Source organism: Salmo salar, chromosome ssa05, assembly GCF_905237065.1.
Source record: "Salmo salar chromosome ssa05, Ssal_v3.1, whole genome shotgun sequence".
NCBI classification, from domain to species: Eukaryota; Metazoa; Chordata; class Actinopteri; order Salmoniformes; family Salmonidae; genus Salmo; species Salmo salar.
Window position 1 is genome coordinate 25308863 of NC_059446.1, and position 144179 is coordinate 25453041.

Consider the following 144179-nt stretch of genomic DNA (forward strand, 5'->3'; position numbering starts at 1 on the left):
CCGAGCCCAGGGGGACACCAGTAGTGAGAGTACGTGGTGCAGACACAGATCCTCTCCACGTCACTTGGTAGGAGCGGCCTGCCAGGTAGGATGCAATCCAAGAGTGTGCAGAGCCTGAGCCGCCCAGCCCTGAGAGGGTGGAGAGGAGGATCTGATGGTTCATTGTGTCGCAGGCAGCGGATAGATCTAGGAGGATGAGAACAGAGGCGAGAGAGTCAGCTTTGGCAGTGCTGAGAGCCTTCGTGACACAGAGAAGAGCAGTGTCGGTTGAGTGACCTGTCTTGAAGCCTGACTGGTTAGGGTCAAGAAGATGGTTCTGGGAGAGATAACGAGCGAGTTGCCTAAGCTAGCCCTTAGCAAGCCAAGCATGTCTTCTGTGTAGTCTGCTGTGTATATTCCTCCCTTCTGTGTTTACTAACCCTGCGCTCACATCACACACACCTAGAGTGGAGGAGGAAAGGAAGGTATTCAGGGTTTGGGTTTGATAAACAATTCAGAGAAAATAATGAACAGGTAAGACACCACTTTGATTTACCGCAGGGACTCCAACTTCATACATCACCTCCCAAACCAGTCACAGTTAGAAGCCTGCCTGATATTACCAAACCATATATATATTTTTTATGAATTAAAGACCTAAAGGTAGAAATTAGAAAATGCTGATTTTTCTCCACTGGGATTGTGGGGGCAAGGACAATTCTCTTTATTTGCATATGGCTCATATTTGCACTCTTGTATACAGTGTAATGCAGTACACACATAGTGGCTGTCTAATACCGTTTCCATACTAGAGAGCCAAGCCAAATGGTATTGTTCTGGCCTGCACCACGCATGCACCATAGTTGCTGGAACTGGACAATATTAAGAGAACATCAGAGCCAGCGCAGTACGGTTCAGCTTGGCCTGATTAGAGTGGTTGTTTGCCATTTCCAAGGTAATCAGTGGCTCAGACCAGACCACTGAGACATCTGGCCGATAAACGAGGCGGCTGCCACTGCCGCTTCCTGACTGATGTTGATGCTTGCAGCATTGGCTTCACACTGAGGTGTAGATGGGTCTACAGTCTTCTCTTTAGTGGGGGAAAGCTGCCAGGAAAGCTTGGCTGGGCATGAAAATTCTATGTCTGCCTGTGTGCTGCTCAGCTGGCTGTGCTAACAGATAAGAGAGGGAGGGAGGGAGAGAGAAAGCGATAGAAAGAGGAGGGAACCGGCTGGTTTCTGGGCCGACTCCATGTTTTTACTTGCTCCTTCTCTCTCATTCTCACTCCGTTAGATTGAAATTCAATTCAAACTGCTTTATTGGCATGACATTCTCTTCTCTCCTCCCCTCTCTCCCTTTTCTCTTAGCTCACTCTCTACCCCTCTCTCCCCCTCTTTCTCCCCCCCTTTCTGCTCTTAGCTCTCTCTCTCCCCCTCTCTCTCCTGCTCTCACCCCCTCTCCCTCTCGCTCCCCCTCTCTCTCCACCTCTCGTTTCCCCTCTCTCTCCACCTTTCGCTCTCGTTTCCCCTCTCTCTCCACCTCTCGCTTCCCCTCTCTGCACCTCATGCTCACCCTCTCGCTCACCCTCTCTCTCTCTCTCTGCTCTTAGCTCCCTCTCTCCCTCTCTCTCCTTCTTGTGTTCTTGTTCCCTCTATCTCTTGTCTCTGCAGCTGGTTTGTGAAGCCTGAGAGTTGACCTGCATGAAGACATCAGGAACAGCCTAGCAGTTAACAGGGTCTTAGTGCACATCTTCAAAAGATTGTAGAAGAGGACTGCTTTGGCACTGATTTAGGGAAATCTGCTATTACAGTTTTAATAGGGTTCATCTAATCCATTCTGGTGGATTAGAGCTGTCTGGACATCGCCCAAATACGTGCTGCTTCACTTAGTAATGTCTCCATCTCCAAGCTAATGCATTTATGATCCATACAGTATTCACTAAGGAAACATGTTTCTGTCTCATCGAATGAATTAAGCTCCAGAGACAAGATTTTTCAAGTAGCTACTACTACACAACTTTCCAAGTAACCTAATGCAGTCCAGCAGCTTGAGGTAATGTTGTCATTGTGGGGGAGCACTATTGAGATTTAAAAGCTCAACTTCTCTCCTGGGCTCAAGGAGCCTATTCAGGGATTGTGTTTTAAGATCACTGTGCTGATATCTATTAGGCCACTACCTTGCCTCTCTCCCTACCTTGTGCTTTGTTTTTTCCATGTTCTTTTATGGATTGTCATTGTTCCACTATTTCAGCATGAAGCTGCACATATAACTCCATTAGATCTGCCCTTGCAGTGAATTTGCACTGTTGGCAGTTAAAATGGACAAAAAAACATAAAAGCGGGAACAGAGACAGTTCACTGCCTCGTCATGCCCTGACAACTTCGCGTTCTAATTTTGGTCAAACAAGCGCCCAAAATATTGCAAACTCCAGTGGGCTTGAACAAAAACGGCCATTCAAACCCTTTTTAGGGGGAGAAAGGAGAAGAATTTCCCACTTGAGAGATTAGGGGAATAACTGGAGGGTAGCGATTCGTGTTGTCTGTCTCTCTCTCTACCTGCCTATTTGTTTCCTGTCTGTCTGTGGCGTCCAGGTAGTTAACATCCCCATAGTGGGCCTTCCAGACATGGCCTCTTAACTGGCCCTAAAAAGATAATACAGCAAGGCTACTGATCAGAAGCAAATGGTTTCTTTAATTGTTGTTTTGGAGTTGGGTGGGTGGGGGAGATAGGTTGACTGGTGTAGGCTATTCATCAAGAGTCTTTCTATCGGGTAATCTCTAACCTGCGCACAACTGATGACCTTCGCTTTGCGAGTGACACCCTAGCGATCTGACTTCCTCCTGTCTTCTTCGTTGGGTTTGTGCACGGGCTGCCTCTGGGGTGTATAAATAGGCCTGCTTCATGGTACTCAAGGACAAATGGACACCTCAAATGTTGTTCTTGTCTCACCTCAAATGTTGTTTGTGTCATCCTGCTAAAAACAAACTTTTGAAAACCAAGAAGTGTTAATCTTACAAGACTCCCAACAACAACAACAGAAAACACCTCTATAAAAAGTTATTTTAAACGTGACAGCACAGCCCAAGGGCCTTGCTCCATTTTCCAATGTCACTGGATCCCCTAGGGGACTCGTGTTTACTGCCAGAAATGTAAGCGTAAAGATTGCAGCACTGTGTGCATCGTCCCCCAACAACCTCGGGCCTCTCTGGACACCACTCTTCCACGCTATTCTGACCACAGCCGACAGACAAACAGAAAGAGACAGGCACCAACAGTCGGGGGAAGGAATTGTCCATTTCCCCGAATGCCCCCAAAATGTGCTTTTAGACAAGGCCTGGGGAAGGTGACTTTCTCTGTCCCCTCGCATCACAAATGTGTAACAATATAATGAAGGGAAAGGTATGACCCTGAATACATTAGCCTATGGGCCACTGCACTTGCTTTGTTCCCAGTCTGGGATGTAGGTCTAATGTTGCTGAGCTGTACAGTGTGCGGTTTAATTCTGGAGGACAGTTCTGGCTCAGTGACGAGGGAAATGAGTTCAAAACCACCCGACACCCCCACGGCATTCTCACCCTACCGTTTTAGAAAGTGCTCTCTGACTTCAAAGGAACTTGTCAAATCAAATCAAATTGTATTCACATGCTTCGTAAACAACAGGTGTAGACAAACAGTGAAATGTTCACTTACGGGCCGTCCCAACAATGCAGAGAAATAATAGAAAAGTATAACACATAATAATAAAATAAATAATAAATACACAATGGGTACGATAACTTGGAAATACACACAGGGTACCAGTACCGAGTCGATGTGCAGGGGTATGAGGTAATTGAGGTAGATAAGTATAAATATAACTAGGAATAAAGTGACTAGGCAACAGGATAGTTAATAAACAGTAGCAGCAGCATATGTAATGAGTCAAAAAAGACTGTGCAAAAACTCTCTTCCTATCTCCTACACACTCCACCTTAAAAGTAGACTCATCAGTATAAAGTCATCATGCACTGCAAGGCATAAATAAATAATCAAATCTGCCAAGACTGCCACTATTGGCTATTCTCAAAGGAAGGACTCCTTATGAAGACAAAATTATGTCAGTCTTGGCAGATTTGACTTCTTTTTGTTGATGGTGTCTGTAATCAGGAAGTCGCCCTGCTTTATATTATGTCATATCGTTGAGTCTACCATTAACAACAGAAGGAGCCAAAAGTCACTCTCTCTCCTCTTCCAGTCTCCTCCTCCCTACCCCACCCCACCCCCTCCCCTTACCCCTCCCTGGCTGTCCAGTGTTTGAGCTGACGTTGTTTTTATGACCAGTCCAGTGATCCGTGGCCTGCTGCAGAGGCAGCTGCTGTTAACACAGCTGAGGTGCATTAGACAGCCTGTTGTTCCTGCCTCTTACCTGGCACCAGGCTCTCTGTTTGTAATCTGCAGTGTTTCTCTTCACCTCCGAAAAGATGCAGACACAACCCCCACACCATCCCTCACCCCATCCAAGTGGCACTTCTCACAGGCCGTTGTGTAATTCATTTCCCGTGGTGTTGTGTTCTCTTTAGTTCCCCCTGAATTTTTTTGCTTTGAACCGGAGCCTGTCCATCAGTGAGCAATCTGGCCAGATACACTTGATCACAAATTAGTGAGATCTTAGTTCCAGTGAAATAGAGCGTTGGACTGGATAGAATACATTATTTGGTCTGTCAATGGTTCTGAGGGCTTTGGGTGCAATAGAGCCAAGAGCAGTCCAGATGTTCTGCCTCCTGCAACCTATCTCCTCTCTATTCCATAGCTAGCTGAGCACTCCACTGTCGACTCCCCTGCCTTCCCTCTCTTGCTGCCGGGATGTTGTCAATAACTAAGAGAACCACAAGGGAGCCAGCATCTGACACTCATTACCCATGGTGCCTTGCTCATCATATTCTACGGCTCAGACGTTTTTCTCTCACGATTGTAGCTGATGCGCCTTTCCCCCTCTCTTCTCTTAGCCCCTCACCACTTCTGTGATCCTTTCCCCCCTCTCTTCTCTTAGCCCCTCACCACTTCTGTGATCCTTTCCCCCCTCTCTTCTCTTAGCCCCTCACCACTTCTGTGATTGGGAGGCAGTAGCAGTGACACACATTCCAGCAATGACAGTGAACAGACTGGAGCCACTCTTTGTACTGAACCTTGACCCATTCAAAGGGGCCGTCTGGGGTGGCTGTAACGCCCCACTGGCGACGCTCTCTGCCCTGCACTGCACTGTAACTCTATAGCCTCATTGTCATGCTCTATATCGCCCCAGTGACCCTGAGTCCAATTATACAGCTGACCTGGGGTTGATGACATAACCTTGGGCAGCTTTTGGGGGGTGTCACAACACAGAGGGGCTACCTGCTGTCTGTCATGACGTGTCAACACTGCATGCTAACCAGACTTCCCAGAGTGGTCCCACTAGACGTAGTGGAAGGAGAGTTGCTCCCACACAGAACTTTAGATGTTTCCCTTCACTCATTCACCCACAAACTCCCATCAGAGGTCATCTCAAAGACTCCTTTCATGATAGGTGAGGCCATGATAGACACTTAAAGGGGCACTCCATAAAAAAACTCATAATTTCACATATTGTTCCTCATTATGTGCAACAGTTCACTTTGAGGGTTAATGTAGTCACTTACGTTACAAGTCAGTTGATACAACTTCACTGGAGTCAGTGATGTCACTTTAATTGAGACCAAAAATCCTATAAGTAAAACCCTTTATTATTGTGATAATAGTATTCATATGAGTTCATGAGGGTCAATTACAGGACAGCACCAAAGCAGGGTTTACTGATGTAGGTGGTCATATAAACCAGTCTCAAGACGTTATGGTTTTTATAAGCCAGAAGAGAGCAGCTTTAAGCCTAAGGCGACTTGAATAATATGCAAAGTTTTCATGGAGAAAGAGAAATGTTATGACTCAATACGTCAACTGTAGTTGCTTTAGCTGGATTCCTTTATCCAGCAGCTGAGTGTCCATAATAATCTTAGAACCAGGGGTAGCAATATGTTGCATGATTGCTAAATGCTTATATGGCTGGATTTATCCATGATCTCCATACTCAGCATTTATACCGTATTAATATGCATTATGCTTAATAAGGAGTTTAAGCTATAGGGGCCTGTCACGGGCAAGGTGATACTTGATGGTCATGGGTTTAATATAGCATTCCAACAGAGATGTGGCTGTATTTCTTTGTGCTGTATGTGTCCTATCACTTGGCATTGCCTATGACAGCCTTCCCTTGGGACAGTTTCAAGACTGCTAAACACTGCTAAACACAGGAATTGATGACAGGGCTGACACGAATATCCTTCGAATGTCAAATGTAAATATACATATTATAATTATAGTATAATTTCATGTACATATTATAATTATATTATAATTCATGTACATATGATAATTATCTCACCCAGTTTCCTCTGCAATACTGCAATACTGCTGTCAGTAGTAACATCCATTAACATGCCTCGTTTCAGAGGGACTTTAGCAAAGAGGATAAAACACAATGGATTCTTAAAATACGATTTTTTAATATTACTTATTATCATAAAGATATATTTACACACTTTACAGAAATAGAAAATAAAAACACAAAGCTACGCATGAAAGGAAAAATAAAATAAGTACTCCAAGAGCCAAAGCTTATATTTTATAAATTAGAAACCAAAAGTTCAAATATGTACACAGTATTTCAACAATTTCTGACACTTGTTTAATTCATTTATCTATTTATGTATTTTTTTTTTTTTGTTGCCCAGTTCAACATCAAAACAGAGACAGGGACTGTACATTTGGCCTGGTGAGTAATATGAGCACACATCTTAGACAGAAGTGAAGAAGTTCAGCTTTAATACATTTTTTTTAACTGCAGTTTGCTTGTGACCTAGTAAGTAACACTGTTGCAATGGCATGTAAGCCTACACACTCTGGAACTCTACTTCGACTACTCTGAATGGTATTGGGGTGGATCCAGTCAATGGGAGGAGGAGGCTTCTCTATTCTGAAGTCTGAAGGTCTCATTTGAGCCTGTGAGATAATGACAGATCATTCTCAAGTCCCATGGGAAATCTAGTTACCCTTTGGGTGGCCCAGCCGGTGGAAATGTGTGAATGCATTGGGCTTGATCCTGCAGACACCCTCAATCTGTCTGTATTATAGGGCTTAGATGCATAAGGTAAAACTATGGAATGTATTGCATGCTAGCTAAGTCGTTTTTCTTTCTCCTTGGCAGGTCGTGTTACGTTTGAAAAGGGGATTTACTGTAGCTTGTCAAGAGCTGAGAGAACGTGACAGCAACATTGAAGATTAAAAACCTAGTGGTTTTCACTGACTGGTTATGGGGACTGCCTACAGCTGGAGCGAGACAGTGACCCCTGGTTAAGCTGGCATTTTCATCACTAGCTTGCTAGCTGCTAGACTCCCTTTTCTTGTCTCCACCAGTCCTACACATTTAGCCCTCTGCTGATTCCTACTCCGTACACACTCCCAGCCAAATGCACAATTTTGACAAGTGGAAAAGGTGCTGAACACAAAAGTGGTACGTTCTTCTCGGAACAAACATACCAGCGGGAACATGCAAACAAGTGCATAGGAACATTACTCAGGCCTTGTGATGTAATGAAGAAGAGGATTGAGAATGGTTTTTCTTGCGTAAGCTTTGCTGGAAAAGACCATTAAGGAAAATGTTTTTTGCTCTTGGAGCAGAATGTATTGGTTTACCATTTCAGTTTGAGCTGGTCCCTATACAATCTCGATGAACCTGATATGGTTTAGGGCTGTAGGGCTGTAGGGCTGTAGGGCTGTAGGGCTGTAGGCTATGTTGTATAGGAGGAGAATGCGCGAAAGCTCTCACATGTCCATGACATATTGTTCTGCAGACTACATTTTCTATTTTGTTTACGACCACAAAAGAAACAGCTATATTCCACATTGTATTAAAAAAATAAGCTTTGGACAACCAGCTAGACAAGAATCAGACGACAAAAAAATTGTCACAATACACTGGAAAGCCATTTCATATCAAGAAGAGACTTGTTTTCAGGGTTTATTTTTCCAGCAGCATAATGGAATTTCAAAAGTGCAGCCTTGCGTGCCCGTACAGAGAAGTCTTGGACCTAAGCCAGATGATTGATGGAGGTCATTGATATTGGGATGCTTTGGATCATGTGATATTTGTCTTTGGAAGTTTGGATCCAACTGATAACCATCATCAGGGTGGACTAGCAGTAATGTGGGCAGTTTGGGGAGACCAAGACTCAAATTGTACTCTACACATAAATATTGGGTTTGCTCAACTCCCCTGGAGGGGCAGCTTGGCTGGTGCAGATGGTGGGTATACATTCATGAAGAACAGTGCGGATACAGACGTTGCTCGGCTCCTTTTAACACTTGCTTCTCAGAAAGGAAAATAGTGATTTATAAACCTCTTATTTTGACCCAATCCAGCCCAACCCCTGTGGCTTAGAATGCCCATTCCCAGCTCTTACCCCTACTAACTCTCTTCACCTGCTCCTACCCCTACTAACTCTCTCTCCCAGCTCCTACCCCTACTAACTCTCTCCCCAGCTCCTACCCCTACTAACTCTCTCCCCCTACTCCTACCCCTACTAACTCTCTTCCCCTGCTCCTACCCCTGCTAACTCTCTCCCCCTGCTCCTACCCCTGCTAACTCTCTCCCCCTGCTCCTACCCCTACTAACTCTCTCCCCCAGCTCCTACCCCTACTAACTCTCTCCCCCTGCTCTTACCCCTACTAACTCTCTCCCCCAGCTCCTACCCCTACTAACTCTCTCCCCCAGCTCCTACCCCTACTAACTCTCTCTCCCAGCTCCTACCCCTACTAACTCTCTCCCCAGCTCCTACCCCTACTAACTCTCTCCCCAGCTCCTACCCCTACTAACTCTCTCCCCAGCTCCTACCCCTACTAACTCTCTCCCCCAGCTCTTACCCCTACTAACTCTCTTCACCAGCTCCTACCCCTACTAACTCTCTCCCCCTGCTCCTACCCCTACTAACTCTCTCCCCAGCTCCTACCCCTACTAACTCTCTCCCCCTGCTCCTACCCCCTACTAACTCTCTCCCCCTGCTCTTACCCCTACTAACTCTCTCCCCCAGCTCCTACCCCTACTAACTCTCTCCCCCAGCTCCTACCCCTACTAACTCTCTCCCCCAGCTCCTACCCCTACTAACTCTCTCCCCCTGCTCCTACCCCTACTAACTCTCTCCCCCTGCTCCTACCCCTACTAACTCTCTTCCCCTGCTCCTACCCCTACTAACTCTCTCCCCAGCTCCTACTAACTCTAAATAACTCTCTCCCCCAGCTCCTACCCCTACTAACTCTCTCCCCCTGCTCCTACCCCTACTAACTCTCTCCCTGTATAATACTAGTTGAGACACCCTGAGCAAAAGCTGTCTCATTTCAAAGGAGCATTAGTGAAATCTACATCTTTGTCTGAGAGGGTATGAAATAATCATTGTGTGACCAAAATTATTACTTCACAGTGCCCTAAGATGTAATACATGTTTAATCAAGGCGAGCTTGTATGGGTGAGTTACCACTGTGATTTGAGATGCTCTCTTATTAAGAGCTTCTTGTGATGGGAGGCAGAGTTGCTGGGAAACTGCTTTTCAATTCCAATCTGGGAGAGAAAGAGCAATGGGGGGAAGGTAACATATCGGAACTCTAGGTTTAAACCAAGCCGGTTACAAAACTAAGTTCCAATTTCCTCTCCTGGCCACAATGAAACCATTTTTGTTTTATGATTGGTAACAGTCTTGTAGTGAAAGCCATTCTTACTGTAGTTGAAACCATATTTGGATTAAGAGACCAACCGAAAAACCGATTTCAGCATCCCTCCCACACCTAATAGCAAACTGGATGCTGATTGGATGGCATCTGCTCTACAGGTCCCAATTGCAGCATGTTAGATAGATCTACAAGGGGTTTAGGGTTGTAGAGGGGGGAAGGGTGTGGTTCCAATCTAAACCAATTAGACAATAAACTCAGCTTGTGAGAGGCCCCAGCCTAGGGGAAGGGCCCATCTGAGAGAGATTAGCCAGGGATTTAATGAACATCATGATCAAAGCCATGACCACCTGTGTGTGGAAGCGTGAGCTAAACAGGCAACTGTACCCAACATGGGAATAAAGAACCAAAATGACTAAGCAAGGACTGAGTCTGGATACATGGCTATAGTGGTGTTGTACATAGGCAGGGAGGGCAAAGATACAGTATATGGCAATATGCTTGTCAAATAGAAATGTTTGTGTTTCTTAAATAAATGCGCAAAATAGAGATTGCTCTGGTACAGGCTTCGATCACAGCACCCTGAGAAAAAAATTAATGAAAATAGAAAAAACATTTGAACAAAACAGTAATATTATTCCAGTACGATGGAAAGGCATAGCACATTCCGTCAATCAAAGATCTCGGTCAAAGGGTCGAAACCAGCCTCGCGCTAAACAGTCAGAGAAGAGAGCACTATTGGTAGGCAGAACATGGTGGTATATTTACTGAGCTGACAGCATGTCTCTGCTTGAAAAAGTGTTTTTGGTCTAATTGAACTGTCCTCCTTGCTACCACTGCCTATAATTGGGATTTGTCTTGTGTATAGAAATGTATAGAAATGTATGTGAGTAACCCAGACTACAAACAAGAGGTCATATGTTTCTCCTTTCTCTCTTCCCTTTCGTTCCTTGCTTCCTGGCAGCATTGTAGAGTAGGTTATTATTTGGCACTTCATTAAAAGGCGAGGGAGTCTGTTGTTCAAAAGCAGACCAGACCAGTCCTGCCAGTTAACAGTCGTGTAGAGCAGCTGCTGGGGGCCAGGGATTGGGAATGGGATTTTGGATCACAGGACTCTTATCCCAGGTGGGACACGGTGTCTGTAACCTTGGGAAAATTGCTTAACCCCCTTAAAGAGCTTTGGATTAAAGAACCTCCCAGGTGAAATAATTACTGTGATGCTTACAGCAGATTGTTTTGATTATATGTGCTGTTTCGAACGGTTAAATTGAAACCTCACTCTGGTCCAATTTTTGTTAACTTTTCATATTTAGCCAAAATTAACATCAAATAAAAAGTTAATGATTTTGGCCTTTCTCTTGTTTCTATAAGGAAAACCTCAGATTGACTTTTGCTGCAGATACTGTAGGTGACAATATCTTGGGTGAATTTGCTAACCTGGCTTCAATGGATCTGCCAAACTCGAAACATATAGAAGTCAACTTTGGATCTCTGCCACTGCCTTTCCTCACTATCATCACCTGTTCATTAGTAAAGCCAGAAGTAGCTGCACAGTAATGGAACTAACGACTGTGGTCACCTTGGATCTGAGAGGATGGGAATAGCACACCATGGAGAAGTGACTGAGGCTTTACGTCTAAGACTGGAACCATGCTCCCCGTCAACCACCACACGTCATGCAAAGTGTGCGACACAGAGGAGACCAGCTACTGTATGACAGGGCTCTAGAAAGCAAATGATCAAAAACACTTGGGGGTGGGGGTGGGGTCGGGGGGACAGAGATAGGGAGCAAGGGAGTGAGTGAGAGATGGAGAAATAGAATCTGATAACTTGGGCTCAGTACCCCCCCACCCCCCTTTCCCTCCCCCAATTCTTCTTAGAGTTGAGGGTGATAGACTTGTCCTGATTGTTTTGTGGACAGAAAAAAGTTGCTTGAAGAACCAGCAGGTGCTATAGGACATCACTCTTCAGGCTGGGCAAGCGTAGGCCCCTTCGTTGCAAGGCCCCACAAGGCAAAGGAAGAGCATAGAAATCAGAACATGGGGGTGGGCGGTCGAAGCAGTGCCTGCAAAACAAAAACAGAGATGACAAAAGTGCCATAAGTTCAGTGCAGTTTTCATGAACATTTATGTGAGTCGCGTACAGTTTACATACGCCTTAGCCAAATACATTTCTTTCAGCATTTATTTCTTTCATCACACACCCAGTGGGTCTGTAACGCCCTGGCCATACAGGGTTTTTTTGTTCTTTATTTTGGTTAGGCCAGGGTGTTACATTGGGTGGGCGTTCTATGTTCGTTTTCTAGGTTTTTTGTATTTCTTTGTTTTGGACCATGTGTGGCTCCCAATCAGGCACAGCTGAAGTTCGTTGTTGCTGATTGGGAGTCACACATAAGGAGCATGTTTTTCCTTTGGGTTTTGTGGGTAATTGTTTCTGTTAATTGTTTCTGTTGAGTGTTTTGCACCTGACAGGACTGTTTGGCTGTCAGTTTTCTTGTTTTTGTAGAGTGTTCACGTTGTTCAATTACATTTACATTTACATTTAAGTCATTTAGCAGACGCTCTTATCCAGAGCGACTTACAAATTGGTGCATTCACCTTATGATATCCAGTGGAACAACCACTTTACAATAGTGCATCTAAATCTTTTAAGGGGGGGTTAGAAGGATTACTTTATCCTATCCTAGGTATTCCTTAAAGAGGTGGGGTTTCAGGTGTCTCCGGAAGGTGGTGATTGACTCCGCTGTCCTGGCGTCGTAAAAATCATGATGAACACTAACTCCGCTGCGCCTTGGTCTACTCTCTCTCCCGACAGCCGTTACAGGGTCAGAAGTTTACATACACTCAATTAGTATTTGGTAGCATTGCCTTTAAATTGTTTAACTTGGGTCAAAAGTTTTGGGTAGCCTTCCACAAGCTTCCCACAATAAGTTGGGTGAATTTTGGCCCATTCCTCCTGACAGCGGTGTAATTGAGTCAGGTGTGTGGGCCTCCTTGCTCGCACACACACGCTTTTTCAGTTCTGCCCACAAATTGTTTATAGTATTGAGGTCAGGGCTTTGTGATGGCCACTCCGATACCTTTCCTTTGTTGTCCTTAAGCCATTTTGCCACAACTTTGGAAGTATGCTTTGGGTCATTGTCCATTTGGAAGACCCATTTGCAACCAAGCTTTAACTTCATGACTGATGTCTTGAGATGTTTCTTCAATACATCCACATCATTTTCCTCCCTCATGATGCCATCTATTTGTGAAATGCACCAGTCCCTCCTGCAGCAATGCACCCCCACAACATGATGCTGCCACCCCCGTGCTTCACGGTTGGGATGGTGTTTTTCGGCTTGCAAGCGTCCCCCTTTTTCCTCCAAACATAACGATGGTCATTTTTGTTTCATCAGACCAGAGGACATTTCTCCATAAAGTACGATCTTTGTCCCCTTGTGCAGTTGCAAACCGTAGTTTGGCTTTTTTATGGAGGTTTTGGAGCAGTGGCTTCTTCCTTGCTGAACAGCCTTTCAGGTTATGTCGATATAGGACTCATTTTACCGTGGATATAGATACTTTTGTACCTGTTTTCCTCCAGCATCTTCACAAGGTCCTTGCTGTTGTTCTGGGATTGATTTGCACTTTTCGCATCAAAGTACGTTCATCTCTAGGAGACAGAACCCGTCTCCTTCCTGAGCAGTATGACGGCTGCGTGGTCCCATGGTGTTTTTACTTGTGTACTATTGTTTGTACAGATGAACGTGATACCTTCAGGTGTTTGGAAATTGCTCCCAAGGATAAACCAGACTTGTAGAGGTCTCCAATTTTGTTTTGATTTCTTTTGATTTTCCCATTATGTCAAGCAAAGAGGCACTGAATTTGAAGGTAGGCCTTGAAATACATCCACAGGTACACCTCCAATTGACTTAAATGATGTCAATCAGCCTATCACAAGCTTCTAAAGCCATGACATCATTTTCTGGAATTTTCCAAGCTGTTTAAAGGCACAGTCAACTTAGTGTATGTAAACTTCTGACCCACTGGAATTGTGATACAGTGAATTATAAGTGAAATAATCTGTCTGTAAACAATTGTTGGAAAAATGACTTGCGTCATGCACAAAGTAGATGTTCTAACAGACTTGTCAAAACTATAGTTTGTTAACAAGAAATTTGTGGAGTGGTTGAAAAACGAGTTTTAATGACTCCAACCTAAGTGTATGTAAACCTCCGGCTTCAACTGAAGCCATTTTATTTCCCCATTACAATAGGAAGCTATCTGGTATGCAGGCTTGGTTGGTGTACTTTTCAGAAAATAATTTGTTCTCAAGTTAAATTATTCAGTGTTTAACTGGAAAGCAATGTTGAATCAAATCGCCCACAAACATATATCCAGCCGATTCAATTTCAGGGATCGTAGTTTCATTGTCTGCAGAGGGGAAGGAGGGAAAGAAACAAATGACCTAAACCATTGTGGAAAGAACACTACCTGTGTTTCTTGTACTATGCTAACTGCATTGTGTCAGTTCCTGTCAATCAGACAATCTCTTATCTTTCCCTGGACTTTTAACTTTTTTGTTGTATGATAATTCAGAGAGATTTTCATGGCTAGTGCTCTCAGCGAGATTTGTTGCATAACTTCAGGTTTCATTGATTGATAAGAGCATGCTCTTGTTTCTAGAAGGCATATTTCTGTGGTTGTGTAATGCCAGTATACTGATGCCTATCTGCTCATCCTTTGTGTCCCTGTTTGCGTTGGTACTCTGTTTGTTTTCTCTATGGTATGATTTCAGCATGGTAGACCCTTCAGGTAACATCTTCTGAATGTATCAGAGAGTCATTGTCAGGGGTGAAAAGTCGCAGTCTCTATATTGTTTTGATAGAGAGCTATCTCACATGGATGCTCCCTAAAAACATGCTTTTGATGCAATACTGTCATTCTAAAGGTTATTAATCCTGTAGCAGCTCTCAAATGGAGGATCTCAAATGGATGACCCTGCCTCCTCTAATATATCCACACATCTGGATTGTGTAACCACAAATTAGTTCACCTCTCTCTTGCCTGAGGTGTCAGAATATAATGGATGAGCCGCCTTTTGACACTGAAATGGAGGAAGGTGAAGGTTGTGGTTCTAGTAGAGTGATGGATATTGATGAGTGAAGCACCTTCCCTACTCATAACGTTCACAAATTAGGGCCATTTATTACTTGGATCCATAATCTGGCATATTGAGGAATCACATTTTTCTCCAACTCGTGCCACCGTTGAACTCGGTCGAGCTTAGATCTTTCCTCTGGGGTGAAACAATGTGCTTCCTACAAGAATTGCTTCCTACAATCCGAAGAAGCAGAGGGGAAAAAAAGGCGGAGACATGAACAAAGACAGAGTGGTCTCAATGTGACCTGCCGGCTGCATCCCTGCTGTTTATCAGGCCTCGTGAAGAGTTCATTCCCCCAGTCAGACTGCTGGGAATGGATGAACTGGGGGGTATACGGTTCTTCTCAAATACTGGAGATTAGTGGTACAGGCCAAAGACTCAAATGTAGAACCTCAATCATATGTAGAATTTTTTGTTAAATGGAGCCCTTACTAAGAGAATGTTTCAAATATTCTCCGGTTCAGTTGATGAAATGAGGTTCATCATTCTAAAGGGCTTTGATGGCTACATCATGGGCTCTGTGGAGTACAGTAGACAATGCCATCCTCCTACAGGCTCTTCTAACTCTCTACAACCAAGGCAGACTAATGGCTTGATTGGCATGCTGCTCAGGTTGAGCTAACTGGCATGCCTTACTATGGGGATGTAGAACTTTGAAGGGAAAAATCTCTGAATGAGGTGAACTTAGTAAGGCGAGAGGAACCGGAGAGGGATGAGAACAAAAAGAGAAATCTTCCTCTATTTGTGATTGAAGTGCCATTTGTGATGAAGGCATTGTGAGTCAGTGAACCGTCCCTCTTTTATAGAGCTCCACCAACTTCCTGAAGCTTCCCTCATTGTGCGGCCGCCATTCTGGCACTGAAAACAAGCCATTGACCACTCAACGCCCAGAGAGAATTCTCACATTTTATTGGCCGTGCAGAGCATTGAACCTTCAAGGTCCTGTGTTATCCCAGGAGCACAGTGTGCTCTAGCTCTGGCCTGGCTCTTTGTTTGCACCTTTGTGCCTCTGCATCTGAAGTTCCCTTGGAGAGGAGTGGAGAAGAGAGTAGAGTCAAAAGAATTCTCACTCCTAAAAATGCTACAAAAAAACAGTAACAATCCATAATTCGCTATAGATTGTAAAACCCATGTGGGGACTAAAGCAAGTGGAGCTTCTCACCTTCTTGGGCTTTCATCCACTTCCCTTATAAACTGATTAAGCATGCCTTTAAGGGAATGACATGTATGTCTCCTCCCATGCAGCCTCTAGTCCTGGGGGTAATTTATGGCAGGCTGGTGTTGTGTGGTTGGCACCTCCTGCAGGGGTGTTGTACCCTGCCAAGCTCCCCCTGTCTCTCATGGGGTCTGGGAGAGATGTGAATGGGTCCTGGTCTCCTTACTACATGGCAGTTCATGCACATGCCTGGGCGAATGGCCCCCCCCATGCAAGACCCTCATGGTAGAACCTACCTTCTCCAGTAGGTCAACACTAAGGCTTTAGAATTATAGCTCTGATTACATATATTGAGCAAGGGGACTGAATGTCTGCTCAGATGCTAGCTGTGTTCTTGTGTCTTGAGTGCTATTTCTTCCGTAAATCCTGCTTGGAGTTAATTGAATGACACAAGGTCTGTTTTTGTAATGGGGTTGAAAATTGTGTGCAGCCAGTGCTGGTAGAAGGTGAAACCAATATTTTCACACGTGGGATGAAAGACGTTTCACACAAAGCCTTGTTTCTCTTGACAGAAAGTAAAATATTGTTTAATGTGAAAGATAAAGTACTGTGATGCTGCTATGAAACTCAACTCCACTAAGCATCGTCTTTGGTAAATGGTTTTAATTGACTTTATCAGATTGATGGAAATGTTTTTTAATATATGTAAGTTATACACTACCGTTCAAAAGTTTGGGGTCACTTAGAATTGTCCTTGTTTTTGAAAGAAAATCACTTTTTGTCCATTAAAATAACATCACATTGAACAGAAATACAGTGTAGACCTTGTTAATGTTGTAAGTGACTATTAACAATGTCTACACTGTATTTCTGATAAATTTGATGTTATTTTAATGGACATAAAAATGTGCTTTTCTTTCAAAAACAAGGACATTTCTATGTGACCCCAAACTTTTGAATGGTAGTATTGTCACGCCCTGACCATAGAGAGCCCTTGTTTCTCTATGGTATAGTAGGTCAGGGCGTGACTGGGGGTGTTCTATGTTGTTTATTTCTATGTTGGTGTGCTTGGTATGGTTCCCAATCAGAGGCAGCTGTTTAGCGTTGTCTCTGATTGGGGATCATATTTAGGCAGCCATTTCCCCACTGTGTTTTGCGGGATCTTGTTTTTGTGTAGGTGCCTATTTGCACGTCACTGTTTTCACGTTTCGTTTGATCATTAATTGTTTTTGTATTTTGCTGAAGTTTCACGTTATAATAAAAATGTGGAAACCAGATCACGCTGCACGTTGGTCCGAGTATGCTTCCAGTTCGTACGACGAGCGTGACAAGTGTGTATATATATATATATATATATATATATATATATATATATATATATATATATATAAGCTACATATGGACAAGTACCAAAATAAATGATCTAATGACTCTGTCTCTTTGCAGCAAAATCTGCATAGCTGGGAAGATTGTATCCCCCATATATAACCTTCTATTGGTTGCAATATTTTTGTATAATTAAATTGAACAATTCTAAGTTTTGAATCCGGCGTCGTTTTGATGGAAATGTAAGTGTAAGCAACACTTCTGCAGTAAGATGAACACGTTAAACCAGTAGGCTAAAGTCCAATAATCTCGCAAGGACTTGCTGTTTGTCTGTGCCAACAATAACGTCCCTGTGTTGTGTTGTGACTTGAGAGGGGAGGACGTGATAGCCATTGATAGCCATTAACAGATGTACTTTCCTTCCTGTTACAGTTTGACTTTTCCACACACTGTCTAAACATGCTCAGTGATACGTCCAAGAAAGGGATCGGTCTTTAAGACCGGATCTCACACTTGACCTCAGTTTTTATCATCAGCCCTGATTACCAGATAAAGGGTAAGATATTCTCTTGAAATGGAATGAACTTTGGCATCAGGGGCCAAGGTTGATTCAGTGATAGCCTCTGCATGAGACGTGTGGGCGGTATGGGACTCACTTTGCTCTAGAACGGCATGGGGCCCTTGTGGGAGAGACGGGGTCGTGGGCGTCTCCTCTTCCATCCGGCTGGTCTGTGGCTCTGGCTGCCCCTGCCGGGGTTCTGCTGGACCAGCCTTCTCACGCCGCCCGCCTGTTCTAGTGCTGTGCCATGCTCTGTGGAGTCCATGATGGGACCTGTAGAATGACAAGAAACTATTGTTAGCACCCCAAAATGGCCACCACTACACACCTGTACTGTAGCCTATCAATGACTCATTTTGATTGGGAACTCTGGGATCTCAGACATGTGTACATAAGACACAAACATGGGTAAGAGCTATAGCGGATGAGGCCATCAAAGATATGCAAAGATAGCGTGTGTGTGTGGGCCTCTCTTAGCTCACCCATACGTTGAAGTTCATCAAGTCAATGTGGTGGAACCAAAACACAGCAGATGTAACTCGACCTCAGTGAGAAACTCAAACCCTTGTGTCTCATGTCCCTAGTGTCTCATGTCCTTAGTGTCTCATGTCCCTAGTGTCTCATGTCCTTAGTGTCTCATGTCCTTAGTGTCTCATGTCCCTAGTGTCTCATGTCCCTAGTGTCTCATGTCCTTAGTGTCTCATGTTCCTAGTGTCTCATGTCCTTAGTGTCTCATGTCCCTAGTGTCTCATGTCCTTAGTGTCTCATGTCCTTAGTGTCTCATGTCCCTAGCATCTCATTTCCCTAACATCTCATGTCTCTAGTGTCTCATGTCCTTAGTGTCTCATGTTTCATGTCCCTAGTGTCTCATGTCCCTAATGTCTCATGTTTCATGTCCCTAGCATCTCATTTCCCTAACATCTCATGTCTCTTGTGTCTCATGCCCCTAGTGTCTCATGTCCCTAGTGTCTCATGCCCCTAGTGTCTCATGCCCCTAGTGTCTCATGTCCCTAGTGTCTCATGTCCCTATTGTCTCATGTCTTTAGTGTCTCATTCTCATGTTTCTGTCTCATGTCTCTTGTGTCTCATGTTTCTATTTCATGTTCCTAGTGTCTCGTGTCTCATGTCCCTAGTGTCTCATGTCCCTCTCTCACCAGGTTTGGTGGAGGTGCATCCCACGGCACCCTGTGTTTGACCCAAGATTAAAGACGGGCTGAATACTAGCATGCTTCCCACTGGATGTGTGTGTGTGTGTGTGTGTGTGTGTGTGTGTGTGTGTGTGTGTGTGTGTGTGTGTGTGTGTGTGTCAGAGTGATTCCAGATGTTTCCAGTCATCTCTCAATAAGTGTGGTTTGATCCTTTAAGCCCCTCTACTCCAAATGATTTGATCCACTTCAGTGTCTCCATAACCTCTCCAACCTTTTTGCAAACGCAGACGTTCTCGAGGGAGTACACACTTCCGAGGGTTTTTTGTCAAATATCTTGGTACTGTTATATGATATTTAATGGGGGTGGTCTTTCACACCACACATTCATTGCTTTAGTCCATGAAATTTCAGTAGGTCTACTTAGCTTATTTTAACTTTTTATGTGATCCTGTCAAAAAGATTGAATGTCTCACAGTGGAAAATTCTACTAAATAAGACATGGATGAAATCAACTAAGAAAGATAAACTAATTTACAATTTGCTAACCTAATTAATTGAACAAATTGACAACCTCCTAAAAATGCTTAGTCATCCATCAATCACAACCCTTATTTCTGACCCAGTGAAAAAAATGTAGATTTTAAATGTAGGCTACACTTTGTCTATCAGAATTGGTCACACATTTCCGTTCTCAACTTCATTTCAGTCTGAAAACCAGATGCATCTGCGTTCCTAAAAGATACATCTTTTGCTGAGACGCATAAATACCTTTCACTAAAAAATAAACTGCAATTCCCATTAGATTTTTCCCTTCAAAACCCTGAGTGACATCACTCACATGGGGTCATGACATTCCAGGCTTCTCCCTTGGGGAATTCTCCTGGGAAGAACTTATTTGGGTTTGATGTCTTCTCCTGAACTGAAACTCCTTAAGACAATTTGTCTACAGCCTCCCATGGAGGTTGGAGAAGCTGTCAAAGTCTTGATGACGCTAGGCTCCAGTGATTCCTCTAATTGACTAGGTTTATGAAAAGTGTCGGGAGACCATTCCTGCCTCCCTGACATTGCCCTATTTCTACAAAAGTATGTGGACCCCCTTGAAATTAGTGGATTCGACTATTTCAGCCACACCCATTGACAGGTGCATAACATCGAGCACACAGCCATGCAATCTCCATAGACAAACATTGGCAGTAGAATGGCCTTACTGAAAAGCTCAGTGACTTTCAATGTGGCACTGTCATTGGATGCCACCATTCCAAAAAGTCAGTTTGTCAAATTTCTGCCCTGCTAGAGATGCCCCGGTCAACTGTAAGTGCTGTTATTGTGAAGAGGAAACATCTAGGAACAACAACGGCTCAGCCGCGAAGTGGTAGGACACACAAGCTCACAGAAAGGGACCGCCGAGTACTGAAGCGGGTTGCATGTAAAAATTGTCTGTCCTCTGTTGCAACATTTACTACCGAGTTCCAAACTGCCTCTGGAAGCAATGTCAGCACAAGAACTGTTCATCAGGAGCTACATGAAATAGATTTCCATGGCCGAGCAGCTGCACACAAGCCTAAGATCACCATGCTCAATGCCAAGTGTTGGCTGGAGTGCTGACTCAGAAGCAGTGGAAATGCGTTCTCTGGAGTGATGAATCACGCTTCACCATCTGGCAGTCCGATGGACTAATCTAGGTTTGGCGGATGCCATGAGAACGCTACCTGACCCAATGCATAGTGCCAACTGTAATGTTTGGTGGAGGAGGAATAATGGTATGGGGCTGTTTTTCATGGTTCGGGCTAGGCCTCTTAGTACCAGTGAAGGGAAATCTTAACACCACAGCATACAATGACATTCTAGACGATTCTGTGCTTCCAACTTTGTGGCAAGAGTTTGGGGAAGGCCTTTTCCTGTTTCAGCATGACAATGCCATCGTGCACAAAGCGAGGTCCATACAGAAATGGTTTGTCAAAATCGGTGTAGAAGAACTTGACTGGCCTGCACAGAGCCCAGATCTCAACCCCATCGAACACCTTTGAGATGAATTGGGACGGTGACTGCCTGCCAGGCCTATTCGCCCAGCATCAGTGCCCGATCTTGAGGCCGAATCGAAGCAAGTCCCTGCAGCAATGTTCCAACATCTAGTGGAAAGCCTTCCCAGAAGAGTGGAGGCTTTTGTAGCAGCAAAGGGGGTACAAACTCCATATTAATGCCCATGATTTTGGGATGAGATGTTCGATGAGCAGGTGTCCAGATACTTTTGGTCATGTAGTGTACTAGACGTCTCAAGTTCTATTCCCTGGGCTAATCTTCTTCTGGGCACATATTACATATTTGCAGAGGAATAGTGGGCTAATTCATTTGCACTGGGAGAAAAGGCTCTGTTGCATATTGTAGCATCTAAAACCCATCTTCCCCCAGGCTCTCAAAACGATGTATTATCCTGTTGTTATTGTACCAGATAAGGGAAGTTTACACATTCTGTCAGTGTTCAACATTTGTTTCTAATCTAGGGGGTTTAACATGTAAAAAAGTATTTATATGTGAGCCGCTTTAGTTCCTGACAGGAGCTCCGCCCCTCAAGGAGCCTATAGTAGATTGGTCCCCCCCCCCCCTCATGTGAAGGCTGTGCTGTTAGAAAGGATACTTTGACACGTGCGCGCACGTACGTACACACACACACGCACACTGTAATTACACCTGCGCCGCCTGTGCTGAACACAACTCATCACTTGCTCTGGGCGGCTCAGTCTGTCATAAACCGGGTCTGTAATGAGACAATGTAGATGTTTCCTGCCACGGCGAGCTGTCAGACGCTGCTCAACGCTGGGCTCTGAGGGGAGCACATCTCCTGATAGATCTCAGCCCTACCGCCCGTCTGGCCATAGGAAAGAAATGTCTAATGAAATCCAGGGCCCAGTGATAAGACTGGCAGTTATGGATGAACTCTTCCCGCAAGGAGATATCAAGGTATCAAGCTGTATCAGACATGATATAGCAACTTCCAGTTTTAGGAATGTACCTAATGTATCTATGGCAGCAGCCATCTAAATTGCATAAGACATTGTAATTGAGGCCCAGCTCAGAGTAATCATTTGTTACTGCATATTTTATCTCCGTAATAAAAAACGCTATCTTATTGGTGTGAAGCATCCCATTTGATCTTTCCCCTGTGGGATTCCCATGTACAAGATAAGCGGGTAAGGAAGCAATATGGCAGAGATAAGATGGTTCTCACGATACCACCCCTCTTTATCTCATCATCTGACCCCAGAGCCCAGGGGTTGCCCTCATCACAACCAAAGCCAGACGGTTCTTCCCCCTCCTGGTAATTCCTTAATTCAACTTTAATAAAGAGGGAATTTCTGGAATGCCGGAAATAATGCAACTAAGGCTGCTGCCTCTCCTAGAGGGAAGTGGTGAGAGAGGGAGAGAGGGAGAGGGAGGAAGACAGAGAGAAGCAGAGCTGTGTCACAAACTGGCCTGTTTCCAGGCTTAATGATGAATCGCCAGTCGACTGCTATCTAATTCCCTTTCCTTCGCTTCACCACCCTCCTCAGGTACCATCCATTATGCTGCCTTTTTCACAGGCTTGGCTCTCTCTGTCATCCCAGACCCAGCCTATACACAGCGTTTATGACAGCCCTTCCCTGTCAATGCCCCTGCAGCCCCATCACCTGGGCAGAGTTGTCTCCCAGCGCTTATCTGTCTTTCAGAGAGGGGAGGAGTAGGGAGAAATGGATGCCTGCTGATCCGGTGCCAAGTTTATCGATCGATCGACTCATGGGTAAATTGTATATCACATTGCCGCCTGAGACATGGCTCGTCAGTGGGGGGAAGCACACAGGGAATGGAGAATGAGGCACTATTTCTTTAGTAGAGAAAATCTGGTTTATGTAGAATGCCGTGAGGGACCACATGACAAATCTCTGGCCTTGTACATTTACCAGTGGCTCCAGCCTTAACTCAGTCGCCAAGAAATATGAAATTAGATGTCCTTCCAGGTCAATGAGTAAACTACCAACAGGTGAGAAGGTTATTTATGGATACAGAATCCTTGCTGTGTTAATTGTCTTTATGTAACAGTGAATTAATACACCGTTTCAACAAATGTATGTTTGTTTACTGGAATGGTCTTGGCTCATTGCTCAGAATACTGATTATGAATCAATTGTTCACCATCTCATCGATTCACTTTCACCGTTCGCAGAGCATTTGGAAAACATTGCCTCTCTCTCGTTTTTTTCTCTTTTCTCATCTGTCCCCCATCCCTCCTTCCTCCTACTCCTCCACACCCTACATCTTGCTCTCCGTTCTCCCCTTCCATGAAGCAGAGGCTGAGGCAGCCTGAGAGGCCCTTGATGTGTAAACAAGCAGCCGCCACAGACTGGAAACGAGAGCATCGGACCGGAACTGGGCTCTGCTCTGCAGTAACCATGGCAAAGAGCAGAGTGAAGGAAACGAGAAAAGACAACAGGAGAGGAGAGAGTGGAGGAAAGAGGAGAGAACAGAAGAGAAAGAAAAGAAGGGACCCAGCAGCCTTGCCTGGTAAAACACTGGCTCCAGTGCCTAGCCGCATGATGCCACCTCTTCCATGGGGCATCATCAGGCTCATAATTGATACTGGCAATGGCTAAGTGCCTCATGTCACGGGTGACGCGATGTAATAATGAGCCCCATATATTCAGCCAGAGATGAATGTTCTGTTCAAAACCTACTGAGCCAGAGGCCCATGTTCAGTGCAGCTTTCAGTTACAGCATGTCCCTTTTCCATGGAAGGAATAACCACTGCAGAACAGCTATATATGTCATGGTATTCCAAAAAAGGGACATAATAGCAGTTTATTATGTGTATGCAATATCATCGACACTATCTGCAGCATTTTATACACAGCATTGTTCAGCATATACATTGTCTGTAGCTGTAATACACAGAGAATTGAGACTTTTTGTTTTGTAACTAATGACATGAATAAGCCTGGGTAATCCTTTTGGGTAATGCTGCTCTGAAGTGTTTGTGTGAGAGTAAGAATAAATACCCTAGTGATTGTAGTCATGGTTATTAGTGTGACGTGAGAGGAGCGAGCCCAGACTGTCTCCAGCCAGCGATTCCCAGTCTGTTTAGTAACCCCACAGACACGATAGCCTACAGACCCAGACACACCCTGGATACTGTACCCAGGGATGCACCCTCCAGGAGCACATAAGGGGATCAAGAATATTTAAATCAAAATCAAATCAAACTTTATTTGCCACATGCGCCGAATACAACGTGTAGACTTTACCGTGAAAGGCTTACTCACAAGCCCTTAACTAACAGTGAGACGTGTTAATCATGCCAGTACATACAAGACAACCCGTTCTCCTAGTTTAGCTTGCATAGGATAAGCAAAGCATCTGCTGATGCTGCTATAGTATGGTGGTGGATTTGCTTGCTGACTGCTAGCCCAGGTTTGGCCTTTACCTCTACCGCTACCTCAGATATGGAAATCCAGTGGAGGAAGCAGACACCCCTGTCCTGTTCAGCATTCAGAATGGACTGCCTCCATTCTGAAATATTCAGCCTTTTGAAGTCAGAGTCTATCAGTGTGCTGCTTATCGCATGCCTACCAGTAACTCTGGGCTTTGGCAGAAACTGGTACCAATCTCTAACGGACTTTCAGACCCACGTTACCATGGCAGCCACTATGAAAGGCACTCAGGGAGCAAAAAGAATGACATTGTCAGTTGGAATGGATCAGCGTTTCCCAGTTTACACATTTCAGCACACGAGTCCTGAATCAATGATTTGCCTGACCAGGCTCCTTTTTTTTACCCTTTCCCTTGGACGAGAGGGCTTGGGCCCTGTGTGTGTCTCGTTTGTTTCATGGTGAGCAGAGTGTTCCAAGCGGTGTGTTCCACTGATGCTTGACCCTGTTTGATATGCAACATCTTGTCTGGTATAATACTGGGCTTGTGGGGTTGAAATGAAGGCCGGCTTTGTCCCAGGCCACTCCCTAGAGGAAACTAAAGTGCATGAAACGTTGTGCCCGCTGCATGTCCCCAGCGCTAACTTAACCACCTTTTTAAGCTCCGCTAACTGTCACCCACTTCAGTTGAGGGCTCAGAACAAATTTTAAACACATTTGTCCCTTTGAGACCCCCTTACACCTTATGTTGGCGGAGAAGTTGCAGTCCTTTGAGAGAACTACACATGCTCCCAAAATTAGCGAGCGTGTTTTGTGATGTGTGAGACGGGGCAGCCTGCTCTGGTAGCTATGATGAGAGCTCTGCTTGTCGGTCGCTAGGTAGGCTAATCGGTGGGGAGGTGAGGTGAGCTCTTCCATCTGTATAGCCTTAATCTCCAGAGACAGCATGGCAAGGACAGAGGGATCCTCCAACCGACCGTTTCCATGGGCACGCTAATCAGATGTGAAGCGTCAGCACTAACCCCTCTCCTCTCGTGTTATCACTGCTCCCCTGCTGTGAACCCACATGCCCGCTCACATCTTCTGGGAGGGGTTTGTGTGTGTGTGTGTGATGCCCAAGGTTCACTGCAGCTCTGCTACTTTAGGGATCTGTGCCTCTCCCACAGGGTGGGCTTTAAAGCAAAATAGCATCAACATTGCGTCAGGTCAGGCTGTTTCTTAGCCAATGAGGGCATTTTGACGTCAGACATGATTCGGTAAACAGCAAATGTACACATAGGTGAACAACCAGTCAGCTACTGTTACCTGACTGGCAGACATCCTAGTAGAAACAGGATTTATGTCACCTGCATTTATAACAACATTAATATCAACTTTTGAACCATACTTTTCTGAAAGGGTTTTATACACAAACTGTGGTATAGATAGCTGTCCCTTGGGTCACATTGTGTAATATAAAACTTATATCTACAAACTTCTTCCGGTGTTTTGTTGACAAATGTACTGTACATGCTAACCTGTGTGTGTAAGTCCTGAAGTATCCATGAGATGTTCCGCCACTACTTGAGTAAACTGCTTGCCTGATGGGGATATATGTTTATGAATCCCACTTTGTTTTCCCCTTTCACAAACATCTGTTCATGGTCAGGGGTCAGCAAGGAAAGGAGGGAACCTGTCTCTCTCCTAATCAGTAAATGAGATGGAGAGAAAAGCACTGTGGGAGGCCCAGCCATGCCTGTGAACCAAAAATAGCCACTATAAACATCCAGTTGAGAGTTTCCCACTATCAGTCACAGACAGCAGAATCCAACACTAGATTGACCTACGTTTGAGCTCTCTCTCTTCTGCATGCCTGTAATACTCTCTGAGGGTGGGAGGGAGGATGAGAGGTGCAGCGCCACCACCTTGGCTTTGTACGTGTGTCTTTGCGAGAATAGAGGTATAGGCAAGATATCCTGTGGCCTAGGGCCTGCGAGGTAAGACTGATCCCAGTGGGGGTGCCGGTAAGTGTTCCCAAACTCTGCTAAGCCCCCTTTGCATGATCCACTAGTCCAGAGCTCACATGAAACCGCCCATTCCTCCTTATACTGTATATAGCAATACCTAACAAGTGCCAGCTGTGTCTTGCTTTGGACCAGGTTAATGGACCGTGTCCATGATGTTGCCTGACTGTACTGTATATGGGTTCAGCATAAATAGGGTCACTAAGTCGCTTTTGCTCAAATCTCTATTCCCCTCTCTCTGTTTCATCGTATTCTAAAGTCCAGCTGCTCCTCAGCATATATTTCCAAGAGGTGAATTATGAATACCTGTCATGAAAGAACGAGATGAAACAATACAATATTTAGCTACAAGGAATGATGGGAAATTATATCTGTGACCACCACTGTTCAAGAGTAATACACTATATATACAAAAGCATGTGGACACCCTTCAAATTAGTGGATTCGGGTGTTTCAGCCACACCCGTTGCTGACAGTTGTATAAAATCGAGCACACAGCCTCACACAAGCTTAAGATCACCATTGATTGGTGGTCCTCAATGCCAAGCATCAGTTGGAGTGGTGTAAAGCTCAGAAACACGCTTCACCATCTGGCAGTCTGACGGACGAATGTGGGTTTTTTGAGGATGCCAAGAGAACACTACCTGCCCGAATGCATAGTGCCAATTGTAAAGTTTGGTGGAGGAGGAATAATGGTTCGAGGCTGTTTTTCATGGTTCGGGCTTAGTTCCAGTGAAGGGAAAGCTTAACACTACAGCATACAATGACATTCTAGATGATTCTGTGCTTCCAAATTTGTGGCAACAGTTTGTGGAAGGCCCTTTCCTGTTTCAGCATGACAATGCCCCCGTGCACAAAGCAAGGTCCATACAGAAACGGTTTGTTGAGATCGGTGTGGAAGAACTTGACTGACCTCCACAGAGCCCTGACCTCAACCCTATCAAACACCTTTGGGATGAATTGGAATGGCGACTGCGAGCCAGGCCTAGTCGCCCAAAATCAGTGCCCAACCTCACGAATGCTCTTGTGGCTGAATGGAAGCAAGTCCCTGCAGCAATGTTCCAACATCTAGTGGAAAGCCTTCCCAGGAGAGTGTAGGCTGTTATAGCAGCAAAGGGGGGACCAACTCCATATTAATGCCCATGATTTTGGAATGAGATATTCGACGAGTAGGTGTCCACATACTTTTGGTCATGTCGTGTATTTTGCTATTCCATGTTTTGTGTAAATTGACCGTGAAAGTAATAAAAGCTCCATTCATTCCAATGACTCCAGAATATTTAGTCAGTGGTTTTTGGTGTGCTGTTAATAAAAATGTCCACTCCGATCGGATCACGATTGACAACCACTATAAATGTAGCACTAATGTTTGAACAGGGAGCCATAAATCACATGAATATTGGGCCCCTGGTGGAACTAATGTGGATTTTGAAAATATCTGTTTTTGATTAAGCTTTGGGGTGAAAGAATGGGAGTACCCTGGTCCTGGGGATAGGGATTCGTGGTCCTCAGAAGAGGCCTGCCTAGCATAGTGGCTAACCTCAGCCATCCGCCCTCAGGGCAGCATTCTCATCGCTCTCATATAAGGGAGACATGGACCAAGGCCAGACTCAGGAACAGCTAGGGCCAAGTAATGGAGGCAGGGCCCTACAGAGGAAAGACTCCTTTTTTTACCACATTGAATTCCCTTCGTTCGTTCACCTGCAAAAATTTGGGAAGGCAAGCGAGACCACCAGTTGTGAAGTTTTTAGAGGCTTTGGAATATTTCAGTGACCATGCGTGGCGCTCCCCTCGCCACAGAAAGCGATCCTTGTGCTCCAAGATAGCCACTCTCTCTCTAGCTTTCCTCTTTTTTTCTCTTTTCACTCCCTCCATCTTTCTCCTTATACATAGGCCTACACTTCCGACCGAAAGTCTTAGTGAGTTGATTTATTCATTCAAAGGATTTCTGAATTACATTACAGCACCCCAGCAGTCGCATAAGCCAAAGTATTCAGCAGCTCAAACCCCCAGGGAGCGTTAGCCCTGAAGGTTAGCCTTCTATCCCTACCAAATGACTTATGATTTCCCCCCCAAATCTCTTCCCCTCCCTTATGAAGTAATTGTGGATGGTTTATATGAAGTCCACTGTGAGTGGGAGTTTTACTGATGTATGAAGTGGTTATCCCAACAAGCCTGAATAAAATCCTCTCCTTGAAGTCCCAAGACCAGACTGGTTTTTCAATAAAGTAAATCACGTCTGATGTTCGCAGGCAGTGAATTTTACGAGAGACCTATGACTTGATTTCGGTTTCTCCATGTTTGTTATTCATTTACATGGCAGGCGACTGGCGAGTGCAACAAGCAGTTAATAGTTAGTAGAGGCTGCTGATAAATCATTTGCTCTTCCTGATTTGGGGGTAAAGGTATGAAACTAGGCCTACATCATGTGTCCAGTCAGGATTGCCACTATTCTACTGTAGCCAATGGTCAAACATGGCTATGGGTAGACATGCTGCTATCTATTGAGGCCCTCTGGTTGTAAAGAGACGGAGCCATGAGTGTCTCAGTGTCCTGTCTGTCGGACTATCTGTCCTCTCTTGAAGCTGCTGCTGCATCCTATTGGTTTGGCTCTGATTCCTTGCCAGCGTTGCGTAAAGAGGAAATCCAGGTTATTCACCAAATAGATCTGAACCGCTGACCTTGTGTATGTGTGTGTGTGTGTGTGTGTGTCTCTGCATGTGTATCTATTTGTGTGAGAGAGAACGAGAGAAACCCAGCTAACGCTCGCTCAACTAAGCTAGCCCCCGTGCCACAAAGACCCGCTGAATGATTCCCCACAATCCCCTAATAACCTCTCCACTGCACCCTCTTCGACGTAACCAGTTGCCCACCATTATTATGTTATTGCAGGACATCTGGAAAAGGTTGTTTTTGTTCTCTCTACGGCCCCTATGATCACTGCGGCAACAGCGGACAGAAACACCCTCTTTAAATGACCAGAGCCGGTGTGAAGGAGCTGGGAGTATGATTTAAGGCTTCCTGGGTACCGTTAGCGTAGGTCACTTTGATGTTGTTTCACCAAATATCCCGGCTTATCCTCGCCGCCTCCTTTTTTCCTCCTGTCTTTTTGTTGTTAAAAATTTACATTTTGTGGTTGTAGGTGCCTCAATGAGGGCCTGTAGTTATTTTCTCCGGCCTCTCTGGGGCACTTCCTGACCCAGAATGCACCACTGGCATAGCTGAGTAGGGACTTTGCTTGTGCCATATCCCCAGAACCGACAATAAATAAACGTTTAATACACAATAATAGCATTGCTGACAGCTGGTGTGAAATTTCCCCCTACTGTACGCCAGAAGATTTCTCCCATAGATAATGCCAAGGAGTGGAGTCCCCCTATTATGCCCCCCCCCTCAAAAAAACACCAACCACCTCACCTATTCAAATGTGTCTGGGTGTCAACTGGGAGCCAACCAGGCAGCTGACATCACACACCTCAGGAGCTTTGTGTGTGTGTGTGTGTCAGTGTCAGTGTCTGTGTGTGTCAGTGTCTGTTGTTTTCCTCCTGTGCGTCTCTCTGTGTTAAGGGATTTGGGCGGAGGTATTTCCGTGCCTGTGAAAGATGGGGCTTTGCTATCTGGGCTGACTGGCCTGAGAGGCCAGACCGTTTCCACAATAAGGATTGCTTTACATAGGAGCCCTTAAGAGTTAGAGAGGGCAGGAAGACGAGCGATCGCCTTCAAAATGAACTATCAATACCACATGTCTGAGGCTTTGACTGCTTTCTCTTGCTCTCTAGGTAGAGTGTATCTTTTGAAGATGGGTAATTGAGGTATGCTGTTCAGGGATGGAGATGTAACACCAGGATGGCCACCGTGCTGTTACTGAATCTACTGTGACACTGAAGGACTGCCGAAGGGGAGTGTTAGATTGAGACTCTGTCGCCTGTTGCACCATGACTTCTGATTGACACACACACACACACACACACACACACACACACACACACACACACACACACACACACACACACACACACACACACACACACACACACACACACACACACACACACACACACACACACAGGTCCCCACCCTTTCTCTGCCTAACCAAGCCAGTGATTCAGCCTCCATAAAACCTTTTTAGCCAGACACACACGCACCCATACACACACGCCTGAAAACAGATGGCCCGGAAAACTCCCGGTGAACTGGAAAAGCGTTTGTCTCAAGATGAAAGGCTTCACACCCACTGCCTACACACAGTGTCTACTCCCGACACCTTCCCGCTACAACACAGCGCATATAGCGGAGGCTGGTGCTGCACAGGGACAGACAGAGACTTCAGCTGGAGCTAGCAGCATCCATCCCCACACCCACTAATACTGCAATACAGTAGCCTCCCTCCCTCTCTCTCCCTCTCTCTGTCAATGGAGTCAATACTACAGTACCAGCCAGGGAAACAGGTGATAGAGCAGATACAGGAAGTATGTCCTGGAAGAAGTTGTTGAATAACTAGAATACGCTTCTGCACATACAGCCTCTTTTCCTCTGTCATCTGAGCACAGGGAAAGGGATGCGTAGCACGGTGGTGTGGAACATGGTCCGGTACACACAGGGGCGTGGAGAATGACACTGACTGCAATACAGGATAATTGCTTCCCATTTACTCGTGTGGCCGAGACAAAAATAGCATGTCACACCTTACGCTTGGAAGCATGGGAGTCATGAGCCCTCACTGCTGCCCACTGCAGTTTGATACACCGTGTGTGACCTGTACACCTCAGATGCATACACAGTTATGCACATAATACAGCTAGATATACACAGAGACTCACATGTGCACGTGAGCACACCTGACAACACACACACACACACACACACACACACACACACACACACACACACACATGTAAGCACACATGCCAGTGATTAATAGGTGTGAATCCTCAGAGAGGTAGCTAGAAATATTGACACAAGACCCACTGTTGTGTTTTCACACTCCACTGTTACCTGCACCACCAGCAGGCTGGCCAATGGTCACACTAACTGACCACCCCCCCACCCCACCCCCCCCACCCCACCCCACGGCACATCGCTAAAGACTTCTATTCCCGAGACCCCCCTACTGAGTAAATACCTCTAGATACTATTCTCCTGCTTCATTGTTGCTTGTTGTAATTTGTAAGCACAGATATTCTAATTTCACACTGGAGTTCAACACAACGGCTCCAGAGCTGCGGCAGCACTTTACGGAAATGTACTGTGACAAAGCAGCACAAATTGACTTCCTTAAGAGACCATCCATCCATGCATCTGGGATTATGTGCCGCCCCTGTAGACATCCTAAATACAATCACCATCAACACCATAACAAATGAATCAGTGCTGGATTGCCATGTGAACAGGCATGCTGTTGCTGTAATGTAGTTCTAATAATACAGTGATACATTTAGTCAGTTGGAATTGGAATTGTAAAACCAGTTATACCTCTATCAGCTATGGGTAGTTTCCTCCACTACACTACCTTGCAGTACATGTGCCATGCCTAGGTCCATTTAACAACAGCCACATAATACTACAGCCTCAACAACACAGCCACAGCACTCAGCATAGACAGCAATGACCAGCAATAAAAGCCCCTAAATATTTCATATCAGGCAAAATCTCTGCTATCCCTCAAACTGAATCAAGTGAAAGCATATGACCATTAGCTAATAGCACCTTATAAACTTCAATGCAAAATACAGCCCCAGCTACGATAACATGGAAACCACTGCAGTGCAGTACTTTACACAGTCAGGTTCTGAATTGATATTCCTTTCCTTTTAGAGGCACACAGACTAAGCACACTAGGTAACTGATCAACTACAGCTGCCTTGGCCGAGCCTAAGAGCTGATATAGAGAGAGAAAATAGAAAGCTTAGGGAGGCTATGGGCAGACGCCCGAGCGAACCCTGTACTCACCAGCACTGGCAGAACACAGCAGAGACACCAAGAGCACAATCACCAGCGTCAGGATCTTCACATTCATTTCTGCACTCCCCTCTGGCTCTTCGGTAGTCGCTAGCTGATATACTGTAGTGGTGTGTGTGTGTGTGTGTGTGTGTGTGTGTGTGTGTGTGTGTGGATGGGAGGGAGGGAGGGAGGGAGAGAGAGAGAGAGAGAGAGAGGGAGGGAGAGAGAGAGAGAGGGAGAGCGGCTGAGCGAGCAAGGGTGAGAGAGAGGGGGAGAGAAAGAGACTGTTTGCTCCTCTGTGAGTGTGAGTGAGTGCGTGCCTGGCTGCCTGCCTGGTGTGTGTGTGTGTGTGTGTGTGTGTGTGTGTGTGTGTGTGTGTGTGTGTGTGTGTGTGTGTGTGTGTGTGTGTGTGTGTGTGTGTGTGTGTGTGTGTGTGTATTTCTGTATGCGTGTGTCTAAATGCGTATTTGTATATCAGTGTGTGACAGCGCCACTACAAGACTGAAGGCAAGTCTTTATCTGAGTTCTCCCACGGAGGTGTGCAGCGTTTTTTCCTTCTCAGAGAATACGGCAGCCGGTGCCAAGTTCAGTAGAGCTGTGGCTGGGCTAGGAATCAGCGTGCAGCAGGTCTGTCTGTCTGGTTGTCTGTCTGGTTGTCTGTCTGTGTGTACAAGTCCTCTGTTTGCCTTGGATAACAGGAGCCCAGTCGGTCATGTGGTTTATGTATCATTGACTCTGTGGGTCATGGAAAAGGGGGCCTCCCCACCCCCAATGTTACCCCCCCACACACATTGACCCTCCCCCTAAAGAGAGAGAGAGAGGGAAGGAAGGAAAGGCAGGCAGGGTTTGGGAAGGAGGAGCAGTGGGGGGTGTCCAGGTTTATCATAATAACCAAACACATGCTCTTGTTGAAAAAGTAGCATTTGGATTGTAAAGAGGCTTGCTTGCCAGGAATCCAAGAATCTAAATACCAATTTATATGGGAAGGTAGAAAGAGGGGAAAGTAGCAGAAAGAGGGGAAGGTGGGAGATTAGAGGAAAGAAGAAAAAAGGTTAATGTTTTCCTCCTTTTGTGTATGAATGGAAGTAGCTCCCTCCTATTATCCTCTGTTTAAAACTCCAGTCCTTAGGGACTAAGCCATGGTGGCAAATGTTTTGCAGTATTTCAAGTCAGTGTCCGTGACATTGGGTGTACCCGGAGGTTTTGTTTTGTTTCCGACATTTTATTGTTGGTGAACAAAGCAACCATAAAACTACCCTCCCTGTACGGCTCCGAAATAAATTCAAATGTTTTTTATTTGTTTTAATAGATGGTAAACAGGAAATGTTGCATTTCTTGTGCTGAATTGTGAGAACTATCCGTGCGAGCACTCTAACTATAACAACTAGTCTTATCGGCGTTGTCCCTTAGATAGGAGGAATAGGTCTAGTTTTTCACATCACGTATAATTCAACATGTTTCGCTATCGCCGTTGGAGTAATATGGCTGGTTGATTTCCAAAATGGAATTTATATGTTTTGGGGTAAAAACCGAAAGATTTCCGGATATATGTTCAAATCAGAAGCATCTACAAAATCTCACCCTTACCCCACCCCATCACACTGATTTTGCACATGTTTTCTTAGGTCCACACTTTTAAGCAGAGTACATAAAAGCTGCAGTCAAAATTTTATTGAACAATGTTACGTTATTGCACAGAAATCTATAAAACTACATAGAAAAGATGTAGGAAATTGGAAACCGTAACTCATGATTATTTCACTTTTTACTCAGGACACATTGTTTTTTCCATTAATTTCTATTTAAACAAAAACCATGTTTGGTATAATATACAGTTGAAGTAAGAAGTTTACATACACTTAGGTTGGAGTCATTAAAACTCGTTTAACAACCACTCCACAAATTTCTTGATAACAAACTATAGTTTTGGCAAGTCGGCATTTGATTACAGACAGATTATTTCACTTATAATTCCCTGTATCATAATTCCAGTGGGTCAGAAGTTTACATACACTAAGTTGGCTGTGCCTTTAAACAGCTTGAAAAATTCCAGAAAATGATGTCATGGCTTTAGAAGCTTCTGATAGGCTAATTGACATAATTGGAGTCAATTGGAGGTGTACCTGTAGATGTATTTCAAGGCCTACCTTCAAACTCAGTGCCTCTTTGCTTGACATAATGGGAAAATCCAAAGAAATCAGCCAAGACCTCAGAAAAACAACTCCACAAGTCTGGTTTTGCAACTGCACAAGGGGACAAAGATCGTACTTTTCGGAGAAATGTCCTCTGGCCTGATAAAACAAAAATGGAACTGTTTGGCCATAATGACCATCGTTATGTTTGGAGGAAAAAGGGGGAGGCTTGCAAGCCTTAGAACACCATCCCAACCGTGAAGCACGGGGGTGGCAGCATCATGTTTTGGGGTGCTTTGGTGCACTTCACAAAATAGATGGCATCATGAGGGAGGAAAATTATGTGGATATATTGAAGCAACATCTCAAAACATCAGCCAGGAAGTTAAAGCTTGGTCGCAAATGGGTCTTCCAAATGGACAATGACACCAAGCATACTTCCAAAGTTGTGGCAAAATGGCTTAAGGACAACAAAGTTAAGGTATTGGAGTGGCCATCGCAAAGACCTGACCTCAATCCTATAGAACATTTCTGGGCAGAACTGAAAAAGCGTGTGTGTGCAAGGAGGCCTACAAACCTGACTCAATTACACCAGCTCTGTCAGGAGCAATGGGCCAAAATTCACCCAACTTATTGTGAGAAGCTTGTGGAAGGCTACCCAAAACGTTTGACCCAAGTTAAACAATTTAAAGGCAATGCTACCAAATACTAATTGAGTGTATGCAAACGTCTGATCCACTGGGAATGTGATGAAAGAAATAAAAGCTTAAATAAATCATCTCTCTAAATCATCTCTACTATTATTCTGACATTTCACATTCTTAAAATAAAGTGGGGATACTAACTGACTTAAGACAGGGTATTTTAACTAGAATTAAATGTCAGGAATTGTGAAAAACTGAGTTTAAATGTATTTGGCTAAGGTGTATGTAAACGTCCGACTTCAACTGTATATATGTAGATATGTGGTTGTTCACATAGGTTAACTGAGGCTGTCCTATAGGGTCCCTAAAGGGGAACTGTGACAAATGATGGATGGATTGCCCTTGGTCACAACCCCCGAGACAGAGAGCCCATCATCAACGATCTCCACACACAACAACCCCTTCTCTATGTGATGTCACAAAAAAAGTCACTTTACTGGTGTGGAGACCTGAGGACAGGGACTTTGGCCCCCAGGGCCCCCAGGGCCCCACCCCAAACCTCACACAGCCCAGCCATTGTCTCTTGAAGCCCCTGTGTCCCAGGGGCCGGCATGTCTGTGCCACCCACTTAAGAGCCAACAACAGGAGCACCTTCCATTTTTACATGTGGCACTTGAAACATTCACTTCATGAAGTAATGCTCTCACCTCGGGGGTGGCTGATGACTGAGGCCCAGGCTAAAGATTCTTATCCCCCAGCCTGTTCTATTTTTAGACTTGAGATAATTTGTCCGAAGAATCAGTCCTTGGCATGCATTATCCCATATACGCACTTTCATAATTGCTTTACCAGAAAACATGGTGTATTTTCACTGACGTTGCACAATGACTATTTTGGAAATAACATATTCCCTGCTCAGTCTGAGGTTTGGAATAGAATTCCCACATTCCAACATACTCCAATTTTAACATGTTCTGTGTTTTATGACTTATTGCTATGCCTTTTGGGATGACTGTATTAAGTTGAATTTACTACTGTCGGATATCAGTAGTGATTTGTCTGTTTATATTGAGTGAGCTGTGCATACTTGCACAGATCCAGGTGCATCAGACGGCGGATATTTATGGTGCTGGGTTTACAAATCGTTAAAACGTCCCGAGTTAAGATAGGAACGTGTGAGACAATAAACTTGGCAATAAAGTTCAAAACAATTGCCCTGTATTACCCTTAATTATGTTAGCATGAAGAAAAGCTTATAATGTAAATGAAAATGAATAATGAGAGAGTTGGAGATTTCCCCAGAATGCAGTCGAAGGAGGTGGTCTTTGTGGTGACGTGAGTGTAGGCCAGTAACGGTCTGCCTGATGCGCCAATAACGGTCTGCCTGATGCGCCAGTAACGGTCTGCCTGATGCGCCAGTAACGGTCTGCCTGATGCGCCAGTAACGGTCTGCCTGATGCGCCAATAACGGTATGCCTGATGGGCCAGTGATGTTCTGCCTGATGCTCCAGTAACAGTTTGCCTGATCGTCCAGTAATGGTCTGCCTGATGTCCCCAGTAATGGTCTGCCTGATGTCTCCAGTAATGGTCTGCCTGATGTCCCCAGTAATGGTCTGCCTGATGTCCCCAGTAATGGTCTGCCTGAAGTTCCAGTAACTGTCTGCCTGATGGGCCAGTAAAGGTCTGCCTGATGGGCCAGTAATGGTCTGCCTGATGTCCCCAGTAATGATCTGCCTGATGTCTCCAGTAATGGTCTGCCTGATGTCCCCAGTAATGGTCTGCCTGATGTCTCCAGTAATGGTCTGCCTGATGTCCCCAGTAATGGTCTGCCTGATGTCCCCAGTAATGGTCTGCCTGATGTCCCCAGTAATGGTCTGCCTGATGTCCCCAGTAACAGTCTGCCTGATGTCCCCAGTAACGGTCTGCCTGAAGTTCCAGTAACTGTCTGCCTGATGGGCCAGTAACGGTCTGCCTGATGGGCCAGTAATGGTCTGCCTGATGGTCCAGTAATGGTCTGCCTGATGGTACAGTAAGGTTCTGCCTGATGGGCCAGTAATGGTCTGCCTGATGGTACAGTAAAGGTCTGCCTGATGGGCCAGTAATGGTCTGCCTGATGGTACAGTAAAGGTCTGCCTGATGGGCCAGTAATGGTCTGCCTGACGGGCCAGTAACAGTCTCCCTGATGGTCCAGTAATGGTCTGCCTGATGGTACAGTAAAGGTCTGCCTGATGGGCCAGTAATGGTCTGCCTGATGGTACAGTAAAGGTCTGCCTGATGGGCCAGTAATGGTCTGCCTGACGGGCCAGTAACAGTCTCCCTGATGGTCCAGTAATGGTCTGCCTGATGGTCCAGTAACGGTCTCCCTGATGGTCCAGTAATGGTCTGCCTCCGCCCAACCACATCTGTCCTAACATAGGAAGCACTTGGATGTTGACAGGAAACATGTCTTATCAAAATCTATCCCTGGATTTGGTCAGCCATGACGACACTGGTGATGCCCTTGTGGTTTGTAAATGACTAGTTCTTCCTGGCTGTTAGCTTGTATTATTAATAGTTAAACATCCATTCCATAATTCCTCTGGTGTGTGTAATAGGAAATAGTGTAGGAAAAAGGTGCTTCTCTTCTTAAGCATGTTTTTCCATCCCTATCCATTATTACCTATCCAGGTCCTGGATCTATGTGGAAGAATTCCAGCATTATTTTCTCGATTCAAGATTAATGTATTTCCTGTTTACCTTTTAACTCTAAGTTAAGAATCTGAAGTCTGCAATTCCATTGGTAGACCTCCTGTCTCGAAAAATGTCTAATCATAAGTGGGCGGATGTTTGTTTGAATTGTCTTGATGATTAAATGAGCAGAAGCGGGGGGCTGTTGTTGTTTTTCCGATTGTTGTTATGCAGAGGGGAGCATACTTGACCATCCGGCAGCATTTCCCCAGCTCTCCATTATATATATAAATATATATATATAATATATATAAATTGTTGTTTAGCAACAAAACTGATGCATGCACAACTATGGGGCAAAACAAACAGGGTTGGCTTAGATTGTTGACAACATGTAAACTGTATTTCATCTTCAAATGTTTATTGAAAACATAAATAAATATGCACAATGAGCACTTGTTGTCTCTTAAATACATAATTACAGTTGGTTAGTTTGCTAGCGACTTTTAGCCATATTAGCAGTGACATGACATGATTCAAAACGCCTCAAAACAAGACATGGTATCAATAACAAGATACACATTCTGAAACGATCCATGATTTCCCGCATGGCAGCTTCTTGTCATTGTTGCTAGCTATCTGACCGTTCAGAATCATAACAACACCGGTCCTTCTGCCTCTGCGATGGGCATGCATCATTTTCGTGACGCTGTTGGCCAACCCGTCCATTGAGACAGATTAAGATGGAGTCTCATTCCTGCTACTGTATGCAAGTTGTCAGTAAGAGAGTGATTAAGATGTGGTTCTCTTGTGATCAGTAATGTGAAAGGTTGTGTCTTATGGAATGGATCTGAGGGAACTGAGCCGGAGCTCTCCCCTTCTTCACAGACACCTTAAACGAGCACAATCCTCCTCTCAGGTGGCCCAGTGCTTCATATCACAAATGTCAAGAATCTCAGGGCCGGTGGATGAACTTATCTGCTTTCAATCGCAACATTATCGGTGGCTCCACAATTCAACTGAGAAATTGTTCTCTGCTCCCAGAGGCCCTGGATGGAAGATCATTTTCTACCTGTCTTTGATTCTCATTCCATCCCCCCACCTCTGAACAATCACAGTTCCATTTCTTCCATAAGGTCACCCTCAGTGTACAGTAGCACTGCGGCAGTAGTGTGAACGGTTTCTTGGAACCATAAAGAACCAGACATCAGGCAACAGGCGGAGGTGTCTTGAAATGGCTTTAATGGGCTATTATCTCGCTGATGAATTTACACTTTAAACAAAATAGTTTTATCTTCCAGATGTATTGCAGAGACGTTTGGTTTAGTCTGCTGTGCTAGCAGAAAAAAAGGGGGAGATGCTCTGTTTCTCCTGCTATCTGGCAACGCGTCTGGGTTTTATCTTGTGAATCTGGGGGGGGTCGGTCACAAATACCACAAAGCTCTTCTTAAGACTAAAAACAGACACTTCTGTACACAGTTACTCAACCCTGTCTGTCCCTTAATGATTCCGCATTCCCACCAATACATATCAACTCTCCATCCTAGTATTTTCCCTCCTCTTCCCATTGGAACATCCTCAGTAGTTTTGACATAGGGAGCAGACAGGTGCAAATGTCATGAGATAATTGTCTTCTTCTCCGACATCCAAATAATGAATGAGCACTCTTGCTGTTATCAAAAAATAATTTAACCTTGTTGAAGTGCCTTGAAATAGAGAGAGAAAAAAAAGTTGTTTGTGGCGGATGTTCGAATAATGTTCTCAAATTGTTACAAGTATAACCCTCCAGATCACAAGGTTGTTGCCATGGCCAGAAAACTCCAGGATGTGTTTGAGGTTTGAAATTGATGGGAATATTTGCCATTCATCCCATTATGCATAAGGTATAACATGGGACTTAACGTATCCCTCACTGCTAACACACGCTTTAAGCCGCCCTGGGCCATTTTATCCCCTATGACCATTTGCTCCAGTGTTGCGTGACTCCACAGCTGCTGTCTCCATAATCCAGGCTATCCGGCCCATCAGTCCCAGAGCAGTAACTGAGTCTCTGATATGGGAGATGACAGTTTAGGGTCGCTGTCGACAGAGGGAATGAAAATAATCACTGGGAAGCTATACACCGCTATGCACTGCTATCAGGCTTTCAGGCAGTTTTCTAAATCATAATATTTCTGTCAGGTGACTTGACTTCCGCATCGGCTGATTTGTGGTAAAGGGACCAGAGTTAGTTTCCTGTGATGTTGCACCTGCAGGAATGGTCTCTTTTTCCTTATACACTAAAATCCTAGAAACCTTGTGTAGCGTTGGCCGACGAGCATGCGCCTACTGTGTTGTCCTATTCTGAAGCAGGGGCGTGATCAAACCCTAAGGGAATGTATAAAACCTGCTCCGCACCCTCATGAGCTCAGATCCAGATTCTCTATAGATATCGTAAAACAACAAACAAAGGCTGGCTTTTGAATTCTTTTACACTGCTGGCCTCCAATCAGAACTTAGATCTTCTGAGGATTTTCTTTCCCCAGGTGGCAGGTGAGAGGAGCCTTGCTCCTAACCTCACCCACAGTACTGTATGTCTCAATGGCATTGTTGAATGCCCTGTCGAAGTGATCAGGGTGCCAGAGAAATCATCTAAAGCTTAGAGATTGATCCTCACTCCTGGCTTTGCTGTGCTTGTGCGTAGGGTGTGTCCCCCAGTGGAGAGTGGAAGGCTGCCAGCTTTTTACATGTCTCCATGAGCTTCAAAATGCCAATCCTTCTAGTGTGCTTCCTGAGTGCCCCTCATTCTTTGGGTATTTTCTCTGTATTTCTGGAGAGAAGATATGTTGATCATCTGCAGTTCCTTTATTCTAGCAGGAGATCAAATGGAGTCCGAGCGTGCTCTGGCTTGGTTTCTCTGACACATTGTGAGACTGGGAGATGCGACTTGACAGATGAGAGATAAGAGGGTTGTTTTCTGAGGGGGAGGACAGACTCTACAGACAGGCGTAAGGTGTCACTGAATGGGTCTTTGAAAGTGCACAAAGCCCAAGCCTCCATCGAATAATAAAAGCTTGAAGATCGCTGTCTCTCTACGCGCCGATTCACTGAACCTTTCTCCTGTTTACAATTTTTTCTTCCTCTGTGATACAAGTTCAGAAAAGTTCAAGGACAAAAGCTTTTCTGAGCATGAAACTCTGCTAACATGTCCCAAAAGATGGTAATCTAAGACTGGTGAACAGTCTTAAAGTCATTATGAAACCACCATGTTACTGTGGGCTGATTTGGCTCATTTTTAAATGATCCTTTTCCTGTCCTCATTACCGCTGTAAGGAGTCCTGTTGTAAATGTCATCATTAGCCAAAGCTCTGTGACTGCTTTTCTCTTTCCATGCTTTGCCATGGGTCTCTGCCAATGCAGTGAAACTTTCACAGGAAAATTGCTGTCATTTTCTCAGAGGTCATTCTGGTGCTGACGGAATCAGGCCAAGGTGAACAAAACAGAGAGGGGGAGAAGTGTTAATAAAGAGAAAGGTGTAGGAGTGCTGTCACGGCAGGGCTTGACATTAACTTTTGTAGTTACCTGTCCTTCAGACAAGTAGGACAGATTTTTTACTTGTCCAAAATTTCAAGTAATTTTTTTTTACAGCTTTGCATGATGCAAGGAACCACTTTACAAAATAAAATGCATTACAATCTTTTTTACCATAAAGAATCATACAAAATGGAGGCTACACTGACTTGGCTTCTTTGCGTATTCAAGCCTATCTCAAAATACAACACTGCCCCTTTAAGGCTCTCCTGGAGGATGATTGGCCACCCTTGGTAGCCTATAAAATATTGCAATATTACAATTGCAACCAAATACTTGTTATGTCTTTATATAATAATTCCCCCCAGGGCTCGAAGGTAAGGGCGTCCCGTCCTATGTCTACACTTCAAAACAGACTCTGGGATAGCTCTGGGACGACAGATCCAAAATTCATACAACCACTGCACATCATTTTTTTTTAAAGCAATGAGGATGATGCAACAGGTCAAACCGTTTAGCTTCAAATGTTTTATTTCTTTGTTTTATAAGATCAACAATGCGCACATGGCTGTAGGCTACAAATGTTCCACTGCATCCGAAGCGATTTCATATGACAGACATACAAATATCAGTTTTAAATTAAGAAGAGGGGAGATCTAAAGATGCATCAACTAGCATGGGTTACTAATATGACTGGGATTATGTCTTTGACTGCTGGACAATAAAATAACGTTGATTTGAAAACCAATAGAACATGAGTAAAACACTGGTTTCAATGGCAAATTAAAATAATATTTTGGCTAGGCTAGGCTACTTTGAAACAAGGTAAGCCATGCCTTGAGATAGAAGGAGAGATAGGATGAAACAAAACTTTAGAAATGGGAAACTCTTTCTTTCGGACTCGAGTGAGGGGGAAGTGAACAGGCTCTACAAAAGCCACAGCAGACTGGCAGTGTTTTGAACCCAGTGTTTTTTTTGTCTCTAGTCTCTCTGTGAAATGTGTCTTTGATGTGCTGTCACCTTTTCTATTAAATAATTCTCTTTACTCTTTCCTGGAAGAATAACATCACCATTCACACTTCATCATTTACCATTTTCTCTGCGCTGGCGTATAATAAAAGTAATATATATTCTGCCACATATAAATCAAAGCCAATAGATCTTGTGACACTTTTTCTCCAGCTGCGTATTGTTATCAATTGAAAGAGAAACGTGCAAGAAAAAGCAAATCCAGTAATGACCTATAATGTTTCATAGCCATCTTGGAACTTCAAATATCCCAATCATAAATCGTTTCTTTTTGTTATGAGCTACTCTGTTTCCCACCTGCCTCCGGCAGTATAGTTTCAGGGCATTTCTCGACATGGGCTCAGGGACCCATTAAGAAGAGTTTAATTCGTACCTCAATGAAACAAAGATGGAAAACACCTGAAAATGTTCCTCATGGCAGTTAAATTCAATGGAATATACAGGCCTAAAGCCGCTACATTTGTTTTAAGAACTGTAACCTAGAAGTTAAAGAGTGTTTGGTAGTAAAGGAAGAATAGGCTCAGTAGGAAGTTGAGTCTCTCCTAGAGAAAGGAAAATGTTCTTCTTCACCGTTAAACATACATATTAGTGTTGTAACAAAGTCCATGTCCTTCTCACAAAGAAGAAATAGGGTTAGTTCTTTGTGTTGTGAGTATTTGTTAAGGGGTAAAAAGAAGAAAATAGCAGAGAAAGGGACAGAAAAAAGAATGAAATAAAGCCAGTGAAGGATGTGTTGTCCTTTGTGTGTTTAGCATGTTGGCGGCACTTGTTAAATTGACTTCTCTGGTGAAAAACCTGTTCCCCTTGCACAGTGTGTTTGACCTCTCTCAGTTACGTAGCAACTAGACTTTTGACGGACGGAATTGTATTTTACATCATATTGTTATCTATAAGAGAACACAAGTCATAAACCCGAGGCATGTGTTTCCATTGAGAACGAGGATAAAACATTTTTTAACCCTATGCTTGAGGATGAATGAATCGTTCCTGTGATGTTGTTTCAGAGCCGCTGGACATTGTTAGAATCACATTATGTCTGACACAGCCAGAATCATGTCTCACGCCCCCACAGCGTCCTCGCAAGACCCCTAAACACCCACCACCACCATGTCACCACTGGTGGTAGTACAGTGTCTAATAGTATAACGTTTCCCATCAAACCCTCAAACTTGACAGTTCGGATCTCACAATAAAAATGGACAATCAACACATTTGGACCATTGAACAGTGGTCAATTATCCACATATTTGCTTCTGTTTATGAAACCAAACCCCCAAAATCTGATTTGAAGTGCATAAATATTACCAGATCAACCAGGTGTTTTATTCGTTTTTTTTATAAAACTGACTTTGATTCAAAGGCTCCAGGCCACCATCCAAAGCAATTCTGAGAAAAACATTTATGGTTATTGTACTGGGCATTCCAGCCTCCGAATAGATTCTGCAATCGCTGGCTGACAGCTTGAGAGAAACTGTGTGGAATCATTTTACTGTGAGGTATGCTGAAATTCTTTTCTAGTCAAGATAATTGCATATTTGCAACGTTTTAGAGACAGAAAGCCCAAAACTTGTCCTTGGAGGAGAAAATGTACTAGAATATCAACGTTTATTTCTCACAGCATAAAACATTGGATGTGCACCAACTGTAGGCTAGCAATTTCAATTTCAGCAATTTGATCAGAGAGTGAGGCTGATTGGGAAAACTAGGCGGAAATGAAAACTAGTTTTGGTAATTCAAGGTTCTTGCTAGGGTGATATTCAGAGAACTTTGACATTCTAAGCTGTATTATAACCCTTTGGCTTAGGCCATGGAATTTTCTCGCCAAACTTATGACATGGCATCTCTGTAACCACTGACGTTCGAGGACACCTCAGTTGTTGTGAGAATGAAACCGATGACTAGGCTGTCACTCAAAGCCCTGTACAGGGTGTTTTGGATCTGGGCGCACGCCACATTCCGTTTGCCACTGCCTCATGTTACAGCCATGCGGTATACCATCCGCGCCAACAAACCACACACCGTCTCACCACCCCATAGGAAACATGGCTCCAAACCCCACCCTGGCCATGTGGCATAACCCATTGGGTACAAACCAGGGAAGTGGGACGTGGCTGGTTCTAACGTGCATGTCCACCCTGAAGAACTGATCTGATATCAAGGGATGTGCTGAGTGTGTAGGGCGTGGAGCGGCTCATTGGGAGCGGTTCCCTTGACCCCAGGCCTCATACTGTACTCAGTGTCATTGGGAGCGGTTCCCTTGACCCCAGACCTCATACTGTACTCAGTTTCATTGGGAGCGGTTCCCTTGACCCCAGGCCTCATACTGCACTCAGTGTCATTGGGAGCAGTTCCCTTGACCCCAGGCCTCATACTGTACTCAGTGTCATTGGGAGCAGTTCCCTTGACCCCAGACCTCATACTGTACACAGTGTCATTGGGAGCGGTTCCCTTGACCCCAGGCCTCATACTGTACTTAGTGTCATTGGGAGTGGTTCCCTTGACCACAGGCCCCTCTGACAGCCCCAGCCTTCTGTCAGCCCCAGCCTGATCCAGAAGGGCCTCGAAGCGGGTGGGAGGATGACGTTATCCCCCGGGCTGTGAACCCTGGTGCCATCGATCTAGAGAAACAGCTGTAGGTGCTGGGAAAGCACCCATGTGTGCCTGGCAAGGGCTCCAACATGGTAGCACATTCCCTTCCCTGGTCATCACTCTGTCTACTGCCAACCTAGTTGAGTGAGCAAGCATACAGTAGCTAGTGAAGTATCTGGCCCTACGAGGCTGGATGTGTCTGTGATCAAATGAACAGGCCCCTTAGTGTCACGATCGTGTGTAGAGACGGAACAAGGCGCAGCGTACGTAGAGTTCCACATCTTTATTAAATGAAACTCACAAAAACAATAAAGAGCAGCAAACACGTGACGCTATGGCGTGCTCACAGGCAACTCCACATAAACAAGATCCCACAAAAACCAGTGGGGAAATGGCTGCCTAAATATGATCCCCAATCAGAGACAACGATAAACAGCTGCCTCTGATTGGGAACCATACCAGGCCAACGTAGAACTAGACAACCTAGATAGGAACACCCCCCCCAGTCACACCCCGACCTAACCAAAATAGAGAATAAAAAAGGCTCTCTATGGTCAGGGCGTGACACTTAGTGTTCATTATCAGGACTCTACTTCATACTGTGGGAGGGTGTAGTTCAGATAAGCCTGGAATGCTTTCTATAAGTGTTTCTTTAAATTAGGTTGTGTGTGGATAGGGGAATGTAGCTACGTTTACTTATTTTCTAAGTTAGATATTGTTAGTATTGAGAAGTACCCTTACCCATCAAAAGGTAGGCTCTTTTTTGCTAGCATCACTTGACAGTTTTCTCAAATGCTCCCTTCAGAATGTCTTTCCTGGAGTGTAGATGACAACTCAGTGGTTGGCTGGAATGGTTTGTTTGTTGTCCATGAAGTAACTGGGTCTGAGTGCTCCTCAACAGATGTAGATTCACCATGGAACAGGGTATGACATCTCCAAGAGAAACTTCCCCCTGTGGTTCACAGTTGGATGAATTGATTGATTTATTTGGCTGAGGAAGATTTTACACAACATTACATACTTGAAAAAATTATATCTGCAATTATGTGGGTTCAAATGTCATGTTTATACCCAGCCATGACAGGCTTAACTGTCTTCAGGAGAAGTTTGGCTGGTTGCACCACAGTAGAAAATAGCTGTATGTCTGACAACTTGAAAACAGGCAGGACAATACAATATATTGACACTGTAAAGAAAATACTCTGCTATGAATCTTCTTCATATGCATTTTGGTGATGCTTTTGGGTTGATATTTGTCTCTGTGGTTGTTCATTTGTTGGTTTGCTATTCTCATCAGAATCTGACATATTTGACAATTTGAGAAGAAAATATGTTTTACTCCCTTTTCTGGAGGCCTCTAACTATAGGAAATGATGTGTACACATGGAAAGAACATGGAGGTGTCAATGTAGAATGTCAACAACATAGCAGGACATTTGTTATGTATTGAATTACAGACATGCACTGTATGTTTATATTACAACATGTTCAATCTCTTCACACGTCTCCTTTGGCATATATCCTTATAATTTGAGAATTGAAGAGTCAACATATATTTATTACCCTGGTGACTAACACAGTAGAGACAGACTATCAGGCATCCTAACCATTAACACAGTAGAGACAGACTATCAGACATCCTAACCATTAACACAGTAGAGACAGACTATCAGACATCCTAACCATTAACACAGTAGAGACAGACTATCAGACATCCTAACCATTAACACAGTAGAGACAGACTATCAGACATCCTAACCATTAACACAGTAGAGACAGACTATCAGACATCCTAACCATTAACACAGTAGAGACAGACTATCAGACATCCTAACCATTAACACAGTAGAGAGGGACTATCACACATCCTAACCATTAACACAGTAGAGACAGACTATCAGGCACCCTAACCATTAACACAGTAGAGACAGACTATCAGGCATCCTAACCATTAACACAGTAGAAAGGGAACATCAGACATCCTAACCATTAACACAGTAGAGACAGACTATCAGACATCCTAACCATTAACACAGTAGAGACAGACTATCAGACATCCTAACCATTAACACAGTAGAGACAGACTATCAGACATCCTAACCATTAACACAGTAGAGACAGACTATCAGGCATCCTAACCATTAACACAGTAGAGACAGACTATAAAACATCAGACATCCTAACCATTAACACAGTAGAGACAGACTATCAGACATCCTAACCATTAACACAGTGAGACAGACTATCAGACATCCTAACCATTAACACAGTAGAGAGGGACTATCACACATCCTAACCATTAACACAGTAGAGACAGACTATCAGACATCCTAACCGTCAGGTGTGCATGTAAAAATCTGCAGGTAATCCGAACAATTCCAGTTCATCCTCATTAGCTCTCTGAAGCCTGGGGATTTGTAGCTACATAACAAATTAGCAATGCTACATTTGCCACTGTTAATGCTGATCTCAGACAACCTGACCTGACAGAGAATGTCTTTCTTGTTCGTGACTCACACAAAAGAGGATCTCCGTAAAATGTGCCTATATGTAGGGATTACATGAGTCAAACCGAACAAATGTAATTCAGCATGATTTTCAGTGAGCACATGCCCACAGTATAGAGTTAGCCATTGTGTTGTATGACTAATCTATTTAACTCCTTTAGAAGCTGAACTGTGTATTCTGTGGCCCTATGACTGTATTCATTGGGGCCAATACATACTGTAGTACAGTAATGCAGGATACAGGTATAGGACTATAGATTTATACATGCATATCAAATTGAGGTTTAGTATTGCCTCAAAATCGAAATGCGGCAGAATTATTTCAATAATGTTTTGGTCTGAAAATAGGATTAATCTCAGCAATGAATGTAGAAATTGTGAATATAACATCCTAATGTATCTTGTGGACACTGGACACTGCCATACTGGTAAGCTAAATATTGATTGTAAATATTGATCTTCAAATCCTGAACAAAGATTGTTCCCCTGCAAAAAGGACTGTTCCTTCCATTGTTCATTGCCAATGGTTCCTTATAAAGTTATATGACTTCTAAAACATCTTGATTTTCCTCCTGGTAGCCTAGCAGTTAAGAGCATTGGGCCAATAACCGAAAGGTCGCTGGTTAAAAAATCTGCTGTTCTGCCCTTGAGCAAGGCAGTTAACCCCCAACAACAACTGCTCCCTGGGCGCTGATGGCGTAGACGTCAATTAAGGCAGCCCCCGCACCTCTCTGATTCCGAGGGGTTGGGTTAAATGGGGAAGACACGTTTCAGTTGAATGCATTCAGTTATGCAACTGCCTAGGTATCCTCTTTCCAAAGTGATATTTATGTTTTTTTTTAATTGTATATGTTATATATACATTTTTATACTAGGGAGTAAATTGTACCCTTTTAGTGTTATCTGTTAAGTGAAATGGAAGTTGGGACCAGATAAGAAAATACCACCATTTACAAGTGATACAGATTATATGTACGTTTTGCACATTCAGAACCAGTCAAAAGTTTGAACACACCTACCCATTCCAAGGTTTTTCTTCATTTTTTTTTTTTTTTTACAATTTTCTACATTGTAGAATAATAGTGAAGACATCAAAACTATGAAATTACACATATGGAATCATGTAGTAACTAAAAAAGTGTTAAACAAATCATGAATATATTTTAGATTTAAGATTCTTTAAAGTAGCCACCCTTTGCCTTGATGACATCTTTGCACACTATTGGCATTCTCTCAACCAGCTTCATGAGGTAGTCACGTGGAATGCATTTAAATTAACAGGTGTGCCTTGTTAAAAGTTAATTTGTGGAATTTCTTTCCTTAATGCGTTCGAGCCAATCAGTTGTGTTGTGACAAGGTACGGTTGGTATACAGAAGATAGCCCTATTTGGTAAAAGACCAAGTCCATATTATGGCAAGAACAGCTCAAATAAGCAAAGACAAACGACAATCCATCATTACTTTAAGACATGAAAGTCAGTCAATGCTGAAGATTTCAATAACTTTTAAAGTGCAGTTGCAAAAACCATCAAGCGCTATGATGAAACTGGCTCTCGTGAGGACCGCCACAGGAAAGGAAGACCCAGAGTTACCTCTGCTGCAGAGGATAAGTTCATTAGAGTTACCCGCCTCAGAAATCGGCAAATAACTGCACCTCAGATTGCAGCCCAAATAAATGCTTCACAGAGTTCAAGTAACAGATACATCTCAACATCAACTGTTCAGAGGAGACTGCGTGAATCAGGCCTTCATGGTTGAATTGCTGCAAAGAAACCACTACTAAAGAACACCAATAAAAGAAGAGACTTTCTTGGGCCAAGAAACATGAGCAATGGACATTAGACCGGTGGGAATCTGTTCTTTGGTCTGATGAGTCCGAATTTGAGAGTTTTGGTTCCAACTGCTGTGTCTTTGTGAGACGCAGATTAGGTGAACGGATGATCTCCGCATGTGTGGTTTCCACCGTGAAGCATGGAGGAGGAGGTGGGATGGTGTGGGGGTGCTTTGCTGGTGACACTGTCAGTGATTCAAGGCACACTTAACCAGCACGGCTACCACAGCATTCTGCAGCGATATGCCATGCGATCTTTGTTTTTCAACAGGACAATGACCCAAAACACACCTCCAAGCTGTGTAAGGGCTATTTGACCAAGAAGGAGAGTAATGGAGTGCTCCATCAGATCAATCAATCAAATGTATTTATAAAGCCCTTTTTACATCAGCCGATGTCACAAAGTGTTATACAGAAACCCAGTCTAAAACCCCAAACAGCAAGCAATGCAGATGTAGAAGCACAGTGGCTAGGAAAAACTCCCTAGAAAGGCAGGAACCTAGGAATGAACCTAGAACGGAACCAGGCTCTGAGGGGTGGCCAGTCCTCTTCTTGCTGTGCCGGGTGGAGATTATAACAGTACATGGCCAAGATGTTCAAACATTCATAGATGACAAGCAGGGTCAAATAATAATAATCACAGTGGTTGTAGAGGGTGCAACAGGTCAGCGCCTCAGGAGTAAGTGTCAGTTGGCTTTTCATAGCCGATCATTCAGAGTTAGAGACAGCAGGTGTGGTAGAGAGAGAGAGTCGAAAACAGCAGGTCCGGGACAAGGTTCAGTTGCACATCCGGTGAACAGGTCAGGGTTCCATAGCCGCAGGCAGAACAGTTGAAACTGGAGCAGCAGCAGGACCAGGTGGACTGGGGACAGCAAGGAGTCATCAGGCCCGGTAGTCCTGAGGCATGGTCCTAGGGCTCAGATCCTCCGAGAGAAGAGAAAGAGAATTAGAGGGAGCATACTTAAGTTCACACAGGACACCGGATAAGACAGGAGAAATACTCCAGATATAACAGACTGACCCTAGCCCCCTGACACATAAACAATTGCAGCATAATTACTGGAGGCTGTGACAGGAGGATTCGGGAGACACTGTGGCCCCGTCCGACTATACCCCCGGACAGGGCCAACCAGATAGGATATAACCCCACCCACTTTGTCGGCATGGAAGAGCACCAGTAAGCCAGTGATTCAGCCTCCGTAATAGGGTTAGAGGCTGAGAATCCCAGTGGAGAGAGGGGAACTGTCACGTCCTGACCATAGTAAGTTGTTATTTTCTATGGTAGAGTAGGTCAGGGCGTGACAGGGGGTGTTTGTCTGTTTTTGTATTTCTATGTTCAGTTTCTAGTTTTGTATTTCTATGTTGGTGTTGTTTGGGTTGATCTCCAATTGGAGGCAGCTGATCCTCGTTACCTCTAATTGGAGGTCATACTTATGTTGATGTTTGTCCCACCTGTGTTTGTGGGTGATTATCTTTTGAGTAGTGTTTGTTTCTCTCTGCATCACGGTTTGTTGTTTTTTGTTAGTTGTTAGTTGTTAGCATTACGTTTCACGAATAAATAAAGATGTGGAACTACAAACGCTGCATTTTGGTCCGATCCTTCAGACAGCCGTGACAGAATCACCCACCAAAAAAGGACCAAGCAGCATGCCCAGGAGGAGCAGGGATCCTGGGCCAGGGAAAGTAGAGAATGGAGGACATCCTGGACATGGGAGGAGGTAATGGCAGGGGACAAGACCCTGCCATGGAAGCAGGTGGAGACAGCGAGGGAGGAACGGCGACATTACGAGGAGCTAGCCCAACGAAAGGAAGCACGAGAGGCATCCCCCCCCCAAAAAAATTGGGGTGCACACGGGAAGTTTGGCAGAGTCAGGATGGAGACCTGAGCCAACTCCCCGTGCTTACCGTGGGGAACGAGTAACGAGGAAAGCACCGTGTTATGCGGTGATGCGCACTGTGTCGTCAGGACGCACTCACAGGCCGGTGCGATCTGTGCCCGCGCCCTGCATTAGTCGAGCTAGGTTGAGCATCCAGCCAGAACGGGTTGTGCCAGCTCAACGCTCGAGATCTCCAGTGCGCCTCCACGGCCCAGTATATCCTGTTCCTGCTCCCCACACTCGCCCTGAGGTGCGTGTTACTGGTCTGGCGCCTCCTATGCCAGCCCCATGCATCAGGCCTCCAGTGCGCCTGCCCAGTTCGGGGTGTCCTGTTCCTGCTCCCCGCACTCGCCCTGAGGTGTGTGTTAATAGTCTGGCGCCTCCTATGCCAGCCCCACGCATCAGGCCTCCAGTGCACATCCCCAGTCCAGAGCCTCCAGCGACGCTCCCCAGTCTGGATCCTCCAGCGATACTCCCCTGTCCGGAGCCTAAGTATTTTGTGTATTGCATTACGTTTCACGAATAAATAAAGATGTGGAACTACAAACACGCTGCATTTTGATCCGATCCTTCAGACAGCTGTGACAGGAACCGGCCAGACAGAGACAGCAAGGGTGGTTCGTCGCTCCAGTGCCTTTCCATTCACCTTCTCGCCCCTGTGCCAGACTATACCCAATCATAGGACCTACTGAACAGATGAGTCTTCAATAAAGACTTAAAGGTCGAGACCGAGTCTACATCTCTCACATGGATAGGCAGACCATTCCATAAAAATTGAGCTCTATAGGAGAAAGCCCTGCTTCCAGCTGTTTGCTTAGAAATTCTAGGGACAGTAAGGAGGCCTGCATCTTGTAACGGTAGCGTACGTGTAGGTATGTATGCAGGACCAAATCGGAAAGATAGATAGGAGCAAGCCCATGTAATGCTTTGCAGGTTAGCAGTAAAACCTTGAAATCATCCCTAGCCTTAACAGGAAGCCAGCGTAGAGAGGCTAGCAAATATGAGTAATATGATCACATTTTTTGGAATGTTACGTAGATGGAAAAAAGATGTCCTTGAAACAGTCTTGATAAGTTTGTCAAAAGAGAGATCAGGGTCCAGAGTAACGCCGAGGTCCTTTACAGTTTTATTTGAGACGACTGTACAACCGTCAAGATTAATTGTCAGATCCAACAGAAGATCTCTGTGTTTCTTGGGATCTAGAACTAGCATCTCTGTTTTGTCCGAGTTTAAAAGTAAAGCATTTGCCACCATCCACTTCCTTATGTCCGAAACACAGGCTTCCAGGGAGGGCAATTTTGGGGCTTCACCATGTTTCATTGAAATGTACAGCTGTGTATCGCCTGCATAGCAGTGAAAGTTAACATTATGTTTCCGAATGACATCACCAAGAGGTAAAATATATAGTGAAAACAATACGGAACCTTGAGGAACACCGAAATGTACAGTTGATTTGTCAGAGGACAAACCATCCATAGAGACAAACTGATATATTTCTGACAGATAAGATCTAAACCAGGTCAGAACTTGTTTGTGTAGACCAATTTGGGTTTCCAATCTCTCCAAAAGATTGATGGTATCAAAAGCAGCACTAAGGTCTAGGAGCATGAGGACAGATGCAGAGCCTTGGTTTGACGACGTTAAAAGGTAATTTACCACCTTCACGATTGTAGTCTCAGTGCTATGATGGGGTCTAAAACAGTTTCGTATACATTGTTAGTCTTCAGGAAGGCAGTGAGTTTTATTTCTGTACATTTTAAAATGTGTATTTTAATTTTACCAAAAAATAAATAAAACATTTGTTGGGAGGAATGGGAGATTTGATATAGGCCGATAGTTTTTTTTATTTTCTGGGTCAAGGTTTGGCTTTTTCAAGAGAGACTTTATTACTGCCCCTTTTAGTGAGTTGGTACACATCCAGTGGATAGGGAGCCGTTTATTATGTTCAACATTGGAGGGCCAAGCACAGGAAGCAGCTCTTTCAGATGACCTGGCCTCCGACCTGAACCCAAGTTAGATGGTTTGGGATGAGTTGGACCACAGAGTGAAGGAAAAGCAGCCAATAAGTGCTCAGCATATGTGGGAACTTAAAGACTATTGGAAAAGCATTCCAGGTGACTACCTCATGAAGCTGGTCGAGAGAATGCCAAGAGTGTGCAAAGCTGTCATCAAGGCAAAGGGTCACTACTTTGAAGAATCTAAAACATAATATATATTTTGATTTGTTTAATACTTTTTTGGTTACTACATGATTCCATATGTGTTATTTCATAGTTTTGATGTCTTTACTATTATTCTACAATGTAGAAAATAGTACTGGTACTGTAAAAGCTGTATTCCATAGCTTTCCCATATTCTCTAGTACAGATGTTGGATCTTCATTTGACCTATATTAACACAGCAAAATAATCCTGCGGCAACGGGATTTGAAAGTTTAATCCACAATGTTGCTTGATCAATGGTTAGGCTATTAGCTGGCCAAATGTACTGTATGTTACATGAAAAGTGCAATACTGTTAATATAACCTTGTGTTAGTGTGGGTCTTCAATGAATTTATGTAAATCACGACTCTCATCTGCATTTCCTGTGGTGTAGGAAAATTCTCAGCAACAAGAGTGATCAAATGAAAATCCTAAATCTGTACCTTCATCTACTTGTAGATGAAGTAAAGGAGCCAAAGTAAAGGAGCAAACAGGAAGTTTCACCCTGACCTCTGGGCAAATCATATGCAGCCAACCAGAATTTCAGGAAGTGAGGTAGCAGGTTATAGTTTCAGCAAAAGCCAGGCTAGTAGGAAATGTCTTGGATGTCTTTGAAATGTCCAATTGGGTTTTAACCCCTAGATATTTGAAATGTTTATTTTTTCATTGGTAAAAATTGTTAATATCACACTAATGAATACATCCAGATATATCTGATTGGGATGACATAATTGAATGAAAATGTATATTGGGAGTAGGGAAATCAGACATTTCCTTTATCATTGAAAATGTATAGAAATAATGTAGGTCGATGTGGTAATGGTGCATTGGTTGGCATCTGGCCATTTGAGCTGTTTTCATGTTAAATTAGGGATATCTATTACATCAGTCAGTGACTAGAAGTATTCTTAAGTGTGTTTGTTGGACCAAATAGGTTGTACTTGTGGAAGAAAAATGTTCTAGACCTCTACTGCCATTGACTATAGCAAGGTAAGATCCCTGCTCTCCTGTTTCAAAGCTTTTTGTTGCTCAAATAAACACAGTATGCAACTGCTCGAGGGCGAAAGCAGGTTGGAAAAAAAGCTAAACCTTGGTGTGGGCCATCTGTGTGCTATTTAGCCTGCTCCCAATGGCCATGGCTGCTTAATTCAGAATCTGTCAGGGAGTGTCATTAGGCTTCAGATTTCAATAGCCACAGGAAGGGCCACATTACCCTCAGGATTAATGTCAGGTTTTGCAGTGCTGCAGCAGTGGACTTGCATTCAAGTGAATCAACTGACCCTCTTGTTTAAATACACACCGACTCATTAAAGATTATGTAGGCCAAGGGGAACCCTTAAATAGCCTGTGAATTATGGCCATTTGGGCTCTTAAGGCACGTTCCCCAACGCACCTAAAAAATCCTCCTGTCAGTGTCACCCACTCCCTCAGCCTGCTTCGAGTCAGTTCTTAATTGAAGACACTAAATCTATGACAAAGTGGAGTTTTTTGGTCCAGCCCCTATGCTTGTGCCCATTACAATTACTTTGTTTTAAACATTGCATCATGGTTGTTTCATAACAAGCTGTAATCCACAGTGGTTCCTATGGGGTGGGGTCATTTATTGTGTTGTGTGACGCCATGTAACTGCAGCCTGCTCTTGTCACGAAGCCTGCTGCCCTGGCTCTGCTATCTTAGAGGAAGACGTAGATAGCTGAGTCACCAAGGAGCGGCGAGGCCTTGAGAGCGATAACTCACCAAGGATGAGCCGAGTCATCACTCTTCCTATTTTAATTAGGAAACGCTGGCCTTTTCGACAGACCAATCATGTCATCAGCTTCCTTCCCCGTAATGGTTACAGACAAGGAACTTCATTAGTTCATTGCCACTTGGGCCATACCTGGACCTAATGCCTTGGATTCTGAGAGTAGTAGTAGAGTTTCTGTTTGGCTTGCTGAGGAGATACATAGTCAGGTTCCATTGATAAAGACAGGAAAGCTGTTCACTGTGGCCAACTAAATGAGGCCTCAATGAACCAGCAACATCTAACTCTGCAATTTTGCATCATGATATTTACATATTTCCATGGTCTTCGGTTCTGAGCGTAATACACCCAGCCTATGTGTTCCATCACCCATTCATTCATCACTGTATCACCGTGTGCTTGCCCGTCAGGGTCCCAGCATGCATTTCCAGGTGTGAGAGGGGGCAAGTATTTTTGGCTCCCTATCAGGAAATGATTGCAACTGGCTCTGATCCACTATAGCAGTGTGGGTCTGGATATCATAATGTATACGCTCTCAGCTCCAGAAGCTTCAGAACAGAATTTATACTTACACTCTAGACAGATGGAACTGCACTGCTGGTTTTCACTTTCCTAGTCGATGCAGTGCATTACACTTTCCAGAGTTTGGGACAAATCTCAAGAGGCAGAACAATATGCTGTATACGTTTGAAAAGCTGTTTGAGGGAAATTCTTTTTGAGCTTTTCCTCCCCACGATACCTTGTGGACCGCTGGCCTCTTTGTTACCCGGAGGGGTGAGACCTTGGTGGAGAAGCAGGGGCACTTGCTATACTGCTGAGTTTCAGAGAATTCAATTTTGCAATTAACACTTTTTTCCTGCTCTCACTCTGGTGCCCAGTAGACTCTCAAGTAAGCACATAATCCCCAAAGGGGAAGAAGTGTCACGTTTAATACCCTTTATAACTCAAGTGCAGCTCAGTCTATATCTCATCACAGCAGAGGATGTCAGACATGTTGATGGCTCCAAATTGGACTTTGGCCACATTCCAGACTTAAGTTGGTTTCAGCCGGCAACTTGACTGACTGACTTCGTTCATCCTCACCCGGATACAATTTGTCTATAGAGAGTAGCCCATTCTCAGTTTTTCTTCTCATGTCGTGGAAGAACTTGGAAAAAACTTGGAAATATAACATGCTAAGGACACTCTCATTATTTCTCTATTCCTGGGAGAGCGGAGGTGTATTTCAGGGCCTATTTCAGGCAGCTGTCACAAGTGTTGTTCTGTGCACTCTAGTGGAACAAGCCTGATGATGACCATCCTTATTGACTTTTGCCTCGGAGGCCTACCCCATGCATTGCTGCAAGCTAGCTGTGCTGTAGGCAACAGAGGCACTGCAGAGACTTACTGATAAGTCTCAGTTGAATGATTTCTCACTGTGACCAGGATAAAAGAGGATAGAGGCAAGACTGATGGAGGAAAATCATTTCAAAGGCAGAGAACCGAAAGTTTGGTTACAACGCTAAGCACAGCAAACCAAAGACCAACCTCAAGGCGAATTTAACAAGTGAAACGCGTTTGGCAGAAGCTAGAAGGGAGGCACTCCTTTGTTGGCGGGAGTTGGAACGGAGCCAACAGCCTGCTCCGTAGGATTCTGTTAGATAATCCACTGAGTGGCTGATTTATGGCTGGCATTAAAGTGTTCAGTAAACTTCCTGAACAGAATCTGTTCCTACAACCAAACCAAAGAGAGGAGGGCTGAAAGAACAACAACTGACAAGAATGGATTGTCACTGACTTTGTTGGATGGCACACACAAGCGAACATTAAGTACCATGTTCAGTAGCTAACACACCTGTGAGACTCCATCAATGACCTGCAGCTCTGGTATAATGGCAGCAGGTCACTCAAGTTCTGACGCAACACAGTAATACACATTGCGTGTAGCAGCGTGCATGGTGTAGTGTTGAGCCAATTGAGAACGCTAGTTAAGATGAGGAGTTCCTCCTTCTAAATATTCCACACGGCTGTTTAGACACGTGGGAAGCAGTGAGGCATTACACTACATTCGTGATGATGAAAAATTGGTATTAAAGTATGATTCTAGCCCCTGTAAACCAAACCAATTATCTCACATTTCATGGGTCAAAGAGCAGCTGTGTTTTTTAGTAGACCAGAGAGGGCGGCGGTCATCTTTTTGTGTCATCCAGCGTTTTCAAAGAGTCCCAGGCACTTTCAACCTGTAAGTTATTTCCAGTTCCCCTGCTGTTTTGACTTGATATCGTGTTTCCCGAAGACAAGGAGGATGTTCTCTGGAGGATGAGGGATAGTGGAAGAGCCACATTTGACATTGAGGCAAGATTACAGTGTTCTTCCTGAAGCAGGCGGGGAGCAGGAAGGCAGCATGAGAGGGCGGCGTGCGTGTGTGCACTCATACAGTACAAGGGTTTTAGAAGCATAAGGACAGCTGTTAGAGTCATCATCGCAGGGTCCAAACTCCCTTGGGCTCCTCAGCATCTCTTGTAGAACCATAGGACTACAGATGCACCGTTAAAATATGGAAAATCAAATGCTATTTAAAAAGCCATTTCATTAATTCAGGCACCCGTGTTGTTAGATAATGATAATGCCTCGCAATTGCAAAATTAAATAATTTCACCCCATCATCCTAATTAATGGTTTGATTATCACAAATGTGTTCAATATGCCATTAGTGGAAAGTTACAGATTTCTAATTTACATTCCACCTGAACTGCTCTTATTGCTGGTATTTACAACTAATTAGTTAAAGTAGAGCAATTAGGCTAATGCTAGCGCCACTAAAAAACAGAGAGAGCTATTTGTGGGAAGCATGACATAGTTGCTCTTGTTGAGACTGGATTCTCGGTATAGCTTATCTTAGCTTGTTCCACTTCCGCACTTTGTACAATGAGGGAGCTGTAGTTTTTCCCAATCCCACATGATTCTGTGACATTTTGATGAATCTTTTGTAATCTTACTGTATTATGCTATGCTCTATTAAATAGGTTTTGACAGGTGTTTGGTTTGTCTACTGTGGAATGAAGTACATTAGATATAGTTAGGTCTACCTCTGGAAACCATAATAACCTGCATACCCATAACGTTTCTATTCAGCCTTTGTTGTTATGAGGAATTTGGGAATACAAAATACTGTACAGTATATCAGGGAATACAAATATAAAGATATCCAGTCTTTTTTTTCCTGCTCATAAATTTAATTATTTCTCACGTTATCCTACCTTTATGTCTTCATGTACATCAGGAAGACATAACCCACTGGGAATACACTGGTTGAATCAACATTGTTTCCACACCGTTTCAAGGAAATTAAGTTGAACCAATGTGGAATAGACGTTGAATTGACATCTGTGTTCAGTGGGAAGAGATTGATTACATGGACACAGACTTGGCCATTCAGTGTGGTTGAACTGTTGAGACTACCACTCACTGACTCTGGTGGTGTCAGTAGTGAAAGCATCCAGCGGGCACCTTATGCACGGCTGCCTCCGTCCCGCAACAACACCCCTCTGTCTCCATGGAGAGTGTATGAATGTGCATGAGCACATGCGTGCGTGATTGACTGTGATTGACTGATTAGAAATGACACGTGACCCTGGAAATGGCCAGAGGATTAATGGCCTCCAATAAGGAAACTATTTGAGTAGAGGCTGGACAGAGGATAATGAGGTCTTCCACCGAGCCACAAAGCACCTATCCATCTGCACTTTCCATCCAGGCTGCCCCAGCTGCAGTCGGAGCCTCCAGCTGTGAAGCTTCTCTGCCTGTGAAATAGGGGGGGCACCTGCCAGAACACTGGAGGTTGGTGGGGGGAGCTATAGGAGGATGGGCTCATGTAACAGAGTCAAATGTGGTTTCCATATGTTTGATGTGTTTGATACAGTTCCAATTAATCAATTTCAGCCATTGCAATGAGCCTGTCCTCCTATAGCTCCTCCCACCTGCTTCCTTTGTGCCAGAGAACAGAGAAAGCCCCAGACCTGGGTCATGTTCATTAGGCATCAAACTAAAGAAAATGGTCTGAAAGAAGGAGGGGCTACCTAGACTTGTCCAGTAAGAAATGCTACATTTTGTGTTCTGTTGCGAAATGTTTTAAAACGTGTTCCCCCACTCTCAGGAGCAGTGGAACTGGAGACATCCCCCAAGGGCACCCCTGCTGGTGAGAGTGAGGTGGGGTTAGGGTTAGGGTTAGGGTTAGGGTTAGGGTTAGGGTCGGTGGGGCCGACACTTCAAATACAATCCGAGTGGATGACGGACATGCCACACCGCAGGGATCGCAGTCAGGGTCTGGGAGAGAAAATACAAGTGGAATGTGTAAGGCTTTCTGATGTTGAACAGAGTGCAATAGGAACCTGTATGGAAAGTGTCAAGCAGCCTCCAAATACTGAATCAGACCGATATGTACACTACCTGTCACGTGTGCTCCCTCTCTGGTCTATAGGTCACCAGGCTGCTCGTTATGGCGCACACCTGTCACACCTGTCACCGTCGTTACGTGCACCTGCGCTTCATCAGACTCACCTGGACTCCATCACTTCCCTGATTACTTTCCCTATATATGTCACTCCCTTTGGTTCCTTCTCCAGGCGTCATTGTTTCTGTTTCTTGTCTGTGTGCTGTTAGTGTTTCTTGTTTTGTATTATGTTCAGTTTATTTTATTAAAACACTCATTCCCTGAACTTGCTACCCGGCACTCAGAGCAAATTGTTACAGAATGATGCCTCACCTAAGGGAAACATCAAGGAGTGTTTTTTTTTTGTTTCGGTGGGAATGACTTCGGGTCCTGTAGTCGCTACAGGCTCACATGCCTCAGACAGATCGCCAGGTTCCCCTGCCTCCGCCGGTTCATCAAGCTCTCATGCCTCAGCTGGATCGCCAGGCTCCCCTGCTATAGCCGGCTCGTCGGGCTTTCATGCCGTCACCGGATCACCAGGCTCCCCTGCCTCAACAGGTCTGTCAGGTTCCCGAGCCCCAGCTGGCGACAGGTTCCCGCGCATCAGCAGTGGTGACTGGACCGCTCCTGATCCCCGGGATTGTCCTTTTGGTTGGCGTCCTGCGGCTGGAGCCGAACACGCCGGGGAGAGTATTGTCATGTATGCTCTCTCCGGCACTCGAGGTCACCATGCTCTCGATTCTCAGCCGGGCTGACAGGTTTCTGCGCCTCAGCAGAGGTGACCGGTGCTCTCCTGATCCTTGGGATCGTCATTTTCATCGGCGTCCTGCGGCTGGAGCTGCGTGTCTGGGAGGGGGTACTGTCACTTGTGCTCCCTCTCCGGCCTCTAGGTCACCAGGCTGCTCATTATGGCGCACACCTGTCACCATCGTTACACGCACATGCCGACATCAGACTCACCTGGACTCCATCACTTCCCTGATTACCTTACCTATATATGTCACTCCCTTTGATTCCTTCCACAGGCATCATTGTTTCTGTTTCTTGTCTGTGTGCTGTTAGTGTTTCTTGTTTTGTATTATGTTCCGTTTATTTTATTAAAACACTCACTCCATGAACTGCTTCCCGACTCTCAGCGCAAATCATTACACTACCGTTCAAAAGTTTGGGGTCACTTTTTGTGCATTAAAATAACATCAAATTGATCAGAAATACAGTGTAGCCATTGTTAATGTTGTAAATGGCTATTGTTGGTGGAAACGGATGATTTACTTAATGGAAAATCTACACAGGTGTACAGAGGCCCATTATCAGCAACCATCACTAATGTGTTCCAATGGCACGTTGTGTTAGCAAATCCAAGTTTATCATTTTAAAAGGCTAATTGATCATTAGAAAACCCTTTTGCAATTATGTCAGCACAGCTGAAAACTGTTGTCCTGATTAAAGAATAAATACAACTGGCCTCCTTTAGACTTTAGACTAGTTGAGTATCTGGAGCAGCAGCATTTTTGGGTTTGATTACAGGCTCAAAATGGCCAGAAACAAAGAACTTTCTTCTGAATCTCATCAGTCTATTCTTGTTCTGGGTATTGAAGGCTATTCCATGCAAGAAATTGCCAAGAAACTGAAGATCTCGTACAACGCTGTGTACTACTCCCTTCACAGAACAGCGCAAACTGGCTCTAACCAGAATAGAAAGAGGAGTGGGAGGCCCCGGTGCACAACTGAGCAAGACGACAAGTACATTAGTGTGTCTAGTTTGAGAAGCAGATGCCTACAAGTCCTCAACTGGCAGCTTCATTAAGTAGTACCCACAAAACACCAGTCTCAACGTCAATAGTGAAGAGGTGACTCCGGGATGCTGGCCTTCTAGGCAGAGTTGCAAAGAAAAAGCCACATCTCAGACTGGCCAATAAAAAGAAAAGATTAAGATGGGCAAAAGAACACAGACACTGGACAGAGGAACTCTTCCTAGAAGGCCAGCATCCCGGAGTCACTTCTTCACTGTTGACGTTGAGACTGGTGTTTTGCGGGCACCATTTAATAGTACTATTTAATAGTTAGTCACCGGTGCTGAAGCCAATGACACACTAAGTATGTTATTTTTCCCTGGAAGTTCAAGGGTGAGACAGAATAAACACATTCTTAGCTCGGTTAGGTAATCCCCTTTAAATCATAATTGAAATATACATAGCATTCCTCTCAAATGAATGTGACAAATACAGTACCTCGTAGAGTTTTTGCTATTGAAAAGAGTCAATGACCTTCTCAGAATAGAAGTTACATTGGTGTCACTGTAAATACGATCTCATTCTAAATCCTATTACATTCCATACTTTAACACCATATCTAAAGGCCTTGCAGTCTGGCACTAAGCTAAGATGGTGCCGACAGATGGCTCCTCGCCTCGAGCTCCTTCAAAACATTGTAGGTTTCTATACTTTTTCTAATGTTTTTCCTTGTATTTTTTTCTCAAATGTTCTTACTCAGCTTGTTTTGTGCATGACTTCGTACACCCAGGTAGGACTGACTATTGGAATATGAATCGCTGGGTACTCACCGTCGATGAGACCTTGCTGAATTCCCGCAGACAGATGAACAATGGTCTAGCTTCTTCTGTGAGGTGCTGGGTTGCCTGGTAGTCCTACCGGAGAGTTGGAAACGAAGATGCTGACGGAGAGGCAGACGTGAGGGGGTGAGATTGAGACACCGGGCGACCTGTCCTCCATTACCAAGCATACTACTCGCCAATGTTCAATCATTAGTGAATAAACTTGACAAACTCAGAGCGAGGATCTCCTTCCAGAGGGACATCAGATTCTGAGACCTGGTTTTCCTCTGACCTCCAAATGGATTCTATACAACCAGCAGGTTTGATAGTTTATCGAGCGGATAGGAAGAGAGCTCTCACAAGCAAAAAGAAGGGCGGAGAGCTCTGCTTTATGACCATTAACAAGTGGTTTGTTGAGGGGAAATGTACAGAAAGTTTTTACCTTCCGAGAGAGTTCGCCAATATTACCGTTATGGCTGTTTTCGTCCCGCCCCAAGCCAACACCAAAAACTCTCTCAAAGATCTTCATTGGACCCTGAACAAATGGGAGACCGTGTACACGGAGACAGCGTTCATTGTCGCGGGGGACTTTAACAAAAGTTATATGAGAACTGTGCTCTCGAATTACTATCAACACATTGACTGTACAACTCTCCATTTTACTCCTCCCCACCTACGAACAAAGACTCAAGAGGGAAGTTCCGGTGGTCAGGTCTGTACATCGCTGGTCTGACCAATCAGAATCCATGCTCCAAGACTGTTTTGATCACGTGGACTGGAATATGTTCCGTGTCGCCTCTGGGGATAACATCAATGACTATGCCGACTCAGTCACCGGATTCATAAAAAAATGCATAGATGATGAGGTACTGTTGGTACTGTGTGCTTATAAACATGGCAAGGTGACCGTGGACAATTGTATGATTAAACAGTTCAAATACGACCTACGCAGATTGATCAAGATGGCGAGACACAAGTATAGGGACAAAGTGGAGGAGCAATTCAGCGGGTCGGACATGAGGCGTATTTGGCAGGGGGTCCTAATGATCACAGATATATGGCAGGGGCTCCTATGTGGCAGGGTCAACATGGGCCAGCATCCTTGTAGAATGCTTTCGATAACTTATAGAGTCCATGCCCTGAGGAATTGAGGCAGTTCTTAGGGCAAAGGGGGGGTGAAACTCAATATTCAATATTAGGAAGGTGTTCCTAATGTTTGGTATACTAAGTGTATTTAAGTCATTCAAACGCGTTAGCCCTCGCAAGACTCAGATGGCATCCTTAGCCTTGCCCTCAGAGCATGTGCAGACCAGCTAGGTGTTGTGTTTTTGGACATTTTCAATCTCTAGCTCAGGCTGTTATCCCCACCTGCTTCAAGATGTCCACAATCATCCCTGTGCCCAAGAAAGGGAAAGTAACTGAACTAAATGACTACTGACCACTCACTTCCATTATTATGAAGTGCTTTGATAGACTTGTCAAATACCATCACCTCCTCCCTCCCTGTCACACTCGACCCTCTCCAATTCACCTACCGCCCCGACAGATCCACGGACAACAAAATCGTAATTGCACCCACCTGGACAAGAGGAATGCATATGTAAGGATGCTGTTCATCGACAACAGCTCAGCCCTCAATACCATAGTGACCTCTAAGGTCAACACAAAGCTCACAGCCCGGGGACTGAACTCCTCCCTATGCAACTGGGTCCTGGACTTCCTAACTGGCCGCCCCCAGGTGGTGAAGGTAGGCAACATTACCTCCTCGACACGGGATTCTCAACACAAATCAAATCAAACTTTATTTGTCACATGCGCTGAATACAACCTGTGTCGGCTTTACCGTGAAATGCGTACTTACAAACCCTTAACCAACAGTGCAGTTCAAGAAAGAGTTAAGAAAATATTTACCAAATAAAAAAAAGTAAAAAATAATAAAAAGTAACACAATAAAATAACAATAACGTGGCTATACACAAGGGGCCCAACAAGAGTGCGTCCTCAGTTCCCTCCTGTACTCTCTGTATACCCACGACTGGCCTCACACATTTCCAACTTCATCATCAAGTGCACCGACAACACGACAGTAGTAGGTCTGATTACCAACAACAATGAGACGGCCTACAGGGAGGAGATAGGCACTCTGACGGTGTGGTGCCAGGTAAACAACCTCTCCTTCAATGTCAGCAAAACAAAGGAGCTGACTGTGGACTTCAGGAGGAACCAGGCTGGGCACGCCCCCATCCTCCATGGGGCTGCCGTGGAAGAACTGAAATTGTCAAACCACATGGACACTGTGGTGAAGAAGACAGGACAGCAACTCTTTAACCTCAGGAGGCTGAAAAAATGTGTAATTTTCATGATGGCCCTTGCAGTGTTCTACAGGAGCACTATCGAGAGCATACTGTCGGGCTGCATCACAGCCTGGTACAGCCACTCCACCGCCGCTGACCGCAAAGCAATACAGAGGGTGGTACGCTCAGCCGAACACACCATTGTGTGCGCGTTGCCTGCCTTCCAGGACACCTACAACACCATGTGTTCCAGGAAGGCCAGGAAGATCATCTCAGCTACCCGAGCCATGACCTGTTCTCCCCACTTCCATCACTTAGACACGGGCAGTACAGGAGCATCATGGCTAAAACTAACAGACTGGCCAATAGCTTCTACCCCCAGACAATCAGGCATATGAATAGCCACCACTAGTCAGCTACCTGTTCCCTCTGTCCCCCTCCTGCCCCCCCCCACCCCAGACTTCCTACCCCCCCTGCTGCTCCCCCTTTGGACAGCCCCCCAAGCAGTCATCTACTCCCCCTATGGACATTTTATCCCCCCCACTCAACGGACAATTACCCTGCCCACACCCCATTGGACATTTATATTTATCATTGTCACAGTTGTAAATATTTATAAATGATTATTATTATTATAATTATTATTATTGTTTCATTCACACCTGCACTGTTGGAGGTCAGAGCATAAGTATTTCACTGTACACTGCAATTACATCTGCCACCCTGTGCATGTGACTAAATAAAACATGGAATCATCTGTCAGGGGACCATTTCTGTTGCCACTGATAGTCTTCACTCAGAAGTGGAAGATGAGAGGGCTTGCATGCTGCCAAAGGAGATCCTCAGTACCCAGGTGTCTGACAGCATGCTGTGACCATCTCAGCCTCAGGAGAGTGTCCCTCCAACATCAGAACGACAACTCAAGGTCAAACCGCCAGGGCTTTTCCTTTATGTTCACAATCTATTTGATTTTCGGATGCCCCTGCTTTCCACCGAGATCAAATCCCTTCTTCCCCGACCAGATTAGAGGTGCTGGTGGGGGGTACAGTGTGGCCTAGCAGGCTTATATTAAAATGGCATCCTGCTGTTGACAGCGTTCTTTGAACAGGGAGAGCAGAGAGAGTACAGAGACTGAAGACGGATGTGCCTGTTCCTGAACCCTTTTCCAAGAGAGGCCAAGAACACCTCTGGCGAAAAATGTGCCCTTGTCTTACCCTGTAATGATAGTCTGTGTTATTTTTCCGTGTCGACTGAGTGGTGCACACAGCGAGGTGCATCTTAAGGTGCTTTTTCCGTGTCTTGGATAATGCTTTATGCCTAAGTGTATAAACCGAGGCAATGCATTGTGTGCAAGAGGACTGATTCCTCTTTTAATCTGATTGAAGTACATTATGTACCCTTTGTAATCTATTTCAACAGTGCAAATTGGCTTTGATAATCCTGTGGTCCATTGATCCCTCTTACAATGGCTAATTGTCTAATTATGAAAATCTTTATCACTAGGCCTCTGGGCCTCCAATTCTGTCCTTAAAGGATCAGGTGCTCAGGGCTAGCCAAGTAGGTTGGCCGATCTGTTTGTCCGTCCCAGTGTCACAGTGCTAACCTGCAGCACTGCTCCCAACAGAACACTACACCGGTTAGATAACTAAAGGAATCCAGACCAGATCCCCATTCTCAAAATGGAAGTGTATGTTGGGCTAATGAGGCTCAGCTGCTCTGTCAGTTTCACTCACGTATATCTCCTAATCTTCGGAGTGCTCTCGAGGATAATTGGGGGATTTCCTTTGCGATACAGACAGACAGACCGACCGATACTGAGTCTCAAAGCAGGCAAAAAGACTGGCCCAGGAAGTTAGTGTTTGGTGTGTGTGTTGGGGTGGGGTGGGGTGGACAGTGTTATTCCCTACCATCTGTTTCCCAGGCGGCGGTCCAGCAGTGCTATTGAACCTACCGGGCTCAGTACAGTACACCATGCGGTACCACTGCAGTATTCTCCTGATCCTCTCAGACATTATGCCCCATCCCACGTCTCATCGTTGGGGTGAAACACATTATGTCCAGACTCCCATTCCTGCCAAAGAATCAGGAATGATCCACCCAGCCTCTACCTCCTGTCTGTCTCTCCCGTTTGGCACACCACGTCATTTCAACGTGGAGAATTTGGTAATATTTGGTTGATACGTTGATCAACGAGATTACAAACTTCAATATTTTCACCTACTCAAAAAGACAGCCCAAAGTTTAAAAAAAATTCAACGTATTATTAGTATGCTTTCAACCATCTTAAAGCACAACCAAATTCCAATTGAAAAGTTATGTCTGATTTTTGGTTTAGTTGTCACCTAAATGTGATATCAATGCACTTTAAACAATTTAAAAGCACAAGAAAGTCCAAATGGGAATAAAATGTCAGATATTTTGTTTATTTTGTGTTAATACTGCTGAATCTAATAGCACAACCAAATGACCTGGATTGCAGTTGAGATTATTAAAGTTCATGGTGCAAGTGATAATTCCCATTTGAAATTCGGCACACATTACACGACCCTTGCATGCTGTTTTAAACATGCATGCTTTCTGATTACATAAGACTTTTATAGTTACAGTAACCTCAAGACGTGGCCATGGATGAGTTACTCATTTTAAAGTTATAATAATACTGTTACATTAGTTTGTCAGATAGCCTTTAGTAAGGATGGGGATCATTCCCTTTCAAGATGATTTGATACGTATCCAGATACATGGGCTCTGATATGATACAGGAACGATACATTTTACTTTGAAACGATTCGGTGTGATACGGTTTGATTAGAGAATGAATTGATACGATTCGATGCGCTACAATTCAATGCACTAACATTTTGTTGCAAAACCACATACATTTTTCCTTAATTAAAATCTGAATGGAAGCTGATGGAGCTCTTGACCTGGGACTCTCTGAGCTGGATTTGTCTGCGCTGACTTCTATCTGTTTGTGTGTGTGTGTGTGTGTGTGTGTGTGTGTGTGTGTGTGTGTGTGTGTGTGTGTGTGTGTGTGTGTGTGTGTGTGTGTGTGTGTGTGTGTGTGTGTGTGTGTGTGTGTGTGTGTGTGTGTGTGTGTGTGTGTGTGTGTGTGTGTGTGTGTGTGGTGTGCGTGGTGTATATGTAAATGATGTGTGTATTGTATATGGTATATGTACTATGTAGGCACCTAAACTTAGCCATAAAGGAGACTAAGCATCTACCAACCCACTACCACTATCAGATTAGAGCCATAAAGGAGACTAGGCATCTACCAACCCACTACCACTATCAGATTAGAGCCATAAAGGAGACTAAGCATCTACCAACCCACTACCACTATCAGATTAGAGCCATGAAGAAGACTAGGCATCTACCAACCCACTACCACTATCAGATTAGAGCCATAAAGGAGACTAAGCATCTACCAACCCACTACCACTATCAGATTAGAGCCATAAAGGAGACTAAGCATCTACCAACCCACTACCACGATCAGATTAGAGCCATAAAGGAGACTAAGCATCTACCAACCCACTACCACGATCAGATTAGAGCCATGAAGAAGACTAGGCATCTACCAACCCACTACCACGATCAGAATGTAGCCTATGTTTTTTTGTCCTCCCACTTTGGTTCTGAAATCACCATCACCCACTAATTAACAGACATTTTTGCAAATTAAGTGTTTGCGCTAGTAATCTATCAATATTTATCGTTTACAAATTTGTGATGACATCGCCAATGAATATAGAGCACAATTTTGGATTCCCCCCATTTTAAAATCAAACGGTTTGGACCATTTGGAAGTTTCTCAAGTGATATATGTCCTCAATATGAAATTATAAATTTAACCCTGTATATCTAAAAATGACAATATACACTGATTGTGTAAAGTAAAACTACCAAAACTATTGCTGATGGTGAACCTGAACAATCAAAATCAAATATATTGTAAGCCCCGTTCAGCAGGTATTGCCAGATGACAGTTTTCTCTGGCAATACTTTACTTATTGTTACAATATTTACAATATAGTTACAATACTTATTGTCACTTTTATTCCGGTAAGACACAATATTCAACAGTACATAAATAACAATAATTTAGCAAAATAAATAGGTTGACAATCAACTAATAAAGACTAATGTCACGCAAGCAATTTGATCATTTATAAATTTGATCATTTAAAAATTAGATGTGTCTACTACACATCTAATTTAAATGTTGATATTTGGTTGCGTTGTCAACCAAACACAAACGCTTGGATATCTCCATCTGTGTCACTGAGTCTGACATTAATTCCAGTTTGTCTACAAATGAATGATTGATATGTTGATCCATGTCTTCGTTTCAACCAAAAATCTAATTTGAAGAATAGGACCACATCAAATCAAACTTTAAATGCACTTTAAATACAGTTTATTTTGATTTAGTCCTAATCTTTAATTTACATTTTTGGTTGAGATGGAGACGTGAATCCAACATGTTTATTATTAACTTGTAGATTCCAATTGAAATCAACTAGAGCTTGAAGCCCTAGCCTATTGTATTGTCTATTTTTAGTTGAATTCTGGGTTGAATTGAAACAAATAGCTGTTGATGACTTCCCAAATGCTATATTGACCTAAATAGCATCATTGATGATATATGACTTATAAAGTATGGTTATATTTAATTTGCTCTCTTGAACCTGCCCTTTGGAATGACTTTGATAGCAACAGCGAATCTATTAAGTGGAGATTCCTCAACAGTCGTCCTCACCATAGCACATTGGTAGTAGTCAGTGACAAAATCTGTATCAAAGCTAAGCAGGGCTTGATTAAAACCCTGGATGGGAGACCAAATGGATAGCTGTAGAAATATCAACTGGTACTGCCCAGCCTATAGTTTTTTTCTTATGGTGGATATTATGTTGAATATCTGACATTGTTTCAAAGGTACAAATTCATATTGAAAATTGGTTACCATGACGACATAATCCTGTGGTTGAAATTTCATCCTCAAAACAACAGTTAATAGGCTATTTACTGTATTGAGGACTTTTTGCAAATCCATTGTATTTTCCACGTAAATTCCACGTCACAAAATGTTGACAATTTGTGTTGAAACAACGTTGATTTAACCAGTTTGGGCCCAGTGGTCTGTCTGTCTATCGGCCATTTTTATTTTTTATTTTTATAATTTAAATTTATTTAACCAGGTAGGCCAGTTGAGAACAAGTTCTCATTTACAACTGCGACCTGGCCAAGATAAAGCAAAGCAGTGTGACACAAACAACAACACAGAGTTACACATGGAATAAACAAACATACAGTCAGCCGACGAGAGCATACAGGTCGCAGTGGTGGGTGGTATATGGGGCTTTGGTGACAAAACGGATGGTACTGTGATAGACTGCATCCAGTTTGCTGAGTAGAGTGTTGGAGGCTATTTTGTAAATGACATCGCCGAAGTCGAGGTTCGGTAGGATAGTCAGTTTTACGAGGGAATGTTTGGCAGCTTAAGTGAAGGAGGCTTTGTTGTGAAATAGGAAGCCGATTCTAGATTTAATTTTGGATTGGAGATGTTTAATATGAGTCTGGAAGGAGAGTTTACAGTCAAGCCAGACACCTAGGTATTTGTAGTTGTCCACATATTCTAAGTTAGAACCTTCCAGAGTAGTGATGCTAGTCGGGCGGGTGGGTATGGGCAGCGATCGGTTGAAGAGCATGATTTTAGTTTAACTAGCATTTAAAAGCAGTTTGAGGCCACGGAAGGAGTGTTGTATGGCATTGAAGCTCATTTGGAGGTTTGTTAACACAGTGTCCAAAGAACGGCCAGATGTATACAGAATGGTGTCGTCCACATAGAAGTGGATCAAGGAATCACCCGGAGCAAGAGTGACATCGTTGATATATACAGAGAAAAGAGTCGGCCCGAGAATTGAACCCTGTGGTACCCCCATAGAGACTGCCAGAGGTCCGGACAACAGGCCCTCCGATTTGACACACTGAACTCTATCTGAGAAGTAGTTGGTGAACCAGGCGAGGAAGCCATTTGAGAAACCAAGGCTGTTGGGTCTGCCGATAAGAATACGGTGATTGACAGAGTCGAAAGCCTTGGCCAGGTCGATGAAGACGGCTAGAGTGTCACCCCCTTTGAAGAGGGGGATGACCGCGGCAGCTTTCCAATCTTTAGGAATCTTGGACGATACGAAATAGAGGTTAAAGAGACTGGTAATAGGGGTTGCAACAATGGCAGCGGATAATTTTAGAAAGAGAGGGTCCAGATTGTCTAGCCCAGCTGATTAGTAAGGGTCCAGGTTTTGCAGCTCTTTCAGAACATCTGCTATCTGGATTTGGGTGAAGGAGAAGCTGGGGAGGCTTGGGCAAGTAGCTGCAGGGCAAGTAGCTGCAGGGGATGCAGAGCAGTTGGCCAAGGTTAGGGTAGCCAGGAGGAAAGCATGGCCAGCCGAAGAGAAATGCTTATTAAAATGATCGATTATCGTGGATTTACTTTCTGGAGTTAGATGCAAATTTCTGTTTGAAAAAGCTAGCCTTTGCTTTCCTAACTGACTGCGTGTATTGGTTCCTGACTTCCCTGAAAGCCCATGCCCATGGTACTGTCTCAATTCAACAAGGGGGGGGGGGGAAACTTGGCAGTGATTTCCTCTCATTTTGCTTCACATTGTTGAGCTATAAAGTTACAGAATGCAGACATAACATACAGACAGGCGATTAGTGAATAAGTGCAATTGTTTATTTTCTTCCACGTCTTTGCCCGAGGTTACTGATCCATCTGCCTTTCCCATGAAGTGCCATTTTGGGTCCTGGCTCTTCCTGTTTCCCATTCTCTCTTCCTGTGTCTCTTATGGGGAAATGCACAGGACTGGAAGTGGAGCCAGTGTTGGGTGACATGGGCACATGCCGTAAATGCCGTATTGTTTTCTGTTTTGAGTGTGTTACCCAAACAGCGCAGGAATGTTATGGGAGCAATGGGGTCTCATCGCTCAACCTTTATGAGAGGACCTCACAAAAGCCCCAGCTCTCTCTCTCTCTCTCTCTCTCTCTCTCTCTCTCTCTCTCTCTCTCTCTCTCTCTCTCTCTCTCTCTCCTGTCACCCTGAGGAAAAGTGAGGCCAGTGTTTTGAAGCTGAAGACTGCCTATAGCCAGTGTCACTGTATCGGTTGTTATTTCACGCCAGGGAGCCGAGAAATCACAAATGCTTTTGATGCTGGTGCTTTTTGCCTGAAGAGGTGTCTTTCAAGAGACATCATATTGGAAAAGCTGTCAGAGACCTTAGCTAACTGGAGAACCTGAACCTCAAGTCAACTTTTGTCCAGAAAATGAACTCTAGCTAATTCCTCTAGAACGGAAAGTGCAGGTTTATTGCTTGTTATGATGATGTGAGCTTGAACGTGTGTGTTAGATCATAGTAACGTGCACTTGTGTGTACAATTAATGACTTTGTCTCTCAGGGCTCAGGAGAGAGCTTTAGAGTAAAGGAGATGAATGTTTAGGGTTTGGATCCGTTGCAAAAAAAGATCTGAGCCACATGTCTAGGTCCCCATGTAGCTATGTAGCCTATTGAAAATACGTAACTAATTCTGAGTAACTCTTTTTTTTAACACTCAGGAGACTTGTATCATGTGCTTTTTATATACAGTATGTTATGCATGCCTGACTATAAAACCATTTCATTTGATTGTGTGCCTTAATATCTCAACACCTTCAGCAAGCAAGGCGGTATGTTGTGTGAGTGGAATAAATTCTGATGGCTGCTGGTTTAAAGCTCCACAGAGGCAGAGTTGGATTATTTCTCCTGATGTTTAAAGGCAATTGGTGTTGATTGACAGCCCAGCTTGATGCCCCTGTTCTGCCAGGGTTCAACTCGGCTGTCTGACTAATGAGGTCTACTTCAGGGATTACAATCAGAGTGGGGAATATTAGCCTTCTCAGGTGTCAGCCTTGGACCAGGGAAAACCTCCTAGGGCCGAGGTGTCGGAGTGAGCCGGAATAAGGCTTTTTGGCTTCTGATTGGGTCATACATGGATTCATGTCGCAGCTTCCCCAGAGTGGTTTAAAGCCGTCTAAGAGATGTGACAGGTAATGACGGGAAGGAGTTATGGTGGGAAAAGGCAGCCTGGGTCCTTTTCCAAGGCTCTGACATTGACCCTCCCCCCTGTAAAATGTGCTATTGCTTGTACTTCGAAGTTAGGATTCACCCCTATGCTGAGAGTAGAAAATGATCAATTTAGTGAATGGGCATGGTTGTCGACCTCCATACCGAGGCACCCTCTCCTCTCCCTCCCTGGTCAGTGCGTTTAAAGAGAAACTGAGAGAAAGATGAGAGATGGAAAGAAAAACACAGAAGAAAAAAAGAGCCGACACATGAGAGTGATGTGACATATGGAAGACATCACAGGGCCGTGCTCCCATCTGTGTCGGCCGCCGCGGCCCGTTGGCACCCACCAGCCACTGAGCAGGATGGGAATAATCCCGGGAAGAGGATCCATGGAACTGTGATAAGTCTGAATCCCTTGGGGACAGGAATTTGCGTGGGAGGTGGGGAGAGTATTATGGTGGATTGTGGGTGTCTGTTGTAAGTGCAGATTACAGTGCTGTGGTAAGTGCTGTTGTAAGTGCTGTTTACAGAAAATAGGTGCCCATGGAGCTCAAGAGGGTTCAGCGGGGTTCACTATGGCTCCATTTCTCACGTTTCTGTTCGCAACGAATTTGCCCGTCCTTGATTAATGCCCAGGGGCTTCCGTTTCCTTGTTTCTCACCGACTTATAATAAACTATTAATACAAAGGAAATGCTGCAACACATTCCATTTGTCTCAACATTTAAATTGTTCTGAAGAGAGAGAGAGAGAGAGAGAGAGAGAGAGAGAGAGAGAGAGAGAGAGAGAGAGAGAGAGAGAGAGAGAGAGAGAGAGCTACAGCTCAGCTTATGTCACCTTGAGTTAGGTGCCAGGTTGGATCTGATTGATATGTGTTTGAAACATGGCAGGTCAATGAATTGGCAAGCGAAGAAAAAAAATCATCAAACAGAAAGCCATCATCAAAAAGGAAATTGCAACTCCCATCGCAATTTGCATGTTTTTGTAGTTGAAGAAGCCTGAAGGGTTGAATTAAAAAGACATTATTATACACCACAATATTAAGCAGATAACCAAACAGATGATTTGAGAGTCTCCTGACCACATACACACCCTTAACTTGCTTTAGTGCAGATTTAATCAGGATCCAAAATGACATATTCACCCTGCAGTCATATTCTGTTCTACTTGTTCGAGGAAAATTGGCAGCACATGCAAGCCATAGGCCCTATACCCTGCATGCTTTATATCAATCAAGTGTAGACAAAGCCTAATGAACATTTCACGTGTTTGGAATAATCTTGGTAGGATATGACATCCAATTAAGCATGCATGATACTGATGACTTTTGTGAAGTAGCACTGCATGCTGTGTTCTGAGGTTTCATAAATCTTGTTGTATCCTTATACCTCTCATCCTCTGCTATACTTTTCTAGCTGGAACAGTGCAAGGTTTTTGTCCTTAAAAAATGTATTGCGGGTGGTACATTTTTTATCAGTCCCTGAGTGAATGACCCTTGACATCTTCACAACCCGCCCCCTCAGACACACATGCACGCATGCACATTCAGAGAGTGACCCTACCCTGTCTGTAGGGTCTAGTTGTGTCTATGTCGGTCTCCCTCTCAGGATTAAATGGAGAGTCGGGTGTCTCATGTACCAATGATCCTACCAGACGGGTGCAGAGGTGCACCCCATAGCACCCAAACCAGGGACGTCTTCACCTCCTAGCAACAATAAGGCTGTATTCTATCAACCTCCAAGTAGCAGAATGAGCATGTCATTATCCTGTGGTGGTATCCCTCAGGATCTGACCCCAGACCACGCCAGAGCTGTCCCGAGGGCAGACAGAGCAGGCCCCCTCAGGGTTTAACACTTCTCTGACCTGTGAACACCTGGGATTCATTAGTACATACACATGTAGCCATACAGAGAGGTATAGTGACCACCCGCCTCAACTTGATTATTTTCTTATTTCTACCTGCATCTGTCCTGGCTGGTGCTATAGGTTTTCAGTCTGCCATTTTAACCGACCCCCTCTTCAACTCGTCCATCTTCAGTGGTGTTATGGGGTGGTATGGAGGCTTGTCGGACATGACTAATGTGACTAGCAACGCGCATGCCCCGCCCACCTGAGGATCTGTCTTTTTCCTGTGTTTGAGGGGTTCAAAATCCACTTGGCACTTAAATCTGCTGGATTGTTTTCATTTTAATCCTGCGACTCTTTCATATTCTTGCTTGTGCCTGTCGTTTTTGACGTCAACGTTACGACCGCAGAAATGTCTGTAATGACCTGTCAAACACGGTAATGGCTGAAATGGGCTCAATAAAATACATTGTCTTTTCATTGCATCTATAAGATCCTTAATGCTTAGTCTGGGATGTAATGCATCACAAGAAAGAAAAGAAAGACAACTTTATTTTGATAGGTGTTAATTTTTTGGTGGAATTGAAAAAGTAATAATTTAATACAGTTGAAATGTTTAGCAATTAGTTGAAAGAATAGCATTTTTTTCTGGACAACCATTTGAACAAAGTCTCTAGCCAGGTCCTATGTTTGGCCGTGTGTTTCCTCACGACAGATCCTGACATAGGGCAGCCATATCCAACAGGAAATAGTCCCTCTGCGAGACCACAGCCAACAACACTTTCCTCAACTCCTCCCAGCTGCTCTCCTCTGTAATCAAGTGCCTCTCTTATTGTCAGGAAGTTTTTGTGTTGAGGAAAGATATTTTTGTTTGTTTGTTTTGCAAATGTATTTGTTTCCTCTAATGCAAACAATTAGGTGATATCCTCGCCAGGGTGCAGCTGGAGGTGACACAGTATGCTTGAGTACAGTAATAGAGTCATCCATCAACAGCCCCAATTAAAACACCTTGACAAGCCTGCTGAGACTACACTTCTCCAGTGGCCATGGTGACCAGTCTAAAGGTAGACATTTCCTTCGCCGGCGGTAGTGAAGGAAATACAATCACCCAGAGCCCAAAGCCTCCTGTAATGGACCTCGTTCTCATCATTAGGTTTACTGAGCTTTTAACTTGGCTGGTTTGTTGATTATACTTCCAGTGTAAAAAGTCAAAAGGTCAAGCCTGCGGTCAAAATATCTCATTTTGGGGGGTTATCAGAGAGCTGAGACGAGTGGTACAGATTTGACCCTGATACCCTGTAGGTTCCCTACATTCCATTGTTTACTTTACAACAAAAATGAAAAATGAAAATAAACACATATGTCAAACAGCATAGTGCCAAAAGATAAAACCACATTCTTGTATGCTTGTCAAAAAACCTCCCTTGAAATCTAGTGAATATTGATAAACAGAGAAAAACCTGAGCAACAAAATGATGTGGGAACATGGGCTTTTGAGCTAACAGAAATCCAACTGACATGTTTTCTGAAACAGACTGTTGCTAGCAGAAATAGCTTTTTTTGCTGTCGTCACTACTGTTTTAAGGGTTTATTATTTTGTCAGCCCTGTACTTTAAACCCTCGGAGAACTCACTCAAGCTGAGACAGAGCAATTACGCGCAATTTCAGCTCTCAAGCCCATCTCCAGCAATCACCATGGTGATATTCAAAATGTGATTGAAGTCAGAGAGCAGCCACAGGAAGTGGAAATGTTGTCTTTTCTCCTCGCTGACCATAGTCTGTCTGTTCCTTAGCTTTTTTCATGTCGGATTTTCATTCAAAAACAAGCTAATTATTAGTCCTGTTGCTATTGGTTCATTAAATGACTTGCGTTTTTGCCACGTAAGTGTATTGTTGATCACAAATATTTTCCGTCTGGGTCACTTTGACCGCTGTTGCCCAGGTCTAGAGGATAACATCCCTACAAGGCCCTTTAGAGAAGCGTTATATCAGCCATGCTGCTTTTCTTTCCATTGACCTGAAGTGACAGAACAAATACCCCCAGTGGATACACCCAATCTTGGCCCAGGGTTCAGGAGCCTATTGAAAGAGGCCTATCTCCTCCATCTGCAGCATGTCGGCAGGCGTCCTCCTGAATTCCAGTCCCTTTGTTTGCCGAGAGAAGGGAAGGACATTAATGAGTCTTCCATCGACTTGACATCCTTGGAAAGTCTGCTTCGCACCTCACACCTGCTGCCAAGGCCCGCTGAAATCCCTGCGTGACGGCCGTAAAGGATGTGTCACCTGAAAACTATGCGGGCCGTTAAGAGACCTTCAAGGTAATGCAGGGTGAGGAAATGGTGAAGAATGTCAACCTGGTCGTTGCCTCTACATCCACCCAGGCAGCCAAGAATTCAAGCATTGTTTCACTGATATTGACCACCTGTATACTTAATATACACTCCTATCCCCTATTGTTTGGGGGTTTTCCCCTTGTTTTGACTGGCACTCCGAGGTCAAAAGGTGCTTGACCTGACGACTGGAGTGTGACACTTTGAAGTTGTTGGTTAATGTATGAATGCAGGGATGAAGATTGAATGCAGGGATAAAGAAGTGTGGGTAAAGTGCAATTGCCAAACCATTTGATCTGACTGCAACTGATACACATACTTAAAAGGGTAATCAGCAGTTGAAACAATAACAAGGCATTTTACCCACCACTGTTTCGGTAAAAAGCTGAGGGAATGGTCTGGAGAAATGTTCCCACACTCAAATTCATAGACAGAGCTATAGATGCAATGACTGGCCATCCATGATATCAACATTATAGTTTTAACCATGTTTTGAGGCTTTACAGTTTGTGTTTACATTTACTTTGTTTACAAACATCGGAGTAAAACAAGCTTATATTTGGGGTTCTGATGGGTACGACAGTTAAAGTAAACTATTGAGACATTTCTAAGTTATATTCTTCAGAGTCAATGGGTGCATATCATTCATTTACATGTCAAAAAAAATGTTATGTAAGAACTGCAGATTGGCCCTTTAAAGGGCCTAGAGGTTTTCCTGACCAGTAAAACCTCCTGGCCCTACATGTCATATGGTGTATGATAATGTCACTGAGTGCATGGGCATTTAGCCTGGCAGCTGTGTTTGATGGGGACAGTGATTTAATGCCCTAGCAGACAGACGGATGGGCATGCCTGGGCTAGGGAGGGGAAAGGTCCCTCAGGATGCATGGCAACTTGATTGTCTACTCACGAAGAGTCAAAAGCCATGACCAATGGAGTTCATTAGGACCTTACTCATGTCATGCCACAAACAAAGCACTAAAACACTCTGCCTTGACACTGTTCCATGTGGGCAGACATCTGGGATGAGGAGTGCCAGAGCAAGCCCACTTGGCCCAGACGTCAACTCAATGTCTATTCCATGTTGGTTCAATGTAATTTAATTCAACCAGTGTGCGCCAGACTGTGTGCAACTTTTACGTTCAAGGGATTGATGTGTTCAATGGATCGACTTGTTCAGTGGATCGACTTGTTCAATGGATCGACTTGTTCAGTGGATCAACTTGTTCAATGGATCGACTTGTTCAATGGATCAACTCCTCATCCACCTATCACCGCTGTTCTATTAAATGTGATGGTCATTGTTTTGATCTAGTCTATCTCATTGGACCAAGGCTATCCACACAAAACAGATCCAACATTGAATGGCACTCAAATAAAGTAGTTTGCTGTGATGGTGACACGGCAGAGGGAGGAATCTTTCAGTGGAGTTATCCTATGTGACAAACACATCAGAGTCATTGCCTCTGTAAGTGCTGCTTTCAGTGTCTCTGCATTGAAAACCTGTAACAGGGTTCTACGCGGACTATAATGGCTCTTGATGGACCCCCGGATATCCAGGACCTGTTGAGAGGGTTTATGGGCCCCTCTTGTGAACACTTGGACTTCACTGTTAATGCTTTGAGCTATGTGGTACCGCCCTGAACATGGTGCTCTTACAAAATAAATTATTTTTTCCTAATCCATGAACAGTAAATTGTCTTTCTTTATATGAGGATTATAGAGCATGTTTTCTTCCCTTGTTCAACCTATGGTTCAGGGGTCATTTGAAGTGACACATATTTCACTCATTGCCATTATTTCCATTAGGCAACACTAATCTCTTCCTTTTACCATCCTTCCTCAATACAACCTCTTTGAGCTGGACTTAGGGTCACGGCCACAGCACTGCGTAATGACTAGTGAGCGTGTGCATAACCAGGGCCGCCACGTCCTCTCTGGGCAGCACAGGGTTAAACGCCACAGGCTCCCGAAGGAGGTGCTGAAAGGTTAGATGTACATTCAGGAAATTCTCCATGATGGCTGCGGTGCCCCAGTGGGTGTTTGGATTCCTTCTGATCCACCATGTCCTGCTTCTCCCTTTCCTCTGCGGCGCTTAACCAACAAGGCACCCAACGGTGCTGAACCAACAAGGCACCAAGTGGTGCTGAACCAACAAGGCACCAAGCGGTGCTGAACCAACAAGGCACCCAACAGTGCTGGCCGGGCTGCTGCTTGAATTTATGAGCGTCTTGCTTTTGTTTAGCTAAGGCTCTTGCTTATTTTACTTCACTTTTAGAGACTGCAGGTTGAGATCATGAATCAACAGTGAGGGGTTAGAGGTCACGTATCCACTGAGAGCCTCATTTGGAATCTTGGTCATCTGGTTTGACCATTTGTTTGATGCCCTGGGACAGGAGATGCCTTTCTGTCATGTGTTTCGGGCCCTATAGATGATTGAAGTGGCCAAACTAACTTGAGATGCTACTTTCTGCAGCAGATGTTCTCCAACCCCTGGAGGGATTCGCGGAGGATTGGGCATGCTGTCCGTCTAACAGTCTGTCTGTCTGCCTCTTCTCTGAGCTCATCTTTTTGTTTACATTCAAGGAAGGTGTCAGCAACTTCACACATGCATTATTTTACCATCTCAGCGTCTGAAAAAGGTTTTTTGTTTTTTCCCAAAACCAAAGCTATCGTTAGTGAACACTCCATTGCACATTGTTGGGCTGTCAGGGAATTGTGGTGGACCTCTCAGGGAATTGTGGTTGACCTGTCAAGGACTTTGGTGGACCTCTCATATTGGGATTTGAGTTGTTCTCACCTCTGTGTTCAGGGGATACATCTGATCGAATTTACTATACCTCGTGTCATAATGACGCTTAACATTGGCACTTTTGACAAGAGCTACGGACTCACTGCATATCAGGCACACTGGTTTTGTGATAGTTGCAGGGAGAATGAATAAATACTGTTCTGTCCACTCGTCTTTGAATATACCGTTTTCAGAGTCAATGTTTTTTTTTAACAAGCTATATTAACAAAGATACTGGCTCCTTCTATCTGTGATATTTACAGTTGAACCGCAGTCAAATCTTTCTGTTTCTTTCTGCTGCTTGTCACAAGCTTCAGCGGATTAATGTGATTGGGTACACGGCCTCTTGTATTTGTATATAACCACGAGATGGGATTAGACGGGGTACTAGTAGAGGTGGGTGCAGCTTTGAGAGAGCGAGAAAGAGAGGTTGCTGAGTTAGAGGCCGCTGCGTCCCGTTGATTTGTTAAAGCTCTCTAAAAAATAATGTATTGACTTATATTTAGGAAAAAGGCGATGCTGTCTGGTTCGGGTTGGGTGCACTCCATCCCCCATTTGCATTTGGGATTTACTTTCGCCCAGCATGTTCTGTTAAACACAAGTTCTGTTGAACCCCTATGGTCACAATATTGATGTAGCATTCAAACGCAGACAACAATGTACCCCAGAAGGATGTTACAATTCAAGCATCATCAGACACGATGCAATGGACCATTTCTTATCATTCCAACGGTTCCGCACATGCTTTGATGGTAGAACGTCTACAGTCGGTGCCCGCTCAGAAACCTGCAAGAGAGTCTGAGAGAAAGACTGAATAAAAACAACAGAAAAATGGTGGCAGATTTAATACCCCTTTAAATGTTAGATGAGAGGGCAGAGAGTGAAAGGTGATCTAGCATGAATAAGGCCTGACGGGGATATAATGAGATAAAAATAGCACTCGTCACCAGAGCAGTGAGAGGATGGTATTCAACAGGGTCAGGGCTAACAGGCAGACTGGTTGATATGTGGAGGGAGGACAGTGTGTGCGTGCAGATTGCTGTGCCTCCATGTTTCCACTGTGTCACTGTGGACACCCACACAAGTAATGCATCTGACAGGATTGCGTCGGGGTTCTCATCACCCAGGCTTTTGTTTCAGAAATCAATGCTCCACTATGATATTGCCTTTTAGGGATCTACAGTACCTCTGAACAAATCATTTGAGGTGCTGCATGCACGTGAATTACGTGAATCTATTGCCATCTTTTTTTTGTCAAGAGCCTGACAAACTGAAAGCCTGTTTTTCAATAGAAAATAATGGAAAGGATAGTAATGGATTTGTGGTTCTCAACAGGGCAGTTATCCAGATGCCTTGAATTAAGAGGAACACGTAAACATTATGGTTAAGAGCTGCTAATTAGATTTCATCTTTATAGTATTTTATCCTTTTATCCATGCTTTTGACATACTTTGAGAGAATGCTTTTCGAAGCGCAATATGCCACAGTCTAAAATGTACTTTTATAATTTATTCGAATGAGGACCGATGCACAAACACATCTGATACAATCTGGTTTATTGTTTTCTAGCCCAGTGACATTACCCAGTGACATTCCATCCTGTGTTTAATATTCCCCTTCTCTCAGTGCTGCATCTGTCACTCTAGAGGTGTTAATCATCTCTACACAATGTATTTCAACATATTTTCAACAATGTACACTACAAGGTCAAAGGTATGTGGACACCCCTTCAAATGAGTGGATTTGGCTATTTCAGCGACACCATTTGCTGACAGGTGTATACAATCGGCACACAGCCATGCGATCTCCATACACAAACATTGACAATAGAATGGCCTTACTGAAGAGCTCAGTGACTTTCAATGTGGTACCGTCATAGGATCCCACCTTTCCAACAAGTCAGTTTGTCAAATTTCTGCTCTGTTAGAACTGCCCTGGTCAACTGTAAGTGTTGTTATTGTGAAGTGGAAACGTCTAGGAGCAACGATGGCTCAGCCGCCAATTGGTAGGCCACACAAGCTCACAGAACAGCACCAACGAGTGCTGAAGTGCGTAGCGCGTAAAAATTGTCTGTCCTCGGTTGCAACACTCCTAGTTCCAAACTGCCTCTGGAAGCAACGTCAGCACAAGAACTGTTCGTCAGGAGCTTCATGAAATTAGTTTCCACGGCCAAGCAGCCGCACACAAGCCTAAGATCACCATATGCAACGCCAAGCGTCAGCTGGAGTGATGTAAAGCTCGCTGCCATTGGACTCTGAGCAGATGAATCACACAGACGAATCTGGGTTTGGCGGATTCCAGGAGAACGCTACCTGTCTGCCCGAATGCATAATGCCAACTGTAAAGTTTGGGGGTGGAGAAATAATGGTCTGGGGCTGTTTTTCATGGTTTGGGCTAGGCCCCTTAGTTCCAGTGAAGGGAAATCTTAATGCTACAGACTACAATGACATTGTGGACAATTTTGTGCTTCTTTGTGGCAACAGTTTGAGGAAGACCCATACAGAAGTGGTTTGTCAAGGAAGGTCCATACAGAAATGGTTTGTCAAGATCGGAGTAGAAGAACTTGACTGGCCTGCACAGAGCCCAGACCTCAACCCCATCGAACACCTATGGGATGAATTGGAACGGCGACTGTGAGCCAGGTCTGATCGCCCAACATCAGTGCCCGACCTCACTAATGCTTGTTGTGGCTGAATGAAAGCAAGTCCCTGCAGTAATGTTCCAACAACTAGTGGAAAGCCTTCCCAGAAGAGTGTAGGCTGTTGTAGCAGCAAAGGCGGGACCAACTCCATATTAATGCCCATGATTTTGGAATGAGATATTCGATGAACAGGTGTCCACATACTTTAGGGGACCACAGCGTCACGTGCCCCCTCAGATTTGTCCTGTTTTAAATGTTGTTGTTTCTCTGTAATACTACTAGCCAGCTAGTTATTTTATGAAGTTAGCTTTAGCTAGCCCAGATAGGTTTCCAATCTTCCAACCTCATACTGTAACTAGTGTCGTGTCTTTGGCATCATTAAAACGGAAGACATGTTTATCAAATAACTCTCTGTTATTATTATTACGCGATTAAACTGATTAATCGTGTAACTGTAATTAACTAGGAGGTTGGGGCACCAAGGAAAATATTCAGATTACAAAGTTATAATTTTCCTAATATAACTTTCAGATATCATAATATCTGATCTCTGAGTCTTCTGATTAATGATGTATACTTTACCTCGCCAGTCTCATTCCAAACGTCGTAAATTGTTGGTTATCTGCACGAACCCAGTCTTCACTATGAGTCATCCATACATCAATTGTCTTAAAATCATTTATTTACTAAACTAAATAATTCACAGAAATGCATAATCAAACAGATATGGTTACAAGGAAATGATAGGAGAATGTGCCCTAGTGGGCTAAACCGGCATGGCGGCTTGTTAGACAAAAGGGGAGTGTGGGTCAGCTGAGAAGGCACTGCAGAGTTGATAAATATTAACAATTGAAATGCTAATCCTTTGCACATGAATGCTCACTCATTCGGGAACAATTGCAATCAATCTATATATTTACGCTCAGTGTGTCGTCGGGATCTTTGTTGAAAAGTTCCGTTCTGTTGGAGAGTTTTGTCCTCGCGTTCTCTCTCTCTCGGTTAGAATGAATATTTCAAAGTGACATTCATTAATGTCGTTATAGGACGGCTGTTTCGTCGGGTCTTCGCATTCAATGATACCGAATTCCTAGCTGCAGACTAGTAATTAATATCAAAGACTTGTTATTATTCTGTCGGTTTCAATAGTCTAAGAGTTTAACCACGTGGTATGGTTAAAGTTCAGAACGAGGAATGCATGGTCAAACCTTGGCCCTCTCTTCTCGAGGTAAGCTGGTCTGGTGATAGAAAATCTGGGTGGGGTTTATATTCGGAACATAGAAAAGGCTGTCTCATGCCGCCAGGTCCTGTCTGTGTTCCTGGGGGCGTGCCAAGGACTTAGTTAAGACTCCAAAGGGAATTTGAGTTTCCTTCATTAAACAGTCCAAAATCACATTTATACAATTTCACAAACAGTTCCATCCTTATTCATTCATTTTATACAACCATTAGATATAAGTCTCACAACTGAGGCTATTATATAAACAGAGCCATGGTAATGTGGCCGTATTGTCTCTCATGAGTTTCACAAAATTGTACCAAACGGACCAGTTCGTAGCTGGATTCTTCACCGATCTTTTATACCTTCTCCAGAACATAAATGTAGTTCGGTTCCCCAGTCCTGTGAGGTGGAAGAATTCCTTTGTCTCTCTATGAAAACACTCTGTCTCTTTATACTGTGGCCATGAGGCGGGACATTTTCTTAGAAATGTAAGACCGCTCAAACAGGGTCTGAGTGGGGGAGGTAGGGGGATGATACATAGAAAACCCAAAGAGGGCAATGTCATGACACTAGCTACCAAGTATCTTAGCTGACATGCCTGCTGGCAAGGTTGGTAGACTTTAGAAAAGCAAGCAATAACTAAATGTTCTGAATAAGACTCACATTCCTTTTAGTCTTTTACCCCTGTTTTAGCACAGTTGCAGAGAAGCATATTTATTTTCTTTAACCTGTTATGGCTAGGGGGCAGTATTTTCACGGCTGGATAAAAAACGTACCCGATTTAATCTGGTTACTACTCCTACCCAGTAACTAGAATATGCATATAATTATTGGCTTTGGATAGAAAACACACCAAAGTTTCTAAAACTGTTTGAATGGTGTCTTTGAGTATAACAGAACTCAAATGGCAGGTCAAAACTTGAGAGATTCCTTTACAGGAAGTGGCCTGTCTGACCATTTCTTGAACTTCTTTGCCATCTCTATCTTTTACAAAGGATCTCTGCTCTAACGTGACACTTCCTACGTCTTCCATGGGCGCTCAGAGCCCGGGAAAAACCTGAATGTCGTCATCCCAGCCCCATGCTGAAACACATTATCGCCTTTCTCAAGTGGCCGATCAAGGGACTGTGGGCTTAGGCGCGTGCCCTGGCCGCCCCCGTCTTTGTGATTTTTCCTCTGTTTGCCGAAAAGGAGATTCCCGGTCGGAATATTATCGCTTTTTTACGAGATAAATTGCATAAAAATTGATTTTAAACAGCGGTTGACATGCTTCGAAGTACGGTAATGGAATATTTCGATTTTGTCACGAATTGCGCCATGCGCACGACCCTGATTTACCATTTCGGATAGTGTCTGGGACGCATGAACAAAACGCCGCTATTCGGATATAAAGATGGATTATTTTGGACCAAACCAACATTTGTTATTGAAGTAGCAGTCCTGGGAGTGCATTCTGACGAAGACAACAAAAGGTAATCAAACTTTTATAATAGTAAATCTGATTTTGGTGAAGGCTAAACTTGCCGGGTGTCTAAATAGCTAGTCCGTGATGGCTGGGCTATGTACTTAGAATATTGCAAAATGTGCTTTCACCAAAAAGCTATTTTAAAATCGGACACATCGAGTGCATAGAGGAGTTCTGTATCTATAATTCTTAAAATAATTGTTATGCTTTTTGTGAATGTTTATCGTGAGTAATTTAGTAAATTGTTAGCAAATTCGACGGAAGTTTGCGGGGGATATGCTAGTTCTGAACGTCACATGCTAATGTAAAAAGCTGTTTTTTGATATAAATATGAACTTGATTGAACAAAACATGCATGTATTGTATAACATAATGTCCTAGGTGTGTCATCTGATGAAGATCATCAAAGGTTAGTGCTACATTTAGCTGTCTTCTGGGTTTTTGTGACATTATATGCTAGCTTGAAAAATGGGTGTCTGATTATTTCTGGCTTGGTACTCTGCTGACAATCTAATGTTTTGCTTTCGCTGTAAAGCCTTTTTGAAATCGGACAGTGTGGTTAGATAGAGGAGAGTCTTGTCTTTAAAATGCTGTGAAATAGTCATATGTTTGAAAAATTGAAGTTTTTGTATTTTTGAGGAATTTGTAATTCGCGCCATGCCTATCATTGGATATTGGAGCAGGTGTTCCGCTAGCGGAACGTCTAGATGTAAGAGGTTAAAAAAAAAACACCAGTCAGGAAGATACAGACAGCTCAAGAGGTATGTTTTTTTATTTTTACATAGAATTAAGCATAATGATTATGGCTCTAGATTGCAGGAAAGGTGTTTGATGAAATGGTTTCAGGTGTTTGATGAAATGAAAAAGTATCCGACTACCACCACCCAACCATCCTCACGTACTTTGTGCCCCCTCAGATTTTGGGGTTGCATGACGCCCCTGCCTGTTGCTTATTTCAATGAAACGTTTTTGAAACTGAGAACTTCGACTAGTTACTCTGCCTTACTAAATATACAGTATCTGTGTTAAGGCAGCTCAGCCCCCTTAACACAACTCCTTTCTCTGCTCCAGTGTCTTAGGGAGCAGAGCTTGACCCCCAAACCAGTTCTCACAATAGGGTAACTTGACAGGCTGCCTAGAAACCCAGTACTCCCCTATTGTGGCAGGGTCAGAGCCAGCCATGACAGGGCACTTGCAAGTGTCAGATGGATTTCAGAGGGAGAGAGACGAGAGAAAGAATGAGAGAGAGAAAAATCACTCTGCAGTTGAGCGGTGGGCACCTTTTTTTAGCTCCCGTCTGTTAGCAGAGGGTGGATTGGTTCAGGGGTCACAGGGTCAGGCTAGGCAGCATATCATCACCTTCTCAAGCTAACTATAAGATACGTGTTGTGTAGACATGAGCAGAGCAGTGCAACAGGTCTACAGCTTCTTTGATAGCTGCTCTTTGTTTCCTCTGCAGTAAGCATGGGTAACCAGATGGAACTCTGTGTGTTGTACTGCATGTTGTTAGTCATTTAGTGTCATTGCCAGAGGTACATTTTGCTCTTGATATATTTTTTTTATTCATTTATTTCTAACATGGGCTACCTATTAGAAAATCAATCACTTATCCAAGATTGGGCATCACTACAAAGAAGGGAATAAAAAAAAGACCCAACCCTAATGAAGATATTCAGTTGGCAGTCAGAGCAGCGCTACATGGTTAAGGGACACGTGTCTTTGTGTTTCATCAGTTGCTCATTGACGGAGGCCAGGGAGCGCAACAGAAATCCTCAGCTCCATGTAACATCCTTCACAATTTACATGGAAAAATTCCAACAGCCAATTAATGGCACCAATAATAGGGTCAAACAAGCAGACACACAGTGACATACCTTGACACACACACACACACACACACACACACACACACACACACACACACACACACACACACACACACACACACACACACACACACACACACACACACACACACACACACACACACACACACACACACAGGATGCCGCAAAGTGAGGAAACAGAGGTGGTAGATAGAAAACAACACGGTGGGAGCCGGACTGTGTCACCCTGTCGCTGAAAGCAGCATGATGCTATCTCTTCCCCCCCTCCTCTGCCTCTGCTCCTCTTCCCCCTCCTCCTCCCCCTCTGCTCCTCTTCCCCCTCCTCCTCCCCCTCTGCTCCTCTTCCCCCTCCTCCTCCCCCTCCTCCTCCCCCTCTGCTCCTCTTCCCCCTCATCCTCCCCCTCCTCCCCCTCTGCTCCTCTTCCCCCTCCTCCTCCCCCTCTGCTCCTCTTCCCCCTCCTCCTCCCCCTCTGCTCCTCTTCCCCCTCCTCCTCCCCCTCTGCTCCTCTTCCCCCTCCTCCTCCCCACCTCTGCTCCTCTTCCCCCTCCTCCTCCACCTCTGCTCCTCTTCCCCCTCTCCCCTCCTCCCCCTCTGCTCCTCTTCCCCCTTATCCTCCTCTCCCCTCCTCCTTCCCCTCTGCCCCTCTTCCCCCTCTTCCTCCCCCTCTGCTCCTCTTCCCCCTCCTCCTCCCCCTCTGCTCCTTTTACCCCTTATCCTACTCCCCCTCCTCCTCCCGCTCTGCTCCTCTTCCCCCTCCTCCTCCCCCTCCGCTCCTCTTCCCCCTCCTCCTCCCCCTCTGCTCCTCTTCCCCCTCCTCCTCCCCCTCTGCTCCTTTTACCCCTTATCCTCCTCCCCCTCCTCCTCCCGCTCTGCTCCTCTTCCCCCTCTGCCCCCTCCTCCTCCTCCTCCTCCTCACCTTCCTCTCTCTCTGTCCCCTCCTCCCTGTATTTTCCTGTTTACCCACTCACTTGTTTGGATGTTTTCCTTTTGCTCTCCAAGGCTCTCATCTGACCTCACTGCTCCTTTCTGGCTGTCCGGACGTCATTAAAGAATATCGACCCCGGGATGTCTGATGGAGTCCTGTGTGTGCAGGCACATTGTTTTTAAACCACCCTGGTTTGGCTATGGCTATTTCTGGAGCACTGATCGCCTCCCTCACTTTGACTGTATCCAAACTGGATAAAGACAGTGATTTTCCACCCAAGAGTCCGGCATCACAAAATCAAACAAAGCCACTTCCAAGGATTTCCGAACATACGAATTCCTCTCCTCCTCTGAACTGTCATGCCCTCTTCTCTGAAACGAAATGCTGAAATGTTATTCAAACTACTAAGTTACATACATTTAATGCTTAATTTGGATATCAAAAATAAATTAATGTTATGAATGAATGGCGTAGCATTGGATTTACAGATAATGTCATGTTATGGATGTGTCACGGGCGTCGTATGAATTGGACCAAAATGCAGCGGGAATGTGTATGCTCATTATCTTCTTTTATTGAAGAAACGAAACAAAAAACACACGAACAAAAAAGAACAACGAAAAACAGTCCTGTCAGGCACACAGCTAAACAAGGAACAACTGCCCACAAAACCCATAGAAAACACCCCTACTAAATAGGACCTTCAATTAGAGGCAATGAGGAACAGCTGCCTCCAATTGAAGGTCAAAAAAATAAACTAGACATAGAAATAGAAAAACTAGAAACTAGAACATAGAAATACAAAACATAGAACACTACCCAAAAACCTCGACAACACAAAACAAACACACCCCTGCCACGTCCTGACCAAACTACAATAACAAATAACCTCTTTTACTGGTCAGGACGTGACAGGATGAATGTCGGAGCATTGGAATTACAGATAATGTCATGTTATGGATGAATGGCGGAGCATTGGAATTACAGATAATGTCATGTTATGGATGAATGGCGGCGCATTGGAATTACAGATAATGTCATGTTATGAATGAATGGCAGAGCATTGGAATTACATACAGTATAATGTTATGTAATGGATGAACGGTGGTGCATTGGAATTACAGATAATATAATTTTATGAATGAATGGTGATGCATTGGAATTACAGATAATGTAATGTTATGGATGAACGGTGGAGCATTGGAATTACAGATAATGGAATGTTATGGATGAACTACGGAGTATTGGAATTACAGCTAATGTTATGGATGAACTACGGAGCATTGGAATTACAGAAAATGTAATGCTATGAATGAATGGCAGAGCATTGGAATTACATACAGTATAATGTAATGTAATGGATGAACGGTGCTGCATTGGAATTATAGATAATATAATGTTATGAATGAAGGGTGGAGCATTGGAATTACAGGTAATGTAATGAATGAATGGTGGAGCATTGGAATTACAGATAATATAATTTTATGAATGAATGGTGGTGGATTGGAATTACAGATAATATAATTTTATGAATGAATGGTGGAACATTGGCATTACAGATAATATATTCTTATGAATGAATGGCGGTGCATTGTAATTACAGATAATATAATCTTATGAATGAATGGCGGTGCATTGGAATTACAGATAATATAATCTTATGAATGAATGGTGGTGCATTGGAATTACAGAAAATCTAATTTTATGAATTAATGGTTGTCACGACTTCCACCGAAGTCGTTTCCTCTCCTTGTTCGAGTGGCGTTCGGTGGTCGGCATCGCCGGTCTTCTAGCCATCGTCGATCCACTTTTCATTTTCCATTTGTTTTGTCTTGTTTTCCTACACACCTGGTTTCCATTTCCCTCATTATTTGTTGTGTATTTAAGCCTCTGTTCCCCCCATGTCTTTGTGTGGGATTGTTTGTTGTACGTGCTTGTGCACTTGTTTACTGGTGCACGTCTGGTTTTTGTACCCATATTCTGTTGTATTTTTATGCCGTTGGTTTTTGGATTAAACTGCTCCGGCTACAACCTAGTTCTGCTCTCCTGCGTCTGACTTCCCTGCCACCAGTTACGCACCCCTTTACAATGGTGGTGCATTGGAATTACAGTCGTAATAAACAATAAGGCTGGCTTTGCCAAAATGGCTGACTTGAATGTTTTTGTTGTTGTTGGCATTGCCACTCTTAGTCTGCTCTGCACTACAGCAATCCAGTATCAGTCAGGGGAGGACACAGAATCCTCCCGTTGTCTCGATGACCTCCGTGAGCCTTTGCTGTGAAATTGCTCAGATGCGGTGCACTCAGGCCCAGTATCGAGGTCACTTATTGGTCCTTTTGGTTGGCCTTTGCGTTCACATGTTTTATCACCCTGTAATGGAGAGATCAGGGTGAAAATGTTGCACAGAGATGTTCTCTAAAACAAGGTAAAAATTGGCTCAGCATCTAGGCTACATGCACACACACACTGCGCTCTCCCTGTCTGCTGACAGACATCCCAGCTGTCCTTTCATCCAGACCCAAGATCAAGTAACACAGATTACTTGAGCTTGGCTTAGATTTTATTTGTAATTTTATTTAACCTTTATTTAACTAGGCAAGTCAGTTAGGAACAAATTCTTATTTACAATAACGGCCTACACCGGCCAAACCCAGACAACGCTGGGCCAATTGTGCACCTCCCTATGGGACTCCCAATACCGCCCGGTTGTGATACAGCCTGGATTTGAACCAGGGTGCCTGTAGTGACACCTCTAGCATTGAGATGCAGTGCCTTAAACCACTCCACCACTCAGGAGCCCATGTTGACAACATGCAAACTATATTTAGTCTCCAAATGTTTATCGAAACCATAAATAAATTTGGAAAATGAGCCCTTGTTATCTCTCAAATTCCTCATTACAATTGTTGGTTATTCCCTCAACGGTTTGGAATGTGCCACTCTGGAAGAGTGGGGGAGGCAGGACCAGGCTCCCTGGGGAGTGTCCATAGCACTGGGCTAGTGGAGTGAGACCCTGTCACCCCACACCAAGTCGACAGTGTTATCTCCCAAAAGCAGCAGCACCTCAGCAGCTCCAGCTGTAAATCCTGAACCTTGGCTACAGTGAGTCGCAGCTCTTGTCCTGAGAGAGAGAGAGAGAGAGAGAGAGAGAGAGAGAGAGAGAGAGAGAGAGCTAGAGAGAGAGAGCTAGAGAGAGAGAGCTAGAGAGAGAGAACAATGCCAGCTGACAGGTGGCTCTGTATCAAGTAAAGGAAAACTACAGGAGAGTTTTTTGTCCTCTGCTATACTGGTCGCTGCCAACAAGTCTTGCCTAATCCCTTTTACATTCATTGCGCTGAATGATGACATTCTGACACTATTCTTATTTGTTGTACAGTTTAATTCCAAAGTACATGAATTCCCTGCTTCTAATCTTTAGATTGTTCGCATATTTCCTTCAGAGGTGAATAATTATCTTTGGTGTATCAGTCTTCTTCCCCATAAGACTGTGTTAACCTCCATAAAGGGTTATCATCGTCTTCTTAGGTTATTCTAGGCTCCTTTTTGGTTCATTGAGGTTAATTTAGGCTTCTGATGACGTTGGATGTGTGTGTGTGTGCTAATCACCAAATGCAACACTTTTAGCCATGAATACTTAATAGCAAAAATTCCTTGTTATCATACACACAAATGCTCCTGGACACACACACACACACACACCAGTGGTGGTCAGTGCAGATTATTTTGTTAATGAGCATGGCCTTATTTCTATTACAGCATATTGGATGACTGTCATTCATATTCCGTTCACCCAGTTCAATGTAACATCGATAGGTTTAGGCTACTACATGATAATCAAATATTCCCTCGACCCATCATGAGGTTGCTACATGACTGAACATTTACAATGTAGGTGCACAGATCGAGACAAATTTGAGTTATCAAAGTGACCGACATTGACACATTCAGTACGGCCTTGCACACTCTTTCCTGCATCTAGCTGATCTAGGATGTAATCATTAGTCTAACAGTTGCAAACGAGAGTTTCTACTAGACAAATTCAGGTATGTTTATCCCTGTTTCGTTATGTTTTCTTTTGTTAAAGAAACATTTTTCAATAGAATTGGAGGAATGAATACACTCCTGATTACACACAAACACAGTTCACTTTCATAGCAGCCACATACAAACAGCATGATCGCTTTGCTCGTTAGATAATTACTTCTCGCATCTACACGCTTTCCTCCTCTCACCTTTTCCCTTCGCTTCAGTGCACAACACATCAGCAGTGTGTGACCAGGCGAAAAAACCTTTCCAAGCCAAGTTTTCATATCATAACCACTAACCGCTACACACAGTCCACATTGTTGTCACGTTATAGTCTATTAGAACTAACATGTTAGTAAACCCGCTACAATCATGCAGTACAGTGTACAGCAAGCAGTTTAGCAGTTACACCGGTGGGCCCCTGTGGCAATAAATTAATAAAACCAAAAGCTTACCTTGACTTGGAAGAGTTTATAGCCATAGCCAGCTTGGTAACATAGCATCCCTCTCTTTTTGAGCTGGGTGTTTGAGTAGGCTAAACTAGCTAGCTGCATTTGCTAGCTAAGTAAGTGAATGTGAAAGTTACAAAAATATATATACGTAGACAGTATATAGATAGCTCTCACTCTTTCTCTTTCTCTCTCTTGCTTCTCCTTCATTTTTTAAAGAAATGAATTTGTTAAAAACTGTTCAACTATTGTCTTTCTCTCTCTTTGAGTCAAATACTCACCACATTTTATGTACTGCTGTGCTAGCTAGCTGTAGCTTATGCTTTCAGTACTAGATTCCTTCATATGTCAGTTCATGCTGCAAGAGCTCTGATAGGTTGGAGGACGTCCTCCGGAAGTTGTCATATTTACTGTGTAAATCTATGGAAGGGGGTGTCCTCCGGCTGCACCATGGTGCCTCAACACCGTGCTGTTGAGGCTACTGTAGACCTTCATTGCAAAACATAGTGTTTAAATCAATTATTTGGTGACATGTGAATATATTTAGTATAGTTTTATCTAAAAATGATATCCTTTTCATGTTTCATTATAAAAGAAAATCTGAAATCCACTGAGGATGGTCCTCCCCTCTGAGGAGCCTCCACTGACACACACACACACACACACACACACACACACACACACACACACACACACACACACACACACACACACACACACACACACACACACACACACACACACACACCACCTGCACCAAATACCCCCTGATGAAGCTCAACCCTATGTCTCCTTGTATGTTGAATAGACTAAATATTCATGAGGATGTAGCATTAGGATCTTTACATTGTATTACTGATTACATGTGATGGGCTTGTCAGCCAAAATAATTCAGCTGTGACACAAAGTTCTGCAAATTGCCTTCACTATGCTATCTCGTAACCCGGGGTCCATTACATTATTGAAGACAGACTTGAGAAATAACAGTCTCCACCCATTTGTTTCCCCTGAGCCTCACACACCCCTCGACGGTAAAACATGATACCTCTTCATTAATTCTGCTGATTGGAACGTAGCTCAGCTGGATCTCCAGTTCTGGGACTGCATGGGGCGTGTGTGTGTGTACGTGTGTGCATGCGTGTGTGTGTGTCTTCTATATGTGTGTCTGCGTAGCGTGGGGTCGGCACCCCAGGGACCACCCGCTGATTTTGTTAAAAAAAAATGCCTCAGTGTGTGTGGCGCGAAAGAACTGAGGGGGAAGTCCTGCGTGACCCCTCCGGACCTCCTCCTAATCCCGCTATCCTTCACTATCTCATCCCTATTACTTAAGATGCGCGCACACACACAACCCAGCAGAGCTTCGAGCTGCCTCAAAGCTTGCCTGGTCATCCAGCACACAGAGTGACAGACAACATCACCCAGGCCTCCTCTGTATCTACTCTTGACCAGACACCAGTGTCATCCTTCTTACATTCCAGTCATGGGTGTCTTTCAGTCCTCTCCTGTGTCCAGCCCAGTGGCGTCTGGTGTGGCCTTAGTATGTTCATAGGAAAAGTACTGCCTAAACGTATCTCAGGATTGACCACCAAAGCAATGTTTGGATGTCTACACTCCAACAATCTACAAGGTCCAAAACGCTTTTATTTCAAATGGTGTAATCAACGCAATGTAGCACAACACCAGTGATACTATGCCAAGGTGTTACTCTGTCTCTATCTGTGGGTCTCAGCCTCAGTGTGTTAGTTTACCTCACCTATCTGTCTGCACAATCTGCTTTCAGTTGTGCTCCTGGCTCCTGGCTACATTGGAGAGCACTTTGTCAACAGAATGAAAGGAGGAGAAAGGAGGAGATATTGCTCCTACTCAGCTGAAGCACCCAAAATGATGTTTTGTGTACCAGAGAAAGAGAAGACTTATTTAACGAAGCCAGTGCTGAAATCTGTAATGCCTGCAAGATGGTGGAAACTTTTGGACACTTTATGGTGCACATAAAAATAAGTTGTAAGAGGTTGTATTTTTACAACACGGCAAAATGCAATCACATCTGAATTGTTCTGCAATGCAGACCAAAATGTTAAGTGTGTTGATTTCCGTCGTTTATCTTGAGCACTTAAGACTTTTTGGGGCGGCTGTCGACATTTTGAGGGGAGAAAAACTTTGTCAAAGAAGCAATGCCAAGATTCAGCTACAGATCTTAATTTGAGCCAATTTGCTACAGCAGGAAAATATTCCTGCAGCAAAAGTAAATTTGAATTATACTTTTTTTTTGTAGAGTTTGATACATATTTTGTAAGGGAAAATCAGGTCTGAAATTTCAAAGTGGAAATTACAAACTTCAGAAGCCTTTTTAAACCTCAAATACACAAAAAGTTTACATTTGCATTTCAGTAAAGTTCTTCTGCAACAGGGAGATCAAATTAAGAGCCTACATCTGTACAGTCATATAGGCTAGATGTAATCAAAGGGAAACAGTTTGATTTGTAATGTGCTTCCCGAGGACCTTGAAGTGGCATTTTAAACAAAGGGTTATGGATGTGAGTGACCCCACAGTGGCTAGTAGCTGTTTACTACTGTACTCTGTATATATGACTGAGGTCACAAAGCTACCAGATCTTTGATACAGCAGCTCATAAGAGGAGTTGTATTACCTCTGTCTCTGTTTTGTTGTTTCTGTCTGCCTGTCTGTCTCTCCCCCTCTCTCTCTCTCTCTCCATGTATGCTGTATGCTGATGATTTAATCATATAGGCATCAGCAACCAAAGATAACGAAGTCACTGAAACCAAATAGTTGCAGTCTGTTTTGGAATGGGTGGCCAGTAATTAACTGGTCCTGAACAGCTCTAAAACTAAGAGCATTGTATTTGGTAAAAATCATTCCCTAAATTCTAGACCTCAACCGGTTCTAGACCATTTCAACTTGGGGGGGGGGGGCAAGCTGGGGCCAGTTGTACTGTTAGAGGGGCCAGTTACATTAGACGTTATTGTTGTCATATCGTTTTCTTCACTGCATTGCAGGCATTAGCAGGCAAAAGACCATGTTCTGCGTTGCCACTGTCTAATAACGGATGTAAAAAAAGAACGATAGCAAAAATTTGTTATGTAAAAATTATTTCATACTCCACATTTAGGGGGGCCACAAGGGGGTCCAAAATTGTTGCCACAGGGGCACTGGCCCCCCCTGCCCCCCCCCAGAACCGCTAGTGACCTCAACTGTCACGCCCTGACCTGAGAGAGCCTTTTTATGTCTCTATTTAGGTTTGGTCAGGGTGTGATTTGGGTGGGCATTCTATGTCCCTTTTTCTATGTGTTTGCATTTCTTTGTTTTGGCCAGGTGTGGTTCTCATCCAGGGACAGCTGTCTATCGTTGTCTCTGATTGGGAGCCATACTTAGGCAGCCTGTTTTTCCCGTTGGGGTTTGTGGGTAGTTATTTTCTTGTTTAGTTCTTGATAACCTGACAGAACTGTTGCTAGTCATTTTTGTTTATTTTGTAAAGTGTTCATTCTTTCTATTAAAAGTCAAGATGAATACATTCTCCGCTGCACCTTGGTCCCATCCTTTCAACGGCTGTTACATCAACTAAATCGGGTAATGAATGGTGTGGGTGTTGAACAAGTTGAGGAGACTAAATTCCTTGGTGTTACCTTAGATTGTAAACTGTCATGGTCAAAACATATAGATTCAATGGTTGTAAACATGGGGAAATGCCTGTCCGTAATAAAGAGATGTTCTGCTTTTTTGACACCACACTCCATAAAGCCTGCAGGCTCTAGTTTTATCTTATCTTGATTATTGTCCAGTTGTGTGGTCGAGTGCTGCAAGGAAAGACTTAGTTAAGCTGCAGCTGGCCCAGAACAGAGCGACATGGCTTGCTCTTCATTGTAATCAGAGGGCTGATATAAATACCATTCATACCAGTCTCTCTTGGCTAAGAGTTGAGAAGAGACTGACTGCGTCACTTCTTTTTTATAAGAAACAGTGTTGAAAATTCCAAATTGTTTGCATAATCAACTTACACACAGCTCTGACACACACACTTACCCCACCAGACATGCCACCAGCGGTCTTTTCACAGTCCCCAGTTTATTTCCAATTGGTAGTTACAGTCCTGTCCCATCGCTGCAACTCCTGTACGGACTCGGGAGAGCCGAAGGTCGAGAATCATGCGTCCCCCAAAACACGACTCTGCCATGCCGCGCTTGCTTAACCCAGGAGCCAGCCGCACCAATGTGTCGAAGGAAACACCGTACAACTGGCGACCGTGTCAGCATGCATGCGCCCGGCCCACTACAGGAGTCACTAGAGCGTGATGGGACAAGGACATCCCTGCCTCATAGGTCTGACGGTCACGGTCGGCTGCGACACAGCCCAGGATCAAACCTGGGTCTGTAGTGATGCCTCAAGCACTACGATGCAGTGCCTTAGACCGCTGCACCACTCGGGAGGCCAAGAACAAATTCAAGAAAGCGTACAGTATTATATAGAGCCATTATTGCATGCACTCCCATCTCATATTGCTCAAATAAACAGCAAACTCGGTTTAAAAAAAACAGATAAAGCAACACCTCACAGCACAATGCCTCTCCCCTATTTGACCTAGATAGTTCTCTCATACTGACACACTGATCCCTCTCTCTTTCCCTCTACCCATGTTAAATAATACCATATTTCAGATGTATACAATGGATGAGTCCTGTAGGTCGGAAAGAGAGAGAGGGGCGCACTCTGGCATCTACTGTCTGGCTCTGTCTCTGATTTCTATTCCTTTGACAGAACCCAAACAGCCTCTGTTGCTTCACAAAAAATATGGTCACATTTAAAATATCAATCCCACAGAGATAAAGGAATTTGCACCAAAACAACAATTATATCCCAACATCTCTATACCAAGTCATTGTGTATTGGTTAGGACAGGATTTCCCAACTCCAGTCCTTAACTACCTCCAACAGCACACATTTTTGTTATAGCCCCGGACAAACACACCTGATTCAACTTGTCAACTTATCATCAAGCCCTCAATGAGTTGAGTCAGGTGTGTTTGTCCAGAGCTACAACAAAAATGTGTGCTTTTGGAGGTACTTGAGGTACTCAAATAATCAAAGCCTCATGATGAATTGGTTATTTGAATCAGTTGTGTAGTGCTAGGGAGAATAAAAAAAACATGCACCTGGGGGACGGGGCCCAGGACCAAGTTTGGGAAACCCTGGGTTAGGACACCCAGGGTGAAGGATTGTGGAGAGAGACTGAGGTCCAGGGCTAAACAACCCCATTTGTCCCCTCATCCTTCAGGCATCCCCTCACAACCCTCAGCCTTCCTGCATCCCCTTACAACCCTCAGCCTTACTGCATCCCCTAACAACCATCAGCCTTCCTGCACACCCTCACAACCCTCAGCCTTACTGCATCCCCTAACAACCATCAGCCTTCCTGCATCCCCTCACAACCCTCAGCCTTACTGCATCCCCTAACAACCATCAGCCTTCCTGCATCCACTCACAACCCTCAGCCTTACTGCATCCCCTAACAACCATCAGCCTTCCTGCATCCCCTCACAACCCTCAGCCTTCCTGCATCCCCTAACAACCCTCAGCCATCCTGCATCCCCTAACAACCCTCAGCCGTCCTGCATCCCTAACAACCCTCAGCCTTCCTGTATCTCTTAACAACCCTCAGCCTTCCTGCATCACCTAACAACCCTCATGCCTCCTGCGTTTGGAATATCTGCAAGGTAGACTGTAAACCTATTTACTTGTTTTAGCTAGTGTTGAAAGCTACAATTAAAGATATGGTACCAGCATTCTTGGAAATTTCAGATGTATTGCTGTTTTGTTTACAGTGTCTCGTCCATAGACATTTGCCAGTTTCCTATAGGTTGGGCTGATTTGCTAGCAAGCAGCCATGCTGGGTCTAACAGTACAGTAGGTGCCTGTGGCCTCTCAGCCCCCTACTCTCACCTGTGTCTGCACTAGCTAGCTACTCCAACCACCTCAACCCCCTACCCTCCTCTGTGTCTGCACTAGCTAGTTACTCCAAACCACCTCAACCCCCTACCCTCCTCTGTGTCTGCACTAGCTAGCTACTCCAACCAACCTCAACCCCCTACCCTCCTCTGTGTCTGTACTAGCTAGTTACGCCGACTCACCTCAACGCCCTGCCCTCTTCTGTGTCTGTACTAGCTAGTTACTCCGACTCACCTCAACCCCCTACCCTCCTCTGTGTCTGCACTAGCTAGCTACCCCAACCCACCTCAGCCCCCTACCCTCCTCTGTGTCTGCACTAGCTAGCTACTCCAACCCACCTCAACCCCCTACCCTCCTCTGTGTCTGTACTAGCTAGCTACTCCAACCCACCTCAATCCCCTACCCTCCTCTGTGTCTGCACTAGCTAGCTACTCCAACCCACCTCAGCCCCCCTACCCTCCTCTGTGTCTGCACTAGCTAGCTACTCCAACCCACCTCAACCCCCTACCCTCCTCTGTGTCTGCACTAGCTAGCTACTCCAAACCACCTCAACCCCCTACCCTCCTCTGTGTCTGCACTAGCTAGCTACTCCAACCCACCTCAGCCCCCTACCCTCCTCTGTGTCTGTACTAGCTAGCTACTCCGACTCACCCACTGAACATGGAAGCGTTGCCAGGGCTACCATTTATTAATATCAGTCCATAACTTTGAGAGCCGCCACCAGCCTCATTTGAACGAATAACAATGAGAGACAGCCACTGAATCCGGACTATAGACCTTTATATTGAACATACCCCACACATACTGTATTAGACCGTGGTCAATGCATCTATCAGGCCAGGGTATAATTTTAACACAACTAGTGGGAGTGTTGTCTCTAGCTTCTGTTGGTAATTAGTGCCCCCTACTGGTTTGATAGGTAGAGGCAGATCATTTCAACCTGTTTCCTAGGGAGAATCTCAATCTCATTTCCATGATTCCTCACGTCCCCTCTTCTCGCCTCCTTCTCAAAACCTATTGGATGAGATGGTCAGAGGGAGGGACCTCTGACCTTCTCATCTAATGGGTTTTGAGAAGGAGGTGAGGCGAGAGGACGCGAGGAATCAAGGAAAATCAATTGAGATTCTCTCATATTTTATGTGGGTAAAGCAACTGAGGAACAGCTGACAGGTTGACCTTTTTGGAAATGCATTTTGAAATTGCCCTCATTGCCATTTCACTTTTTCAAGGAATTAATATTGTGACAGTAGTGATAACTTAAACCCCACTGCCCCATCAACATTTGCATCAAATGCAAAATCTTTATAAAAATGAAATAAAGTAAGAAGGACAAAATGCATTATGCTAACTGTATTGCTCTCTGTGTGAAACAAGTATGGTGCAAATGTGCCTCCCTCAGGTCAGGTAATGGAATGGCCATAAGCATATCACAAATACTGCCATAAACATTCCATTCAGTTGTTTATGGCTGGTTATCACTGCAGGTAATAACTCTAGAAGAGAGTCAGGAAGAGGGGTTGGCTCCATTAGTCAGGTCTGTTTCCCTGTTAATAATCCCTGATAGTTCTCTGTTTACTCTATGGTCCTACCTTTTTGGCTTCTATTATCATGACAGTTGGTAAATGGGGAGGCTGGAAAACTAATGGTCATGATGGTGACCTAGAGTGTGTTTCTGTTTTCCTGAGTGTGAAGCACGCACGCACGCGCACACACACACACACACACACACACACACACACACACACACACACACACACACACACACACACACACACACACACACACACACACACACACACACACACACACACACACACACACACACACACACACACACACACACACACACACACACACACACACACACACACACACACACACACACGATGCAGTCCGCTCTGTTCAAATAGAAACACAAGGCTCCATATTCCTTCTTTATAGATTAAGAGACATCCATTGAGTTGTGCTCCCATTAAGCCATAAAGTCTCACAACAGAGACACCAATTGCTCAAACATAGCATTCAGATCCTGTGTTATCAGTTCATTGAAACTACTGGACACTTCACAACACACATTATAACATTACAACACACATTATAACATACATTATAACACACTACAACACCCATAACATTACAACACACATTATAACACACTACGACACACATTATTACATTACAACACACACTATAACACACTGCAACACACATAACATTACAACACACATTATAACACACATTATAACATTACAACACACATACCATTACAACACACATTATAACACTACAACCCATATTATAATACACTAGAACACACATTATAACATTGCAACACACATTATAACACTACAACACACATTATAATACTACAACACACATTATAACATTACAACACACATTCTAACATTACAAAACACATTATAACACTACAGAACACATTATATATCATTACAAGACATTTTATAACACATTACAACACACATTGTAACACAACATTACAACACACATAACATTATAACACACATTATAACACTACAACACATATTATAATACACTAGAACACACATTTTAACATTGCAACACACATTATAACACTGCAACACACATTATAACACACTACAACACACATTATAACACTACAACACACATAACATTATAACACACATTCTAACATTACAACACACAATATAACGCATTATAACACACATTATAACATATTACAACACACATTATAACACACTACAACACCCATAACATTACAACACACATTATAACACACTACGACACACATTATTACATTACAACACACATTATAACATTACAACACACATTATAACACACTACAACACACATAACATTACAACACACATTATAACATTACAACACACATTATAACACTACAACACACATTATAACATTACAACACACATTATAACACACTACAACACACATTATAACACTACAACACACATTATAACATTACAACACACATTATAACATTACAACACACATTATAACACACTACAACACACATTAGAACATTACAACACACTACCACACATTATAACATTACAACACACATTTAAACACACATTATAACATTAAAACACACATACCATTACAACACACATTATAACATTGCAAGACACATATAACACACTACAACACACATTATAACACTACAACCCATATTATAATACACTAGAACACACATTATAACATTGCAACACACATTATAACACTACAACACACATTATAACACACTACAACACACATTATAACATTAGAACACACATTATAACACACAACAACACACATTATAACATTACAACACACATTTAAACACACATTATAACATTAAAACACACATACCATTACAACACACATTATAACATTGCAAGACACATTATAACACTACAACACACATTATAACACACTACAACACACATTATAACATTAGAACACACATTATAACACACAACAACACACATTATAACATTACAACACACATTTAAACACACATTATAACATTAAAACACACATAACATTACAACACACATTATAACACAACAACCCATATTATAATACACTAGAACACACATTATAACATTGCAACACACATTATAACACTACAACACACATTATAACACACTACAACACACATTATAACATTAGAACACACATTATAACACACAACAACACACATTATAACATTACAACACACTACCACACATTATAACATTACAACACACATTTAAACACACATTATAACATTAAAACACACATACCATTACAACACACATTATAACATTGCAAGACACATATAACACACTACAACACACATTATAACACTACAACCCATATTATAATACACTAGAACACACATTATAACATTGCAACACACATTATAACACTACAACACACATTATAACACACTACAACACACATTATAACGCTACAACACATATCACAACATTACAACACACATTATAACACTACAACACACATTATAACATTACAACACACATTTAAACACACATTATAACATTAAAACACACATACCATTACAACACACATTATAACATTGCAAGACACATATAACACACTACAACACACATTATAACACTACAAGCCATATTATAATACACTAGAACACACATTATAACATTGCAACACACATTATAACACTACAATACACATTATAACACACTACAACACACATTATAACACTACAACACATATCACAACATTACAACACACATTATAACACTACAACACACATTATAACATTACAACACATATTTAAACACACATTATAACATTAAAACACACATACCATTACAACACACATTATAACATTGCAAGACACATATAACACACTACAACACACATTATAACACTACAACCCATATTATAATACACTACAACACACATTATAACATTGCAAGACACATATAACACACTACAACACACATTATAACACTACAACCCATATTATAATACACTACAACACACATTATAACATTACAACACACATTCTAACATTACAAAACACATTATAACACTACAGAACACATTATATATCATTACAAGACATTTTATAACACATTACAACACACATTGTAACACAACATTACAACACACATAACATTATAACACACATTATAACACTACAACACATATTATAATACACTAGAACACACATTTTAACATTGCAACACACATTAAAACACTGCAACACACATTATAACACACTACAACACACATTATAACACTACAACACACATAACATTATAACACACATTCTAACATTACAACACACAATATAACGCATTATAACACACATTATAACATATTACAACACACATTATAACACAACACAACACACATAACATTACAACACACATTATAACATACATTATAACACACTACAACACCCATAACATTACAACACACATTATAACACACTACGACACACATTATTACATTACAACACCATTATAACATTACAACACACATTATAACACACTACAACACACATAACATTACAACACACATTATAACATTACAACACACATTATAACACTACAACACACATTATAACATTACAACACACATTATAACACACTACAACACACATTATAACACTACAACACACATTATAACATTACAACACACATTATAACATTACAACACACATTATAACACACTACAACACACATTAGAACATTACAACACACTACCACACATTATAACATTACAACACACATTTAAACACACATTATAACATTAAAACACACATACCATTACAACACACATTATAACATTGCAAGACACATATAACACACTACAACACACATTATAACACTACAACCCATATTATAATACACTAGAACACACATTATAACATTGCAACACACATTATAACACTACAACACACATTATAACACACTACAACACACATTATAACATTAGAACACACATTATAACACACAACAACACACATTATAACATTACAACACACATTTAAACACACATTATAACATTAAAACACACATACCATTACAACACACATTATAACATTGCAAGACACATTATAACACTACAACACACATTATAACACACTACAACACACATTATAACATTAGAACACACATTATAACACACAACAACACACATTATAACATTACAACACACATTTAAACACACATTATAACATTAAAACACACATAACATTACAACACACATTATAACACAACAACCCATATTATAATACACTAGAACACACATTATAACATTGCAACACACATTATAACACTACAACACACATTATAACACACTACAACACACATTATAACATTAGAACACACATTATAACACACAACAACACACATTATAACATTACAACACACTACCACACATTATAACATTACAACACACATTTAAACACACATTATAACATTAAAACACACATACCATTACAACACACATTATAACATTGCAAGACACATATAACACACTACAACACACATTATAACACTACAACCCATATTATAATACACTAGAACACACATTATAACATTGCAACACACATTATAACACTACAACACACATTATAACACACTACAACACACATTATAACGCTACAACACATATCACAACATTACAACACACATTATAACACTACAACACACATTATAACATTACAACACACATTTAAACACACATTATAACATTAAAACACACATACCATTACAACACACATTATAACATTGCAAGACACATATAACACACTACAACACACATTATAACACTACAAGCCATATTATAATACACTAGAACACACATTATAACATTGCAACACACATTATAACACTACAATACACATTATAACACACTACAACACACATTATAACACTACAACACATATCACAACATTACAACACACATTATAACACTACAACACACATTATAACATTACAACACACATTTAAACACACATTATAACATTAAAACACACATACCATTACAACACACATTATAACATTGCAAGACACATATAACACACTACAACACACATTATAACACTACAACCCATATTATAATACACTACAACACACATTATAACATTACAACACACATTATAACACTACAACACACATTATAACACACTACAACACACATTATAACACTACAACACATATCACAACATTACAACACACATTATAACACTACAACACACATTATAACATTACAACACACATTTAAACACACATTATAACATTAAAACACACATACCATTACAACACACATTATAACATTGCAAGACACATATAACACACTACAACACACATTATAACACTACAACCCATATTCATAGAACACACATTATAACATTGCAAAAATATAACACTACAACACACATTATAACACACTACAACACACATTATAACACTACAACACATATCACAACATTACAACACACATTATAACACTACAACACACATTATAACATTACAACACATTTAAACACACATTATAACATTAAAACACACATACCATTACAACACACATTCTAACATTGCAAGACACATATAACACACTACAACACACATTATAACACTACAACCCATATTATAATACACTACAACACACATTATAACATTACAACACACATTATAACACTACAACCCATATTATAATACACTACAACACACATTATAACATTACAACACACATTATAACACTACAACCTATATTATAATACACTAGAACACACATTATAACACTACAACACACATTATAACACTACAACACATATCACAACATTACAACACACATTATAACACTACAACACACATTATAACATTACAACACACATTCTAACACTACAACCCATATTATAATACACTAGAACACACATTGTAACATTTTAACACACATTGTAACATTTTAACACACATTATAACACTACAACACACATTATAACACACTACAACACACATTATAACACTACAACACACATTATAACACACTACAACACACATTATAACATTACAACACACATTATAACACACTACAACACACATTATAACACTACAACACATATCATAACATTACAACACACATTATAACATTACAACACACATTATAACACTACAGAACACCTTATATATCATTACAACACATTTTATAACACACTACAACACACATTATAACACAACTTTACAACACACATAACATTACAACACACATTATAACACTACAACACATATTATAATACACTAGAACACACATTTTAACATTGCAACACACAGCATAACACTACAACACACATTATAGCATTATAACACACATAACACACAACAACACACATTATAACACTACAACCCATATTATAATACACTAGAACACACATTATAACACTACAGAACACATTATATATCATTACAACACATTTTATAACACATTACAACACACATTATAACACAACATTACAACACACATTATAACACTACAACACATATTATAATACACTAGAACACACATTTTAACATTGCAACACACAGCATAACACTACAACACACATTATAGCATTACAACACACATAACACACTACAACACACATTCTAACTTTAAAACCTCTTGAGGCTAACCCCCCCCTTCTCAATTTCTGCCTGAAGACATACCCTAATCTAACTGCCTGTAGCTCAGGTCCAGAAGCAAGGATATGCATATTCTTGGTATCATTTGAATGGAAACATTCTGAAGTTTGTGGCAATGTTAATTTGAATGTAGGAGAATATAACACAATAGATCTGGTAGAAGAAAAGAGAAAGAAAGAGCATACGTTTTCTGTTTTGTGATTGTTGTAGCATCATCTTTCAATGTACAACAAATGCCAAACAGTCAGATAGGATGCTGCAGACAATTTAGTTGGAGAACACAAGAGGGCAACTGTAGTTGTGCAAAGTTTCAGACTGATAACTTCAGGAATGAGTGAGCTACATGACATTTAGCATGAAGTCACCCAGGTGTCCCACACAAGTTGCCCAAATGTATCCAAGTGACCGAATTGGTGAAGTGATACATTTTTATGCCAATAACTATATACAACATAATAATATGCAATTCTAACACAAAAAACACTTTTTATAAAAATGTAGCAGTTTTTTATATTTTTTATAAATTTTTATGCAAATAACTATATAAAAACATAACAAAATGCAATTCCAACAAACACATTTTTTTAATAAAAAAGTGAAAAAATATTTGTCAGAAAATATTTGTCAAAAAAAGGTACATTTTTTGTGCAAATAACTATATACAAAGTAACAAAATGCAATTCCAACAAACAATTTTTTTTATAATAAAGTGCAAAAATATTGGTCGGAAAATATTTGTTATGTATGAGCCTTGTATCATCACGTAAAATAAACAGATATGTATTATATAGAGCAGAGTCACTATGTCACAGTCACTATGGTGAAGTGCTGTTCCATTCAACTACGGCCATTGTTGTGGGCCTGCCTGCCCTCCCCCCAACAGTGGCCATGTGTGTGTTTGCTGTTCTACTCCATTCCATTTTTATAAAAAATTGAATGCATACATACACACATCCACCCAAACAAACACACAGGTTATGGGTCATACACACACTATGCATTGCCAATGCGTACTTTGGCAATACATAGTGTGGTACACATTTCATCACATTTCATTGCTGATTATATTTCTATAAATTCCACAACATTTTTTATTTTGCCCAAAAATATCAAATGATTTATATTTTAAACAACGGCATTAGCACTTATCAGTCCAGAAGAATGTCCTCTCCTTGCAGAAACATTTCCTCAGCCTCCGAATCAAAGCTATGGTCACTCAAAGATTCATCGTCAAGTAAATATTCTGTCTCACTCTCCCTATCTATTTCTTCTAAAATGTTTTGCAAATTTGTATACTTAGAACACACATTATAACACACTACAACACACATAACATTACAGCAGACATTATAACACACATTATAACATTTCAACACACATTATAACACACTACAACACACATTATAACGCATTACAGCACACATTATAACATTACAGCACACATTATAACATATTACAACACACATTATAACATTACAACACACAGTATAACATTACAGCACACATTATAACACATTACAACACACATTGTAACACAACATTACAACACACACTATAACACACATTACACAACATGTTATAACACAACATTACAACACACATGAAAAAGGCTGTATGTAGGCTCTTCACTGTTATCCACTGCAAATAAAGGCAACTGAGCCACCAATTAGAGGAAATTATGGCAACATAGCATTAAATAGGCTATAAAGTTATGTTTATCTTAACGTGATGAAGTAACAAGAAAAAACTTGAAGTGCTTTAGATGCTCTCTACATGAAAGCAAATACCCCTTCTGGTAGCTTGATGGATCATTTGTCTCTCAATTATATCATTAGATAAATTAATATATATCAACAACAACAAAAATCCCATTTAGTGCTCACCACATGATGCTATTGTGGCCAGGTTATGTATTCTGGTGTTCATGTGTGTTTAGCAGTTGGCCAACGGTAAAACATCTGTGCTCTGTGTGTTTTTATTGACCTGTAAGCATCTTCCCCAGTACACAACAGATGGTGGCCACTGACCAAACATTAACAGCTGCATATCATAACTCTGCCTCCCAGCTTCCATAGAGGCTATTTTGATCAAAGGCTGAAGTAGAGCTGAGCTTCCCAAGTTTATTACAAGTTCATCTTTAACTTAACAGCTCCATTAACAACCTCACCCAGTGTAGGCCTAGTCATTCAATGTGGATGTGTCGTTCTCCAGGGTTAAGTTCATTAGGCACCAAAGGGAAGCAAATAGGCCGAAAACAGGAATACCTGAATGTGTACAATAAGAAACTCTTGTTTATGTTGCAAAATGTTTTCTGTTGCAAAATGTTTTGTTACTGTTTGCTACGGTGTGTACTAATGAATACACACCTGATAAACTCAGCAGCAGATCTTTCTTGTCGGGTTTAAGATATACTGAACAAAAATCTAAATGCATAATGGAAGATAGACAAAGGACATGTACAGACAATACATACTGTAGAAAATTCAATGATCATCTGTCCACTATATACACAACAGAACACACTGTCAACTACAATGTTAGATGTAGGCCAGCCTTCTGGTCTGGTTTTAAACATTCAGGAGCCTTACTGCTGCTGGGACAAAGGATCGTTTGGCCCTATGTCTTTTGTGCCTTGAACATCACCCCAAGGGGAGTAGCTCAAACTCCTGGTAAAGAGGATGTCTGGGGACCATCTGTACCTTGTGGGCTTTTGTGAAGTCTCTAAAATCATAAATTACCTGGAGACCTGTCTGCTTGACCCCGAGCACCTTACTAGCACAGCTAAAAATTTTCTTAACATATTTCTGAGATACATTAGCATTTCTGTACCAGCAAATGATAAAATATGTTAAGATACTGAAGAATGATTTGTCACTAAAACAGTGACAATAGAACACAATCAACATTAAAATAGTTTCCTTAAAACATAGAGCCTTTGCTGTCCTTTCTTATTAATCTTCTCAGTACACTTTCCCCATTGTAGCTTGTGGTCTAGTCCACCGCCAAGGTATTAAAACCCCTCCACTACATCTATGTCTTGTCCCTTAACAGTCGGTGGGGAAGGTGTCCATTTTTTCCTAAAATCGATGTACATCTCTTTGGTCTTTGTTGTATTGAGAATTAAGTGAGAGTCGTCACACCACATCAAATAGTCCAACAAGACTGGCCCCTCCTCCTCCTCATCCTGGAGTAGACTGGCCCGTGCTCCACCTCCTCATCCTGGAGTAGACTGGTCCGTGCTCCACCTCCTCATCCTGAAGTAGACTGGCCCGAGCTCCACCTCCTCATCCTGGAGTAGACTGTCCCGTGCTCCACTTCCTCATCCTGGAGTAGACTGGCCCGTGCTCCTCGTCCTCATCCTGGAGTAGACTGTCCAGTGCTGTCGTCTGCAAACTTTACCAGGTGTCTACCAGGGTAGGAGCTTTTACAGGATTTCGTGTACAAGATGGAGGTGTCACTGTTGCTAAGCAGTAATTGGACGAGGAGCTGGGGAGTCTCCTGAATGCTTCTCTCCTCTCATCAAACACTGACTATTAGCCTATGTTTTCCATTGAGACCTGAAGTTGAGGAATTACCTGAGTGGTCTTGTATCTATGTTTTTGCACACGTATTGCATACAGACGGGGGGACACATACCACCAATTCTATGTATTAGCCCATGCTAAAGGTGCCTCCCATCTCATTGACAGGAGAGAAAAACAAGGTAGAACAGCTGGGTGTGTGAGAGGCATAGATCCAGAAGCCCTGTGCCGGATGACCACAGGGCAGCACTGTAATATCATGGCACAAGGCGAGACCCAGATGCAGACACAGGAGGCAGATGGTTGGAGTCTTAGATGTTTATTGATCCAAAAAGGAGTAGGCAAGAGAATGGTCATGGACAGGCAAAAGGTCAAAACCAGTTCAGAGTTCAGGAGGTACAGAGTGGCAGGCAGGCTCGTGGTCAAGGCAGGCAGAATGGTCAGGCAGGCGGGTCCAGAAACAGGCAAGGATCAAAACCGGGAGGACTAGCAAAAAGAGAATAGAAAAGGCAGGAGCACGGGAAAAATACATTTGGACATACAAGACGAACTGTCACAGAGAGACAGGAAACACAGGGATAAATACACTGGGGAAAACAAGCGATACCTGGAGGGGGTGGAGACAATCACAAGGACAGGTGAAAGAGATCAGGGTGTGACAGTACCAGGAAATGGGGGGACAGTTTGCGGGACTCCACCCGAAGGGGCAGGTCCCGAGTGGAAAGCCAGGCATCTCAGGGTGGTTTCTAGGTCCTGGTTGGCTCGCTCCGACTGGCCGTTGGATTGGGGATGAAATCCGGAGGACAGGCTGGCTGACGACCCAATAAGGGTGCAGAACGCCTTCCAGAACTGAGACGAGAACTGAGGACCCCGGTCAGAGTCCACCAGGAGTCCATGGATCCGGAAGACGTGCTGCACCATAAGCTGGGCCGTCTCCTTGGCAGAGGGTAGTGAATGACAGTGTTTTCATCAGACGGAGGGAGCCCAGTGACAAAGTCCAGAGAGATATGGGACCAGGGACAATGAGGGACAGGTAGTGGCTGAAGGAGGTCAGAAGGAGCTTGCCGTGGAGTCTTGTTCTGAGCACACACCGTGAACGCGGTGACAAAGGCAGAGACGTCAGGAACCATTGTGGGCCACCAGAAACATTGTCAGTTGAAGGCTAGGGTATGACGGGAACCTGGATGACAGGTCAGCCTTGAGAAATGAGCCCATTCCAGGACCCGGGACCGGACTGAGTTAGGAACAAATAACCGGTTAGCCGGGACCCTTCAGGTTCAGGCTGGGAACGTTGGGCGTTGCCAACCAAGGTTTCAATACCCCAATCCACTGAAGCAGCAAGGCATGAGGTAGGGAGAATGGTTTCAGAGAGCGAGGGTGTGGCAGAGGAACTGTATATGCAGGAGAGGGCGTCCGGCTTCACATTTATATACCCTGGGCGGTAGGAAATGGTAAAGTTGAATCTGGTGAACAATAAAGCCCACCGGGCCTGCCTGGAGTTAAGGCGCTTGGCTGTATGGAGATATTCCACATTTTTATCGTCTGTCCAGACCACGAAGGGCTGTTCTGCTCCTTCCAGCAAATACCTCCACTCCTCCAGCACCAACTTGACAGCCAGGAGTTCTCTGTTGCCAACATCATAGTTCCTCTCTGCCGGACTGAGACGATGAGACAGGAAGGCACAAGGATGGAGCTTCTGGTCCTGTGCAGATCGCTGGGACAGGATGGCCCCCACTCCAACATCAGAAGCATCAACCTCTACCACAAATTCACAGGATGGATCCGGATGGACTAATATGGGTGCTGTGGTGAACCTATTTTTCAGGTCCACGAAGGCTTTGCCAACCGCTGGAGTGTCACGGGTGTCATATGGATTGGACCAAGGCGCAGCGGGTAAAGTGCTCATCTTCTTAATTTATTTAAAGAAAACACTTAAACAAAATAAACAAACGACGGAAGACAGTTCCATAAGGCTCCCAGGCTATACAGAAAATAACCACCCACCCATATAGAACATAAACCAAAAACACCGAAACACACAAAACAAACACCCCCTGCCACGCCCTGACCAAACTACAATGAAAAATAACCCCTTTTTCTGGTCAGGACGTGACAGTACCCCCCCCCAAAGGTGCAGACCCCGAATGCACCTCAAAAACAAAAAACCCCACAAAAACAACCCCAAACTTAAAGGGAGGGAAGGGAGGGTGGCCACCGTCAACGACGGTCCCTGTCCCCTTCCCAATCCTCCCACTACGGAGGTGGCTCTGGCTCTGGGCGCAGCTCCCATTCAGAAGACCCTGGGCTGCGCGGCATCGCTGGAGACTCCGGGCTGAAGAGCGTCGCTGAAGACTCCGGGCTGAGAGGCGTCGTTGGAGACTCCGGGCTGAGAGGTGTCGCTGGAGACTCCGGGCTGAGAGGCGTCGCTGGAGACTCCGGGCTGAGAGGCGTCGCTGGAGACTCCGGGCTGGGGAGCATCGCTGGAGGCTCCGGGCTGGGGAGCGTCGCTGGAGGCTCCGGGCTGGGGAGCGTCACTGGCGGCTCCAGGCTGGGGAGCGTCGCTGGAGGCTCCAGGCTGAGGAGTGTCGCTGGAGACTCCGGGCTGAGAAGCGTCACTGGAGACTCCGGGCTGAGGAGCATCACTGGAGACTCCGGGCTGAGGAGCGTCGCTGGAGGCCCAGGCTGGGAAGCGTTGCTGGAGGGCCCTGGCTGAGGAGCGTCGCTGGAGGCTCAGGGCTGAGGAGCATTGCTGGAGGCTCAGGGCTGAGGAACGTCGCTGTAGGCTCAGGGCTGAGCAGGCGCACCGGAGGCCTGATGCGTGGGACTGGCATAGGAGGCGCCAGACTAGTAAGATGCACCTCAGGGCTCGTGCGGGGAGCAGGACAAGGACGTACTGGACTGGGCAGGTGCACTGGAGGTCTGATGCGTGGGGCTGGCTTTGGAGGCGCCAGACTATTAACTCGCACCTCAGGGCGAGTGCGGAGAGCAGTAACAGGACGTACCGGACTGGGCAGGCGCACTGGAGGTCTGCTGCGTGGGGCTGGCTTTGGAGGCGCCAGACTAGCAACACGCACCTCAGGGCTAGTGCGGAGAGCAGGAACAGGCACAGGGTACACTGGGTCTTGGAGACATACTGGAGGTCTGGAGCGCACGGCCTGCACAACCCGTCCTGGCTGGATAGTCACTGTAGCCCGGCACGGGCGGAGCGCTGGCACAGGGCGAACTGGGCTGTGCTGGGGAATGAGGGCTGCCGTGCGTAGAGCAGGCGCAAGGTAAACTGGGCCGAGGAGATGCACTGGAGACCAGATCCGTTGTGCCGGCACACTTCTTCCTGGCTGCCGGCCAACTCTCACCCGGCAACGCTGCGGAGCCCTTATTGGCTGTACCGGACTGTGCGTGCGAATGGGCGACACCGTGCGCATTTCTGCATAACAAGGTGCTTGCTTGATCCGTCGCTCTCCATAATAAGCACGGGGTGTTGGCTCAGGTCTCCATCCCAGAAACGTCGTTCTGCCTCCCACGTCCATCCTTCTCTTCGGTGCTCCAATCCCCGCTGCTTGGTCCTTGTTTGGTGGGTGGTTCTGTCATAGGCGTCATAAGGATTGGACCAAGGCGCAGTGGGTAAAGTGCTCATCTTCTTAATTTATTTAAAGAAAACACTTAAACAAAATAAACAAACGACAAAAGACAGTTCCATAAGGCTCCCAGGCTATACAGAAAATAACCACCCACAAAACACAAGTGAAAACAAACCCAACTAAATATGGCCTCCAATTAGAGGCAACGACAACCAGCTGCCTCTAATTGGAGGTCATTGCCAAAAACCCAACATAGAAATAGAAAACTAGATATACACATAGAAATAGAAAATATAGAACATAAACCAAAAACACCGAAACACACAAAACAAACACCCCCTGCCACGCCATGACCAAACTACAATGACAAATAACCCCTTTTTCTGGTCAGGACGTGACATGGAGACCATGTGAACGGTACCTTGGGAGAGGTGAGTGCCGAGAGGGGGGCCGCCAGAGTGCTGTAGCCCCGAATGAAATGGCGGTAGAAATTAGCAAACCCCAGGCAACGTTGCAACTGCACCCTGGACGTAGGCTGAGGCCACTCCACCACCGCTTTCACTTTTTCCTGATCCCTTTGGACATTTCCATCAGCGATGACATATCCCTGGAAGGAGAATGTTGAGCGGTGAAACTCACATTTCTCAGCCTTCACAAACAATTTGTTCTCCAGGAGATGCTAAAGGACTTGTCTGACATGAAGAACGTGTTCTTGGGCATACCGGGAAAAAAACAGGATGTCGTCCAGGTAAACGAACATGAAACGGTTTAGCATGTCCCGGAGCACCTCGTTTACCAGAGCCTGAAAAACAGCGAGGGCGTTGGTGAGTCCAAAAGGCATGACCTGGTACTCATAATGTCCACTGGCTTTATTAAAGGCTGTCTTCCACTCATCTCATTCACGTATCCAAACCAGGTGGTAGGCATTCCGAAGGTGCAGTTTGGAAAAAATGGTGGAGAGGAGTGGTAGGGGATTGTAACGCCCTGGCCATAGAGAGGGGTTTTTTGTTCTTTATTTTGGTTAGGCCAGGGTGTTACATTGGGTGGGCGTTCTATGTTCATTTTCTATGTTGTCTGTTTCATTGATTTTGGCCGTGTGGCTTCCAATCAGGCACAGCTGTTGTTGGTTGTTGCTGATTGGGAGTCACACATAAGTGCCTGTTTTTCCGTTGGGGTTTTGTGGGTAATTGTTTCTGTTACGTATTGCACCTGACAGTACTGTTTGGCTGTCAGTTTTCTCGTTTTTGTGTATAGTGTTCTTTCGTCCATTATAATCATGATGAACACTAACTCCGCTGCGCCTTGGTCTACTCTCTCTCCCGACAGCCGTTACAGGGATAACGATTATTGATCGTTATATCATTAAGACCCCGGTAGTCAATGCACGGATGCAGGGTCTTGTCCTTCTTCTCCACGAAGAAAAACCCCGCGCCGGCAGGAGATGCAGATGGACGGATGCCTCCAGTAGCCAGAGATTCCTCAATGTACTCCTCCAAGGCCTTGGTCTCCCGGCCGGATAGAGAATATAGACGACCACGAGGTGGTGTGGTGCCTGGGAGGAGATCAATGGCACAACCATAAGGACGGTGTGGAGGAAGACAAGTAGCCCGTGCCTTACTGAAAACCTCCAGGAGGTCATGGTACTCAGTGGGGACGGCAGAGACATCCGTGGCTTTGCTCACGTCCTGAGGGGAACGTCTCAAGGACGGCTGTTCCATTTTAAGGCAATGAGAATGACAAAACGGACTCCAACCCTGGATGGAGCCCGTGGTCCAGTCAATAACCGGATTGTGTTTCTGGTGCCAAGAAAACCCCAAAACCACAGGAACATGGAGTGAATCGATGAGGAGGAGCTGTATAGTCTCACTATGGTTTCCTGATACCCGTAAATGAACGGGCACAGTGCTATGGGTGACTCTTCCAATAGAACGGCCATCCAGTGCCCTTGCATCCATAGGGAAAGAGAGAGGTTGAGTGGGAATACCCAATTCAGAAACCATGGTAGCATCCATAAACCTTTCATCAGCCCCAGAGTCAATGAGCACTCGGAGAGACTTAGATTGTTCTCCCCACAGCAAAAGCACAAACAAAGGTGTGCGGGTGATGGGAATTGAGGAATTCCCAGTCTGGCTAACCAGAGTACTTGTACCAACCAGAGACAGGTGTTTCCTAATAAGACAGTTATCTGTGTAATGTCCTGCCTCACCACAGTACAGACAACAGTTAGAACTCAACCTTCAAACAAGCGACACCTGGAGGTGGTGGAGACCATCACAAGGACAGGTGAAACAGATCAGGGTGTGACATGTAATGTAGCAAGGGGGCATCTTGTGCAGAACATTCCTGCACTGCAAAACAGATTTGATTTCAATGAAACCACTTGTATTAAATAGAATAAATGCCTGCTTCTTCTATTAATTATATTATTTCTAACCAGGAAATAGAAAAATAAGGGAAGGCTGAGGGGAATGTTGTTTTAAATGCCTTGCCGGAGCTTCTCCATCAACATGGGTAAAGAGATCCATCCCTCAGCCAATAAGCTCCATCCCTCAGCCAAAGAGATCCATCCCTCAGCCAAAGAGATCCATCCCTCAGCTAAACTTTCATCCCTCAACCAAAGAGATCCCTCCCTCAGCCAATGTTTCATCCCTCAGCCAAAGAGATCCATCCCTCAGCCGGCTGTTTGTCTCATGCCTGTTGGATTATTTATTATAATATCTTTGCATGGAAATTGCCCGAGAAGGAATCTAATAAGGATGACAGTCTTATCAATGCTATTCTGACATGTTTTCTAGAATATCTTTTGATTACTCCCATTGTCTTGGTTGAGAGAACTATGGTGTTGTACTGTGCTTTTAAGAGAGTTATTATTACACACGATTTGGCTGGCTTTTCCCTACTTGCAGAGTTTCCACGGTTTATAATATTCTCACAATTGCATTTACTCCTTGTTTGCCCCTGGAGTGACTGAACAACAACGTTACACTTTGATCTAGGAATGTGCTGACACATATAATTAACATTTTTAAGGTCTCTTCTTCATATTTCTTTTTACCCATTTCAGGAAGCTGGAATGTCGTTCCTGCTGATGGTGGGTCTGAGAGGAACTGCTCTGTAACGGCCGTCAAAAGGAGTAGACCAAGGCGCAGCGGGTTGAGTGCTCATTTTAACGTTTATTTTAATAAACTTGAACACGTAACAAAAACAAGAAAACTAATGACAGCTAAACAGTTTTGCAGGCTAACCCTAGCAGTGCAAAAACAACTTCCCACAAAGGACAGGTGAAAACAGGGCTACCTAAGTATGACTCCCAATCAGCAACAACGATGTACAGCTGTTCCTGATTGAGAGCCATACCAGGCCAACACAAAGAAATACACAACATAGACAGAGCATAGAAATACAAAACATAGAACATAACCAAATACCCCGGAATACTCTAAACAAACACCACTCTACATAAACACATATCCCAACAAACCCCGAACCACATAAAACAAACACCCCCCCGCCACGTCCTGACCAAACTACAATAACAAATAACCCCTTTACTGGTCAGGACGTGACAGTGCCCCCCCAAAGGTGCAGACCCCGGATGCACCTCACACAAAAATAAACACAAAAATAAACCCCCCAAACTAAAGGGAGGGAAGGGAGGGTGGCTACCGTCACCGACGGTTCCCGTGCTACACCCCGCCTCCCCAATCCTCCTACTGTGGAGGTGGCTCAGGCTCTGGCCTTAGTCCCCCACCTAACCTGTCCACCCCCGCTAAATATCTCGGGCTGAAGCACGTCGCTGTAGACCTCGGGCTGAAGCGCTTCGCTGTAGACCTCGGGCTGAAGGGCGACTCTGGGAGCTCCAGACTGTAGGCCGTCTCTCTCGGTCCCGGACTGTAGGCCGTCTCACTCGGTCTCGGACTGTAGGCCGTCTCACTCGGTTCCGGACTGTTGGCCGTCTCACTTGGTTCCGGACTGTAGGCCGTCTCTCTCGGTTCCGGACTGTAGGCCGTCTCTCTCGGTTCCGGACTGTAGGCCGTCTCTCTCGGTTCCGGACTGTGGGCCGTCTCTCTCGGTTCCGGACTGTAGGCCGTCTCTCTCGGTTCCGGACTGTGGGCCGTCTCTCTCGGTTTCGGACTGTGGGCCGTCTCTCTCGGTTCCGGACTGTGGGCCGTCTCTCTCGGTTCCGGACTGTGGGCAGTCTCTCTACGGGGCACTGTCGCCGGAAGCTCTAGACGGGGCACTGTCGCCGGACACTCTGGAAGGGGCACTGTCGTCGGACACTCTGGAAGGGGCACTGTTGCCGGACACTCTGGACGAGGCACTGCCGCTGGAAGCTCTGGACGGAGACTGCACACTGAAAGCCTGGTGCGTGGTGCTGGCTTTGGAAGTGCCAGACTGGAACACACCTCAGGGCTAGTGCGAGGAGCAGGAGTAGGACGAGCTGGACTGGACTGGGCTGACGCACTGGAGGCCTGGTGCGTGGGGCTGGTACTGGAGGTACCAGACTGGAGACATGCACCCCAAGGCTAGTGCGAGGAGCGGGAACAGAACATCCTGGACTGGGCTGACGCACTGAAGGCCTGGTGCGTGGTGCTGGCTTTGGATGTGCCAGACTGGAAACACGCACCTCAGGGCTAGTGCGAGGAGCAGGAACAGGACGAGTTAGACTGGGCTGACGCACTGGAGGCCTGGTGCGTGGTGCTGGTAGTGGAGGTACCAGACTGGAGACATGCACCCCAAGGCTAGTGCGAGGAGCGGGAACAGGACATCCTGGACTGGGCTGATGCACTGAAGGCCTGGTGCGTGGTGCTGGCTTTGGAGACGCCAGACTGGATACACTCACTCTGTAATGGTCGTCGTATATAGTGGACCAAGGCGCAGCGTGTTGAATGCTCATATTAACTTTTATTTGAACACTTATCAAAACAAGAAAACGAACGAACAGTAATGCAGGCTACACACACACAGCAATGCAAAAACAACTTCCCACCAACGGCAGGTGAAAACAGGGCTACCGAAGTATGACTCCCAATCAGCAACAACGATGTACGGCTGTTCCTGGTTGAGATAATCTATGGATTTCATATGGCTAGGAATACAGATATGCATCTGTTGGCCACAGATACAATACCTTTAAAAAAGATAGGGGGGTGACCACCATTTTCCACATTTCCTTCGCATAGAGTTGATCAGGCTGTTGATTGTGGCCTGTGGATTGTTGTCCCACTCCTTTTCAATGGCTGTGCGAAGTTGCTCGATATTGGCTGGACCTGGAACACGCTATCATACACATTGATCCAGAGCATCCAGAACTTGCTCAATGGGTGACATGTCTGGTGAGTATGCAGACAGTGGAAGAACTGGGACATTTTCAGCTTCCAGGAATTGTGTACAGATCCTTGCGACATGGGGCCGTGATTTATCATGCTGAAACATGAGGTGATGGCAGTGGATGAATAATGGTCCTTAGGATCTCGTCACGGTATCTCTGTGCATTCAAATTGCCATGAACAAAATTAAACTGTGTTCATTGTCCTTAGCTTATGCCTGCCCATACCATAACCCCACCGCCACCATGGGGCACTCTGTTCACAACGTTGACATCAGCAAACCGCTCGCCCACACAACGCTAATCGTTTTCCCAGTACAGTTGAAACGGGGATTCATCTGTGAAGAGCACATTTCTCCAGCGTGCCAGTGGCCATCGAGGTGAGCATTTCCCCACTGAAGTCGGTTACGACGTCGAATTGCAGTCAGGTCAAGACCCTGGTGAGGACAGCGAGCACGCAAATGAGCTTCCCTGAGACGGTTTCTGACAGTTTGTGCAGAAATTCTTTGGTTGTGTGTCAGTCGATTCCACAGGTGAAGGCGGATGTGGAGGTTCCTGGGCTGGTGTGGTTACACATGGTCTGTGGTTGTTAGGCCAGTAGGACGTGCTGCCAAATTCACAAAAACGACATTGGAGGCTGCTTATGATAGAGTAATTAACATTTAATTCTCAGGCAACAGCTCTGGTGGACATTCCTGCAGTCAGCATGCCAATTGCAATCTCCCTCAAAACTTGAGACATCTGTGGCTTTGTGTTGTCTGACAAAACTGCACATTTTAGAGTGGCCTTTTAATGTCTCCAGCACAAGGTGCACCTGTGTAATGATCATGCTGTTTAATCAGCTTCTTGATATGCCACACCTGTTAGGTGGATTAATTATCTTGGCAAAGGAGAAATGCTCACGAACAGGGATGTAAACATATTTGTGCCTCTGGAAAATTTTACATGTTGCGTTTATATTGTTGTTCAGTGTATACAGTATAGTGAATGTGTAATCATGTCAGACACACTGTATGTATTGGGCTCCTGAGTGGTGCAGTGATCTAAGGCCCTGCATCTCAATGCTAGAGGCGTCACTACAGACCCTGATTCGATTCCAGGCTGTATCACAACCGGCCGTGACTGGAAGTCCCATTGGGCGGCGCACAATTGGCCCAGCGTCATTAGGGTTTGGCCGGGGTAGACCGTCATTGTAAATTTGTTCTTACCTGACTTGCCTAATTAAATAAAGGTTAAATAAAACATTTTTAACCTTGCTTTTACAACTCCAAGTTTCACTGATTGGCATAATTAGCCTGTGTCTGTATTTATAAAGAGACTCAGAGTAGGAGTTCTGATTTAGAATCAGGTCCTCCTTGTCAATATAATTTAATTAATTAGAATCTAAAAGTCTAAACTGATCCTAGATCAGCACTCCTATTCTGAAACCCTTTAGGAATACAGACCCTGAATCTACACAAAAAAATTGCTCTGTTGCATTGTTGTTTTAGTTCATTCATTCAGTCAGGACAAATAGAGGAACTTTAGGTTCCAGGAAACTCTCTATTTGGGTCCAATCCTGTTTTGAGAAATCCCACATTGTGACTTTGATGTTAATCATGCCTTCATGATAATAGGCAATTCACACATCGATTTTCAGGTTGGAATTCAGCCCTCTGACTCTCTCTATTGTTTGTTTCCGTACCTGCCCCCCACCGTCAATACTACCATATGGCTGCAGGGCCTGAGGGAGGCTATGAGTTCCCTTAATATCTCTGCTTACATAATCCATGGGACAGATGCGTGTTTGTGTGTGTGTTTGTGTGTGTGTGTGCGTGCGTGTGCGTGTTTGCGCATGTGTGTATGCGTGGTGACTAAGTGTGTGTGTGTGGTGCTGACAGTGTGTATCTCCTACAGAGTGAGTACATGTGACGCACGGATGGCCTTTATGACAGGCTTCACAGGCTCTGCAGGTGGGTCTCTTTCCTCTGTTCTCCCTTTCTCCCCTCCTCCCTTACTTCCCCTCCCCTCCATCCTAAAATACCACACTCCCTTCCTCTCCTCCTGTGGCTCAGTTTCAGTCCTTCCCAGTCCTTCCCATGTTTCCTGTTTCCGGTCACAACTTGCAGACTTGTTTACGCTGCTGTGCGTTTTGTTGCCGATCTTACTTTGCTACCTGACGTTTTTTTACTTTTTCATTACCGTATATTTTTACTTTTTCCCTCACTCAAATTTTTTCATTCAACTTTTTCACCCCGGAGGTTTTATCTGGACATGGTTCGTCAGGACTTCAAACAGCCGAAGCTAAGTAACATTAACATGATGCCTTCTAATTGCAGTCGTTGTACTTATAATATACATGAGAACGATCGCCTTACGGCAAGGATAGCTGTGCTGCAAGCCCAGCTTCAGACGCAATCGTTAGGCACGGGTAATTTCAGTGTAGGAAAGGATGAAACAGCGTCTGTGCCACCAGTAAGTACAGATAGTAACGTTAGTATAAACCCCCTCACACGGTCCCCGCAGCCGGACATCTTTCTCATGGCTTCTGGAGGGAAACGCTATAGGAATGCTCAACCGGTGTCGCTTATTCAGCCGACAGAAACTTTCAACCGGTTCTCCCCATTAAGCGAGTCGGAGTCGGAGGCCGAGACTTCTCTGGTCTCTGCTCCTCCCGTTGTGGGGTCTGAGACGCCGACGGCTCCCACCATTAGCTCTGACAAATTGAAAACCCTAGTCATTGGCGACTCCATTACCCGCAGTATTAGACTTAAAACTAATCATCCAGCGATCATACACTGTTTACCAGGGGGCAGGGCTACCGACGTTAAGGCTAATCTGAAGACGGTGCTGGCTAAAGCTAAAACTGGCGAGTGTAGAGAGTATAGAGATATTGTTATCCACATCGGCACCAACGATGTTAGGATGAAAGAGTCAGAGGTCACCAAGCGCAACATAGCTTCAGCGTGTAAATCAGCTAGAAAGATGTGTCGGCATCGATTAATTGTCTCTGGCCCCCTCCCAGTTAGGGGGAGTGATGAGCTCTACAGCAGAGTCTCACAACTCAATCGCTGGTTGAAAACTGTTTTCTGCCCCTCCCAAAAGATAGAATTTGTAGATAATTGGCCCTCTTTCTGGGACTCACCCACAAACAGGACCAAGCCTGGCCAAGCCTAGCTGGAGGGGTGCTCTCATCTTATCTACGAACATAGACAGGGCTCTAACTCCTCTAGCTCCACAATGAAATAGGGTGCAGGCCAGGCAGCAGGCTGTTAGCCAGCCTGCCAGCTTAGTGGAGTCTGCCACTAGCACAGTCAGCGTAGTCAGCTCAGCTTTCCCCATTGAGACCGTGTCTGTGCCTCGATCTAGGTTGGGCAAAATTAAAAATGGCGGTGTTCGCTTTAGCAATCTCACTAGTATAAAGACCTCCTCCATTCCTGCCATTATTGAAAGAGATTGTGATACCTCACATCTCAAAATTGGGTTACTTAATGTTAGATCCCTCACTTCCAAGGCAGTTATAGTCAATGAACTAATCACTGATCATAATCTTGATGTGATTGGCCTGACTGAAACATGGCTTAAGCCTGATGAATTTACTGTGTTAAATGAGGCCTCACCCCCTGGTTACACTAGTGACCATACCCCCCGTGCATCCGGCAAAGGCGGAGGTGTTGCTAACATTTACGATAGCAAATTTCAATTTACAAAAAAAAAAACAATGACGTTTTCGTCTTTTGAGCTTCTAGTCATGAAATCTATACAGCCTACTCACTCACTTTTTATAGCTACTGTTTACAGGCCTCCTGGGCCATATGCAGTGTTCCTTACTGAGTTCCCTGAATTCCTATCGGATGTTGTAGTCATAGCAGATAATATTCTAATTTTTGGTGACTTTAACATTCACATGGAAAAGTCCACAGACTCACTCCAAAAGGCTTTCGGAGCCATCATCGACTCAGTGGGTTTTGTCCAACATGTCTCTGGACCTACTCACTGCCACAGTCATACTCTGGACCTAGTTTTGTCCCATGGAATAAATGTTGTGGATCTTAATGTTTTTCCTCATAATCCTGGACTATCGGACCACCATTTTATTACGTTTGCGATCGCAACAGATAATCTGCTCAGACCCCAACCAAGGAGCATTAAAAGTCGTGCTATAAATTCTCAGACAACCCAAAGATTCCTTGATGCCCTTCCAGACTGCCTCTGCCTACCCAAGGACGTCAGAGGACAAAAATCAGTTAACCACCTAACCGAGGAACTGAATTTAACCTTGCGTAATACCCTAGATGCAGTTGCACCCCTAAAAACTAAAAACATCTGTCATAAGAAACTAGCTCCCTGGTATACAGAAAATACACGAGCTCTGAAGCAAGCTTCCAGAAAATTGGAACGGAAATGGCGCCACACCAAACTGGAAGTCTTCCGACTAGCTTGGAAAGACAGTACCGTGCAGTATCGAAGAGCCCTCACTGCTGCTCGATCATCCTATTTTTCCAACTTAATTGAGGAAAATAAGAACAATCCGAAATTTCTTTTTGATACTGTCGCAATGCTAACTAAAAAGCAGCCTTCGCAAATGGAGGATGGCTTTCACTTCAGCAGTAATAAATTTATGAACTTCTTTGAGGAAAAGATCATGATCATTAGAAAGCAAATTACAGACTCCTCTTTAAATCTGGGTATTCCTCCAAAGCTCCATTGTCCTGAGTCTACACAACTCTGCCAGGACCTAGGATCAAGGGAGATACTAAAGTGTTTTAGTACTATATCTCTTGACACAATGATGAAAATAATCATGGCCTCCAAACCCTCAAGCTGCATACTGGACCCTATTCCAACTAAACTACTGAAAGAGCTGCTTCCTGTGCTTGGCCCTCCTATGTTGAACATAATAAACGGCTCTCTATCCACCGGATGTGTACCAAGCTCACTAAAAGTGGCAGTAATAAAGCCTCTCTTGAAAAAGCCGAATCTTGATCCAGAAATTATAAAAAACTATCGGCCTATATCGAATCTTCCATTCCTCTCAAAAAAATGTGAAAAAGCTGTTGCACAGCAACTCACTGCCTTCCTGAAGACAAACAATGTATACGAAACGCTTCAGTCTGGTTTTAGACCCCATCATAGCACTGAGACTGCACTTGTGAAGGTGGTAAATTACCTTTTAATGACGTCAGACTGAGGCTCTGCATCTGTCCTCGTGCTCCTAGATCTTAGTGCCGCTTTTGATACCATCGATCACCACATTCTTTTGGAGAGATTGGAAACCCAAATTGGTCTACATGGACAAGTTCTGGCCTGGTTTAGATCTTATCTGTCGGAAAGATATCAGTTTGTCTCTGTGAATGGTTTGTCCTCTGACAAATCAATTGTAAATTTCGGTGTTCCTCAAGGTTCCGTTTTAGGACCACTATTGTTTTCACTATATATTTTACCTCTTGGGGATGTCATTCGAAAACATAATGTTAAATTTCACTGCTATGCGGACGACACACAGCTGTACATTTCAATGAAACATGGTAAAGCCCCAAAATTGCCCTCGCTAGAAGCCTGTGTTTCAGACATAAAGAAGTGGATGGCTGCAAACTTTCTACTTTTAAACTCGGACAAAACAGAGATGCTTGTTCTAGGTCCCAAGAAACAAAGAGATCTTCTGTTGAATCTGACAATTAATCTGGATGGTTGTACAATCGTCTCAAATAAAACTGTGAAGGACCTCGGCGTTACTCTGGACCCTGATCTCTCTTTTGAAGAACATATCAAGACTGTTTCAAGGACAGCTTTTTTCCATCTACGTAACATTGCAAAAATCAGAAACTTTCTGTCCAAAAATGACGCAGAAAAATTAATCCATGCTTTTGTTACTTCTAGGCTGGACTACTGCAATGCTCTACTTTCCGGCTACCCGGATAAAGCACTAAACAAACTTCAGTTAGTGCTAAATACGGCTGCTAGAATCCTCACTAGAACCAACAAATTTGATCATATTACTCCAGTGCTAGCCTCCCTACACTGGCTTCCTGTTAAGGCAAGGGCTGATTTCAAGGTTTTACTGCTAACCTACAAAGCATTACATGGGCTTGCTCCTACCTATCTTTCCGATTTGGTCATGCCGTACATACCTACACGTGCGCTACGGTCACAAGACGCAGGCCTCCTAATTGTCCCTAGAATTTCTAAGCAAACGGCTGGAGGTAGGGCTTTCTCCTATAGAGCTCAATTTTTATGGAATGGTCTGCCTACCAATGTGAGAGACGCAGACTCAGTCTCAACCTTTAAGTCTTTACTGAAGACTTATCTCTTCAGTAGGTCCTATGATTAAGTATAGTCTGGCCCAGGAGTGTGAAGGTGAACGGAAAGGCTGGAGCAACGAACCGCCCTTGCTGTCTCTGCCTTGCCGGTTCCCCTCTTTCCACTGGGATTCTCTGCCTCTAACCCTTTTACAGGGGCTGAGTCACTGGCTTACTGGTGTTCTTCCATGCCGTCCATGGGAGGGGTGCGTCACTTGAGTGGGTTGAGTCACTGACGTGGTCTTCCTGTCTGAGTTGGCGCCCCCCTTGGGTTGTGCCATGGCGGAGATCGTTGTGGGCTATACTCGGCCTTGTCTTAGGACGGTAAGTTGGTGGTTGGAGACATCCCTCTAGTGGTGTGGGGGCTGTGCTTTGGCGAAGTGGGTGGGGTTATATCCTGCCTGTTTGGCCCTGTCCGGGGGTATCATCGGATGGGGCCACAGTGTCTTCTGATCCCTCCTGTCTCAGCCTCCAGTATTTATGCTGCAGTAGTTCATGTGTCGGGGGGCTAGGGTCAGTCTGTTACATCTGGAGTATTTCTCTTATCCGGTCTTATCCGGTCTTATCCGGTGTCCTGTGTGAATTTAAATATGCTCTCTTTATTTCTCTCTTTCTCTCTTTCTCTCTTTCTGTCTTTCTCTCGGAGGACCTGAGCCCTAGGACCATGCCTCAGGACTACCTGGTATGATGACTCCTTGCTGTCCCCAGTCCACCTGGCCGTGTTGCTGCTCCAGTTTCAACTGTTCTGCCTGCGGCTATGGAACCCTGACCTGTTCACAGGACGTGCTTGTTGCACCCTCGACAACTACTATGATTATTATTATTTGACCATGCTGGTCATTTATGAACATTTTAACATCTTGACCATGTTCTGTTATAATATCCACCCTGCACAGCCAGAAGAGGACTGGCCACCCCTCATAGCCTGGTTCCTCTCTAGGTTTCTTCCTAGGTTTTTGGCCTTTCTAGGGAGTTTTTCCTAGGGAGTTTTTCCTAGCCACCGTGCTTCTTTCACATGCTTTGCTTGCTGTTTGGGGTTTTAGGCTGGGTTTCTGTACAGCACTTTGAGATATCAGCTGATGTACGAAGGGCTATATAAATACATTTGATTTGATTTGATTCATCTCACCTCCTTACTTCTCAGTTCCACATCATCTCTCATCTCTCTTCTCCCCTACGTCCCCCTCCTCCTCCTCCTCTCCCCTACCTCCTCTTCCTCCTCACTACCTCCTCCTCGTCCTCCTCTCTCATACCTCATCCTCCTCCTCTCCTCTCCCCTACCTCCTCCTCTCCCCTACCTCGTCCTCCTCCTCCTCACCCCCTGCCTCCTCCTCTCTCCCTTATTCCTCCTCCTCTCCACTACTTCCTCCTCCTCTCCACTACCTCCTCTCCCCTACCTCCTGTTCCTCCTCCTTCTCTCCCCTACCTCCTCCTCTCCCCTACCTCCTCCTCCTCTCCCCTACCTCCTGTTCCTCCTCCTCCTCCTCTCTCCTACCTCCTCATCCTCCTCTTCCTCCTCTTCTTCCTCCTCCTCCTCCTGTCCTCTCCCTCCTCCTCCTCCTCCTCTTCCTCCTCTACCTCCTCCTCCTCTACTCACCTGTCCTCTCCTAACCCACCCCACCAACCCCTGTCCTCCTCTCCTCCACTCCCCTCTTCCACTCCTCCATCCTCACTGCTTCTCCTTCTCACAACTATTAACCCCTCCCCACCATAAAAGGGCCATTGATGAGTGACAGATGAGATTTGAATTAGGGAGCTTCCATAGACAGATTGATGGGGAGATCTATTCCTGGACTAATGACTGACATGAACGGATGATCAAAGCCATTTCTGTACTAGAGCTCAGGCAGAATAATCGATCATTCTGAGTACTGTTAGAATCTCTCCCCTGAGAATAAGAGGCTATTTTATTTTATATTTGAATGTGCCAGACGTTCAGATTATTCTGTGTCTGGCAGTTTACGATAAACACAGAGGTCAATACCTGTCACGACTTCTGCCGAAGTCGGTCCCTCTCCTTGTTCGGGCGGCGTTCGGCGGTCGACGTCACCCGCCTTCTAGCCATCGCCGCTCCACTTTTCATTTTCCATTTGTTTTGTCTTTGTTTTACACACCTGGTTTCAATCCCCCAATTACTTGTTCATCATTCAACCCTCTGTTCACCCATGATTTTTTGTGAGTGATTGTTTGTATGTATGTTCGTTATTGTGGGCTAGTTTATTGTGTTGTATTTATTGATTCCTTGAGTAAATTACGTTCCTTACTCATATCTGCTGTCCTGCGCCTGACTCCTCCACACCAGCTACACACTTGCCGATTACAACACCAGTGTTACTAAGAGTAAAACAACTATTATGATTCTGTTATGAAAATGCTGTGAATGAGTTGATACATTTTGTAATCCTTGGAACTGTTGTAAGTCCCTCTGTTATGTACCTGTCCTGTAAGTAGCCTATGCATTAAAAAGTACGCTTAACTCTGCCTCAGCCAGTATTGTAATGTAACCCTCCCTAGCAGGCACAGCAGTGGTGACTCAGAACAACAGTCCTCTGGACAGACATTCACCACTGGGTCAAGTCTGAACGCTAAATGGACTGCAACTGTGAGCTGGAGAGAGATGCTGAGAAGAGATGAGACTGGATTGTGTTGACTAGACTAGAACTGCAGACTGTGTTGAATCGACTAGAACTGCAGACTGTGTTGAATCGACTAGAACTGCAGACAGTGTTGACTAGACTAGAACCGCAGACTGTGTTGACTAGACTAGAACTGCAGTCAATGTTGACTAGACTAGAACTGCAGACTGTGTTGACTAGACTAGAACCGCAGACTGTGTTGACTAGACTAGAACTGCAGACTGTGTTGACTAGACTAGAAACGCAGAGTGTGTTGACTAGACTAGAACTGCAGACTGTGTTGACTAGACTAGAACCGCAGACTCTGTTGACTAGACTAGAACCGCAGACTGTGTTGACTAGACTAGAAACGCAGACTGTGTTGACTAGACTAGAACGGCAGAGTGTGTTGACTAGACTAGAACGGCAGAGTGTGTTGACTAGACTAGAAACGCAGACTGTGTTGACTAGACTACAAACCCAGACTCTGTTGACTAGACTAGAACCGCAGACTGTGTTGACTAGACTAGAAACGAAGACTGTCTTGACTAGACTAGAATGGCAGAGTGTGTTGACTAGACTAGAACGGCAGAGTGTGTTGACTAGACCGGCAGAGTGTGTTGACTAGACCGGCAGAGTGTGTTGACTAGACTAGAATGGCAGAGTGTGTTGACTAGACTAGAACGGCAGAGTGTGTTGACAAGACCGGCAGAGTGTGTTGACTAGACTAGAATGGCAGAGTGTGTTGACTAGACTAGAACGGCAGAGTGTGTTGACTAGACCGGCAGAGTGTGTTGACTAGACTAGAATGGCAGAGTGTGTTGACTAGACTAGAAAGGCAGAGTGTGTTGACTAGACCGGCAGAGTGTGTTGAATAGACTAGAATGGAAGAGTGTGTTGACTAGACTAGACCGGCAGAGTGTGTTGACTAGACTAGAATGGCAGAGTGTGTTGACTAGACTAGAACGGCAGAGTGTGTTGACTAGACCGGCAGAGTGTGTTGACTAGACAGGCAGAGTGTGTTGACTAGACTAGAATGGCAGAGTGTGTTGACTAGACTAGAACGGCAGAGTGTGTTGACGAGACTAGACCGGCAGAGTGTGTTGACTAGACTAGAATGGCAGAGTGTGTTGACTAGACTAGAACGGCAGAGTGTGTTGACTAGACTAGAACGGCAGAGTGTGTTGACTAGACCGGCAGAGTGTGTTGACTAGACTAGAATGGCAGAGTGTGTTGACTAGACTAGAACGGCAGAGTGTGTTGACTAGACTAGAACGGCAGAGTGTGTTGACTAGACTAGAATGTCAGAGTGTGTTGACTAGACTAGAACGGCAGAGTGTGTTGACTAGACTAGAATGGCAGAGTGTGTTGACTAGACTAGAACGGCAGAGTGTGTTGACTAGACTAGAACGGCAGAGTGTGTTGACTAGACTAGAACGGCAGAGTGTGTTGACTAGACTAGAATGGCAGAGTGTGTTGACTAGACCGGCAGAGTGTGTTGACTAGACTAGAATGGCAGAGTGTGTTGACTAGACTAGAATGGCAGAGTGTGTTGACGAGACTAGACCGGCAGAGTGTGTTGACTAGACTAGAACGGCAGAGTGTGTTGACTAGACCGGCAGAGTGTGTTGACTAGACCGGCACAGTGTGTTGACTAGACTAGAACGGCAGAGTGTGTTGACTAGACTAGAATGGCAGAGTGTGTTGACTAGACTAGACCGGCAGAGTGTGTTGACTAGACTAGAATGGCAGAGTGTGTTGACTAGACTAGAACGGCAGAGTGTGTTGACTAGACTAGAATGGCAGAGTGTGTTGACTAGACTAGAACGGCAGAGTGTGTTGACTAGACTGGAACGGCAGAGTGTGTTGACTAGACTAGAATGGCAGAGTGTGTTGACTAGACTAGACTAGAATGGCAGAGTGTGTAGACTAGACTAGAACGGCAGAGTGTGTTGACTAGACCGGCAGAGTGTGTTGACTAGACCGGCAGAGTGTGTTGAATAGACTAGAATGGCAGAGTGTGTTGAGTAGACTAGAACGGCAGAGTGTGTTGACTAGACTAGAACTGCAGAGTGTTTTGACTAGACCGGCAGAGTGTGTTGAATAGACTAGAATGGCAGAGTGTGTTGAGTAGACTAGAACGGCAGAGTGTGTTGACTAGACTAGAACTGCAGAGTGTGTTGACTAGACCGGCAGAGTGTGTTGACTAGACTAGAACGGCAGAGTGTGTTGACTAGACTAGAATGGCAGAGTGTGTTGACTAGACTAGAACGGCAGAGTGTGTTGACTAGACTAGAATGGCAGAGTGTGTTGACTAGACTAGAACGGCAGAGTGTGTTGATTAGACTAGAACGGCAGAGTGTGTTGACTAGACTAGAACGGCAGAGTGTGTTGACTAGACTAGAATGGCAGAGTGTGTTGACTAGACTAGAACGGCAGAGTGTGTTGACTAGACTAGAACGGCAGAGTGTGTTGACTAGACTAGAACGGCAGAGTGTGTTGACTAGACTAGAACGGCAGAGTGTGTTGACTAGACTAGAACGGCAGAGTGTGTTGACTAGACTAGAATGGCAGAGTGTGTTGACTAGACTAGAATGGCAGAGTGTGTTGACTAGACGAGAACTGCAGAGTGTGTTGACTAGACTAGACCGACAGAGTGTGTTGAATAGACCGGCAGAGTGTGTTGACTAGACCGGCAGAGTGTGTTGACTAGACTAGAACGGCAGAGTGTGTTGACTAGACTAGAACGGCAGAGTGTGTTGACTAGACTAGAACGGCAGAGTGTGTTGACTAGACCGGCAGAGTGTGTTGACTAGACTAGAATGGCAGAGTGTGTTGACTAGACTAGAACGGCAGAGTGTGTTGACTAGACCGGCAGAGTGTGTTGACTAGACTAGAATGGCAGAGTGTGTTGACTAGACTAGACCGGCAGAGTGTGTTGACTAGACTAGAATGGCAGAGTGTGTTGACTAGACTAGAACGGCAGAGTGTGTTGACTAGACTAGAATGGCAGAGTGTGTTGACTAGACCGGCAGAGTGTGTTGACTAGACTAGAATGGCAGAGTGTGTTGACTAGACTAGAATGGCAGAGTGTGTTGACTAGACTAGAACTGCAGACTGAGTTGACTAGACTAGAAACGCAGAGTGTGTTGACTAGACTAGAACTGCAGACTGTGTTGACTAGACTAGAACGGCAGAGTGTGTTGACTAGACTAGAACCGCAGACTGTGTTGACTAGACTAGAAACGCAGACTGTGTTGACTAGACTAGAATGGCAGAGTGTGTTGACTAGACTAGAACGGAAGAGTGTGTTGACTAGACTAGAACGGCAGAGTGTGTTGACTAGACTAGAACGGCAGAGTGTGTTGACTAGACTAGAAACGCAGACTGTGTTGACTAGACTAGAAACCCAGACTCTGTTGACTAGACTAGAACCGCAGACTGTGTTGACTAGACTAGAAACGCAGACTGTCTTGACTAGACTAGAATGGCAGAGTGTGTTGACTAGACTAGAACGGCAGAGTGTGTTGACTAGACCGGCAGAGTGTGTTGACTAGACCGGCAGAGTGTGTTGACTAGACTAGAATGGCAGAGTGTGTTGACTAGACTAGAACGGCAGAGTGTGTTGACTAGACTAGAACGGCAGAGTGTGTTGACTAGACTAGAATGGCAGAGTGTGTTGACTAGACTAGAACGGCAGAGTGTGTTGACTAGACCGGCAGAGTGTGTTGACTAGACTAGAATGGCAGAGTGTGTTGACTAGACTAGAAAGGCAGAGTGTGTTGACTAGACTAGACGGCAGAGTGTGTTGAATAGACTAGAATGGAAGAGTGTGTTGACTAGACTAGAACGGCAGAGTGTGTTGACTAGACTAGAATGGCAGAGTGTGTTGACTAGACTAGAACGGCAGAGTGTGTTGACTAGACCGGCAGAGTGTGTTGACTAGACCGGCAGAGTGTGTTGACTAGACTAGAATGGCAGAGTGTGTTGACTAGACTAGAATGGCAGAGTGTGTTGACTAGACTAGAACGGCAGAGTGTGTTGACTAGACTAGAATGGCAGAGTGTGTTGACTAGACTAGAACGGCAGAGTGTGTTGACTAGACCGGCAGAGTGTGTTGACTAGACCGGCAGAGTGTGTTGACTAGACTAGAATGGCAGAGTGTGTTGACTAGACTAGAATGGCAGAGTGTGTTGACTAGACTAGACCGGCAGAGTGTGTTGACTAGACTAGAATGGCAGAGTGTGTTGACTAGACTAGAACGGCAGAGTGTGTTGACTAGACTAGAATGGCAGAGTGTGTTGACTAGACTAGAATGGCAGAGTGTGTTGATTAGACTAGAACGGCAGAGTGTGTTGACTAGACTAGAATGGCAGAGTGTGTTGACTAGACTAGAATGGCAGAGTGTGTTGACTAGACCGGCAGAGTGTGTTGACTAGACTAGAATGGCAGAGTGTGTTGACTAGACTAGAATGGCAGAGTGTGTTGACGAGACTAGACCGGCAGAGTGTGTTGACTAGACTAGAACGGCAGAGTGTGTTGACTAGACCGGCAGAATGTGTTGACTAGACCGGCAGAGTGTGTTGACTAGACTAGAATGGCAGAGTGTGTTGACTAGACTAGAATGGCAGAGTGTGTTGACTAGACTAGACCGGCAGAGTGTGTTGACTAGACTAGAATGGCAGAGTGTGTTGACTAGACTAGAACGGCAGAGTGTGTTGACTAGACTAGAATGGCAGAGTGTGTTGACTAGACTAGAACGGCAGAGTGTGTTGATTAGACTGGAACGGCAGAGTGTGTTGACTAGACTAGAATGGCAGAGTGTGTTGACTAGACTAGACTAGAATGGCAGAGTGTGTAGACTAGACTAGAACGGCAGAGTGTGTTGACTAGACCGGCAGAGTGTGTTGACTAGACCGGCAGAGTGTGTTGACTAGACTAGAATGGCAGAGTGTGTTGACTAGACTAGAACTGCAGAGTGTGTTGACTAGACTAGAATGGCAGAGTGTGTTGACTAGACGAGAACCGCAGAGTGTGTTGATTAGACTAGAACGGCAGAGTGTGTTGACTAGACTAGAATGGCAGAGTGTGTTGACTAGACTAGACTAGAATGGCAGAGTGTGTAGACTAGACTAGAACGGAAGAGTGTGTTGACTAGACTAGAATGGCAGAGTGTGTTGACTAGACTAGAACGGCAGAGTGTGTTGACTAGACTAGAACTGCAGAGTGTGTTGACTAGACCGGCAGAGTGTGTTGAATAGACTAGAATGGCAGAGTGTGTTGAGTAGACTAGAACGGCAGAGTGTGTTGACTAGACTAGAACGGCAGAGTGTGTTGACTAGACCGGCAGAGTGTGTTGACTAGACCGGCAGAGTGTGTTGACTAGACTAGAATGGCAGAGTGTGTTGACTAGACTAGAACGGCAGAGTGTGTTGACTAGACTAGAATGGCAGAGTGTGTTGACTAGACTAGAACGGCAGAGTGTGTTGACTAGACTAGAACGGCAGAGTGTGTTGACTAGACTAGAATGGCAGAGTGTGTTGACTAGACTAGAATGGCAGAGTGTGTTGACTAGACTAGAATGGCAGAGTGTGTTGACTAGACTAGAATGGCAGAGTGTGTTGACTAGACTAGAACGGCAGAGTGTGTTGACTAGACTAGAACGGCAGAGTGTGTTGACTAGACTAGAATGGCAGAGTGTGTTGACTAGACTAGAATGGCAGAGTGTGTTGACTAGACTAGAACGGCAGAGTGTGTTGACTAGACTAGACCGACAGAGTGTGTTGAATAGACCGGCAGAGTGTGTTGACTAGACTAGAACGGCAGAGTGTGTTGACTAGACTAGAACGGCAGAGTGTGTTGACTAGACTAGAACGGCAGAGTGTGTTGACTAGACTAGAACGGCAGAGTGTGTTGACTAGACCGGCAGAGTGTGTTGACTAGACTAGAATGGCAGAGTGTGTTGACTAGACTAGAACGGCAGAGTGTGTTGACTAGACCGGCAGAGTGTGTTGACTAGACTAGAATGGCAGAGTGTGTTGACTAGACTAGAACGGCAGAGTGTGTTGACTAGACTAGAATGGCAGAGTGTGTTGACTAGACTAGAACGGCAGAGTGTGTTGACTAGACTAGAATGGCAGAGTGTGTTGACTAGACCGGCAGAGTGTGTTGACTAGACTAGAATGGCAGAGTGTGTTGACTAGACTAGAAAGGCAGAGTGTGTTGACTAGACCGGCAGAGTGTGTTGAATAGACTAGAATGGAAGAGTGTGTTGACTAGACTAGAACGGCAGAGTGTGTTGACTAGACTAGAATGGCAGAGTGTGTTGACTAGACTAGAACGGCAGAGTGTGTTGACTAGACCGGCAGAGTGTGTTGACTAGACTAGAATGGCAGAGTGTGTTGACTAGACTAGAAAGGCAGAGTGTGTTGACTAGACCGGCAGAGTGTGTTGAATAGACTAGAATGGAAGAGTGTGTTGACTAGACTAGACCGGCAGAGTGTGTTGACTAGACTAGAATGGCAGAGTGTGTTGACTAGACTAGAACGGCAGAGTGTGTTGACTAGACCGGCAGAGTGTGTTGACTAGACTAGAACGGCAGAGTGTGTTGACTAGACTAGAATGGCAGAGTGTGTTGACTAGACTAGAATGGCAGAGTGTGTTGACTAGACTAGAACGGCAGAGTGTGTTGACTAGACTAGAATGGCAGAGTGTGTTGACTAGACTAGAACGGCAGAGTGTGTTGACTAGACTAGAACGGCAGAGTGTGTTGACTAGACTAAACGGCAGAGTGTGTTGACTAGACTAGAATGGCAGAGTGTGTTGACTAGACTAGAATGGCAGAGTGTGTTGACTAGACTAGAACGGCAGAGTGTGTTGACTAGACTAGAATGGCAGAGTGTGTTGACTAGACTAGAACGGCAGAGTGTGTTGACTAGACTAGAATGGCAGAGTGTGTTGACTAGACTAGAATGGCAGAGTGTGTTGACTAGACTAGAACGGCAGAGTGTGTTGACTAGACTAGAATGGCAGAGTGTGTTGACTAGACTAGAATGGCAGAGTGTGTTGACTAGACTAGAACGGCAGAGTGTGTTGACTAGACTAGAATGGCAGAGTGTGTTGACTAGACTAGAATGGCAGAGTGTGTTGACTAGACTAGAACGGCAGAGTGTGTTGACTAGACTAGAATGGCAGAGTGTGTTGACTAGACCGGCAGAGTGTGTTGACTAGACCGGCAGAGTGTGTTGACTAGACTAGAATGGCAGAGTGTGTTGACTAGACTAGAATGGCAGAGTGTGTTGACTAGACTAGAACGGCAGAGTGTGTTGACTAGACTAGAATGGCAGAGTGTGTTGACTAGACTAGAACGGCAGAGTGTGTTGACTAGACTAGAATGGCAGAGTGTGTTGACTAGACTAGAACGGCAGAGTGTGTTGATTAGACTAGAACGGCAGAGTGTGTTGACTAGACTAGAATGGCAGAGTGTGTTGACTAGACTAGACTAGAATGGCAGAGTGTGTAGACTAGACTAGAACGGAAGAGTGTGTTGACTAGACTAGAACGGCAGAGTGTGTTGACTAGACTAGAATGGCAGAGTGTGTTGACTAGACTAGAATGGCAGAGTGTGTTGACTAGACTAGAATGGCAGAGTGTGTTGACTAGACTAGAACGGCAGAGTGTGTTGACTAGACTAGAACGGCAGAGTGTGTTGAATAGACTAGAATGGCAGAGTGTGTTGACTAGACTAGAATGGCAGAGTGTGTTGACTAGACTAGAATGGCAGAGTGTGTTGACTAGACTAGAACGGCAGAGTGTGTTGACTAGACTAGAACGGCAGAGTGTGTTGACTAGACTAGAATGGCAGAGTGTGTTGACTAGACTAGAACGGCAGAGTGTGTTGACTAGACTAGAATGGCAGAGTGTGTTGACTAGACTAGAACGGCAGAGTGTGTTGACTAGACTAGAACGGCAGAGTGTGTTGACTAGACTAGAATGGCAGAGTGTGTTGACTAGACTAGAATGGCAGAGTGTGTTGACTAGACTAGAACGGCAGAGTGTGTTGACTAGACTAGAATGGCAGAGTGTGTTGACTAGACTAGAACGGCAGAGTGTGTTGACTAGACTAGAATGGCAGAGTGTGTTGACTAGACTAGAACGGCAGAGTGTGTTGACTAGACTAGAATGGCAGAGTGTGTTGACTAGACTAGAATGGCAGAGTGTGTTGACTAGACTAGAACTGGCAGAGTGTGTTGACTAGACTAGAACGGCAGAGTGTGTTGACTAGACCGGCAGAGTGTGTTGACTAGACCGGCAGAGTGTGTTGACTAGACTAGAATGGCAGAGTGTGTTGACTAGACTAGAACGGCAGAGTGTGTTGACTAGACTAGAATGGCAGAGTGTGTTGACTAGACTAGAACGGCAGAGTGTGTTGACTAGACTAGAATGGCAGAGTGTGTTGACTAGACTAGAATGGCAGAGTGTGTTGACTAGACTAGAACGGCAGAGTGTGTTGACTAGACTAGAATGGCAGAGTGTGTTGACTAGACTAGACCGGCAGAGTGTGTTGACTAGACTAGAATGGCAGAGTGTGTTGACTAGACTAGAACGGCAGAGTGTGTTGACTAGACTAGAATGGCAGAGTGTGTTGACTAGACTAGAACGGCAGAGTGTGTTGACTAGACTAGAATGGCAGAGTGTGTTGACTAGACTAGAACGGCAGAGTGTGTTGACTAGACTAGAACGGCAGAGTGTGTTGACTAGACTAGAAACGCAGAGTGTGTTGACTAGACTAGAATGGCAGAGTGTGTTGACTAGACTAGAATGGCAGAGTGTGTTGACTAGACTAGAATGGCAGAGTGTGTTGACTAGACTAGAAACGCAGACTGTGTTGACTAGACTAGAATGGCAGAGTGTGTTGACTAGACTAGAACGGCAGAGTGTGTTGACTAGACTAGAATGGCAGAGTGTGTTGACTAGACTAGAACGGCAGAGTGTGTTGACTAGACTAGAAACGGCAGAGTGTGTTGACTAGACTAGAAACGCAGAGTGTGTTGACTAGACTAGAAAGGCAGAGTGTGTTGACTAGACCGGCAGAGTGTGTTGACTAGACTAGAATGGCAGAGTGTGTTGACTAGACTAGAACGGCAGAGTGTGTTGACTAGACCGGCAGAGTGTGTTGACTAGACCGGCAGAGTGTGTTGACTAGACTAGAATGGCAGAGTGTGTTGACTAGACTAGAATGGCAGAGTGTGTTGACTAGACTAGAATGGAAGAGTGTGTTGACTAGACTAGAATGGCAGAGTGTGTTGACTAGACTAGAATGGCAGAGTGTGTTGACTAGACTAGAACGGCAGAGTGTGTTGACTAGACTAGAATGGCAGAGTGTGTTGACTAGACTAGAAAGGCAGAGTGTGTTGACTAGACTAGAACGGCAGAGTGTGTTGAATAGACTAGAATGGAAGAGTGTGTTGACTAGACTAGAACGGCAGAGTGTGTTGACTAGACTAGAATGGCAGAGTGTGTTGACTAGACTAGAACGGCAGAGTGTGTTGACTAGACCGGCAGAGTGTGTTGACTAGACCGGCAGAGTGTGTTGACTAGACTAGAATGGCAGAGTGTGTTGACTAGACTAGAATGGCAGAGTGTGTTGACGAGACTAGACCGGCAGAGTGTGTTGACTAGACTAGAATGGCAGAGTGTGTTGACTAGACTAGAACGGCAGAGTGTGTTGACTAGACCGGCAGAGTGTGTTGACTAGACCGGCAGAGTGTGTTGACTAGACTAGAATGGCAGAGTGTGTTGACTAGACTAGAATGGCAGAGTGTGTTGACTAGACTAGACCGGCAGAGTGTGTTGACTAGACTAGAATGGCAGAGTGTGTTGACTAGACTAGAACGGCAGAGTGTGTTGACTAGACTAGAATGGCAGAGTGTGTTGACTAGACTAGAACGGCAGAGTGTGTTGATTAGACTAGAATGGCAGAGTGTGTTGACTAGACTAGAATGGCAGAGTGTGTTGACTAGACTAGAATGGCAGAGTGTGTTGACTAGACTAGAACGGCAGAGTGTGTTGACTAGACTAGAATGGCAGAGTGTGTTGACTAGACTAGAATGGCAGAGTGTGTTGACTAGACTAGAATGGCAGAGTGTGTTGACTAGACTAGAACGGCAGAGTGTGTTGACTAGACTAGAACGGCAGAGTGTGTTGACTAGACTAGAATGGCAGAGTGTGTTGACTAGACTAGAATGGCAGAGTGTGTTGACTAGACTAGAATGGCAGAGTGTGTTGACTAGACTAGAACGGCAGAGTGTGTTGACTAGACTAGAATGGCAGAGTGTGTTGACTAGACTAGAACGGCAGAGTGTGTTGACTAGACTAGAATGGCAGAGTGTGTTGACTAGACTAGAACGGCAGAGTGTGTTGATTAGACTGGAACGGCAGAGTGTGTTGACTAGACTAGAATGGCAGAGTGTGTTGACTAGACTAGACTAGAATGGCAGAGTGTGTAGACTAGACTAGAACGGCAGAGTGTGTTGACTAGACCGGCAGAGTGTGTTGACTAGACCGGCAGAGTGTGTTGACTAGACTAGAATGGCAGAGTGTGTTGACTAGACTAGAACGGCAGAGTGTGTTGACTAGACTAGAATGGCAGAGTGTGTTGACTAGACTAGAACGGCAGAGTGTGTTGACTAGACTAGAATGGCAGAGTGTGTTGACTAGACTAGAATGGCAGAGTGTGTTGACTAGACTAGACTAGAATGGCAGAGTGTGTAGACTAGACTAGAACGGAAGAGTGTGTTGACTAGACTAGAATGGCAGAGTGTGTTGACTAGACTAGAACGGCAGAGTGTGTTGACTAGACTAGAACTGCAGAGTGTTTTGACTAGACCGGCAGAGTGTGTTGAATAGACTAGAATGGCAGAGTGTGTTGAGTAGACTAGAACGGCAGAGTGTGTTGACTAGACTAGAACTGCAGAGTGTGTTGACTAGACCGGCAGAGTGTGTTGACTAGACCGGCAGAGTGTGTTGACTAGACTAGAATGGCAGAGTGTGTTGACTAGACTAGAACGGCAGAGTGTGTTGACTAGACTAGAATGGCAGAGTGTGTTGACTAGACTAGAACGGCAGAGTGTGTTGATTAGACTAGAACGGCAGAGTGTGTTGACTAGACTAGAATGGCAGAGTGTGTTGACTAGACTAGAATGGCAGAGTGTGTTGACTAGACTAGAATGGCAGAGTGTGTTGACTAGACTAGAATGGCAGAGTGTGTTGACTAGACTAGAACGGCAGAGTGTGTTGACTAGACTAGAACGGCAGAGTGTGTTGACTAGACTAGAATGGCAGAGTGTGTTGACTAGACTAGAATGGCAGAGTGTGTTGACTAGACGAGAACGGCAGAGTGTGTTGACTAGACTAGACCGACAGAGTGTGTTGAATAGACCGGCAGAGTGTGTTGACTAGACACGGCAGAGTGTGTTGACTAGACTAGAACGGCAGAGTGTGTTGACTAGACTAGAACGGCAGAGTGTGTTGACTAGACTAGAACGGCAGAGTGTGTTGACTAGACCGGCAGAGTGTGTTGACTAGACTAGAATGGCAGAGTGTGTTGACTAGACTAGAACGGCAGAGTGTGTTGACTAGACCGGCAGAGTGTGTTGACTAGACTAGAATGGCAGAGTGTGTTGACTAGACTATACCGGCAGAGTGTGTTGACTAGACTAGAATGGCAGAGTGTGTTGACTAGACTAGAACGGCAGAGTGTGTTGACTAGACTAGAATGGCAGAGTGTGTTGACTAGACCGGCAGAGTGTGTTGACTAGACTAGAATGGCAGAGTGTGTTGACTAGACTAGAAAGGCAGAGTGTGTTGACTAGACCGGCAGAGTGTGTTGAATAGACTAGAATGGAAGAGTGTGTTGACTAGACTAGACCGGCAGAGTGTGTTGACTAGACTAGAATGGCAGAGTGTGTTGACTAGACTAGAACGGCAGAGTGTGTTGACTAGACCGGCAGAGTGTGTTGACTAGACCGGCAGAGTGTGTTGACTAGACTAGAATGGCAGAGTGTGTTGACTAGACTAGAATGGCAGATTGTGTTGACGAGACTAGACCGGCAGAGTGTGTTGACTAGACTAGAATGGCAGAATGTGTTGACTAGACTAGAATGGCAGAGTGTGTTGACTAGACCGGCAGAGTGTGTTGACTAGACCGGCAGAGTGTGTTGACTAGACTAGAATGGCAGAGTGTGTTGACTAGACTAGAATGGCAGAGTGTGTTGACTAGACTAGAACGGCAGAGTGTGTTGACTAGACTAGAATGGCAGAGTGTGTTGACTAGACTAGAACGGCAGAGTGTGTTGACTAGACTAGAATGGCAGAGTGTGTTGACTAGACTAGAACGGCAGAGTGTGTTGATTAGACTAGAACGGCAGAGTGTGTTGACTAGACTAGAATGGCAGAGTGTGTTGACTAGACTAGACTAGAATGGCAGAGTGTGTAGACTAGACTAGAACGGAAGAGTGTGTTGACTAGACTAGAATGGCAGAGTGTGTTGACTAGACTAGAATGGCAGAGTGTGTTGACTAGACTAGAATGGCAGAGTGTGTTGACTAGACAAGAACTGCAGTCTGTGTTGACTAGACTAGAACTGCAGTCTGTGTTGACTAGACTAGAACTGCAGACTGTGTTGACTAGACTAGAACTGCAGACTGTGTTGACTAGACTAGAACCGCAGACTGTGTTGACTAGACTAGAAACGCAGAGTGTGTTGACTAGACTAGAATGGCAGAGTGTGTTGACTAGACTAGAACGGCAGAGTTTGTTGACTAGAACGGCAGAGTGTGTTGACTAGACTAGAATGGCAGAGTGTGTTGACTAGACTACGGCAGAGTGTGTTGACTAGACTAGAATGGCAGAGTGTGTTGACTAGACTAGAACGGCAGAGTTTGTTGACTAGAACGGCAGAGTGTGTTGACTAGACTAGAATGGCAGAGTGTGTAGACTAGACTAGAACGGAAGAGTGTGTTGACTAGACTAGAATGGCAGAGTGTGTTGACTAGACTAGAATGGCAGAGTGTGTTGACTAGACTAGAAAGGCAGAGTGTGTTGACTAGACTAGAATGGCAGAGTGTGTTGACTAGACTAGAATGGCAGAGTGTGTTGACTAGACTAGAACGGCAGAGTGTGTTGACTAGACTAGAATGGCAGAGTGTGTTGACTAGACTAGAACGGCAGAGTGTGTTGACTAGACTAGAACGGCAGAGTGTGTTGACTAGACCGGCAGAGTGTGTTGACTAGACTAGAATGGCAGAGTGTGTTGACTAGACTAGAATGGCAGAGTGTGTTGACTAGACTAGAACGGCAGAGTGTGTTGACTAGACTAGAATGGCAGAGTGTGTTGACTAGACTAGAACGGCAGAGTGTGTTGACTAGACTAGAATGGCAGAGTGTGTTGACTAGACTAGAACGGCAGAGTGTGTTGACTAGACTAGAATGGCAGAGTGTGTTGACTAGACTAGAATGGCAGAGTGTGTTGACTAGACTAGAACGGCAGAGTGTGTTGACTAGACTAGAATGGCAGAGTGTGTTGACTAGACTAGAACGGCAGAGTGTGTTGACTAGACTAGAATGGCAGAGTGTGTTGACTAGACTAGAACGGCAGAGTGTGTTGACTAGACTAGAATGGCAGAGTGTGTTGACTAGACTAGAATGGCAGAGTGTGTTGACTAGACTAGAATGGCAGAGTGTGTTGACTAGACTAGAATGGCAGAGTGTGTTGACTAGACTAGAATGGCAGAGTGTGTTGACTAGACTAGAACGGCAGAGTGTGTTGACTAGACTAGAATGGCAGAGTGTGTTGACTAGACTAGAACGGCAGAGTGTGTTGACTAGACTAGAACGGCAGAGTGTGTTGACTAGACTAGAATGGCAGAGTGTGTTGACTAGACTAGAATGGCAGAGTGTGTTGACTAGACTAGAACGGCAGAGTGTGTTGACTAGACTAGAATGGCAGAGTGTGTTGACTAGACTAGAACGGCAGAGTGTGTTGACTAGACTAGAATGGCAGAGTGTGTTGACTAGACTAGAATGGCAGAGTGTGTTGATTAGACTAGAACGGCAGAGTGTGTTGACTAGACTAGAATGGCAGAGTGTGTTGACTAGACTAGACTAGAATGGCAGAGTGTGTAGACTAGACTAGAATGGCAGAGTGTGTTGACTAGACTAGAATGGCAGAGTGTGTTGACTAGACACGGCAGAGTGTGTTGACTAGACTAGAATGGCAGAGTGTGTTGACTAGACTAGAACGGCAGAGTGTGTTGACTAGACTAGAATGGCAGAGTGTGTTGACTAGACTAGAACGGCAGAGTGTGTTGATTAGACTAGAACGGCAGAGTGTGTTGACTAGACTAGAATGGCAGAGTGTGTTGACTAGACTAGACTAGAATGGCAGAGTGTGTAGACTAGACTAGAACGGAAGAGTGTGTTGACTAGACTAGAATGGCAGAGTGTGTTGACTAGACTAGAATGGCAGAGTGTGTTGACTAGACTAGAACGGCAGAGTGTGTTGACTAGACCGGCAGAGTGTGTTGAATAGACTAGAATGGCAGAGTGTGTTGAGTAGACTAGAACGGCAGAGTGTGTTGACTAGACCGGCAGAGTGTGTTGACTAGACCGGCAGAGTGTGTTGACTAGACTGGCAGAGTGTGTTGACTAGACTAGAATGGCAGAGTGTGTTGACTAGACTAGAACGGCAGAGTGTGTTGACTAGACTAGAATGGCAGAGTGTGTTGACTAGACTAGAACGGCAGAGTGTGTTGACTAGACTAGAATGGCAGAGTGTGTTGACTAGACTAGAATGGCAGAGTGTGTTGACTAGACTAGAATGGCAGAGTGTGTTGACTAGACTAGAATGGCAGAGTGTGTTGACTAGACTAGAATGGCAGAGTGTGTTTACTAGACTAGAATGGCAGAGTGTGTTGACTAGACTAGAAACGGCAGAGTGTGTTGACTAGACTAGAACTGGCAGAGTGTGTTGACTAGACTAGAATGGCAGAGTGTGTTGACTAGACTAGAACGGCAGAGTGTGTTGACTAGACTAGAATGGCAGAGTGTGTTGAATAGACTAGACGGCAGAGTGTGTTGACTAGACCGGCAGAGTGTGTTGACTAGACTAGAATGGCAGAGTGTGTTGACTAGACTAGAACGGCAGAGTGTGTTGACTAGACTAGAACGGCAGAGTGTGTTGACTAGACCGGCAGAGTGTGTTGACTAGACTAGAATGGCAGAGTGTGTTGACTAGACTAGAACGGCAGAGTGTGTTGACTAGACTAACGGCAGAGTGTGTTGACTAGACTAGAATGGCAGAGTGTGTTGACTAGACTATACCGGCAGAGTGTGTTGACTAGACTAGAATGGCAGAGTGTGTTGACTAGACTAGAACGGCAGAGTGTGTTGACTAGACTAGAATGGCAGAGTGTGTTGACTAGACCGGCAGAGTGTGTTGACTAGACTAGAATGGCAGAGTGTGTTGACTAGACTAGAAAGGCAGAGTGTGTTGACTAGACCGGCAGAGTGTGTTGAATAGACTAGAATGGAAGAGTGTGTTGACTAGACTAGACCGGCAGAGTGTGTTGACTAGACTAGAATGGCAGAGTGTGTTGACTAGACTAGAACGGCAGAGTGTGTTGACTAGACCGGCAGAGTGTGTTGACTAGACTAGAATGGCAGAGTGTGTTGACTAGACTAGAATGGCAGAGTGTGTTGACTAGACTAGAATGGCAGAGTGTGTTGACGAGACTAGACCGGCAGAGTGTGTTGACTAGACTAGAATGGCAGAATGTGTTGACTAGACTAGAACGGCAGAGTGTGTTGACTAGACCGGCAGAGTGTGTTGACTAGACCGGCAGAGTGTGTTGACTAGACTAGAATGGCAGAGTGTGTTGACTAGACTAGAATGGCAGAGTGTGTTGACTAGACTAGAATGGCAGAGTGTGTTGACTAGACTAGAATGGCAGAGTGTGTTGACTAGACTAGAACGGCAGAGTGTGTTGACTAGACTAGAACGGCAGAGTGTGTTGATTAGACTAGAACGGCAGAGTGTGTTGACTAGACTAAAATGGCAGAGTGTGTTGACTAGACTAGACTAGAATGGCAGAGTGTGTAGACTAGACTAGAACGGAAGAGTGTGTTGACTAGACTAGAATGGCAGAGTGTGTTGACTAGACTAGAATGGCAGAGTGTGTTGACTAGACTAGAATGGCAGAGTGTGTTGACTAGACAAGAACTGCAGTCTGTGTTGACTAGACTAGAACTGCAGTCTGTGTTGACTAGACTAGAACTGCAGACTGTGTTGACTAGACTAGAACTGCAGACTGTGTTGACTAGACTAGAACCGCAGACTGTGTTGACTAGACTAGAAACGCAGACTGTGTTGACTAGACTAGAATGGCAGAGTGTGTTGACTAGACTAGAACGGCAGAGTTTGTTGACTAGAACGGCAGAGTGTGTTGACTAGACTAGAATGGCAGAGTGTGTTGACTAGACTACACCGGCAGAGTGTGTTGACTAGACTAGACCGTTAGAGTGTGTTGACTAGACCGGCAGAGTGTGTTGACTAGACCGGCAGAGTGTGTTGACTAGACTAGAATGGCAGAGTGTGTAGACTAGACTAGAACGGAAGAGTGTGTTG